Raw genomic sequence first — 119,693 nt, 5'->3', positions numbered from 1 at the left:
CCTACAAACATGCTGTAATATCTCTCATTTTAACAAAGAAACCTTCCCTTGACCCTGTAAACCCTACAAGCTTTCACAGAAGAAATTCTTTGATCCAGTTTTCTTTGCTCTACATATCCACTTTTTCTACTCCCATTCCCTCTTGAGCCCACTTCAGCTGGCTTTTATTACTATCAATATATTGAAACCCCCAGTGGAAAGTCACAAATAGCCTCCAGGTTGACACACCAAATGACCAATTATTAGATCACCCAATAGCATTTGACACAGTTGATCATCCTTTCCTTCTTGAACCACTTTCTTCACTAAACTTCCTCAACAGTAAGCTCTTTGATGTTGTTGTTAGTTGCCGTTGAGTGGGTTCTGACTCACAGTGGCCCTATGTACAAAGAATGAAACACGGTTCATTCAGTCGTGTGCCATCTTCACAATCATTATTATGCTTGAGCCCATTGCTGCAGCCACCGTGTCAATCCATCTTGTTGAGGGTCTTCCTCTTTTCGTTGACCCTCTACTTTAGCAAGCATGATGTCCTTCTCCAAGGAGTGATCCTTCCTGATAACATGTCCAAAGTACGTGAGACAAAATCTCACCATTCTTGCTTCTAAGGGGGATTCTGGCTGAACTTCTTCCAAGACAGGTTTGTTTGTTCTTCTGGCAGTTCATGGTATATTCAACATTCTTCGCCACCATTCAAAGGCATCAATTATTCCATCTTCCTTATTCATTGACGGGCTTTCACGTGCATGAGGCAATTGAAAACACCTTGGCTTCAGTCAGGCGCAACTTAGTTTTCAAGGTAACATCTTTGCTTTTGAACAAAATTAAAGAGGGCTTTTGCTGCAGATTTGCCCAATGCAATGTGTGGTTTGATTTTTTGTCTGCTGCTTCCATGAGTGTTGATTGTGGAGACAAGTAAAATGAAATCCTTGACAACTTCAATCTTTCTTTTGTGCATCCTGGTGCTGCTTATTGGTCTAGTTGTGAGAATTTTTGTTTTCTTTATGTTGAGGTATAATCCATACTGAAGGCTGTGGTCTTTGATCTTCATCAGTAAGTGCTTCAAGTCCTTCTCATATTCAGAAAGCAAGGTTGTGTTATCTTAGTTGCACAGGTTGTTAATCAGTCTTCCTCTAATCCTGACACTGCATTCTTCATACAGTTCAGTTTCTCAGATTATTTGCTCAGCATACAGGTTGATTAAGTATGTTGAAAGGATACAACCCTGACGTACAACTTTTCTGACTTTAAACCATGCAGTATCCTTTTGTTCTGTTCAAACGACTGCCTCCTGGTCTATGTACAGATCACAATTAAGTCTTTTGGAATTCCCATTCTTAGCGGTGTTATCCATGATTTGTTATAATCTACACAGTCGAATGCCTTTGCATAGTCAACAAAACATAGGTAAACATCTTTTTAGTATTCTCTGCTTTCAGCCAGGATCCATCTGACATCAGCAATGATATCCATGATTCCGTGTGCCCTTGTGAATCCAGTTTGAATTTCTGGCAGTTTCCTGTCAATGTACTGCTGCATCCGCTTTTGAATGATCTTCAGAAAAACTTTACATGCCTGTGATATTAATGATATTGTTCAATAATTTCTGCATTCTGTTGGATTACCTTTATTTGGAATAGGCATAAATATGGATTTTACAGGTGGGTTGGCCAGGTGGCTGTCTTCCAAGTTTCTTGGCATAGACGAGTGAGCCTTTCCAGTGCTGCATCCATTTGTTGAAACATCTCAGTAAATGTTCTGTCAATTCCTGGAGCTTTGTTTTTCATCAAAGCCTTCTGTGCAGCTTGGGCCTCTTCCTTCAGTACCATCAGTTCCTGGTCATATGCTACCTCCTGAAGTGGTTGAATGTCAACCAATTCTTTTTGGTGTGGTAGCTTTGTGTATTCCTTCCATCTTCTTTTTGGTGCTTCCTGCATCGTTTAATATTTTCCCTGTAGAATCCTTGAATATTGCAAATCGAGGCTTGAATTTTTTCTTCAGTTCTTTCAGCCTGAGAAATGCTGATTGTGTTCTTCCCTTTTGTTTTTCTAATTCTAGGTCTTTGTACATGTCTTTATAATACTTTGTCTTCTCAAGCCGCCCTTTGAAATCTTCTGCTCTGCTTTTTTACTTCATCATTTCTTCCTTTTGCCTTAGCTACTCGACATCCAAGAGCAGGTTTCAGAGTCTCTTCTGACATCCATTTTGGTCTTTTCTTATTTCCTGCCTTTTTAATGACCTCTTGGTTTCTTCATGTATGATGTTCTTGATGTCATTCACATCTCCTCTGGTCTTCAGTCATTACTGCTCAATGCGTCAAATCTATTCTTGAGATGGTCTCTAAATTCAGGTAGGATATACTTAATTTTTTTTTATACTTAAGGTCATTCTTTGGCTCTCTTGGGCTTGTTCTAATTTTCTTCAGCTTCAACTTCAACTTGCATATGAAAAACTGATGGTTGGCCCCTGGCCTTGTTCTGACTGATGATATTGAGCTTTTCCATTGGCTCTTTCCACAGATGTAGTCAACTTGATTCCTGTGTATTTCATCAGCCCAGGTCCACATGTATAGTCACTGCTGATGTTGTTGAAAAAAAGGTATATGCAATGAAGAAGTCGTTGGTCTTGCAAAATTCTATCATGTGATTTCTGGCATTGTTTCTATCACCAAGGTCATATTTTCCAACTACGAATCCTCCTTCTTTCTTTCCATCTTTCACATTCCAATCACTACTAATTATCAAAACACCCCGATTGCATTTTTGATCAAATTAAGACTGCAAATGTTGGTAAAAGCTTCAATTTTTTCATCTTTGGCCCTAGTGGGTGGCAGGTAAATTAGAATAATAGTCGTATTAACTGGCCTGCCTTGTAGGCTTATGTATATTATCCTCTAACTAACTGCATTATAGTTCAGGATAGATCTTGAAATGTTATTTTTGATGATGAATGCGATGCCATTCTTCCTCAAGTTGTTATCCACGGCGTAGTAGACCATATGGGTGTCTGATTCAAAATGGCCAATACCAGTCACTTTCAGCTCACTAATGCCTAGGATATTGATGTTTATGCATTCCATTTCCTTTGTGACAATTTCTAATTTTCCTAGATTCATACTTTGTACATTCCACATTCTGATTATTAATGGATGTTTTCAGCTGTTTCTTCTCATTTCGAGTAGTTCCACTTCAGCAAATGAAGGTCTTGAAAGCTTGACTCCATCCATGTCGTTAAGGTCAACTCTACTTGAGAAGGCATCTCTTCTCCAGTCCTCTTTTAATTGCCTTGCAACCTGAGATACTCATCTGCTGGCACCGTGTCAGACAATGTTCTGTTGAATTCATCTGGTTTTCACTGGTTAATTCTTTTCAAAAGTAGACCACCAGGTCCTTCTTTCCAATCTGTCTTTGTATGGAAGCTCAGTTGGAACCTGTCTGCCATGGGTGACCCTGCTGGTGTTTGAATGCTGGTGGCATATCTTCCAGCATCACAGCAACACCCAAGTCCTCACATTAAGACAAACTGACAGATGATTGAGGGTATACACTCTTTATTGAACTCCAAATTCTCTGGCCCTTCCTCTTCAGTCTTTCTATTCAGTTCCTTTGCTTAAATCTTCTTATCACCTTAACTTCTAAATGTTGGATTATCCCAGGATTTGTCCTCTGAATGCTTCCCTATTTTCATTCATTGCCCAAGTAGTCTTATATGGTTTTGTTATTATTTTAAATTTGTATTTCATGTCCCACCTTTCCTCTGAACTCCCAACTCTCTTTTTAAACTTCCAGCTGTACCCTTTCACATTATTTTCTAAAAAACAAACCAAACTTTACATGTCTAAAACTAAACTCTCCCCAAAGATACTTGTCCCTCAAGTGCTTCCCATCCCAGTAAATGGTAAGAAATTAGACTCAGTTGTTCAGGTCAAAAACCATGGTGTCATTGGCACCCTCATCTCTAACGATTCACATTCTGTTGGCTTTATTTTAAAAATATAAATATGAGTATGCATCACCATTTCCTCTATTATATCTTGCCTAAAATACTGCAATTGACCCCTAACTGCTGTCCCTCCTGCTTTTGCCATCCATAATGATCCCTTGAAAACATACATTATTTCATTCTCTTAAAAATCTTCAAAAAAATGAAATGCATATACATTGATATTCTGGGCATTAGTGAGCTGCAGTGAACTGGTATTGTCCATTTTGAATCAGACAATCATACAGTCTGCTATGCCAGGAATGATGAAGAGGAATGGCAATCGACGCCGAAAAGGCATTCGGGAAAGTCCAACATCCATTCCTGATAAAAACTCTCCTGGTAAAATAGGTATAGAAGAGAAATTCCTCAACATAATAAAGGGAATCTATACAAGCCAACAGTCAACATCATCTTAATGGAGGAGAAGCTGAAAACATTCCCCTTGAGAAGAGGAACAAAACAAGGATGCCCTTTATCACTACACCTGTTTAACATTGTGCTGGAAGTCCTAGTTAGTGCAATAAAAAAAAAAAAATTTTTTTTTAAGTCAAGAAAAAGAAATAGAGAGCATACAAATAGGTAAGGAAGAAGTAACAAACCTGTCCCTGTTTGAGGATGGTATGATACTATACTTAGAAAACTTAAAAGGCTCCACGAGAAAACTACTGGAACTAATAGAAACATTCAGGAGAGCAGCAGGATACAAGATAAATATACAAAAATCAGTTGGATTCCTACACACCAATAGAGAGAATGATGAAAAGGAAACAATACCATTTACAATGGCCCCTAAAAAAAAAAATACATATGAATAAATCTAACGAGGGGTGTCAAAGATCTATACAAAGAAAACTATAAACACTACTGCAAGAAACCAAGAGAGACCTACATAAATGGAAAAACATACCATGCTCATGGGTAGGTAGACTGAACACTGTGAAAATGTCAAATCTACACAAAGCAATATACAACACAGTGCAATGTCACTTCTGTAGAGAGGATTTCCCTTATGACCCAGGTGAATACAATAATATCTCTGTTTGCTCTATCATAATAAATTCTTCTTTATCATTTACATTTTTGTAGAGAGCATGTATTGTTTTTTCTTTCCTGCACCTTTTCCCTATTCAAATTTTCCCTTTAACATCCTCACAACCACACTTACTTTATAATACTGCTCCATTCCCAGTCCATGTAATCTCCACTCTGCCTTCACAACCCCTGCAAGACAGAGGCACCTATCCCAGACAAGTCCATCATTTTACTGAAGACCCTGGCACACAGTGAATGCCCCAAGGAGTTGCTACCAGCATAAAGCCCTGTTAAACAGATACCTTCCTTAGGGTTTTCTAATTTGGAGATGGAGGGGTAATGAACTTCAAGCCATAAGCATGTCATGACAACTTCCAGCTCTCACATGTCCCCACCATAGAGAAATGCTTGCAGGAATGAGATCAATACATAGACTGAAGCCAAGAGGAGAGATGGAAAAAGAAAGCCCTGATATTGTTCAAGTTATTGGATATAGCTGATCTGAGTTCAATTATACTGCACTCTTTCCTGTGATTCCACAATCTTTCCTTAATATAGTATAAGTTTTGTTTTATGTAACTCACTTTGACGAGTAATGATTAATACAAACCCTTAACATGATTTGATATATCTGTTTATTTTATCTGTAAGTCCCTTAAGGGAAGGCTATGTTTGTTAATCACTGTACACCTATAACTCAACACAGTGCTTGGGAACATAGCAGGTGCTCATTAAATATTTGTCAAATTAAAGAGCTAATTAATTATATAAATGTCAGACCTTCCTTAAAGAGAGAAATAGAGATTATATCTGGTGAGGAGAGAAACAAGTATAAGTATTATACAAAAAAAAAAAAGTGTTGAGACAATGATTAAACTCAAAGGATAATTCCCAATATAGAGCGAAGATAATCTCAGTGAAGTCAGATATTTTAGCAGCTGACTTGAGACAGAGAAACAAAAAGTGGCTCAACATATATTTGTAACGGAGGGGAAAGGCAGGGTATGGGAATCAGATAAACGTACATAAGGCAGTGTAAGTATATGTTCTTTTCTTCTTTTACTTCTGTGTCTGAAATCTCTTGACATGTTACATTAATGTAGTCTATAAAACTGGAATATAACCAAAAGCTAAGGTGGAAAATACTAGTGGTGACCTCATGCCCTTATCTCTTGACTTCTTTTCTATGATATGGCACATAGTAAAAGATGAGAAATAGAGACTAGATATTTCTCAGACCTTGTTTTCTCAAAAGGATTGGATGGAAAAGGCCTAGAGACATCCTTGTTCCAAGAGGAAAACCAAGTCAGGCTAACTGGTCCTTGGAGAGAATATTTCCACGTGATCTTCAGAGTCACTGTTTCGAAAATATTGCATTCCCTTGACTTCTATAAGCAAACTCCAATAAAGCCTTTAGGGCAATGCATATTTTAAACCATATGGCACAGTCTAATTGTCATCTGACATAATGGCCTCCAGAAGAGATCCAGAATGTGTCCTCCAGGATGGAATCCCTGATGCCATATATTTAGTGTTTTCAGTTTGCCTCACCTGACATCATAAGTCCTCTGAGCTACAGGGATGCTTCAATTATCATAAATGGTGTTTCTCATCCCTCATGGTTGGCTCATGTCAGGCAAAGCCTGTCCTAATTCCAGCCGATGTGATTACTGATAAGGAAACATTTATGCAATCAGGAAAAACCTTATTCTAAAAGCACCAGGGCTAGAGCCAAATTCATATTCTATTAGGTAGGCAAGAACGTGTAAAGCTAAGAAGAAAGTGTCTAGAGTGACCCAAAACTTCAGAAAATTCAAAATAGATTTTCTCTGGACTCTGGGCACATTGATGATTTAGCTGATATTCTATTTAGATTCTTAATCAGGAAACATTAATGACAATTCCTATTGCCCAAGCTCTCACTGCCATGTTGGGATGGGAAGGTGGCTTAGATATATGTTTAGAGCCAGAGGAAGCTATGCATGATTCAAAAGCACGGCTAGTAGAGTAAAAGCATTTCAGTCACTTAATGTGTTCAGATGTGTGCTGATGGAATTCAAAATCTGAGTACAGATTGCAAGGGCATTACAGAATCACAGTCATTGTTGCTCCTGTTGAAGCTCTGACACAAGGAAAATTAGTGTAAATAATGATGGCTGAGTCCTGGACAATGTCTTCTATACCATTCCACTAGTAAATGGAGATTTCCAGGGTTAGAGAAGGAAGTCTGATGAACACTTCTGAAAAGCCTCGTTTTGATGATCACTAGTCAGTTGGAGTCAGTGTGGATCATCCTACCCACTACGTATCACTTCTCCGCTTGTTCTCCCCACAAGTCTCTGAAGAGGAAGTTACAGGTAAAAGAATGTTGGGGGTTGAGGTGTCCTGGAAACCTTTATTAGAAACTCTAGTATTGTCAGCTTATCTCCCCATTCCTTAAGACAGAGGATGATACTTGGTCAGTCTATGACGAAAGCCAAGATCAAGACAGAGAAAAAAAGTTCACTCGTGGGCCACAAATCATAAGGGGAAATTATCAGGAAAGCTTCCTAAGGGAGAAAGAGAGACATGAGACAGATGATGGAAAATTTACATTATGGAGACTTACTGAGAAAGTTGGACACTAATGAGAAAAGAGAAAAGAAGGAAGTATATGAATACTTAGGTAGAAGTGTCAATATCTTGACTGGATTGGAATGATAAGGGGGAGCATGGGGAAAGTTAGCCTCTGCGTCTGGAAGAAGCCGAATTTGAATTAAAAGTGAGAGGGGACAGTCAAAAAGATGAGATCAAAGGCATTAGTAGTAGAAGAGAGAGAGGTAATAGATGTAGTCTCTTTCATACAAGTCAAATGATACTTTGAAAGTGCATTCAGTTCTGAGTTCTCTGCTTTAAAAAGTAGGTAATCTGGGATGCATGAACATCTAGCGAGGGATGTTTAGGAAGAAAACACAAAGAGGGATGGTACGTATATTTTGGGGAACAATATATTATTATTTCTTGAGTCATACTCTACCATAGAGATCAAGCTCTCCTTCTGATTAGGATTTATGTGAGATTTGAATAAAGTCTGGCTGATGAAATGTTATCAGCCCCAATTTATTGGTCTTATCAATGATTTTAAGACTGTCAGGTCTATCAAGGACATATCTCTTGTTTGCTTTCAGGTACGTAAGTATGGTGGTTTTGTTATGTGTCCACATGGTACCTGTAAATACCTTTTCAAACTATAGCTAATCTCCAAATAAAGAGAATATCAAAGTTATCCTTCCATCTAACATAATACAACTCTCCCAAATAAAATAAAAAACTTGCTAAAGTTTTCCCAAAAAGAGACTACAAAGAAACAAAAGCTGCTAAACCTTTCCCCATAAGTTGAAAAAAATCTTTTTTTTTTTCAGGTCAAATTCATTTCTCTATCTGATTCATACTTCTCTTTTTAGATCCTGTAACTTAAATGCTGAGATACAAAGTTAAGTATTTTTAATACATCTATTTTTTTTTTTTATGTTAGATAAGGCGATGACAGAGGAGAAGAAAAAATATTTGGTTAATACATATACAAAATATTCACGTCAAAATAAGGACAAAATACCTTTAGCTATTATAGTTTTTATTTTTGCAACTGGTCATATGGTCATGGCTGGTGTTTATAACTACCTTCTTTCACTTCCCATTCCATATTTCCTTTGCCCTCAGCAAGCATCTCAGCTGGTCATACTTCCTTCTTTGGTGGGGTGATCCAAGCCTGCATTCCTGAAGGGAGTGAGCCATTAGCATTACCACCTGAATTGGGTTGTAGTTTTTGATTGACTTCAATCACAGGACATGGTAGTACAAAAATGCACTTTGGAGACTCTCCTGCTTTCCAGACCTACATCTGTTTATCCCCATTGTGTAGCAGCAACTTAATTTATCCTTGAGAGTCAGGATTAATCACCCTAGCTAGTACACTAACCCATTTCATTGCCCTTCGATTCAGTGGTATGAAGATACCAAAGTGGCATGTTGGCTGTCTCAAATTAAAGTTCAATGGGATCACTGTTGTGTCACCAGGTGGAAGCATTATCCCTTTGGGATTAAGTCCTCTAAACTAGCACAGCTTAAAATTGTGGAGATGGGAAGCAAAAATTTTGCAGGCAGATATTGAGAGGATTCACTTAATTTCTATCTCTTGATTCCTGGACTCATGAATCCTGCCTATGAGACAAAGAGCAGCATAAGTTGGATACAGATTTAGAATACATATCACATCTTGAAGGACAATATCCCAGCCCTTCCTGGTGTTGCCATTTAGTTGATGGTGTAACTGTGTCTTTAAAAGGGCATCCCATCATTTTGTCAAACCAGTTATTTCAGGTGGTGGGACATATTGTAAGACCAGTGAATACCATGAGCATGGGCTCGTATCCATCCTTTATTTGAAATGAGTTCCTTGGTCCAGAGCAATGCCGTATGGAACATGACTGGGCAAATAAACCATTCTTTAAGTCCATAGGTGGTAGGCTCACAGCAGCACTGCAGTCAAGGAAGGCACCACATACAAAAAACTGACAGACGAGTCGTGGAAGGAAGGCAGACCCATATTCAAATAAGTGTGTATTACAGTAAGAACAAAATACTGCCCCTACCCTTATCAAATTGGTACAATATAATCAGTCTGCCACCAGGTAGCCAGCTGATCCTTCTGGGAGAATAGTGCCATACTGGGGACTCATCCTTGTGGCAGATTGGGCACTCAACAGTGGTTGTACTCAGATTGCCTTGGCAAATAGAAGTCTACATTGCTGAGCCCATGCATTACCTTCATCCCTGCTTTCATGGCTGCCTTATCCAGGAGTCAGTTGAGTAATGGCAGGAGTAACTGAGAAAGAGGAGGAACTGACATCCACAAAATGAGGGATAGTGTGAACGTTTTGGAGGTATCCAAAAGGCTACCACTTGGGTAGAATAAGCTATCCTGTGTATAACAGTAGTGGGTACTTTCTCTTTGTTTTTATGGAAATATATTTTATATAACCAAATGGTTTTGTTTTAAATTACAGGATATAAAAAGAGTATGAATCAGTAAGGCAAAGAATAAACATGTAACCTCTTCTGGGAAAACTTTAACATGTTTTTGGTTGTATGTAGGATTGTTGTATCATGTTAGGCAGAAAGATGACTTTATCATTGTCTTTCTTTGGAAATTAAACATAGTTTAAGGAGATGTGTTTGGGTGCCAAGTTGACTGTTGCGGTTTCATAACGTGTATCAACTTTGTTAGGATCAACTACAGTTCCAAGAATTTCCTTTCTTGCTGTATGTTTTTGGTTAAGGTGGGTCACAAAAACAAACAAACAAATGGCAAAAACCAAACCCAGTGCCCTCAAGTCAATTCTGACTCATAGCGACTCTACTAGACAGAGTAGAACTGCCCCACAGTGTTTCCAAGGAGCGGGTGGTAGATGTGAACTGCTGACCTTTTGGTTAGCAGCTAGATTCTTAATCACTGCACCACCAGGGCCCCCAAAACTTGTTGCCGTCGAGTTGATTCTGAGTCACAGTAACCCCATAGGTCAGGGTAGAACTAGCTCATAGGGTTTCTAAGGAGGGAGTGGTGGATTCGATATGCCTACCCTTTGGTTAGCAGCCGAGCACCTAACCACTAAGCCACCAGGGCTCCAGGAGAGATTATTGGGAGTTACGGAGAGCATAAGGGAAGCAACCATTTGGAGTTTCCACACATTGTTGCTGATTTGCTGACTCATCTCATTGACAAAAGCAGCAGCTGGACCTGCAACTGTGTTACTTCCCCTGTATCCATCCACCTTTAGCATCTTTGACTTTTGGGCCGGGTGTGTGGGTTTAGTTCCATAAGAAGGGCCCCAGCTACTGCAAGATACTGACATCACCAATTCCGGGGGCAACAAGAACTGATATGTGTTTCAGTTTTGCTTGTAGGTTCCAGCCTGCTCTTGATATGCTCCACTTTTATTCATCTTCCCTTCCTGACTGCTTGCCCTATGGTCATCAATTCCAGCATCAGACAAAAAGACAACAACCTTATAGAGGGTGGTAACTAGTTTCCACAACTTTGGAAGGCCAAATTCCTGTAATAAAACAGATGTAAATGCATATATATATATATATATATATCCTCTTCGTTCAACTTCTCTCACTAAATCCTGACAGAATAAACTAAGAGAAAAAAAAAAAAAAAAAGAGAAGAGACTATTGTCTTGAAATTTGGCCTTTAATAGAGTCTAGATATTCTGGAATTTCACACTAACCATGTTTGTGAAGAGAGATTTTAAGTTCTCTCTCTCATTTTTAAAGGTCATTTCAATAATTAAAGCTATTGATAATTACAAACAGAAAAAAAAACTCCACTTATTATTTCTTAGATGAAAAGATGCATAATATCAGGTATGGGGAACTCCAGTATTTCTGATATCACAGTCTATATTCATTTCCTATTTCCTTAGAGATTGAGAAAGGAGACACGTGGCAGGGGAATCATACCTCTCTGGAAGACTTCATCCTTGAAGGGCTCTTTGATGACTCACTCATTCACCTTTTTCTGTTCTCCTTGACCATGGTGGTTTTCCTCATTGCAGTGAGTGCCAACACCCTCACCATTCTCCTCATATGTGCTGATCCTCAGCTTCATACACCAATGTACTTCCTACTCAGCCAGCTGTCCCTCATGGATCTGATGCATGTCTCCATTACCATCCCCAAGATGGCTACCAACTACTTATCTGGCAAGAAGTCCATCTCCTTTGTGGGCTGTGCAATCCAGCACTTTATTTATCTGTGGGTGGTGCTGAGTGTCTTCTCCTGGCTCTCATGTCTTATGACCGCTATGTTGCCATCTGTCATCCACTGCGTTATACTGTTCTCATGAACAGAAAGTTGGGAGTGATGATGGCTGTCATGTCATGGTTGGAAGCATCCATGAACTCCCTAATTCACACGGTAATTGTGATGCACTTGCCTTTCTGTGGGCCTCGAAAAATCCATCATTTCTACTGTGAGTTTCCAGCTGTTGTGAAGTTGGTATGTAGAGACATCACTGTTTATGAGACTACAGTGTCTATCAGCACAATCCTACTTCTCCTCTTCCCTATCTTTCTGGTTTCTACATCCTACGCCTTCATCCTCCACAGTATTATGCAGATGCATTCAGCTGGGAGCAAGAGAAATGTCTTTGCTACTTGTAGTTCTCACCTCACTGTGGTTTCCCTCTCGTTTGGTGCCTGTATCTTCTCATATATGAGGCCCAGAGCCTATCACACTCCATTGCAAGACAAAGTTGGGTCTGTGTTCTATAGCATCATTACTCCCACACTGAATCCTCTGATTTATACCCTCCGGAATAAGGATGTAGCTAAGGCCCTCAGGAAAGTGCTGGGGAGAGGCATTATCACCCAATGACTGTAACGATAGTTGCCCTGAATGTAGAGTGAAATGGGATAATACCCTTATTTTGATCTGAAAAAAATCTCTAAAATTCTGTACCGCTGGACAGATTCCTCAAGGTTTCAGGTTCCTGATGTTTTTTTGACTACTACAAACAAATGAAGTATAAGCAGTTCACTTGCTTCGAATCAGCTGGTTAACACAAAATTCCACTGCACTACTTCGGTACAGGCATCCAGGCACCATAGAGTATGTTTCAGTGAGCATTTAGACAGACAAAACTTTAAAAATGCATTTAAAAGTCAACGTTCTTTTTATATTCTGGGGGAAAAAAAAGTATGAAGATACAAGGACCCTTTTTCAATATTATTTTCACAAACAAAAACGTACATAAAAATAACAGCGCAAAGTATTTATGAAATGGAATGTGCTCTTTAGTAGAGATAGTATGAGAACCAAAGGGTAGTTGCAGGCTGTTGAAAGGAAAGGTGGATGATATAAAAGTTATATTCATAGACACTTAGAGTTTCTTGAATCACAGTGTGTAAAAATTCAGAAGGGAAGAAAATAATACATGTTATAATTCTTGTCATATTGTTATATTTAACAAATATTTATTGAGTGTCCACTTTAGTTCAGGCAGTAAACTAGGTGTTTAGGATGTGTCAGGAAAGAAAAGACAATGACTTTTTTCCTTGTGAAACTTAACATTCTTTCAATATATACAGACTCGTGTATCTCTTTGGCCTAGATGACAGCTGACATATCAGATAGGTATATTAATTTTTATTATTTCACAGGCTGAAAATACCCTTCTGTTTTATGTAGGCTTCTAGCCTTGTAACTTGGAATCAGAATGGCTTAGAGTTCTGGATCTGCAAACACTTGCTAACAGTGTGAAAGATACAAGTTACTTAACCTCTGAAGGCCTCAGTAATTGCATATGTTTGATAGAAAAAAATTGAGTCATATGATATTTGTGGATGTGCTAGTTGTGGATGTAAGTCCCAGGCTAGAGAAACGGGCTCTGAATGATATAAGCAGAAGAGAATTTCTGATAGAATCAATGGAAACTCTAAAGAACCTGATGTAGAGACTGTTACCCACGTATCCACCTATTACCAAATTGTGCCACTGAACTAGTCCAAAGAAAGGGAAATAGAAAAATTTATCCAACGTGCACAAGATGATTTGGGTTAGCAATATTCAGACAGGCTAATATTGTAATCCTAAGTGTCTGACGGTGTTGGGTGTTTTTAAGTGTCTGATATGCTGGGATCTCTTATGTATAGCCATCTTCTCCACTTGTGCAACAGATCCTAAGGATCTCCCTCCTGAATTAACCCTTCTGCATGATCAGTTTTCCCTTTTTATTCAGTTAACACCAGCAGCCTGCAAACAAGCTTTAATATCTCTCGTTTTAACAAAGAAATTTTCCCTTGACCCTGTAAACCCTACAGTATTCACAGAAAAAATTCTTTGATCCAGTTTTCTTTGCTCTATATATCCACTTTTTCTACTCCCATTCTCTTGAACCCACTTCAATTGGCTTTTATTACTATCAGTATATTGAAACCCCCAGTGGAAAGTCACAAATAGCCTCCATGCTGACACACCAAATGACCAATTATTAGATCACCCAATAGCATTTGACACCATTGTTCATGCTTTCCTTCGTGAAACATTTTCTTCACTAAACTTCCTGAACAGTACACTCTTCCTTGTTGCTGTTAGTTGCCGTCCAGCGGGTTCCAACTCACAGCGACCCTATGTACAAAGAATGAAACACTGTTCATTCAGTCGTGCGCCATCTTCACAACCATTGTTATGCTTGAGCCTGTTGTTGCAGGCACTGTACCAATCCATCTTGTTGATGTTCTTCCTCTTTTCATTGACCCTCTATTTTAGCAAGCATGATGCCCTTCTTCAAGGAATGATCCTTTCTGATAACATGTCCAAAGCATGTGAAACAAAGTCTTACCATTTTTGCTTCTAAGGAGCATTCTGGTTGTACTTCCTCCAAGACAGGTTTGTTCGTTCTGTTAGTTCATGGTATATTTAATATTCTTCGCCAACACCACCATTCAAAGGCATCAATTCTTCTTCCATCTTCCTTACTCACTGCCCAGCTTTCATATGCATGAGGCAATTGAAAACACCACAGCTTGGATCAGGCGCAACTTAGTCTTCAAGGTAACATCTTTGCTTTTGAACAATTTAAAGAGGCCCTTTGGTGCAGATTTGTCCAATGCAATGCGTGGTTTGATTTCTTGTCTGCTACTTCCATGGGTGTTGATTATGGAGACAAGTAAAATGAAATCCTTGACAACTTCAATCTTTTCTCTGTTCATCGTGGTGTTCCTTATTGGTGAGAATTTTTGTTTTCTTTATGTTGAGGTGTAATCCATACTAAAGGCTGTGGTCTTTGATCTTCATCAGTAAGTGCTTCAAGTCCTCTTCATATTCAGAAAGCAAGGTTGTGTTATCTTAGTTGCACAGGTTGTTAATCAGTCTTCCTCTAATCCTGACGCTGCATTCTTCATACAGTTCAGTTTCTCAGATTATTTGCTCAGCATACAGGTTGATTAAGTATGTTGAAAGGATACAACCCTGACGTACAACTTTTCTGACTTTAAACCATGCAGTATCCTTTTGTTCTGTTCAAACGACTGCCTCCTGGTCTATGTACAGATCACAATTAAGTCTTTTGGAATTCCCATTCTTAGCGGTGTTATCCATGATTTGTTATAATCTACACAGTCGAATGCCTTTGCATAGTCAACAAAACATAGGTAAACATCTTTTTAGTATTCTCTGCTTTCAGCCAGGATCCATCTGACATCAGCAATGATATCCATGATTCCGTGTGCCCTTGTGAATCCAGTTTGAATTTCTGGCAGTTTCCTGTCAATGTACTGCTGCATCCGCTTTTGAATGATCTTCAGAAAAACTTTACATGCCTGTGATATTAATGATATTGTTCAATAATTTCTGCATTCTGTTGGATTACCTTTATTTGGAATAGGCATAAATATGGATCTCTACAGGTGGGTTGGCCAGGTGGCTGTCTTCCAAGTTTCTTGGCATAGACGAGTGCGCCTTTCCAGTGCTGCATCCATTTGTTGAAACATCTCAGTTGATATTCCGTCAATTCCTGGAGCCTTGTTTTTCACCAATGCCTTCTGTGTAGCTTGGACCTCTTCCTTCAGTACTATCAGTCCCTGGTCATATGCTACCTCCTGAAGTGGTTGAATGTTGACCAATTCTTTTTGGTGTGGTAACTTTGTGTATTCCTTCTATCTTTGTTTTGGTGCTTCTTGCATCGTTTAATATTTTCCCTGTAGAATCCTTGAATATTGTAACTAGAGGCTTGAATTTTTTCTTCAGTTCTTTCAGCCTGAGAAATGCTGATTGTGTTCTTCCCTTTTGTTTTTCTAATTCTAGGTCTTTGTACATGTCATTATAATACTTTGTCTTCTCAAGCCACACTTTGAAATCTTCTACTCTGCTCTTTTACTTCATCATTTTTCCTTTTGCTTTAGCTACTTGACATACAAGAGCAGGTTTCAGAGTCCCTTCTGACATCCATTTTGGTCTTTTCTTTATTTCCTGCCTTTTTAATGACCTCTTGCTTTCTTCATGTATGATGTCCTTGGTATCATTTCACAACTCTTCTGGTCTTCAGTCATTACTGTTCAATGTGTGAAATCTATTCTAGAGATGGTCTCTAAATTCAGGTAGGATATACTCAAGGTGGTACTTTGTCTCTCCTGGGTTTGTTCTAATTTTCTTCAGAGTCTACTTCAATTTGCATACAAATAATTGATGCTCTGTTCCACAGCCGGCCCCAGGCCTTGCTCTGACTGATGATATTGAGATTTTCCATTGGCTCTTTCCACAGATGTAGTCGACTTGACTCCTGTGTATTCCATCAGGCCAGGTCCACGTGTATAGTCACTTCTGATATTGTTGAAAAAAGGTACTTACAAAGAAGAAGTCATTGGCCTTGCAAAATTCTATCATGTGATTTCTGGCATTGTTTCTATCACCAAGGTCATATTTTCCAACTACAAATCCTCCTTCTTTCTTTCCACCTTTCACATTCCAATCACTGATAATTATCAAAGCATCCTGATTGCATTTTTGATCAAATACAGACTGCAAATGTTGGTAAAAATCTTCAGTTTCTTCATCTTTGGCCTTAGTGGTTGGCGGGCCAAAGTGGTTGACTATTAGAATAATAGTCCTATTAACTGGCCTTCCTTGTAGGCTTATGGATATTATCCTATAACTAACTGCATTATAGTTCAGGATAGATCTTGAAATGTTATTTTTGATGATGAATGCAATGCCATTCCTCCTCAAGTTGTCATCCTCTGGCATAGTAGAGCATATGATCGTCTGATTCAAAATGGCCAGTACCAGACAATTTCAGTGCACTAATGCCTAGGATATTGATGTTTATGTGTTCCATTTCATCTGTGATGATTTCTAATTTTACTAGATTCATACTTCATACATTCCACGTTCCAATTATGCACAGATGTTTGCAGCTGTTTCTTCTCATTTTGAGTAGTTCCACATCGCAAATGTAGGTCCTGAAAGCTTGACCCCATCCATGTCATTAAGATCAACTCTACTTGAGGAGGTATCCCTTCTCCAGTCCTATTTTAATTGCCTTGCAACCTGAGGCACTCATCCGCTTGTTCGGTATCAGACATGTTCCACTGAATTCATATGGTTTTCTCTGGCTAATTCTTTTCAAAAGTAGACCACCAGGTGCTTCTTCCTAGTCTGTTTTAGTCTGGAAGTTCAGTTGGAACCTGTCTGCCATGGGTGACCCTGCTGGTATTTGAATGCCAGTGGCATAGCTTCCTGCATCACAGCAACACTCAAGTCCTCACAGTAAGACAAACTGACAGATGGTTATGGGTATACACTCTTTATTTAACCCCAAATTCTCTGGCCCTTCCTTTTCCATCTTCGTTTTGAGTTCCTTTGCTTAAATCTTCTTATCATCTTAACTCCCAAATGTTGGATTATCCCAGGTTTAGTTCTCTGACAGGCTCAAAAAACAAAATGAGACTAAATGGGCACACCAGTCTAGGGTCAGGGAGGAGAAGGTAAGAGGGGACAGGAAAGCTGGTAATGGAGAACCCAAGGTGGAGAAGGGGTTAGTGTTTACATGCCCTGGGCTTGGCAACCAATGTCACAAAAAGATATGTGTATTAATTGTTTAATGAGAAACTAATTTGCTCTGTAAACCTTCATCTGAAGTGCAATAATAAAAAATAAAGAAATAAGATAAAATCAAACTTCCCCACTCCCCCCGTCAAAAAATCTGGGAAATAGACAGTTATTGTTTGTTCAAACTGTTTATGCCACATTTTTACTTGTTTCTTCTATTGGGACTTCAATTATATATATAAATATATATTAAATATATACATATATATATATTAGACAGCTTTGAAACTGTCTCACAGGTCCTTGAGGCTCCAGTATTAAGTACAAAATGCTTTCTAAATTTCCTTTGGATTTCTTCTTTGATCCATGGGTTATTTAGAAGTATAGAATTTAGTTTCCAAATATTTGAGATTCCCCCCACCCCAAGAATCTTATTATTGATTTATAGTTTAGTTCTACTGTGATATGAAAACATGCTTTTTATGGCCTGAATTCTTTTAAATTTATTTGAGAGCTGTATTATGGCCTAGATATCTATCTTGAAAAATGTTCTTTATATACTTTAAAGATGTTTATCCTGTCCTTCTTGAGTGGACCATTCTATAAATGTCAATTAGATCAAACTGGTTAAAAATGTTCTAGTATTTTCAAATATTTTTCAGTCTTTCTTCTGTCTTCATGCTTTTGAGACTCCAATTATGTGTATATTAGGCTGCTAAAGCTGTCTTAAAGCTCACAGATTCGCTCTTCATTATTTTTTAAGCTTTTTTTTTTTCCTCTCTGGTTTCATTTTGGAGAGTTTCTATTGCTATGTCTTTTTCACTTTCACTAGTCTTTTCTGTGGCAACATCCAATCTGCTACAAATCCCTCTAGTGTATTTTTAGTCTTAGATATTTTACTTTTCACCTCTAGAAACTTGATCTGTGTGTGAGTGTGTGTTTTATTTTTCTTGTCTCTACTTCACATGGCTAATCCTTCTTCTGGCATTGTGAACGTATAGAATAAAGTTATAGTACCACATTTTTACACAAATAGAGTGTGCATTCTACTTTTTTTGCCCATGTCCTGTATCCACAAAGTATTTTCACTTGTGTGCTTATGAAAATACCTCGTTGGGGGAGGGATGCATGGTTGGCACAAAAAGGTAGAATGCATGCATTATTTGCATTAAAATACCGTAAGTGTCCTTCTCTGCTAATTATGTCTAATCAGCATAATCAATAACATACTTCTATTTAATCTATGGCATATCAGCTCTGGGTTGGTTTCAATCACACCTACTTTCTGCTTATTGACTACCTTGTTATATGACATTTTGCATTTATGACAATAGTAAAAAACTATTTTGCACATTAACATGTACATCTGGCAGTAATTTAGCCAATGTGTGAAGCAAGAGCAATGCTACCTGTGGTGGTTAAAGTTAGGTGTCAACTTAGCTGGGACATGATTATCAGTGATTTGACAGTTACGTAATGATATAATTTGACAGTTATGTAATGATGTAGTTATCTTCCATTTTGTGATCTGATGTGCTCTTCCTCCATTTTTGCATAATCCTGATTTTTGCATAACAACCTGGTGTTTGGAACCTAACCGTGTTGATAAGTGAGAGGTGGGTGTAACCAGGGGCAAATTAACCAGTAAGCAAGGTACGTACATGGGCTTAGAGTAAGCAAGGTAGGCATGGGCTTAATTGTATTTACTTACTAATCTGTAGTGTGCAATTTCACACGGGTTTCAGCACATCAAAGATGTGGTGAGAAACAGGTGAACTTGTGCACTACTGGTTAGTATGTAAGCACAAGTAAGCCCGTGCATGCCTTGCTTATTGAGTAATCTGTCCCTGAGTGTAACTGATTTTCCTCCTCATTATGGTTAATGTTTTTCTCTTTCTTTGCATGCCAGGTAATCTCTTATTGGATGCCAGTCAATGTGAGTTTTATCTTATTGGGTGCTGGATATTTTCGTATTCCTATATAAACATTCTTGAGCTTTGCCCTGGTATGCAGCTAAGTTACTGGGAATGTTTGATCTTTTTGGATCTTGATTTTGGGATTTGTTAGGCAGAACCATAGCAGAGTTTAGTCAAGGGATATTTATTTCTCTTTGCTGAGGAGAGATCCTTCTGCATACTCCACCCATTGTCCCATGAACTATGAGGTTTTCCAGTTTGACTGGAGGGAGGTACCTGTGTAAACTCCAGGTACTGTTCCCTCTAATTTTCTGTGGTGGTTCTTTTTCCCAGCCTTGGTTAATTTCATCACACACTTGTACTGATCAATACTCTACTAAATACTCAAGGAAGGCCTGCAGATCTCTTGATTTCTCACTCTTGCAGCTCTTCTCTCGAGTACTATGCCCTGCAAATTATAGTTATTTTGGTCTCCTCTGACTTTTAGCTCCATCTCCTCAACCCATGGAGCTGGCTGGGTTCCGCCTGGGTTCTCTGTCCCAGCATTGCATCCTGGAAATTCTCAAGGCAAGAAACTGAGGTAATTGCAGGGCTCACCTTGTTTGTTTCCCATCTTTCAAGGATCACTGTCTTTTTATTTGATATTCAATATCTTTAACTGTTGTTTCATATATTTTCTCCAGTTTCCTAGTTGTTACGGGCAGAAGAGTAAATCCTGTCTGTTACTCCCTCTTAGTCAAAACCCTACAACTAATTTTAAGCAATTAGAAAAACATTCTTTCCTCATATTCAAGCCATCATTTCCTCTTATTCTAGTTCTATTTTTACCAGACAACATATTTTATCTAATTGAAATTCTTAGGTATGTTAACTACTTTTTTGGGAGATACATCTCTCTTATACTGATTTTTCTTTGTGACCTGGATTTGAAAATCTTTTTAAGAACAGGTTTCAATCTATTTACATTTATTAATAGCACAGGTATCTTTGTTCTGCATTCTGTCATGCTATATTCATATGTTTTTCACTCTTTGTTTTTTAATATATATATTTTTTCTTTGCTTTTTTTATACTTCTGAAATTTATTGAAACTATATTTGTGTCTTTAGTTCCCTTCATATTTACTTTTACATAATACCCTTAATCCTCTCATTTTTAAGCAGTTTTTGTATTTTCCTATCATGAGCTTCCCTTATATGCAACTCTCCACATTAAATCAATCAACAGGTTATGTTAATGACACCCTCCCAAGATATTTTTACTTTGTTCACCGCTACAACCTCAGCCTAAAGCACCATTGTCTTTTCCTTGGAATGGAGCAGTGGCCTCATAACTGGCCACAGTGCCTCTATCCTTGTCCTCTAGTATAATATAAATCCACCTTCATATATCACCTAGTATGAGTTTTTAATACACGAAAGTTGTATCTTGTTTTTCCTTTGCTTACAATCTTTCAAAGAATTCCCATCCTACTTGGAATAAAACTACAAGGTTCTTCATTTTTTCTTACTTCTGCGTATATCTCGGCTATTGTTTCTTACCTCTCTCTCCTCATTGATGATTATGTTGTTGTTGGTAGGTGCCATCGAGTCGATTCCAATCCCATGCACAACAGAACAAAACACTGCCCCGTCCTGTGCCATTCTCACAGTTGATGCTGTGTTTGTGCCCATTGTTGCAGCCACTGTGTCAATTCATCTCATTGAAGGTCTTCCTCTTTTTCGCTGACCCGCTACTTTGCCAAGTATGATGTCCTTCTCCAGTGACTGATCCCTTCTGATAACATGTCCAAATACGTGACAAGTAGTCTTGCCATCCTTGCTTCTAAGGAGCATTCTGGTTGTACTTCTTCCAAGACAGATTTGAGCTAAATGATATTGAAATATGGGAGATATAGTTATATTGAGATATTTGAGGAAATTATAGCTAAATTGTATTGACACCTTCTCAGCTCCTCAGTGCAATGTGAATTGTCTCAACTCATTGATTTTTTTTTATGCGCTTTTGCCTTTATCTGGACCTCTCTTCACCTTTTATTACCTGGATAACTCTTACCCCAATTTAGAGGTCTTACCTTTGGTGTCACTTCTTTAAAGAGGTGTTATGGATTGAGTTGTGTCCCCCCCCCCGCCAGAAATGTGTCAACTTGGCTAATCCGTGATTCCCAATATTGTGTGATTATCCACCATTTTGTCATCTGATGTGATTTTTGTAAGTGTTGTAAATCCTAACTCTATGAGGTTAGTGAGGTGGGATTAGTGAAAGTTATATTAGTGAGGCAGGACTCAATCTACAAGATTAGGTTGTGTCTTAACTCGATCTCTTTGGGGATATAAAACAAAGAAGCAAGCAAAGAGACTTGGGGACCTCATACCACCAAGAAACAAGAGCCAGGAGAATAGTGTGTCCTTTGCACCTGGGTTCTCTAAGTTGAGAAGCTCCTTGACCAGGGAAGATTGATGACAAAGACTTTCTCCCAGAGCCGAAACAGAGAGAAAGCTTTCCCCTGGAGCTGGCACCCTGAATTTAGACTTCTAGCCTCCTAGACTGTGCAAGAATACAATTCTCTTTGTTAAAGCCATCTACTTACTGTATTTCTGTTATAGCAGCACTAGATAAACAAGACAAGAGGATTTCCCTTATGACCCAGCCTAATACAGTAATATCTGTTCTACTCTAACATAATAAATTCTTCTTTATTTTTTAAATTTTTATAGAGAACATGTATTGTTTTGACTTTTCTGCATCCTTTCCCTCTTCACATTTTCCCTATAACGTCTTCACAACCACATTTGCTTTATAATACTACTCCATTCTGAATCCATGTAATTTCCACTCTGCTTTCACAATCTCTGCAAGAGATTGGCACATATCCCAAGCAAGTCCATCATTTTACTGCAGACTCTGGCACACAGTGAATGCTCCAAGGATTGGCAACCAGCCTAAAACCCTGTTAAACAGATTTCTTCCTTAGGGTTTTCTAATTTGGAGGTGGAGGGGTAATGAATTTCAAGCCATAACCATGTCATCAAAGCTTTCAGCTGTCATGTGTCTCCACCATAGAGCAATGCCATAGACTGAAGCCAAGAGGAGAGATGGAAAAAGAAAGCCCTGACATTATTCCAGTTACTAGATCTAACTGATCTGAGACCACTTCTACCCCTCTTTTCTGTGATTCCACGATCTTTTCTTAATATAGTATAAGTTTTGTTTTATGTAACTCACATTGAAGAGTATTGATTAATACAAACCCTTAACACAATTTGATATAGCTATTTATTTGCTTTAAGTCCTTTAAGAGGGAGACTATGTTTGTTTGTTAATCACTGTACACCTACAACCCAATACAGTGCTTGCAAACATAGCAGATGTGCATTAAATATTTGTAAATAAATGAATTAAGTAATTATATAAATGTCAGAACTTACTTAAAGACAGAAATATTTGGTGAGGAGAGCATCAGGTATAAGTATTATATGATAAAAAAATTATATGATAGGTTTTGAAAAAAGTGATGAGACAATGACTCAACTATAATTCCAAATATAGAACCAAGATAATCTCAGTGAAGGAAGACATTTAACAGCTTGCTTGAGACAGAGAAACAAAAAGTAGCTCAACATATATTTATAATGGAGAGGAAAGGCAGGGTATGGGAATGAGATGAAAGTAAACAAGATATATGTCCTTTTCTTCTTTTACGTCTGTATCTGAAATCTCTTGGCATGTTCATTAGTGTAGTCTATAAAATTGGAATATAACCAAAAGCTAAAGTGGGAAATCCTAGTGGTGACCTCAAGCTTTTATCCCTTGACTCCTTTTCTATGATATGGCACATAGGAAAAAGGTGGGAAACAGACACTAGACATTTCTCAGACCCTGTCTTCTCAAAATGGCTGGATGGAAAGAGCATGGAGACATCTTTATTCCAAGAGGAAAAACAATTCAGGTTAATCGGTTCTTGGAGAAAATATTCCCATGTTATCTTCAGAGTCTCTCTTTCCAAAATATTTCATTCCCTTGATCCCTATAAGCAAACTCCAAGTAAACCCTTTGGGAATGCATATTCCAAACCATATTGCACAGTCTAGTTGTCATCTGACATAATGGCCTCCAGAAGAGATCCAAGATGTGTCCTCCGGGATGGAATCCCTGATGTTGTATATTTGATATTTTCAGTTTGTCTCACCTGATGTCATAGGTCCTCTGGATTGAGGTTATGTTTCATTTCAAATAGATGGTGCTCATCTTCCCTTATGATTGTCTCATGTCAGGCAAAGTTTGTCCTGATCTCAGGCCATGTGATTACTGCTGAGGAAATATTTATGCGGTCAGGAAAAAAAGCTTATTCTAAAAGCACCAGGGCTAGAGCCAAATTCATATTCTATTAGCTAGGCAAGGATGTGTAAAGCTAAGAAGAAAGTGTCTTAAGTGATCCAAAACATCAGAAAATTCAAAACAGATTTTCTTTGGACTCTGGACACATTGATGATTCAGGTGGTATTACATTTAGCTTCTTAATCAAGTAACATTAGTGGAAATTCCCATTGCACAAGCTCTCACTGCCATCTTAGGATGGGGAGGTGGCTCAGATATGTGTTCAGAGCCAGAAGAAGCATATACATGATTCAAAAGCACAACTAGTAGAGTTAAAGAAGTTAATGTGTATCACTTAATGTGTCCCAATGTGTGCTGATGGAATTCAAAATCTGAGCACAGATTGCAAGGGCATTGCAGAATCACATTCATTTTTGCTCTTGGTAATGCTCTGACACAAGGATAATTGGAGTAAATAAGGACGGCTGGGTCCTGGACAATGTCTTCTATACTATTGCACCAATAAATGGAGATTTCCAGGGTTAGAGAAGGAATTCTGATGAGCATCTCTGAAAAGCCTTGTTTTGATGATCACTAGCCAACTGGAGTCAGCGTGGATCCATCCTGCCCTCTACATTTCACTTCTCTACTTGTCCTGCTCACAAGTCTCTGAAGAGGAAGTTACAGGTAAAATAATGTTGGGGGTTGAGGTGTCCTGGAAAACTTTATTAGAAACAATGGCATGCTGTAATATTGTCAGCTTATCTTTCCATCCCTTAAGTCAGGGGGTGATACTTGGTCAGTCTATGAGGAAAGCCAAGATTAAGACAGAAAAAAAAGTCACTTATAGGTCACAAATCAGAATGGAAAACTATCAGGAAAGTTTCCTAAGGGAGGAAGAGAGACATGAGATGATGAAAAACTTATATTATGGAGATTTACAGAGAAAGATGGACAATAATGAGGAAAGAAGGAAGCATATGGAGACTTAAATAAAAGTGTCAGTATCCTGACTGGATTGGAATGATCAGGGAGAGCATGGGGAAAGTTGGGCTGTTAGTCTACAAGAAGCTGAGTTTGAATGAAAAGTGTGAGGTGACAGTCAAAAAGATGAGATCCGAGGCATTAGTAGAAAGAGAGAGATAATAGATATGATGTCTTTCACACTGGTCAAATTATACTTTGGAAGTGCATTCAGTTCTGAGTTCTTTGCTTTAAAAAGTAGTAGGCAATCTGGAATGCATGAATGTCTAGGAAGAGATGTTTAGGAAGAGAAACACACAGAGAGGGACAGTGTGGTTGACTGTCAGGTCTACCCAGGGAATATCTCTTGTTTGCTTTCATGTACATAAGTATGGTAGTTGTGTTACGTGTCATCTTGGTACCTGTACATATCTTTTTAAACCATAGTCTCCAAATAAAGATAATAGCAAAGTTATCCTTCCATATAACATGATACAACTCTCACAAATAAAACCAAATACATGCTAACTTTTTCCCAGAAAGAGAATACTAACAAAAACTGCTAAACCTTTCCCTGGAAGATGATACAAAATCCCTTTTTTGTTCAGGTCACAGTCATTCCTCTATCTGATTCATACTTCTCCTTTTAGATCCTGTAACTTAAAAGCTGAGATATGAAGTTAATTATTGTTAATACACCTATCTTAGGTAAGGGGACGGTAGAGGAGAAGAAAATTAAAATATTTGGTTAATACCTGTACAGAATATTCACATCAAAATAAGCAAGAAATAACTTAATAGCAATTACAGTTTTTGTTTTTGCAACAGGTCGAGTGGTCGTGGCTGGTGTTTACAACTACCTACTTTCACTATCCATTCCATATTTCTTTTGCCCTTGGCAAGCATCTCAACTGGTCATGGTTCTTTCTCTGGTATGGTACCCAAACCTGCATTCCTAAAGAGTCTGAGCCACTAGCATTACTGCCTGAATTGGGTTATAGTTTTCCATTGACTTCAATCACAGGACATGGGAGTAAAAAAAGGCGCTTTAGAGAATCTCCTGCTTTCCAGACATACATCTCTTTATCCCCATTTTATAGTAGCAACTTAATTTCTCCTTGATTGTATTAATCATCCCAGCCAGTACAGTAACCCATTTCATTGCCCTTTGATTCAGTGGTATGAGGATACCAAAGTGGCGAGTTGGCTGTCTCAAATTTTAGTACAGTGGACTCACTGTTGTGTCACCAGGTGGAAGCATTATCCCTTTGGAATCAAGTCCTCTAAAGCAGCAGAGCTTAAAAGTGTGGAGATGGAAGCAAAAATTATGCTGGCAGATAATGAGAGGATTTACTGCATATACACCCCTTGATTCCTGGACTCAAGAATCCTGGTTATGGGAGAAACAGCAGCATAAGTTGGATACAGATTTAGAATGTACACCACATTCTGAAGGACAATATCTCAACTCTTCATGGTGTTGCCATCTAGTTGGTGCTGTAACTGAGTCTTCAAAAGGCCATTATATCGTTTTGTCAAGCCAGTTGTTTCAGGCAGTGGGAAAAATTTTAAGACCAATGAATTCCATGAGCGTGACCTCATAGTCATACTTCATTTGCTGTGAAATGAGTTCCTTGGTCCAAAGCAATGCTGTATGGAACATCATTATGGTGAATAGACCATTCTGTAAGTCCGTAGATGGTAGTTTTGGCAGCAGCACTGCAGCCAAAGAAGGCACCACAATACAACAAACTGACAGACGTGTAGTGGAAGGAAGGCAAATCCATATCTAAATAAGTGTACATTACTGTAAGAACAAACACTGTCCTACCATTATCAAATGGTACAACGTAATCAATCTGCCACCAGGTAAGCAGGTGATTCTCCTGGGGAATAGTGCCATATTGGGGACTCAGCCTTGTGGCATATTGGGCATTCAGCAGTGGCTGTAGCCAGATTGCTTTGGTGAATAGCAGTCCACACTGCTGAGTCCATGCCTAGTCTCCATCCCTGCTGCCACGGCTGCTTTATCCAGGAGTTGATTTGGTAATGGCAGGAGTAACTGAGAAAGGGAAAGAGCTGACACCCACAGAATGAGGTACAGTGTGGATGTTTTGGAGGTATCAAAAGGCTACTATTTGGATAGGAGAAGTTATTCTGTGTGTAATAGTAGTGGGCACTTTGTTTTGATGTAAATATATTTTATGTAACCAAATGTTTTTATATTAAATTACAAGATATAAAAAGAATATGAATCAGTAAGGCGAAGAATAAACATGTAATCTCTCCTGGGAAAGGTTAAACATGTTTTTGGTTATATGCAGGATAGTTGTATCACATTGGGCAGAAAGATGACTTTGTCATTGTCTTTCTTTGGACATTAAGCATAGCTTGAGGAGATGTGTGTGGGTGCCAAGCTGACTGTTGTGCTATTGTAATGTGTATCAACTTGGTTAGGATCAACTACCTTTCCAAGAATTTCCTTTTTTATTGTATGTTTTTGGGTAAGATGGGTCACAAAACAAACAAAAACCAAACCTGTTGCTGTCAAGTTGATTCTGACTTATAGTGGCCTTATATAGGAGAGAGTAAAACCACCCCATAGGGTTTCCAAGGAGGTGCTGGTGGATTCAAACTGCCAACCTTTTGATTAGCAGCCAAATGCTTAACCACTGTGCCACTAGGGCCCCAAAAACTGTTGTCATCGAGTTGATTCCAACTCACAGCAACCCTGTAGGACAGAGAAGAACTGCCCTATAGAGTTTCTAAGGAGCAGCTGATGGATTCGAACTACCTACCTTTTGGTTAGCAGCCAAGCACCTAATCACTGCACCACCAGGCCTCGAGGAGAGATTGTTGGGAGCTATAGAGCATAAAGGAAGCAACCATTTGTAGTTTCCACACATTAATGTTGATTTGCTGACTCATTGACAAAAGCAGCAGCTGGACCTGCAAAACTGTGTTTACTTTCCCCTGTATCTTCCTTTAGCTTCTTTGACTTTTGGGCCAGTTTTTTTTTTTTTTTTGATGTGGGTTTAGTTCCATAACAAGGGCCCTAGCTACTGCAAGATACCCACATCACCAATTCCAGAGGCAACAAGAACTGATACAGGCTTCAGTTTTGCTTGTAGGTTCCACCCTGCTATTGATACACTCCACTTTATATTCATCTTCCCTTCCTGACGGCTTGCTCTGTGGTCTTCAATTCCAGCATCAGACACAAAGGCAGCAGCCTTACAGAGAGTGCTAACCAGTTTCCACAACTTCAGAAGGCCAAATTCTTGTAATAAAACCCGTCTACACGCATATGTGTATGTATAAATAAAAAATCAAACCCATTGCCGTTGAGTCGATTCCGACTCATGGCGACTCTATACATGTATATGTGCATGTGTATAAAAAAAACCATTTCCATTGAGTCGATTCCAACTCATAGAGATCTATAGGACAGAGTAGAACTGCCCCATAGAGTTTCCAAGGAGCAGCTGGTGGATTTGAATCTCTGACCTTTTGCTTAGCCACCAAGCTCTTAGCCACTGCACCACCAGGGCTCCATATATATATGAATCTCCTAGTCATTCAACTTCTCTACTTAAACCCTGACAGATATAATAAGCTATGAGAAAAGACTATTTTCTTGACACGTGGCATTTAATAGAGTCTAGATGTTCTGGATATTCTGGAATTTCAGAGTAACCATGTTTGTGAAGAGAGGTTTTAAGTTCTCTTTCTCATTTTTAAAAATCATTTCAATAATTAAAGCTACTGAATAATTACAAATTAAAAAAATTCTGCACAAATTATTTCTTAGATAAAAAGATGCATAATGTCATGTATGGTGAACCTCAGTATTTCCGATATGACAGTCCACATACATTTCCTATTTCCTTAGGGATTGAGAAAGGAGACATGTGGCCGGGGAACCATACCTCTCTGGAAGACTTCATCCTTGAAGGGCTCTTTGATGACTCACTCATTCACCTTTTTCTTTTCTCCTTGACCATGGTGGTTTTCCTCATTGCAGTGAGTGCCAACACCCTCACCATTCTCCTCATCTGTGCTGATCCTCAGCTTCATACACCGATGTACTTCCTACTCAGCCAGCTGTCCCTCATGGATCTGATGCATGTCTCCATTACCATCCCCAAGATGGCTACCAACTACTTATCTGGCAAGAAGTCCATCTCCTTTGTGGGCTGTGCAATCCAGCACTTTATTTATCTGTGGGTGGTGCTGAGTGTCTTCTCCTGGCTCTCATGTCCTATGACCGCTATGTTGCCATCTGTCATCCACTGCATTATACTGTTCTCATGAACAGAAAGTTGGGAGTGATGATGGCTGTCATGTCATGGTTGGAAGCATCCATAAATTCCCTAATTCACACGGTAATTGTGATGCACTTGCCTTTCTGTGGGCCTCGAAAAATCCACCACTTCTACTGTGAGTTTCCAGCTGTTGTGAAGTTGGTATGTGGAGATATCAGGGTTTATGAGACTACAGTGTACATCAGCACAATCCTACTTCTTCTCTTCCCCATCTTTCTGGTTTCTACATCCTACGCCTTCATCCTTCATAGTGTTACTCAGATGCGTTCAGCTGGGAGCAAGAGAAATGCGTTTGTTACCTGTAGCTCTCACCTCACTGTGGTTTCCCTCTGGTTTGGTGCTTGTATCTTCTCATATATGAGGCCCAGAGCCCATCACACTCCATTGCAAGACAAAGTTGGGTCTGTGTTCTATAGCATCATTACTCCTACACTGAATCCTCTGATTTATGCCCTTCGAAATAAGGATGTTGCTAAGGCACTCAGGAAAGTGCTGGGGAGTGGTATTATCTCTCAGTCATTGTAACTGCAGTTACCCTGAATGTAGAGTGAAATGGGATAATACCCTTAAACTGATCTGAAAAAATCTCTAAGATTCCAGACCGCTGGACAGATCCTTCAAGGATTTAGATTCCTGATGTTTTTTGACTACTATGTGTAGACTATAAGCAGTATACTTGTTTAGAATTAAATGGTTAACACAAAATTCCGCTACTCTACATTGGCACAGGCGTCCACGCACCATAGAGTATGTTTCAGTGAGCATTTAGGGAGTTAATTAAAAGCTTAAAAATCCCTTTAAAAGGTGATATGCTTTTGGTATTCTGGAAAAAAAGTATCAAGATACAAGGGCCCTTTCTCGAAATTCTTTACACCAATAAAAACATACATAAAAATGACATCAGAGATTATTTATGAAATTGGAATGTGCTGCTTAGCAGAGAAGAGCCCTGGTGGCATAGTGGTTAAGAGCTATGGCTGCTTAGTAAAAGGTCAGCCGTTCAAATCTACCAGCTGTTCCTTGTAAACTCTATGTGGCAGTTCTACTATGTCCTATAGGGTTGCTATGAGTAGGAATTGACTCAATGGCAATGGGCTTGTTTTTGTTTTTGGTTTGCTTAGTAGAGAAACCATGGAAAGTAAAGGGTAGTTGTAGGCTGTTTTGAAAGGAAGGGTGGATGATATAAAAGTTATATTCATGGCAGAGTTTCTTGAATCTCAGTGTGTAAAAATTCAGGAGGGAAGAAAATAATATGTGTTATAATTCTTGTGATATTTGTTGTATTTAACAACTATTTATTGAGTGTCCCTACTTTGGTCCTGGTGCTAAACTAGGTGTTTTGGATGTGTCAGGAAAGACAAGACAAGGACTTTTGTCCTTGTGAAACTTAGCAGTCTTTTAATATGTACATACTTGTGTCTGCTTCTCTTTGGCCTTCATAAACCTGACATATCAGACAGGGATGTTAATTTTTATTATTTCACAGGCTGAAAATATCCTTCTGTTTTATGCGTGTTTCTAGCCTTGTGACTTGGAATCAGAATGACATGGAGTCCTGAACCAGTAACACTTGCTAACAGTGTGAAAGATAGAAGTTACTTACCCTCTGAAATCCTCAGTAATCTCATACGTTTAATGGAAAAAAATAGAGTTATATGATATTTGTGGGTGTGCTAATTGTGGATGTTAGTCTCAGGCTACAGAAATAGGATCTGAATGATATAAGCAAAAAAGAATTTCTGATAGAATCAATAGAAGCACTAAAGAACCTGATTTAGAGCCTATTACCCGTATTTCCATCTATTGACAAATTGTGTCACTGAACTAGTCCAAACAGAAGACAATAGAAAAACTTATCCAACGTGCACAAGATGATTTGGGTTAACAATATTCAGACAGGCTAATATTGTAATCCTAAGTGTCTGATATGCAGGGATCTCTTATGTATAGCCATTTTCTCTATTTGTGCAGCAGACCCAAAGGAACTTGCTCCTGAGATTATCCCTTCTCTCTCCAGCATCATCAATTTTCCCTCCTTTATTCAGTCAACTCCATCAGCCTACAAACATGCTTTAATATTGCTCATCTTAACAAAGAAACTTCCCCTTGACCCTTGTAAACCTTACAAATTTTCACAGGAAAAATTCTCTGAACCAGTTTTCTTTGCTCTCTATTTCCACTTTTTCTACTCCCATTCTCTCTTGAGCCCACTTCAGTTGGCTTTTCCTACTATCAATATATTGAAACCCCTAGTGGAAAGTCATGAATAGCCTCCACGTTAACACAACAAATGGCCAATTATTAGATCACTCAATAGCATTTGACACAGTTTATCGTGTTTTTCTTCTTGAAACACTTTCTTCACTAAACTTTCTGGGCAGTACACTCTTTATTTAACTCCAAATTCTCTGCCTCATCCTTTTCAGACTCCTTTGCTTTATCTTCTCATCATCTTAATTTCTAAATGTTGAACTACCCCAGGTTTGGTCCTCTGAACTCTTCCTATTTTCATTCATTGCCCAAGTAGTCTCATACAGTTTTGTTATTTTAAATTTATATTTCAAGTCCTACCTTTCCTCAGAACTCATAACCCTCATATTAAACTTCCAGCTCTACCTTTCCACATGATTGCCTAATAAACAAATCAAACCTTCATGTATAAAACCAAACCCTCCCCCAAACATACTTGCCCCTCACGTACTTCCCATCCCAGGAATGGTAAGAAATTAGACCCAGTTACTCGGGTCAAAAACTATGAGGTCACTGGCACCTTTTTCTCAAACATTCCACATCCTATTGGCTTTATTTTCAAAACATACTCCAAATATGAGTATGCATCACCACTTCCTCCATTATATCTTGCCGGAAATACTGCAATAGACTCCTAACTGCTGTCCCTCCTGCTTTTAGCCTCCATGGTGATCCCTTCAAAACATAGATTATTTCATTCTGTTACCGAAAACTCTTGAAAATCTCCTTATATCACACTTAGATAAAATCCAAGGTACATCTGTAAGTTTGAAAAGCCCTATATATGACCTGACCCCTGGACACATTTCCATTTCATCTCCTTCTACTCTAGCCCTTGCTCGCTGTATTCTAGTCATATAGCCCCCTTGACCAGAGACTTTCCACATATTATTCTCCCAGCCTTGGAAGGGCTAGATACTCTCTCATTTGCTTTGGATCACTTCTCAAATGTAACATGGCCAAAAAAATATTTCCCTGACTACCCTATTTAAAACAGCACTCTCTCTATTCTGTCTCCTTCTCTTGTTTAACTTTTTAATACCACTTTGTATTATATTGTTCTGTTCTGTTATACTATGTTGTGTTTATTATCTGTTCTACTAGAGTGTATTAAAGTCCATGAGGGCAAGGGCTTTGCTTTGTTTACTGTTGCCTCGCTGATGCCAAGAAAAGAGCCTGGTACAATGTAAGTGCTCAATAAGTATTTGTTTCATGTATTAATAAATGAAAGTCACCTAGCTTGTCTCACTATCCCATGTAACATTGATGATATTTAATTCAGAGAGGGGAAGAGAAAATTTGGGAAGACATTGATTTCAGATAAAAAAAAATTAATTCCGTACAAATACAGAACTTTCTTAAAGTCTGGTGGTTTAAGGAATGTCAAAGTAAAGGACAAGCTTCTGTATCTTGCTTCCTCTGTTAGTTAAACAAAATTCATGAAGCCCTAGGCTCATCTTCAGGAGAATAACACTGAAGGCACTTTAAGTGTAATAGCAAAGTCATGCTGCCTTTGACAAGTGAAGAGAAAGCTGTTTCTTCTTTTGAGAAACAGCTGTTGGCATTCTGTAAGATGCACTGCCCATATCACATCTTTGGGGTCATCTAGCCCACCTAGCCCTAGGGTTGCATGTGCCCTATAATGCTCCAACATAAGGTAGAATTTATTTTTACAGACTGGGCTGGAATGTTTCTGAAGGCTTGAATATTTACTTTGCATAAACAGCTAGCTCACAATCCCAGTTAGAGAGAGATGGTGGTTTCCCTGTTACCTCTCTCTTTACACACAACTATAGCCTCGTAAAGAATGTTATATGACTATTTGAGAATGAAACAATTCGATCCAGGTTTATTCAAGTAATGCTGACATTTGCCAAAGTAAATAATGCAGCATTATGGCTCTTCTCAATGGTAAGCCTAAAGTACAGTGGAATAGAAATTCATCTCTCTGGGAAAAATTCTGCGATGTGCCACTCATTATCTATAAAAGAGAAATGGCCTGAAGTAAATATCTGTAACAATTCATTTACCCAAAAGGTTGAAGACTTGGCATAAGTTTGAGGGATGGACAAGAGAAAAGATTCAAGAAGTACGTGGACAGACCTCTCACAAGAGCCTTGTGTTGTTAGACACCTCATATTTGGCACTTCAGATCCACTTAGTTTCAACTCTTTTTATTGCCTTTCTCACTTGTTCCATCAAGCCACCTCTGTGACGGTCAGCTTTGTATGAGCTTTGACTAAGTTCACACAACTGCAACCCTACAGCACATTTTCCCAAGTGTATGTCAAAAGCCTCTCATCCCCTTCCCTGTTGACACTGAGGCATGAAATCCTATGAGAATTCTTCACCCCATTTGTACATAATTTGAAAGTATGGGAAAGTTAATCCCACATGAAGAAAACCTTTGTCTAATTCAAGACGAGAGCTGGCAGACAAAGCCTTCCCTCTTCTGACTGTTAGAGGATGCAATCATTACACTGCCTCTAAGTAGATAGTCCTGTAAGATTGTGTTGGATCTCCCTCCTTCCCTGATCCTCTTTCCTTCATTTTGCCTTGAATTACACTTCTTAATAATGTACTAGCACCTAAGAATTTTCCTTTCTTTAGCAGACTTGTTAATACCTCTTGTGCCTTACTATTGTAGTTAAGCAAGCCATATTTCTAAACACCTGAGGCTTTCTCTGTGGACGTGAGCCTGTTCTGCCAGAGCATGGCAGGCCAGAAGTGACAGAAAATTAATGATATCCAAGAGCAGAATTTAACCAATGACTGAAGGAGGTGATGAGTAAAATACCCTGGCTTCCTTTACCTTTCAGAGGGGTTAATTTTGAGGCACATGCTTTACATTGACTTCTAAATTCTCCAGCAGGATTAAACTCCCATTGCTCACAGTGATAACAAGCTAAATGATACACATTTTTTTGACTGCCTTCCCTTTCTGTTTCACTTTCTCGCTCTACTACCTATGTGTTTTCCTGGAATAGCCTCTCAAATATGCTATTTTTACGTGAATTCTTGTCTCAAAATCAGCTTCTGGGGAGAATCCAAACTAAGAGAGTTTGCACTAGAAACAAGTCCTCAGGATGTTATTCTGGAATTGAGACACTCACCAGATAGTTGGTAACAAAGTCCTTATTACTAGTGATAAGTAGGTAGTGATAACCCCTGGCATGCTGTGGTGTCATAATTATTAAGACTCTCTTTTGTGGTGAGTAAGGATGGCATGTAAATGAAAGAGAATGCACTGGCTTATACAATGTCTTTAGCATATGACAGTTATGCAGGCAATAATGATTATAGGACTGTGAGATTATTGATTGTTGTTAATGGCTATCAGTGTGCTGAAGAAAGAAAATGACAGGCTCAGTTCAGTCAACTATCAAATCAGAGCAAGAGTGTGAAAGCTAAGAGGTGTCCATGGTTGTGTTTACAGAGATCTTCATCTTCTACAACTGGATGGTAAATCATGCTTATAATCAGCTCGAGGTCTGATTTTGAGAGTAACAGAATTACAAAAACTCTTTAGTTTATATCTCTAGGTAGTCTCCTAAACTAAAGACAGGGCCTTGGTAGGAAAGGAGGGAAATGCTGAGACCTAGGATAGAGACTTCTGGTGGGTGTGCTTAAGAACCCTGAATATTCAGATACCCTAAAACCATCTGGGCTGTCAGATTTAAACATTTCTCCTTGCTAGTATATAGTGTGCCCCCCCCTTCCCTGCAATGATGCAGAGTCCTCACCTGAGGCAGATACAACACAAGATGATGTTTTCTTCACAAAATCAGTCCCCGCTCCCCTTCTTGGTTCTAGACCAATAACTGGGGTCAAGACTCAGCAGGGTTGAGTGAGGAAGTACTGACAATGAATTGGAGAGAAAGGCATATTTACTAAAAGAGCTTTAGGGAAACTTCAGACTTTGTGAAGTAAAGAGGTTGGAAAATCCTCTCAAAAAACAACTATAAAATAAACAAAATAATTAAAAAAAAACCTACTTCAGGGCTCCAGAAATTGACCAAAATAAAACCAAAAAATTGAGAAGCATTTATTTATGAAAAACTGCTTCACTGAATAAGAACAATGGAAGACGACAGCCTTTGTGTCTGGGAATGCGCCTATCCAGTCAAATGGTCCTTCAAAAATTCATGCAAAATAAAGACAATCCCAGTAAACAAAGATTGAGAGAATTCAATGGTAGCAGAGCTGCGTTACAAGGAATATTAAAGGAAACTCTTCATGCTGAAAGAAAATAACACTTGATAGCCAGTTGAATCCACAGGAAGAAATGAAGAGCACTCAAAAGGGTAAATATGTGTGTAAGTATAAAAGACTATATACATATATATTTTCTTTTTTCTTCTCTCAACTTTTGATAATACACAAGAATATATGAAGCAATAACTGTAACACTGTATTATGTGTTTATAACACCTATAGATATATATGTTAATATTAATACAAAGAAGGGGTGAGGAAATGGAGCTAGACTGGAAAAAAGTTGCTATATTTTACTGGAATTAAGTCAGTAATGACCTGAAGCACATTGTGGTAAAGTAAGATGCATATTGTAATTCTTAGAATAATCACTAATAAAATAATTTAAAATACAATTTAAAAAATAAGAAAGATGGCGGAATAGACAGATGCTTCCATGGAGCCCCCTTTACAGCAAAGACCAGAAAAAACAAGTGAAACGAGTATATTTGTGACAAGCTGGAAGCCCTGAGCATCAAAGGCAAGCTTAGACAACAAACTGAGGGGCAGGGGAAGGAAGAGACCATTCAGAAGCGGAGAGGAGTTGCCGGACCTGAATCTCGGGGAGCCCTCAGGCACCATTCCCGGAGTGGCAGCAGCGGAGGCAGCAGCTGGCTAGTCTTAGTGTTTGGGCCGCGGTTTCCTCAGGGAGAAGCAGCCATCCACACAGCCCACTCACACCTCCGGAACCTGAGCAGAAGGACGCTCTCGGCAAAAGCTAAGTACCTGGGGATATTTTACCGCACCCCCCCACCCCCAACCCAGCTTCAGCGGCTGAATCCCTGGGCCTGAGATAGACCCTGGTGAGCACCTAGAGCCGTCCTCCTGGCCTTGGGGAAGGAAAACATTTCCAACTGGGGGGAAAAGATAATTTGCTAGCTCCATTAACTGGGGGAGCTCAGGACAGAAGCGGCTCCTGTCCGGGCATAAACCGTCCGTGGACCTTGAGCACCTTTCCCTTCTGCATGGACCTGTGTGGGCCTATTTCGGGAGAATGGGCCCTTGTTGGCAAACTCCAACCGTTTCAGTGGTGCGGTAGAGAGGTGGGTGCTTGATGTTTGACATTGCTTTGCCTATTAAACAAGGTCTTCACCTACCCACAACAGGGACCTAAGGACTGGTGGCTCCACTTGGGTCACCCAGCCACCTGTGACAGGGGTCCAAAGATAACTGGTACCTCCCAGTCCTTACAACTGAAAACTTTGGGTGCCCATTGTCCCTCTGCAGAACCCACCCGCCAGCACGCTCTAGGGATCAGAGACGTATTTTCCTCAGAGACACTTGGGGGTCGGTTCTCTGCCACCTGCCTTGTTCAGAGCATGACCCCCTGCTGCAATCAGATACCTGTATATATGCCAATCATCCCTGCCCCTCTAAGACTACAGGACAGAGCCTGTACCGCACACTTGATATCAGCAACCTGGAAACCTGAGCAGAATTCATACAAGAAAACTGAATGGACTCCTAGACTGATATACCTGATAACAGCTCTAGACAGCTGGCGACAGGACACCAGAGCTCCAAAGGTGAAAATAATCAAGCTAGCTCACTCAAGCAACCCATAGGGGTATACCAAAACAAAACAAAGCAAGCAGCTACGACACAGTAAGCAAGCATAAACTAATACAATAACTTATAGATGGCTCAGAGACAACAGTCAATATCAAGTCACATAAAGAAACAGACCATGATCACCTCAACAGGCTCTCAAAACAAAGAACCCAGGGATCTTCTAGATGAAAGTGCATTCCTGGAATTACCAGATGCAGAATACAAAAGTTTAATATACAGAACCCTTCAAGACATCAGGAAGGAAATGAGGCAATATGCAGAACAAGGCAAAGAACACACAGATAAAGCAACTGAAGAAATTAGAAAGATTATTCAGGAACATAATGAAAAGTTTAATAAGCTGGAAAAATCCATAGAGAGACAGCAATCAGAAATTCAGAAGATTAACGATAAAATTACAGAATTAGATAACTCAATAGAAAGTCAGAGGAGCAGAATTGAGCAAGTAGAAGCTAGAATTTCTGAACTCGAAGATAAATTACTTGGCACTAATATATTTGAAGAAAAATCAGATAAAAGAATTAAAAAAAATGAAGAAACCTTAAGAATCATGTGGGACTCTATCAAGAGAAATAACCTACGAGTGATTGGAGTACCAGAACAGGGAGGGATAACAGAAAATACAGAGAAAATTGTTTAAAATTTATTGGCAGAAAACTTCCCTGATATTGTGAAAGATGAGAAAATACCTATCTAAGATGCTCATCAAACTCCACATAAGGTAGATCTTAAAAGAAAGTCACCAAGACATATTATAATTAAGCTTGTCAAAACCAAAAATAAAGAGAGAATTATAAGAGCAGAGAGGGATAAATGAAAAGTCACCTACAAAGCAGAGCCAATAAGAATAAGCTCGGACTACTCGGCAGAAACCACACAGGCAAGAAGGCAATGGGCTGACATATTTAAAAAATCGAAGCAAAAAAATTGCCTGCCAAGAATCATACATCCATCAAAACTGTCTCTTAAATATGAAGGTGAAATTAAGACACTTCCAGATAAACACAAGTTTAGGAAATTCATAAAAACCAAGCCAAAACTACAAGAAATACTAAAGGGAGCTCTTTGGTTAGGAAATCAATAATATCAGGTATTGACCCAAGACTAGAACACTGGGCAGAGCAACCAGAAGTCAACCCAGACAGGGAAATACAAAAAAACAAAGCAAGATCATAAAAAAAAAAAAAAAAGCCCAAAACAGGGTAACAGCGATGTTATTATATAAAAGAACACAACATTAAAATAATAAAGAGGGACTAAGAAATGTAATCATACACCTTCCACATGGAGAGGAAGATACGGGGATACATAGAAATAAAAGTTCGTTTTAAATTTAGAAAAATAGGGGTAAATAATAAGGTAACCACAAAGGAGACGAACTATCCTACTGATTAAAATACAAGGGAAAAACAGAGACTCAGCAGAAACAAAATCCACAGCAATGAATATGAGGAAAGGACAATATATAAAGAAAATCTACTCAGCACATAAAATCAAGCGGGAAAAAGAAACTGTCAAAACACAAAAGAAGACATCAAAATGATAGCACTAAATTCATACTTATCCATAATTACCCTGAATGTAAATGGACTAAATGCACCAATAAAGAGACAGAGAGTGGCAGAATGGATTGAAAAACAAGATCCGTCTATATGCTGCCTACAAGAGACACACCTTAGACTTAGAGACAAAAACTAAAACTCAAAGGATGGAAAAAATATATCAAGCAAACAACAATCAAAAAACAGCAGGAGTGGCAATATTAATTTCTGACAAAATAGACTTTAAAGTTAAATCCATCAGAAAGGATAAGGAAGGACACTATATAATGATTAAAGGGACAATACACCAAGAAGATATAACCATATTAAATACTTATGCACCCAATGACAGGGCTGCAAGATACATAAAACAAACTATCAGCATCGAAAAGTGAGATAGACAGTTAGTTCCACAATAATAGTAGGAGACTTCAACACACCACTTTCGGAGAAGGACCGGACATCCAGAAAGAAACTCAATAAAGACACGGAAGATCCAAATGCTACAATCAACTAACTTGACCGTGGAGACATATACAGAACACTCCACCCAACAGCAACCAAATATACTTTCTTTTCTAGTGCACATGAAACATTCTCTAGAATAGACCACATTTTAGGTCATAAAGCAAGCCTTAGCAGAATCCAAAACACTGAAATATTACAAAGCATCTTCTCTGACCATAAGGCCATAAAAGTGGAAATCAATAACAGGAAAAGCAGGGAAAACAAATCAAAGACTTGGAAACTGAACAATACCCTGCTTAAAAAAGACTGGATTATAGAAGACATTAAGGATGGAATAAAGAAATTCAGAGAATCCAGTGAGAATGAAAACACTTCCTATCAGAACCTTTGGGACACAGCAAAAGCGGTGTTCAGAGGCCAATTTATATCAATAAATGCACACGTCCAAAAAGAAGAAAGGGCCAAAATCAAAGAATTATCCCTACAAATTGAACAAATAGAAAGGAGGAACAAAAGAAACCCACAGGCACCAGAAGAAAACAAGTAATAAAAATGAGAGCTGAACTAAATGAAATAGAAAACAGAAAAACAATTGAAAGAATTAACAAGACCGAAAGCTGGTTTTTTGAAAAAATCAACAAAATTGATAAACCAGTGGCCAAACTGAAAAAAGAAAAACAGGAGAGGAAGCAAATAACCTGAATAAGAAATGAGATGGGTGATATTACAACAGACCCAACTGAAATTAAAAGAATCATATCAGATTACTATGAAAAACTATACTCAAACAAATTTGAAAACCTAGAAGAAATGGATGAATTCCTAGAAACACACTACCTACCTAAACTAACACAAACAGAGGTAGAACAACTAAATAGACCCATAACAAAAGAAGAGATTGAAAAGGTAATCAAAAAACTCCCAACAAAAAAAAGCCCTGGTCCAGATGGCTTCACTGCAGAGTTCTACCAAACTTTCAGAGAAGAGTTAACACCACTACTACTAAAGGTATTTCAGAGCATAGAGAAGGACAGAATACTACCAAACTCATTCTATGAAGCCACCATATCCCTGATACTAAAACCAGATAAAGACACCACAAGAAAAGAAAATTATAGACCTATATCCCTCATGAATGTAGATGCAAAAATCCTCAACAAAATTCTAGCCAATAGAATTCAACAACATATCAAAAAAATAATTCACTATGGCCAAGTGGGATTCATACCAGGTATGCAGGGATGGTTGAACATTAGAAAAACAATTAATATAATCCACCACATAAATAAAACAAAAGACAAGAATCACATGATTTTATCAATTGATGCAGAAAAGGCATTTGACAAAGTTCAACACTCATTCATGATAAAAACTCTCAGCAAAATAGGAATAGAAGGAAAATTCCTCAACATAATAAAGGGCTTTTCTACAAAGCCAACAACCAATATCATCAGAAATGGAGAGATTCTGAAAACATTCCCACTGAGATCAGGTACCAGACAAGGATGCCCTTTATCACCACTCTTATTCAACATTGTGCTGGAAGTCCTAGCCAGAGCAATTCGGCTAGATAAAGAAATAAAGGGCATCCAGATTGGCAAGGAAGAAGTCAAAGTATCTCTATTTGCAGATGACATGATCTTATACACAGAAAACCCTAAGGAATCCTCCAGAAAACTACTGAAACTAATAGAAGAGTTCAGCAGAGTATCGGGATACAAGATAAACATGCAAAAAGCGGTTGGATTCCTCTACACCAACAAAAAGAACATTGAAGAGGAAATCACTAAATCAATGCCATTTACAGTAGCCCCCAAGAAGATAAAATACTTAGGAATAAATCTTACCAGAGATATAAAAGACTTATACAAAGAAAACTACAGTACACTTCTGCAAGAAACCAAAAGAGACTTACATAAGTGGAAGAACATACCCTGCTCCTGGATAGGAAGACTTAACATTATAAAAATGTCTATTCTACCAAAAGCGATCCATACATTTAATGCAATTCTGATCCAAATCCTGACATTCTTTAATGAGATGGAGAAACAAATCACCAATTTCATATGGAAGGGAAAGAGGCCCCAGATAAATAAGGCATTACTGAAAAAGAAGAACAAAGTGGGAGGCCTTACTTTACCTGATTTTAGAACCTATTATACTGCCACAGTAGTCAAAACAGCCTGGTACTGGTACAACAACAGATACATGGACCAATTGAACAGAATTGAGAATCCAGACATAAATCCAACCACATATGAGCAGCTGATATTTGACAAAGGCCCCAAAACAGTTAAATAGGGAAAAGACAGTCTTTTTAACAAATGGTGCTGGCATAACTGGATATCCATCTGCAAAAAAATGAAACAAGACCCATACCTCACTCCATGCACAAAAACTAACTCAAAATGGACCAAAGATCTAAATATAAAATCTAAAACAATAAAGATCATGGAAGAAAAAATAGGGACAACGTTAGGAGCCCTAATACATGGCATAAACAGCATACAAAACACTATTAAGAACGCAGAAGAAAAACTAGATAACTGGGAGCTCCTAAAAATCAAACACTTATGCTCATCCAAAGACTTCACCAAAAGAGTAAAAAGACTACCTACAGACTGGGAAAAAGTTTTTAGCTATGACATTTCTGATCAGTGCCTGATCTCTAAAATCTACATGATACTGCAAAAACTCAACTGCAAAAAGACAAATAACCCAATTACAAAATGGGCAAAAGATATGAATAGACACAGCACTAAAGAAGACATTCAGTTAGCTAACAGATATATGAGGAAATGTTCACGATCATTAGCCATTAGAGAAATGCAGATCAAAACTACAATGAGATTTCATCTCACTCCAACAAGGCTGGCATTAATCCAAAAAACACAAAATAATAAATGTTGGAGAGGCTGTGGAGAAATTGGAACACTTCTACACTGCTGGTGGGAATGTCAAATGGTACAACCACTTTGGAAATCGATTTGGTGCTTCCTTAAACAGCTAGAAGTAGAACTACCATAAGATCCAGCAATCCCACTCCTTGGAATATATCCTAGAGAAATAAGAGCCTTTACACGAACAGATATATGCACACCCATGTTTATTGCAGCACTGTTTACAACAGCAAAAACGTGGAAGCAACCAAGGTGCCCATCAATAGATGAAAGGATAAATGAATTATGGTATATTCACACAATGGAATACTACACATTGATAAAGAACAGCGAGGAATCTGTGAAACATTTCATAACATGGAGGAACCTGGAAGGCATTATGCTGAGTGAAATTAGTCAGTTGCAAAAGGACAAATATTGTATAAGGCCACTATTATAAGAACTTGAGAAACAGTTTAAACTGAGAAGAAAACATTCTTTTGTGGTTACGAGAGGAGGGAGGGAGGGAGGGTGGAAGAGGGGCATTCACTAATTAGATAGTAGATAAGAACTACTTTAGGTGAAGGGAAAGACAGCACACAATACAGGGGAGGTCAACACAGTTGGACTAAACCAAAAGCAAAGAAGTTTCCTGAATAAACTGAATGCTTCGAAGGCCAGCGTAGCAGGGGCAGGGTCTGGGGACCATGGTTTCAGGGGACATCTAAGTCAATTGGCATAATAAAATCTATTAAGAAAACATTCTGCATCCCACTTTGAAGAGTAGCGTCTGGGGTCTTAAACGCTAGCAAGCAGCCATCTACGATGCCTCAATTGGTCTCAACCCACCCAGATCAAAGGAGAATGAAGAACACCAAGGACACAGGTAATTACGAGCCCAAGAGACAGAAAGGGCCACATGAACCAGAGATTACATCATCCTGAGACCAGAAGAACTAGACGGTGCCCGGCTACAGCTGATGACTCCCCTGACAGGGAACACAACAGAGAACCCCTGAGGGAGCAGAAGAGCAGTGGGATGCAGACCCCAAATTCTCATAAAAAGACCAGACTTAATGGTCTGACTGAGACTGGAAGGACCCCAGTGATCATGGCCCCCAGACCTTCTGTTGCCCCAGGACAGGAACCATTCCCAAAGCCAACTCTTCAGACATGGTTTGGACTGGACAATGGGTTGGAGAGGGATGCTGGTGAGGAGTGAGCTTCTTGGATCAGGTGGACACTTGAGACTATGTTGGCATCTCCTGCCTGGAGGGGAGATGAGAGGGTGGAGGGGGTTAGAAGCTGGTGAAATGGACACAAAAAGAGAGAGTGGAGGGAGAGAGTAATTGGGAGTGTGTAGCAAGGTGTATATGGGTTTTTGTGTGAGAGACTGACTTGATTTGTAAACTTTCACTTGAAGCATAATAAAAATTATTTAAAAAATAAGAAGAGAAATGCAAATGATACGCTGAAATTATTTAACACAAAGGAGAAACAAAAAAGACTGAAAAAGACAAGAGACATAAACAAATAGCAAAATTGCATGTCTAAATCCAGTCATATAATTACATTAAATGTAATCAATCAAAAGGTATACTTTGTCAGACTTCATATAAAAGCAAGGTCTGACTGTATAATGTCTATAAGAAACACAATTTAAACTAGAAGGCACAAATAGATTGAAAGCAAAAGGGTGAAATAGACGTACCATGCAAATTAACCATAAGAGAGCTGGAGTGGCTTTATTAATATAAGTCAAAACAGGCTTTAAGATAAGATATATTACTAGAGACCAAGAGGGACATTTCATAATGACAAAAGGGTAAACATTTCAGGAAGTTGTAATAATTATAAATGCATATGCTTCTAACAACAAAATGCCAAGATAACAAAGCAAAAATGAACAGAATTGAAAGGAGAAATAAACAATTCAACAGTTATAAAAATCCATTGCCATCAAATTGGTTCCAACTCATAGAGACTCTATAGGACAAAGTAGAACTGCCTCATAGGGTTTCCAAGGAGCAGCTGGTGGATTTGAACTGCCGACCTTCTGGTTAACAGCCAAAGGCTTAACCACTGCACCACCGGGGCTCCATAGTAGGATAATATAATGCCTGGTCTCAGTAACTAATAGAACAAAAGGAAAGTCAGTAAGGATATAGAAAACTGGAACAATACTTTCAACCAACTTGACCTAAGTGACATTTACAGGACTTCCACACTATAGCAGAATACACGCTCTTTTCAAGCACACACAGAACATTCTCCAGGATAGACATATACTAGACCATAAAACAAGTCTGAACAAATATAAATGGATTGAAATAATTTAAAGTATGTGCTCTGACCAACCAGAATTAAATATGAAATCAACAACATGGGGGAATTTTGGGAATCTCCAACATCTGGAAATAAAACAGCACACTTTTATATAGCTCATAGGTCAAAGATGAAATTAAATGGAAAATTATAAAATATTTTGATCTGAATGAAAACAAAACAAAAATCAAAATTTATGACACTCAGCTAAAGCAGATCTTAGAGGGAGATTTATAGCTTTAAATTTCTACATTGGAAAAGAAGAAAGGTATCATATCAATACTCTAAGCTTCTACCTTAAGAAACTAGAAAAAGAAGAGTAAATTACATTCAAAGCAAGTAGAAGAAAGGAAATAATGAAGACCAGAGTACGAATCAATGAAATAAAAACAGAAAAGCAAAGGAGGAAATCAAAACCAAAAGCTCGTTCTTTAAAAAGCAAAATTAAGAATGAAATAGGTAAACATTTCATGTTCATGGATCAGAAAACTTAATATTGTTAAGACGGCGCACCAGTAAAAAACCAGTTGCTGTTTGAGTCAATTCCAACTCATGGCAGATACTGCCCAAACTGATTTATAGATTCAACTTAATCCCTACCGAAATCCCAGCGGACTTCTTTGCAGAAATGGGCAAATTGATCCTAAAATTCATATGGAATTGCAAGGGACCCCAAATAGCCAAAACAATACATATACCCCCCAAAATACATATACATACTATATATATACAAAACATATATATATACACACAATACATATGCATATATGTACTTCACTGGTTTTGCTTCTCTAGAGAACTCAGCCTAAGATAGTTACCATATGACCTAGCAATTCCACTCCTAGATTTATTTTATATAGAAATAAAAACATATGTCTGCACAACTTGTACATGAATATTCATAACAACATTATTCATAATAGACAAAAAGTAGAAACTACCTCAAGTCCATCAACTGATAAATGGGTAAATATAATGTGGTATATCCAAATAATGAAATATTATTTGACAATAAAATGAAATGACGTACTAATACATGCTACAACATGGATGAATCTTTTTTCTTCATATATGAAGTCCTTGATGTCATTCCACAACTCATCTGGCCTTCGTTCATTAGTGTTCAATGAGTCAAATCTATTCTTGAGATGGTCTCTAAATTCATGTAGGATATACTCAAGGTCATACTTCAGCTCTCCTGGACTTGTTTTAATTTCCTTCAGCTTCAATTCGAACTTGCATAGGAGCAATTGATGGTCTGTTCTGCATTTGGCCCCTGGCCTTGTTCTGACTGATGATATTGAGCTTCTCCATCAACTCTTTCCACAGATGTAGTTGATTTGATTCCTGTGTATTTCATCTGGTGAGGCCCATGTGTATAGTCACAGTTTATGTTGTTGAAAAAAGGTATTTGCGATGAAGAAGCCATTGGTCTTGCAAAATTCTATCACATGATCTCTGGACTGGTTTCTATCACCAAGGTTGTATTTTCCAACTAGGAATCCTTTTTTGTTTCCAACTTTTGCATTCCAAAAACACCAATAATTAACATTGCATCTTGATGGCATATTTGGTCAATTTCAGACTGCAGAAGTTGGTAAAAATCTTCAATGTCTTCATTTTTGGCCTTGGGGGTTAGTGTGTAAATTTGAATAATAGTCATATTATTGGTCTTCCTTGTAAGCATATGGGTATTATCCTATCACTGACAGCATTGTACTTCAGGATAAATCTTGTATTATTCTCTTCTGACGATGAATGTAACACCATTCCTCTTCAGTTTGTCATTCCTGGCATAGTAGATCATATGATTGTCTGATTCAAAATGAACAATACCAATCCATTTCAGCTCACTAATGCCTAGGATTTCAATCTTTATGTGTTCCATTTCATTTTTGATGAACTCCAATGAGAACTTGGGAAAGGAGAAGAAAGAATGGAAGGAAGGGAGATGATGATGGAAGCATGACAGAATGATGAACGAATATAGAAAATGAATGGAAAGAGTGGACAATATCTACAAAATTACATTATGACCTGGTATTGTTTACAGTAGCTGGTAGTGCATATTAACATTGTCCTTAATTCATCTCTGTCTTTTTTTAAATTATGCTTTAGGTGAAAGTTTACAGCTCAAGTTAATTTCTCATACAAAAATTTATACACATATTGTTATGTGACATTAGTTGCAATCTCTACAATGTGAGAGCCCACTCCTTCTTTCCACCCCAGGTTTCTCGTGTCCATTCAACTAGTTCCTTTCCCTTCCTGCCTTCTCATCCTTTCTCCGGGCAGGAGCCACCCATTTGGTCTCATGTATCTGATTGAACTAGGAAGCACACTCTTCACATGTATTATTTTATGTTTTATAGTCCAGTCTAATCTTTGTCTGAAGAGTGGGCTTCAGAAATGGGGTTCCTCCAGTCTCAGTCAGACCATTAAGCCTGGTTGTTACGTGAATTTGAGTTCTGCTCTGCACTTTACTCCGACTCCATCAGGGACTCTCAGTTGTGTTGCCTGTCAGGGCTGTCATTGATGGTAGTGGGCACCATCTAGTTCTTCTGGCCTCAGCCTGATGGAGTCTCTGGTTTATGGGCCCTTTTGTCTCTTGGGCTAATGTTTTCCTTGTGTCTTTGGTGTTCTTCATTCTCCTTTGCTCCAAGTGGGTCAGGACCAATTGATGCATTTTAGAAGGCCACTAGTAAGCTTTTAAGACCCCAGACATCACTCACCAAAGTGGGATTCAGAATATTTTCTAAATAAACTTTGTTATGCCAAATGACCTAGACGTTGTCCAAAACCATGGTTCCCAGGCCCCAGCCCAACATGGATGAATCTTGAAAACATTTTTGTCACGTGAAAGAAGCCAGTCACAAAATATCACATACAGTATGATTCCATTTACATGAAGTGTCTAGAATAGGCAAATTTATAGAGACAGAAAGTGATTAGGGAAACATGGCTGAGAGACGCAGGGTGCCTTTATGGGGGGTGACGAGAATATTCTCAAATTGATTTTGGGAATGGATGCAAAACTCTGTGATACAGAATTAATATACAAACATCTATTGTATTTACATACACTAAAAATGAACAATCCAAAGATGAAATTAAGAATGCAATTTCTTCCATAATAAAATAAAAATGAATAAAATATTTAGGAATTAGCAAAGTTTAACAAAAGAAGTCCAAGACTGGTACACCAAAAACTACAAACTATTGCTGAAAAAAATTACAGATCTAAATAAATGGAGGGATATTTCATGTTCATAGTTTGGAAGAGTCAATATTGTTAAAATGCCAGTTTTCTCCAAATTGATTTATAGATTCAATACAATCCTTGTCAAGATTCCAGCAGGAATTTTCTAAAAATTAACAATCTGATTGTAAAATTAATATGGCAATGCAAAGGACCTAGAACAAATTGACTTGGTCTTACATCACCAATTTCAAAACTTAATATAAATCTACAGTAATCAAGACTGTGTGGTGCTGGCATAGGATAGACAAATAGATCAATGTATAGAATAGAATAAAAACAAAAACAAAAAACCCACTGCCATTGAGTCGATTCTGACTCATAGCAACCCTATAGGACAGGGTAGAACTGTCCCGTAGTTTTCAAGAAGTGCCTGGCGGATTTGAACTGCCGACCTCTTGGTTAACAGCCGTAGCACTTAACCATTACGCCACCAGGGTTTCCTAGAATAGAAATTACAAAATAAACTCTTCAATTATGTTCAATTGATTTTCAACAAAGTTGCCAAGGTTAGACCCTCACCCCATAGCACACAAAAAAATGAACTCAAAATGAATCATGGAAGTAAATGTAAGAGCTAAAATTATAAAAATCTAGAAGAAAACAAGGGAAAATTTTCATGACCTTGGATTAGGCAAAGATGGTTTAGATAAGATACCAAAAGCACAATTGATTAAAGGAAAATTTGATAAATATGTTTCCTCAAAATTTAAAACTTTTGCTAAGCATTAATAAAATGAAAAGACAAGACACAAATTGCGAATAGTTATTGTAAATTGTATATCTGATGAAGGACTTGCTCCAGAAAATATAAAGATCACTTAAAACTCAATAATAGGACAAATAACCCTATTTTTTAAATGGGCACATACTTTGAAAAGATATTTCACTAAAGAATATGTGCAAACAGCTAATAGACACATGGAAAATTACAATATCATTAGTCATTGTTTGTTGTTGTTTTCTAGTTGGATCCGACTCATGAGGACCTTATGTATAACAGAGGGAAATGTTGAATCTTCATGACTATTGATATGCTTGAGTCCACAGTTATGGTTCTTGTGCCAATCTATTTCACTGAGAATTTCCTTCGTTTTCACCCATCCTCTTTGTTACTAAACATGACATCTTTTTCTAGTGATTGGTCTTTCCTAATAATGTACCCAAAGTTGCGTTTCTTCTAAGACTGATTTGTTCAGGGAGGTAAAAAAAAAAAAAAAAAAGGAGAGAAATAGAGGAAATTTTGTAACTTTAAATGCTAACAATAGAAAAGAAGACATGCTTTCAAGCTAAGCATTAGAATTATGAAATTTAAAAAATAGCAGCAGCATACCATTCCTATTCAATATCATACTGTAAGTCCTAGCCAGAGCAATAAGGCAAGAAAAGGAAATAGAAGGTATCCAAATTGGAAAGGACGAGGTAAAACTATCCTTGCTAGCAGATGACATGATCTTATACATACAAAATCTCAAAGAATCTACCAAAAAGCTTTTAGAACTAATAGAGGAATTTGGCAAATGCACAGGATACAAGGTCAACACACAAAAATCAGTTGGATTTCTATATACCAGCAATGAGAAATCTGAAAAGGAGGTTATGAAAACAACTTCAGTTATGATAGCATCTAAGAGAATAAAATATCTAGGAATAAATTTACCAAGGGATGTGGAAGACTTAAACAATAAAAATTATAGAACGCTGCTGAAAAAGACTAAAGAAGACCTAAATAGATGGAAAGACATTTCGTGCTCATAGATTGGAAGGTTTAACATAGTCAAGATGTCTATATTACTGAAAGTGATCTACAGAATCAGTGCAATCCCAGTCAAAATTCCAACAACATTCTTTACAGAAATGGAAATTCTCAAGAAACAAGAGAAAGACAAGAGACCCCAAATAGCCTAAGCAATTTTGAAGAAGAACATAGTAGGAGGACACACACTTCCTGAGTTCAAAACATATTACACGGCTACAGTAATCAAAACAGCCTGGTACAGTAATCAAAACAGACACATAGACCAATGCAATAGAACTGAGACTCCAGAAATAAATCCAAACATCTATGGTCAGTTAATTTTTGACAAGGGATCCAAACCCGTTCAATGAGGAAGGAACAGTCTCTTCAACAAATGATGCTGGCAAAGCTGAATTTTCACATGAAGAAAAATTAAACAAGATCCTTATTTCATGCCATCCACAAAAAAATAGTTGAAAATGGATCAAGGACCTAAATGTTAAATCTAAAACCAGAAAGTTCTTGGAAAAAACTATAGGAGCAAAACTACGGGATCTAATTTTTTCGATGATAGATTATCAAACACAACAACAAATGCACAGCAATAGAAAACTAAATAACTGGGGCCTCGTACAAGTTAAATACTTACATTCATCAAAAAAATAAAGAGAGAAACTATTCTGGAAAAAAACTTTGGAAACAATATAACCAATAAAGGTCTAATATCTAAAATATATAGAAAACTTCCACAATTTAACAACAAAAAGACAAATAGCCCAGTCAAAAACTGGGCAAAGGACATGAACAGACATTTCACCAAAGAGGATATTCAAATGGCCAACCCACAAATGGCCAACAGACACATGAAAAGATGCTTTATGTCATTAACCATCAGAGAAACACACTATGAGATACCATTAAAACCACAATGAGATACCATTACACTATAAAAGGCCAGAAAATACACCAGATGGTGATGTTTCCATGATAAGGACCATAGAACACACCACTTGCCAAAACAAGAGTGCATTGGCAAAAGAAGCACTACTGTCACTAAGAAGTCCTGTGTAGTGCTCCTCTGCAGATCAGGGCTGAAAATAGGAGAAGCTGTTAAAGAATCAGGCTCACTGATAGCAACTGGGAATGATGGAATCTTAAAACAATAGAGACCAGGTAATGGTGTGTAACTCTAAAATACAAGGTGGGCACAGTTCTTGTAATGAATAGCAATGGTGGATGGCAGTCAGGAGGCGCTAATCTGTAGACATTTACAAATTGTTGATAGAACATAGTGTCCATAGGGGCAAAATATATAGGCAACCAACAAGTGTGTTGCTTTATTCGTGCCATGAGACATATCCTGGAAAATGACAGAAGACTAATGCAAAGTCTACAAAACAATAGTGTTAATCAAAGCCACCATGCCAGCTGTGGTATCTATACTAGGTATAGCCTCAGAAACTTAGTAGGCAGTTATTGACTTGGTGAGTGCATTATTTTCCATCCCATCAAAGAAGAAGATCAGATATAGTTTTCAATATACACTCATAGTTTTACCCCAGGGCTAGGCCATCTCTCCTGTCCTCAGGCATAATATAATTCAGAGAGACCTAGACCATCTAGACTTTCTGCAGAACATCTCATAATCCACTATATTTATAAAATAATGCTAAATCAAACTAGATGAGCATAAATATATGAAAAAGTTGTTACCATGATTAGTCATCAGGGAAATGCAAATTTAAACTACAATGAGATATAGCCATTCACCACCATCTTCCCATCCCCTCCAGAATGGCTAAAATGAAACATAGAGACAATACCAAATATTGATGAGTATGTGGAACAACTGAAACAACTGGAATTTTCATACACTGCTGCTGGAAGAGTAAATCAGTACAACAATCACTTTGGAAAATTCTTTATTAGTATCTACTGAAGCTGAATATGTGCTCCTGTACATGTCAACAGGAATGCTAACACTGGCCACCAAAATACACGCATAAGAATGTTCATAATAGCACTATTTTTAACTGGGCAAACTGGAAATTACACAAATGTTCACCAATATATGTACAGACACGATAGTACCCTGTACAACAATCTGAACACACTATTGCATGCAACAACATGAATGCATCTCATCAAAAAAATTGTTGAGCAAGAGAAGTTAAACACATGTATGATCCCATATTTATAAATTTCAAAAACAGATGAAATTTATTTGTACTGTCAGAAGTTAAAATAGTGGTTACACTTGTGGGTAGTGACTGGAAGTAACATGAGGAGAGCCTAGGGGGACAGGGACAGGTGATGTTTCGTTTCTCATTCAGGGTGCTGGTTATATGAATGTGTTCACTTTGAGAAAATTTATCCTGCTGTACCCTTATGATTTGTTCTTTTCTCTGAGTGTATGTCATACTGAAATAAAAAGGATTTTTAAGGCCCATATTATTTCTTAAAATATTGCAATTGAACAGGGGAGGGTCAGATGATAATGAAAAGTGTGACACTTCCTCTGTCTTTGACAAAATAAAAGACAAATAGGTCGAACTTTATAACCTGGAGAGTTTAATGTCTAATTCAGTAGCTCACCAAGAAAACAGACGTGAGGTCTAGTTTATTAGGTCATAAAGAAAGTTTCACTTAATACCACAAAATAAAGAAGAAACCAAATCTCTTGTAATCTAATAATCACTCTCGCCAATAAGTCTTGGGTCAGAGAGGAAACAAAGACAATAATCAGAAAGTTTTAGCAAAGAAGCCAGAAAAGAAAAAGAGAGAGATGGTAGGTAGGTAAGCAAACAGATTGAGTGCACCCAAACTTTCCTTAGCCTTCGCCCTAGTAGAAGATCAACAGTTAGCAGCTATAGCCAGACTTGGGGATTTGAATACATATAAACCAAGTACAATGATAAAATGTATTTGAACTACATTTTGGAAAATTACGGAGAGAAAAGTTTATGGAGGAATCCCAAAAGAAAGTCAAATATTGGGAGAGACACTAGACAAATAACTAGGAAAGAATTAAAACACAGAGAAATGCAGAAGACATCTCACAGCAATCTGAAAAAGTAGTATCATTCTTAAGTGTATTCCCATCTTTCCCATGAGCAAAAACAAAACGTTCCATCATCATTACATTAATAATTAGACACAGGACTAGCACAGCTTGATTAAAAGAAGGAAAAAAAAAAAAACCAGGAAGCCCAAGTCCGCATTGTTCCTGAAACCATTAGTGGAACAGAACTTAATTAGAGAGAAAAGAACTCACAGTCTGTTTATTCCTTGCTCCTGTCCATGCATCCAGGCGCAGAAGGCTTGGACTATTCCTAGTACAATATATGAAATCATAGGTATCTTACACATTGAACCTATAATTACATGAGTTCTATTTCTGCTAGTGGGAGAGAGATACCTACAGCTTCTCTGTGGGCATATTAGCAATGATCATCTTCAGGTTGGATACAGATGTATGACTCTGTAGGAGAACATTTTTTGCATAGCCTCTCAGCACTGTTCTCTTGCCAAGAACTGTATTCCTGAGGAACACCACTTGTCCTACATTGCTAGTAACAGCCATGGCAAGAAGGAGCGGGTCAAGAATAATAGTGTTTTATTGAGATCCCCCATCTCACTTATAACCTGACCATGCAGGAAGAGAAGAGCTGTGGAGACAGTTCTAATGTGAAGTTTTAATGTGAGGTGTGTGGGAGGAGTGGAGAGGAGAAGGGAAGTAGAATTGAAGAAAATATCACTCTCTCCAACTCTGAACAGAAATAAGCCAATGGGAAGAGACAGAATAAATGAGAGGGCCAAAGGAACAGTGTATGCAAGCAATACAGGAGCAAACTAATTCAGAGTGCATTGATTTAACCACCTGAAACATCCGTAGACATCTTTCATCATAATCATTGAAAGTAAAATAAATAGATTTTTTTAAGAAGAAAAGAAAAGGTGCTTACTGGGGAAAATACACATCTTTACTAGGACAGTACTGAAATTCTTTCCAAAAAATTCTGAATCTTGATGAAATGAATAAAGTGAGAAAAAATCACCAATAATCATGTTCCCATCTGTGCATACACTGGACTTCATTTCTGAAAAGCAAGAAGGACTACCTAAACCGCACACCTAGAGTGGAAAGTGCAGGTCCAGAAAAAAGGAAAATCAAAGAGATCGTCACAGAAACGTCTCCACAAATTACAGCCAAAACTCTAAGTCTGTGGTAAGAGGAGGAACAGGCAGAACTGGGAGGAACTTAGCAGCCTCGGCGCTTTGCTGACAAATAATATTAGATGCCTAACTTTCCCTCTCCTGAGGAAACATGTGGAATGTATGTCTTGGGCCCATACCTAAGGCCAGGAAAACATGAATGCACAAAGAAAGTATACATACAAGACATTTAGAGTTCTCAGAGGGCACCCTCAGTGCCCTTGCTGTGGTTAGACAGGCATCATCCACTCCCCCCGAGTCAGTTAAGGCTTGGAGACCATCTCTATGCTACAGCAGCACATCTGAGGCTCTGGGCTTAAGTGAAAAACACCAGAAGAAAAAATATGTTTGTGTATCACCCACTTTACCCCTAGGCCTTACAATCTCATCAGAGTCCCTAGTGAGCACCCCCAAGGACCATCCTAGGCTGAAGCAAAGGATCCTCCCAATTGTATCAATAAGCCAAGTCCACGCAATGATTGGCAGATGTGGCTTCATAGGATTTGAGTATAGCATGACAAACCCCCCAAAAATCTGTTGCCATCGAGTTGATTCCAACTCATAGCGACCCAATAGAACAGAGTAGAACTGCCTCATAGGGTTTCAAAGAAGCGGCTAGTGTATTCAAACTGGCAATCTTTTGGTTAGCAGCTGAGCTCTTCACCACTGTGCCACCAGGGCTCCATAACATGACAGTCATAAAATTTTAGTGTTTGGTGATCATGAACAATAGTCTCTCCAAAGACCATATAGAAGGATCCCTGTTAGGGTGATGCAGTCCTCACATGCTCAGGACCAACCACAGTCATGGATTGTACCCTATACGTTTCCCCCAAAAGGCCCCTAACCTTCTATGTCCTTTAGAATCGCCCACAGGACCATGTAAACTTGCTTGAAAAAATGGCATTCAGGCTCATTCCAGCAAATAGCCATTCATGTTCTTCTTGTAATTTAAGAGGTAAAGGTCAAAGCAGAGAGGAAAATAAAATTGTGTTTCTGTTTTGTACTAAATGATTCTTGCACTGAAAGTCCCATGTCTTGGGAAATCCTCAGACCCAGACAAATGAGGAAGGTTGGTCTCCCTAGTACTTACTCAACTTCAAGGCTTTGACATTATTTTACTTCTTTATGCTTTTTATGGAAACATAGCCTGCACTCTGAGGCAAAAGAGGCCTTGGAATTTTAAGATGATAATGATTATGATAATGACCAAAGCTGTGTGATAGCAATGAGTGGAGACCATGGCTAGATGGTAAGGATGATGGTTATTTGGTGAGGATGGAAGGCTGAAGGGAGATGAGGAGGAAGAAGAAGAGGAAAATAGATGTATAGAGAATGAAGAGGAAGAAGAATGGAAGAAAAGGAAGAGGAAGATGAGGAAAAGGAAAAGGAGGTAGAGTGAAAATGATGAGCTGTCTTTTATTGAGCCCTTTCCATGTAATAAAACTGAATTTGCATACTTGTATCATTTAAATTCTACTACTAACTCCACAAATACATGTTATTTTTCTCCTTGTTATAGAATAATAAACTAAGCTTCAATGAGGTTAAATAACTTGTCCATTACAAAATATTTGATCCAATATTAAAACTCCATTAAACTTGGCAGTTGTTGTGTCCCATTGAGTGGACTTGTAGTGACCCTATAAGGACAAAATAGAACTGCCCAACAGGGTTTCCTAGGCTGTAATCTTTATTGGAGCAGATTGCCGGATCTTTTCTCTCATGGAGCAGCTGATTGGTTCGAGCCGCCAGCCTTTCAGTTAGCAACCAAGCTGTTTAACCATTGTGCCACCAGTGCTCCTTCCAGTTTGGTAGAACCCCATTAATCCAGAAGCAGCTTGGTTCCTGTAGAAGAAAGAACATGTTTAACTTGGCAGTAACCCATTAAACCCGTTGCTGTTGAGTTGATTTCAACTCATAGCGACCCTATAGGACACAGTAGAACTGCCCCATAGGGTTTCCAAGGAGCAGCTGGTGGATTTGAACTGCCAACCTTTTGGTTAATAGCCATAGCTCTTAACCACTTTACCACCAGGGCTCCTAACTTGGCAGTAGAACCCCATTAAACATATTCTTTCTTCTGCAGGAACCAAGCTTTTTCTGGATTTAAAGCTGAGTCCTGGATATTCTGGCCTGAATATTACTGTTTAGTGTCATGGTCCTCATTTTCTTGGTAGCAATAATTGGGTTCTGTAGGAAATTCCTCTCATTTAGCATCCTAAGGCAGAAGATATTAGCTTGAAGCCCCCCATCTCTTCACTACCGCCCAAAATATCCTGTGAGAAGGTAACACCTACATACCTCCTAAGTCCTGGTGTGCAAAACAAAGGGCTTACATGGCTACAGATTGACTAAGACTAAATAGCACATGCCACTCCTAGATGCCCAGGTTACCAGGCCCTCTTCTCTTGCTAAGGACCTTCTAAAAAGGCAAAGCCACATGCAAATAAAATGAGGAGTTATTAGGGATGAGGCTACATATGGTCTTGTGAATGCCATCTTGGAAGAGAAAGGGGTTGGGTGGCGTTGGAAATTGTTCATGGACAGCATGATTATGGAGATCAGATGATGAAGACGTGACTGGTAAATAAACACTTAAGTAATCTCGTGTGCTCAAAGTTATCACACCCATGGCACCAGCCTGCCTTTTCTTTCACTGATGTGGTCATTACCAACAAAAATAAATCAACTGTTTTTGAAACAAAATTGTTTCCCTTGTCTTGCTTGTCATTATGCCTACATAGTGAAGTAGAGGGAGCACAGATGGGGAGTCATTAGTTTCTTTAATGAAACTGTAGAGATAAAAAACAAGTCTTAGTTTGTGGGGGTTGCTTTTTTCTTTAATGTCCTTTTCCGTCACAATAGAATTTGACTCCCTATGTTAATCACCTCAAATTTGGGGTAAATTTTAACTGAAATATCAAAGTCTGGAAAGCATAAATCTAAAATATAGGACCAGAAAGTGGCTAAAGGTAATTGAGATGCATGACACTGGAATTGAGATGAAAGAAAAACAGTGATGCTAATTCATTAAAACGGCCATGAACATGAACTCTGAAGTTGAGATACGAAAGAATAAACAAAATGAATTCCCCAGACCAAAGATAAAAAGTAAGAAATTGTGAAAATTTCCCCTGAAGACAAAAATAACAAATTAAATCACTGAAGGCAATAACTTTCCAATGGAAACCCTAAGGAGATGATATGTCTGGAGCCCAGGAGAATTGGGCATAGCAGGCACATTTCTTTCTAACAATGCCCGTTGGAGATTGCGCCCTAGAGCCCAGGAGTAGCCCTGCAGATAATTCAAGTGTGAGCCCCAAACATTTCTCCTTGGCCAGAGAACTGGGCCACCTCACTGACACTACCTTCCCCCTAAAGATTTATTTCTAATCTGGTTTTCATGGGGCACATGGTTGTGTCTCTGGCTCTAGCCCGCTTGTGAGCTTGCTGCCCCTCCTTAAGTGAGGAGGAGCAACTCAGGAGGAGTCAGGTTCCCTGATTGGTGATAACAGAAATCAGATCAACTGGACAGGTCAGTGATGATGTAGGGGCAGGAGGAGGCACTGCTTCCTAAACCCCCAAAATGTATTAGCCCGGAGATACGTTCTCTTCCTCACTTCTCAGACAAAGACAAGCAGAACCTGAGACCTGTAAGGAACCTTAAAAACATTCCAGTGATCTAACCCCATCATTTTACAGACTTGCCAAAATCACACAGGATTAGATTCTTGAACAACTTCTCTTAACTCCTGTCCTCATTCTATACTGTGGAGCCTTATCTAGAAATTCCAAAAATTCTAACTCCTATCCAGCAATTCTCCTCTTCAAAGACTTATTCTGGGTAGAGGCATCTGAAATGTGTGTGCTGGTGTTGTGAAAGACTGAGAAGCACAGTAGGTAATTGCCTACAATGGTGTAATTTTCACATGTTGGTGAATGTAAGCAACGTACCAGGGGAAAAAAGAAAACTAAACCTCAGACTTTTCCTGTTAAACCTTAGTGGTGTAGTAGCTAAGAGCTACAGTTGCTAACCAAAAGGTCAGCAGTTTGAACCTACCAGATGCTCCTTGGAAACCCTATGGGGCAGTTCTACTCTGTTCTACAGGGTCACTATGAGTCAGAATCGATTCGACGGCAATGGGTTTGGGGTTTTGTTTTGCTTTGTTTTGTTTTCTCCAAATTAACATTTTCTTGAAGTTTATACAAACATTCTGCAATAGATGTCATCTCTATGTACATGCTATGTTGTGTTCTGGCTTTAAAATCTGTCTCAGAGAAAATATCCAGAAATTGACATATTCTTTCATCTTTAATATCTGTATAGTATTCCATTGCATAGATACATCATGGTTTGCAATACTACTCTCCTACTGATTTAGACATTTGGCTGTTGCAAATTTTTTAAATTTAGGAATAATGTTGCAACAAACATTTGAACAAGTTGCCTTCTTTTTCCATCTGATTTGTTTCCTTCTGTATGGTTCCAAATGTAAAAATCCTACATTTATATATATCTATGTAATCTCTATAAGCCTCTATAGGTTATATAATAGTATCTAACTATAAATTTGGGGGTAGAATTAAAAAGCTAATATTTAAAGATTTTAAATACAATGCCTGGTAATATAGTGTATATTTACTAATTTATTATTAATGATAACATATTGATCTACTTACTTAGAAAGCAGGGTCATCAGAATATATTTAAATCTTTCAACTAGAATCTATTTGTGCCTTACAAACACTCTTTTATTTTATCCATCGTAGTTTTCTTTGAACAAATATTTCATTTTCCAAGTTAAATTAAAATCCAAACATTTAATTTCATCAGCAGTGGGAATGAAATTACCTTTTTCATGGCTTTTTTTGTTGTTAGTTATTGTTGGTGTATCAAAAAGCCATTCAACAACTTTTGTGTGATATTATACCCTGGAACTTTGCTCAGCTAGTTTTATTCTTAGCAATCACTCTATTTCTTTTAATAGTTTAGTTATAAAATAGATCTTTCACAAAAAGTTTTGTTTTCATTTCTTTTTTCTTGTCAGATAGCCATCACTAGTATTTCTAATTGAAGATTAAATAAGGAATGATAACAAAGAACAACCATCTTGTTTTTTTTCTCCCCCGGGAAAAACGAAAGTCTTTTCCAATAACTGTAATACTGATTTGTCTCCATATAGTCATCTCTATTGAGGGGCGTTTGTCATATTTTTTAATACACCCCTATGAGTTGGAATCGACTCGATGGCACTGGGTTTCTAATGTTCTCAGAGTTTTAATCTATAAGGCGATGAGAAATTCATCTAGCCACCTTATCAAGATCCAATTACATTATTTTAATATTTTGCTTGGGTAAATTAGGTTAATGGATTTACTTGAGTTTAAGAGTTAATCCTTTTAAAATGTTGTTCTTAGTTTGCAGATATTTTATTTAGGGCATTTGCATCTACGTCTATAAATGAAATCAGTCTAAAATATTGTTTTCATTGTCTTTGTGAAATTTAGGATTCAAATCATCCTTGTCTCAAAAAAATGGATTAAGTAAGAATAATAGTAATAATAATAATCAATACTTATTGGGTGTTTACTGTGTGCAATGCATAGTTCTAAGCATGTTATTTGTTTTGTTTTGTTTCTTTAAAATCTAATCCTCACAACAACCCCTTTAAGTAAATATTATTATTATACCATTTTACAGATTATTAATATACCATCTTTTTCTATAGTTTAAAATCATTTATTACTGAATAAAATATTTTCTCTTAGAAAGTTAGAAAATTGTCTTTAATGGAGTAATATACCTTTTTAGAAGCTGTTAACTTTATATTTCTTCCTATTAATATTATATTCATGTTTTCTAATTCTTTTTGCATTTTTGGAGGGGATATTTTATGTATTTGTAAGTAGCCATCCATTTTTATTTGATGATAAAATATATTAGCATACAATTTAAAATAATACTCACATGCTAATCATTTTTAGTAGCTATTAGATGTATTTTCCAAATCCTGGCTTAATTTTTATTTTCTTTCTCAATGATTAGCTCAATTTTCTATCAACTTTTTTTTCCAAGAACAGACTGTCAAGTTTCTATTTAACCTAATTATTTTTCCTGTTTTGTTTATGTATTTAGTTTTATTACTGATATTTTGCCAACACCTTTTATTGTTATTTGTTTCCCTTTCTAAATCCTTTAAGCACAGATAATCATGGCTCAATGGTTGGAGAAAATGAAACATGAGTTTTCCAAAGTCAAAAACATAAATTTTTCTCTGTTCCTTGGGTTTTCACAGGATAGGTCCAGTGTTCAAGGTGACACAAACCCCAGAGGTGTAGAGATCACCAGAGAGAGAGGTTCGGAACCTCTGTTGAAGCAAGAAAACAAGGCCAGTCCACGTACTGGCTGCCTAAGGATCAGGAAGAGAAATTAGACGTAAACGAATAGGGGTGCGGAGTCCAGGTATGTGTGGGTTAGTGCAGTGTTTCCTATGGTGCGGAGCCTGTACCTCTGTTGGAGAGATGACATGAAGTGGTTTACAGACAGAAGATAAATACATCAAATCGCCTGGTGAGAAAGTTACTCCCTTCTAAGTTCTCTTTCGAGCCTTCTGATTACCTCTCAGAGAAATACCCAGACTGGTGCTCATATTCCCTAATTCCTCTCTAATACTTTTTAACCAGAAAAAATAGGTGTCAGACTCAAAATATTTTGTAAGGAACGGCTTCTAGCCAAAATTCAGTAAGAAAAATACTGCTTTCTTATTTATCATGGTACTATAAATTTGCTTTTTAAATAAGTGAATTTCAACTAACAAAATAAGTTAGTAAAAGTACTAAGTAAATATGATGAAGTTTGGGAGATATTAGGTTGATAATGGGCTAAGGAGGACTAGCTCTAAAGTCTTGCTCAATTTCACAGACAGTCAGAAAAGGGAACATTAGGAGGTTATTCATTTGTTCAACAACAACACCGTTCTATAGTTCAGGTACAGTTCTATTGGGAATATAATTATACATAAAAACAAAGTTCCTGTTGTCATGAGTTTATATTCTAGAGAGACAGAACCATAAATAAGTGCTAAGAATAAAAATGGCACAGGACCAGACAGTGTTTCTGTCTGTTGTACATGGGGCCACTATGAGTTGAAACTGACTCTACGGCACCTAACAACAACAAGAAGAATAAAAATAAAGATAATAAGATAAGGGAAAGACAGAAACACAGGTGCTACTTTAGATAGGTGGTTTGGGGGAATGCTGAACAGAGAAGACATCTGAGCAGAAATTTGAATGAAGCGAAGGACTGAGGGAAGAGAATTTGAGGCAAAGTGGATAACAGGTTTAAAAGTACCTCAGGGTGGGAATATGCTTGATGTGTCAAGGAACAGTGAGGAGGCCATTGTGGCTGGCCTACTGAAAGTGAGGGGGAAGTAGAAGATGAGATTATGGAGAAAGCAGAGCTCTGGATCATGCATGGCTTTTAGGATTTGGCAAGGACTTTGGGTTTTATTGTGAGTGATATGGGAAACCACTGGAGAATTTTGAACACAGAAGTAACATGATCTGACTTACACTTCTTAATGCTAATTTGTCTGCTATGTGGAAAAAGATTGCTGAGGATTTAGGGGTAAAGATGTAAAACAGGAAGCCCAGTTGTTTTAAGAGACTACTGCATAGCCTGGATGGAATAATAGTTGTTTGTGCCCTGGAGGTAGCGATGAATATAGAGAGAAGTGATCTGATTGTGGATATATTTCACAGGTAGAGCTGACAGGGCTTGCTAATATAGTGGATATGGATAATAAGAGAAAGAGGAGTTGGATGATGCCAAGGTTTTGGCTTGAGAAATTGGAAGCATGAGACAGGGATAACTGAGGAAGCAGTAGGTTTGAGAAGGGAAAGATCAATAATGCAGTTTTGGGCAAGTTAAATTTGAGGTGTCTATAATATTTTTTATTAGCCATCCTGTAGCCCTGGTGGCACAGTTGTTAAGAACTTTGCTGCTAACCAAAAGGTCAGCTCCTTGGAAAAACTTTGCTGCTAACCAAAAGGTCAGAGTAGAACTTGAGAAAGCTTTACTCTGTCCTATAGGGTCTCTATGAGTCGGAATGGACTCCAAGGCAATGAGTTTGGGGGATTAGGCACCTGATGAGCCCTGGTGGCACAGTGGTTAAAGTGCTTGGCTGCTAACTGAAAGGCCAGCAGTTTGAACCCACCAGCCGCTCCATGGGAAAAAGATGTGGCAATCTGCTTCCGTAAAGAATTACAGCCTTGAATCAATTGATCTCAACCCATCTGGAGCAAAGGATAATGAAGAACACCAAAGACATACGGTAAAGATGAGCCCCAGGGACAGAAAGGGCCACATAAAGCAGAGACTGCATCAGCCTGAGACCGGAAGAACTAGATGGTGCCCAGCTACCACCAATGACTGCCTTGACAGGGAACATAACAGAGAATCCCTGATGGAGCAGGAGAACAATGGGATGCAGATCTCAAATTCTCGTAAAAAGATGAGACTTAATGGTCTTACTGAGGCTAGAGGGACCCTGGAGGTCAGGGTCCCCAGGGCCTTTATTAGCCCAAGACTGGAACCATTCCCAAAGCCAACTCTTTAGACAGGGATTGGACTGGACTATAAGACAATGATACTGGTGAGGAGTGAGCTTCTTGGCTCAAGTAGATACATGAGACTATGTGAGCAATTCCTGTCCGGAGATGAGTTGAGAAAGTAGAGGGGGCACAGGAGCTGGTTGAATGGACACAGGGAATACAGGGTGGAGAGGAGGAATGTGCTGTATCATTAGGGGGAGAGCAGCTATGAGTACATAGCAAGGTGTGTATAACTTTTTGTGTGAGAGACTGACTTGATTTGTAAACTTTCACCTAAGCACAATAAATGAAAAAAAAAAAAAAAAAAGAAAGTCAAAACAGTGAAATTGAAAGAACACTGCTGTGAAATCAGACTAACCTGGAATCAAATCCTGGTGTTTTTGGAAGAAATTATTTAACCTCTCTCAGTTTACATATCTGTAAAATAAGAGAAATTGTGCCTAACTCATATAGGTTGTTGTGGGCGTTAAATTAAACAACATACAGTACGTGTTCCTAGTCTAAGAGATGTTTCTTTCCTATGTGAAGATTTTACATTCGACTAGAAGTTCTTGGGAATGAGAACGATGTCGGTTATTGTTTTCTTGCTCTCACATTACCCAGTAAAGAGCTCTTTTAATTAGGATTAATCAGATGAAGATCTCAACCATGATAAATATGTTTCTTTTCATTTGTACTTTTCAGTAAATATATTTCTATCTTCTTAGGCTCCTGCACAAAGATTCATACCTTTGGATCACAAGAATACTTGAATCTTTTAAAAATTTGATGAGTGAAAATTAACTTAAACAGAGCCATTTATCTTCTATACTAAATAATTGCTCTCAGCACAATCCAGGAACTGTTCTGGGAGTTGCTGCATAGCTGAAACCTCTATCCCTACTGTACCCTGCCCACCTGTGCTGGTAAGTTATTTCACTCCCAGCGGACCTTACCTCAACCAAATAAAGCCATGGCCAAAGTCAACCTCCCAAGACTGTTCTCCCCTTTCCACCCTTGCCCAGTTCCCAGGCAGGCCCAGAACCTCACTCCCATAGCTTTCCTGGACCGATGGCCCATCCCCAATCAGCATGCTAACCCCAGTTCCTTCCCTCTCTACTTCCTCTTTATAAATTCACATTCTCATAGGACCCAAACCCTAACTAATTAGGTCTTGTGAAGCAGTAAAAAAATAAATTACAGTGTATCTAATGAAAGTTCAGCTGAACTCTCACTGAACTATTATGAGTTCCAATTTAGTGGGGTCTCTATGTTGCCCTGCTGCTGTCTCTGTTACTTTGGGTAGTGTGGCACCAGTTATTTCTCATTGTTATCTCCAGGGGGCAACTCTTACCCTTCCCAGGTCACTCTCCAGAAACAAGTCCCTTCCTGGGTAAACCAAGACAGAAGAGCTGGCTGAGCTGTCCCAGTCAGCAGGCTCTTCTGTCCAGGCTTGCCCTGACCTACTCCATCCCACAGCATCATCGCCAGGACCAAAGTGTCCCAGAGTCATCAACGAGTGGCAGCTAGAGCACTCTGAGCACTGGGCTCTCTGTGGGCAGGAAAACAAGAGAAGACAAGCTATCTGGAGGGGAAGAAGGTGTGTGGAGTACAAACAGTACCCAATGGTCCTACAGTATATGCTGTTGTGATCCCAGAATTCTGTATAGAAATGGCCTGCAGCTGGCAGTATTATTGGAAGTGAAAGGAAGCTACATTTCTATAGCTCTTAATATTGAGACAATAACAGTAGCTGATATCAAAAACCTGGAGTATAATAGAAATTCAGGGGTCTAAAACATTCTAAGTAACTCCCTCTTGTTGGTACCAATGAGCACACGACCATTATATCACAAGGTCTTTCCTTTGAGGGATAGAAGATGGGGCTTTGTGGGTTCAGAATTATTTAGGTGTTGAAATAGATAAAACCCTGATTTGGGGCTCTATTGTGGCCATAGGACTTACTGGATGAGGCTTTTCCTTTTACAGGCTGAGAGCCTTCTTTGGGATTTGTACAAAATGAACACAGAGATGTGACCAGATGTGAGTTCAGGGATTTTATGAGCAAAAGAGGGAGACAGGTAAACCCCCACCCTCTCTATAGACTCTGACTGGTCTGGATCTCCCAGTAGGACAAATCAAACATGGAAAGAGGAAACCACACAAGTGTCTCTGAGTTTATCCTCTTAGGGCTGTCCAGCCAGCTGGAGAGGCAGGAGCTGATCTTTGGGCTCTTCTTTGTCATGTACCTGGTTGCAGCAGCAGGGAACTTGCTCATTATTCTGGCCGTTGGCTCAGACTCTCATCTCCACACGCCCATGTACTTCTTCCTCAGCAATCTCTCTCTGGTGGACTTCTGCTTCATCTCTGCCACAGTCCCCAAGATGCTTATGAACATCCAGATGCAGACTCAGTCCATTTCCTATGGTGGCTGCCTAGCCCAGATTTACTTTTGCATTTTACTTGCCAACATGGACAACTTCCTCCTGACAGCAATGGCTTATGACCGCTATGTGGCCATCTGCCACCCTCTGCACTACTCCATCATGATGAGCCTCCAAATCTGTGCCCTTATGCTGGGAAGCTCCTGGCTCATCGCCAACTTCCATTCCCTACTGCACACCCTCCTCATGGCTCGGCTAGAGTTCTGTGCCAGCAATGTCATGCCTTACTTCTTTTGTGACCTCATTCCTCTGCTCCAGTTGTCCTGTTCCAACACCCAACTCAACCAGCTCATGATTCTGCTGGTGGGGGGCTTGATCATCCTCATTCCCTTCCTTGGAATTCTTGTCTCCTACATCCGCATTGTGTCTGCTGTACTCAAGATCCCATCTGCTCAGGGTAAACAAAAGGCCTTTTCTACCTGTGGCTCCCACCTCACTGTAGTCATTCTCTTCTATGGTACCATTACAGGGGTCTACCTGAGTCCCTCATCCTCTCACTCAGCTGAGAAGGATTCACTGGCTTCAGTGATGTACATGGTCGTGACACCCATGCTGAATCCTTTTATGTACTGCTTGAGGAACAAGGACATAAAGGGAGTTCTAAGGAAACTGCTCAGCCTGAAGGCTTTATTTTGCAGGCTGTGACACAGCAGAGCTCCCCCTAAGGGTCACTGTGCTTGGAGGGGAATGAACCTCTGGGACAGACTCTGCATACAGAGGGTAGGAAGAATACAGACCACATTCTTCTAGATTGTCAACATGGTCAGAAAATTCCCTCATTTTTAAAGTAAAGGGAATTTGCAAGTCTGAAACTTCTGAAATTTTCAGTCTGCACAGAATACTACAATGTGGAATGAACTGTCCCCTAAAGACATAAAAACCACATAAATGGATGCAAATCAGCTTTGTCTACAGCTTTTTTTGGAAAGGGTTGAAAAGAATATACATTCCATGTAGAAAAGGTAAATTCATAGGAGCCTGTGACCTGTGCTTATAGCCTGTGCCAAAGAGATGCCCTCTAAGAGCCTCCACACACCCTCAAGTTTCCTCAAATTCTTAACCCATCCCAATATGCATACCAATTCCCAAGTTGGCACACATTACTACTACCCAGATATTATCTCTGCTACACCCCACTTCCCCAACAACCATTCCCATATTCTGAGTTGGATTTATCTCTGGGATAGGCTTGATAGTCTTCCTTAAAGTTGTCCCACTCTTGACTTTAGAACCTGCTGGATAAATTTGAATAGCTATAGGTACTTGTATCACTATAGGAAATACCTATAGTGAATTTATCACCACTGACTCAGCTGAGCACCTAAGAAGGCCCCACATTTTCCCACTTTTGAGTCTCCCCTTCCTTTAGAAAAGAAGGTTCTTCCATTCACATGACAAAGAGAGAAGGAAGGCCAAACTTGGATTTGGTTCTCTGGGGATAAAGAATATGAAGGAAATGAACCATCATAAACCTTCTGAATGTGCTTCTCTATGAGTTGAATTGGAGAAGGAGACAAAGTATACAGGCCTCATAAAAAAGAGTTTATGGCTGGAGAAGTTATATTTGGTTCCCTCTCCAATAGGGTAATATCCTAGGCTGCCAGGGACATTTGCAAGTGGTATGGTAGAAGAAAGAGCATTACACAGAAAGTCATAACAACTGGCTTCTAGCCCAAAAAGCCAAACCCGTTGCCATCGAGTCAATTCCAACTCACAGCGACCCTATAGGAACAGGGTAGAATGCCCCATAGGGTTTCCAAGGAGCACCTGGTGGATTTGAACTGCCAACCTTTTGATTAGCAGCTGAACTCTTAACCACTACACCACCAGCATTTCCACTTCTAGCCCCCAAAACCAAAAACCAAACCCAGTGCCATCGAGTCGATTCCAACTCATAGCGACCCTATCGGACAGAGTAGAACTGCCCCATAGAGTTTCCAGAGAGCACCTGGCGGATTCGAACTGCTCACCCTTTGATTAGCAGCCATAGCACTTAACCACTACACCACCAGGGTTTCCACTTCTAGCCCAGGCACCTCCAATTACTAATCATTTGACTCTAGTCGTTCTGAAACTCACTATTTTGCCAAACGCACCATGCTTCTCTGCCCCTTTCATGCTGTTCCAGCAGGCCTATCTTGCCCATTTCTATCAAAATCGTATTTGTCCATCAAGGCTCAGCTCAAATACCATGCCCTTCATGAAGTTACCCTCAGGTCTCCCCAGCCAGAAAAGAAAAAGCTATTCCCTTCCCTCTGGAACTCCATATAACTTGAATTTTATTAGTCTTTTTCATACTCTCCTTTACATTATTCCAATACCCACCCCCAAAATTCTACCCCAAACAGGAATGTTGGGTCCTTTAAGTTTTATAAAAGATCTTTTCTTCTTAATTTCACAATTCCCAGAAGAATTTATCACAGTTCCTGGTATAAAATACTCAACAAAAATATACTACTATAGATAATGATCAGTTCTTTTTCGTACAGTGACTCTGTGTATTCCTTCTACCTTTTGATTCTTCTGGCATCATTTGATATTTCCCCCATAGGATCCTTCAGTATTGCAACTTGAGGCTTGAATGTTTTCTTCAGTTCTTTCAACTTGAGAAATACCAAGTGTGTTCTTTTCTTTTGGTTTTCTAACTTCAGGTCTTTGCAAATTTCATTGTAATGCTTTACTTTGTCTTATCAAGCTGCCCTTTGAAATCTTCTGTTCAGTTCTTTTACTTCATTGTTTCTTCCCGTGAGTATTAGCTACTCTATGTTCAAGAGCAAGTATCACAGTATCTTCTGACATCCATTCTGGTCTTTTCTTTCTTTCCTGTCTTTTTAATGACTTTTTGCTTTGTTTGTGTATGATGTCCTTGATGTCATCCCATAACTAGTCTGGTCTTCGATAATTAGTGTTCAATGTGTCGAAACTATTCTTGACATGGTCTCTAAATTCAGGTGGGATATACTCAAGGTTGTATTTTCATTGACTTGCTCTAATTTTCTTTAGCGTCAACTTGAACTTGCATATGAGCGATTGATGGTATGTTCCACAGTGAGCCCTGGCCTTGTTCTGACTGATGATATTGAACTTCCCCATCATCTATTTCCCCAGATGTAGTTGATTTGATTCCGTGTATTCCATCTGGTGAGGTCCACATGTATAGTCACCGTATATGTTGTTGAAAAAGGTATTGGCAATGAAGAAGTGTTGGTCTTGCAAGATTCTATCATGCAATCTCCAGGGGCGTTTCTATCACCAAGGCCATATTTTCTAACTACTGATCCTTCTTTATTTCCAACTTTTGCATTCCAATCACCAGTGATTATTAATGCATCTTGACTGTATGTTTGATCAATTTCAGACTGCAGAAGTTGGCAAAAGTCTTCAATTTTCTCATCTCTGGCCTTGGTGGTTGGTGCATAAATTTGAATAATAGTCGTATTAATTGACGCAGTGGTTAAGAACTAGGCTGCCAACCAGAAGGTTGGCAGTTCTAATTCACCAGCTGCTCCTTGGAAACCCTATTGGGCAGTTCTAACCTGTCCTGTGGAGTTGACGGCAATAAGTTTTCCTTCTGGGCATATGGATATTATCCTATCACTGACAGCACTGTACTTCAGGATAGATTTTGAAATGATCTTTTTGATGATGAATGGGATGCCATTCCTCTTTAACTTGTCATTTGTAGACCATGTGATTGTCCAATTCAAAATGTCCCATACCAGTCCATTTCAGTTCACTAATGCCTAGGATATCGATCTTCATACATTCCCTTTCGCTTTTGATGATTTCCAATTTTCCTAGATTCATACTTTGTACATTCTATGTTCCAATTATTAAGGGATGTTTGCAGCTGTTTCTTTTTATTTTGAGTCATGTCTCATCAGCAAATGTAAGCCCGAAAGCCTTCCTCCATCCACATCATTAAAGTCGACTCTAATTTGAGGAGGCAGCTCTTCCCCAGTCATATTTTAAGTGACTTCTAACCTAAGGGGATCATCTTTCTGCACTATATGAGGCAATGTTCCACTGCTATTCATAAGGTTTTCATTGGCCAATTTTTTTCAGAAGTAGACTGCCAGATCCTTCTTCCTAGTCTGTCTTAGTCTGGAAGCTCTGCTAAAACCTGTCCACAGAGGTGACCCTGCTGGTATTTGAAATTCTGGTGGCATAGCTTCCAGCATCACACCAACGTAGAAGCCACCACAGTATCACAAACTGACAGACAAGTGGTGGACATTCAACCATTTCAGGAGGTAGCATATGATCAAGAAACTGATGGTACTGAAGGAAGAAGCCCAAGCTGCATTGAAGGCATTGGTGAAAAACAAGGCTCCAGGAATTGACAGAATACCAACTGAAATTTTTCAACAAACAGATGCAGCACTGGAGGTGCACACTCATCTATGCCCAGAAATTTGGAAGACAGCTCCCTGGCCAACCAACTGGAAGAGATCCATATTTGTACCCATTCCAAAAAAAGGTAATCCAACAGAATGCAGAGATTATCAAGCAATATCATTAATATCACACACAAGAAAAATTCTGCTGAAGATCATTCAAAAACTGTTGCAGCAGCACATCGACAGGGAACTGCCAGAAATTCAAGCCTGATTCAGAAGAGGTCGTGGAATGAGAGCTATCATTGCTGATGTCAGATGGATCCTGGCTGAAAGCAGAGAATAACAGAAAGATGTTTACCTGTGTTTTATTGACTATGCAGACATTTGACTGTGTGGATCATAACAAATTATGGGTAACATTGCAAAGAATGGGAATTCCAGAACACTAATTGTGCTCATGAGGAACCTGCACCTAGAGCAAGGTGCAGTCATTTTAACAGAACAAAGGGATACTGAGTGGTTTAATATCAGAAAAGGTGTGTGTTAGGGCTGTCTACTTTTACCATACTTATTCAATCTGTATGCTGAGCAAATAATCCCAGAAGCTGGAATATATGAAGAAGAACACAGCATCAGGATTGGAGGAAGACTCATTTACAACCTGTGATGTGCAGATTACACAACCTTGCTTGCTGAAATCGAAGAAGACTTGAAGCACTTACTTATGAAGATCAAATACTACAGCCTTCAGTATGGATTACACCTCAACATAAAGAAAACAAAAATCCTCACAACTGAACCAATAAGCAACATCATAATAAATGGAGAAAATATTGAGGTCATCAAGGATTTTATTTTATTTGGATCCACAATCAACACCCATTGAAGTAGCAGTCAAGAAATCAAACGATATATATTACATTGGGCAAATCTGCTGCAAAAGACCTTTTCGAAGTGTTCAAAAGCAAAGATGTCACTTTGAGGACTAAGCCAGGCCTGACCTGACCCAAGCCATGGTATTTTCAACCACTTCATATGCATGCAAAAGCTGGACAATAAGTAAAGAAGACTGAAGAAGAATTGATGCCTTTGAATGACGGCTTTGGCAAAGAATATTGAATATACCATGGATTGGCAGAAAAATTAAAAAATCCGTCTTGAAAGAAGTACAGCCAGAATGCTCCTTAGAAACAAGGATGGTGAGACTTCGTCTCATGTACTTGGACATGTTATCAGAAGGGACCAGTCCCTGGAAAAGGACATCATGCTTGGTAAAGTAGAGAGTCAGTGAAAAAGAGGAAGATCCTAAACGAGATGGATTGACACAGGGGCTGCAGCAATGGGTTCGAGCATAACAAGGACCAGACAGTGTTTCGTTCTGTTGTACATAGTGTAGCCATGAGTCGGAACCAGCTTGACGGTACCTAACAACAACAACATAGATGATCATGGTAATGATGATGGTGGTGGTGGTGGCAACGAGTGCTGGAGAAAGAACACTTACGGTCTTTATCCCCATGGTTTTGACTTAACCTATTACTTTTATATCCTCCCAACTCTGTTCAAGGGAAAAGAATTACTTAACCAGATGGGCATAGCCCAAGGAATTCATTGGTCCATATTTTATGAAAGGCAGTGTTACTGTGCCTTAGAATGTCAGTACCCATGGATGAAGCTCCCTTCCCTCTGGGGGCCCCTAATTAGTCCTCTTCTACCCCATATGGCTGGTTCAAGCCACCAATTCTGGTCCAGTCACGTCTCTCTCTCCCAGTATGCCTAAAAATTCAGGTCTTCCATTTTCCAGAGCACATTCTACCCATGAGCCGACAGATGGAGGTTTTGGGGTGTGGCCCAGACACACATAAACTGGTAATTTGAGCCCCAGCCTGCTAGTGTTCCTTGAGCATATCATGCATTTCCTTAGGAGCCCTCAGGGGTTGGAATGATTGGCATGGCAGGATTCACGCTTTCCTGGGTCTCTGATCATAAAGCCACAAAAATAGCAACAAAATAAATACAAAAGAACTTCAACTGACCTTGCTCACTGGTGGGTTGTGAGGAAGCTTTCTCGCTTAGAGTCCTGTCTTCCAGAAAAGGGCTGGGAATAAAGTAATTCTACTCTTATAGCAAATACCTTTTCAAGGTGGCTCTAGTCCTGGCCTGGAGGATTTTGATGAAGGGCACAGGGAGGCGCAATGTTCTCATTCTCAACCACCACACAGCTCAACTATAAAATGTTCAGAAGGTTAGTCCCTCTTAAAGACTCAGAAGTTTAAACCCAATCTTGTGAATACACCAGAATTTTCATTTCTAGTTTTAAAATAAGTTGTTTAAAAATAAAGGAAAGAAATGTTTCCATTATCCACATTAAAAAAAATAGCATAATTAAGGACAACTTGTAGGGAAGTAGAAGTAACCTCAAGAATGAGGATAATAAATATCTCCTGTAATAAATATCTCAAATACTTCTTCTGTTGACCTTAGATCCTTCTTTCATACCACAGAGCTACAGGTATATTCAATTAGCAAATACAATTCGAGTTTAAGTGCCTACTGTGTATCCCACACTGTTCTTGGCACTGGGACTATATCAGCAAACAAAAGAAAGTTTTTACTGTCATACGGCTGACATTCCAGAGTGTGGGAAAGGAGAACAGAAAAAAAGGGCAAATAAATTTATAATATGTAAAATAATGAAAGTGTTATAAAGAAAAATAAATCTGGGTAATGGAATAGAGACTAACAGGAAGTGCTACTGTGATTGAGTCATGTTTCAGTATGCATTGCTGCATATCATATCATCCCAAACTTAGTAGCTTAGAACAACAGCAATCATTTGTTTTGTCTTTCACAGTTTTGGTGGTGACTGGGCTCAGCTAGGCAATTCTCCCTCAGGGTCTCTCATGTGGCTGTAGTCAAATGGGGACTGGAGGTGGGGTCATCTCAAAGAATTCCTTACTCACCTGTCTGATGGTTGATGCTGGCTGTTAGCTGGAACCACAGCTAGGGCTGTTGCTGGAATATCTATGTGTGGCCAGTCAATATGCCTTGGGCTTCCTCACAGCATGGCTGCTGAGTTTCAAGGACAAATATCCCATGTATGACCTAGCCTCAGAAGTAACACAGAATCACTGCCTTTTTTTTTTTCTTAATAGATTTTCTTATGCCAATTGACTTAGACATCCCCTGAAACCATGTTCCCCAAACCCCTGCCCCTACTATGCTGGCCTTCGAAGCATTCAGTTTATTCAGGAAACTTCTTTGCTTTTGGTTTAGTCCAGTTGTGCTGACCTCGCCTGTATTGTGTGTTGTCTTTCCCATCACCTAAAGAATCGTTGCCTTTGAATTTTGTTAGAAGTGAGTCACTAAGGCCATCCAATATTCAAGAGGAGGGTAATTAAACTCCATCTCTTGATGGGAAAGGTGTCAAAGAATTTACAGGCATGTTTTAAAATCCACATTAGGGAAGGTCTGTCCAAATGAAGAGAGGGAGAAAGTTGTGTAAATGTCTGGAGGAAGAGTGTTCTAGTCAAAGAGAACAAGAGAGAAACTCTGAAGTGGGAGTATGCTTGGCATGTTCAAGGACAAACTGTTAGCTAAGTAAGAACTTTGGTTTTTATTCTGAGAAGGGAAGCCTTCAGCAAGTTCTGAAAAATGAGACAAACTATCTAATTTATATTTTTAAGAGATTATGTGGTTCTTATATAATGAAGAGACTATAGAGAAGACAAATGGAAGCAGGAAATTAATCAGGAGGCTACTAAAATAGTACAGGAGTGAAGATGGTGAAGTTGGCTGGAAATGTTGAAAGTGGTGAGAAGTTGCTAGATTCTGTATACATTTTGAAAATGGAGCCAATAGGACTTGCTGATAGTTTGGGTGTGGGATATAAGACAGAGGTAGGTTTTCTTGGGCTAAGCAACTGGAGGAATGGAGTGTCCATTCACTAAGATGAGCAAGAAATAGATTTAAATGATGAGAACAAAGAGTTTGGTTTTGTATGTGATAAGTTTGAGGTGCTTATTTCATATTCCAGTGGAATATCTTCAAGTAGGTAGTTGTATACATGAGTTAGAATTCAAGAGAGGGGTTCACAACCCCCTGAAATATGGCTTCCGCCCCCCGAAACTGCTCTCACCAGTGTCACTAATGACTACACATGTTGATAAAGCCAATGAATATTTTTCAACCTTTATCTTGTTTAACTTCCCTGCAGCATTTGACCCTTGGCCACTATATTTTTCAGAAAACATCTTCCTCCCCTATCTTCTGTCACACCACATTCTGCAGATTTTTTTGTCCCTTACTCACTGGTCTTTCTCAGTCTCCTTGGCAGGCTCTTTCTCTTACCAGTCCTTAAATGGTAGTAAGGCTCTGTCACAGATCATCTCCTCTTTTTACCCTGGACATCCTCCTTAGGCAATCTTATTTATTTATAAGACTCCAAAGACCACTGGGATAACAGAAATTGTAACCTTTAAATTTTTTATTCACCTCGGCTGAAAGTAAACAAGGCACAAGTGTAATTTTTAAGAGTTTTTGGGCAAAAAACATCCTAAGATATAAGTGTGATTTTTAAGGTTGTGTGTCAACTTGGCTTGGTTCTGATTCTCAGTGGCTCAGCAGTTATGATGTAGTTTGGCAGTCATATGGTGATGTGATCACTTCCTTGACAAAATTTGATATAATGTGATCACCTCCATGGTGGGATCTACTATGAGTAGCCAATCAGTTGAAAGGGAGTTTCCTTGAGGACGATCTGCATCAACATAAGTGGCCTTTCTGGCAAGGCTTCTGCTCACACTGGATTCTACAGCTGACTCCTGTTCATCTGACCTCCAGTTCTTGGGACTTGAGCTAGCAGCTTACCTGTCATCTCACCTGCCAATCAATCCTCGAAGCCTGTGAGCTAGAGCCCTGCTGTCTGACTCACTGATCTTGGGTTCACCAGCCCGTGCAGCTACGTGAATCAGAAGCCTCCTGGTTGATCCACGTTCCAGCCTCTACAACCATGTGAGCCATTTCCTTAATATAAATCTCTCTATATATGTTTATACACTTTACTCTTTTTGCTTCTCTAGAGAATCCAGCCTAAGACATTAACATACCCTGAGCTTTAAAAATATGGCCCAGGTAAAATAAGGACACTTATATTCTGTGACATTAGAAGTACAGTAAGTAAAAGAACTGTTAAGACACCAGAAAGTTTGGGGAAATGGTGAGTTCTGTCTCTGTTGTGCTTCCTAAGAAGCAAAGAACTGCCTTATTGGCACAGGTGTTTCCTGGGCTTTTAAATACAATGTTCCTTGTTAATCTCCTTGGAAGGCAATCTTCAACTGTGCTGCATACGGATCGTGTTGACCTTTTAATCTACAGATCATGTTTTTTTGTAGGCAAAGTTTAGTGTTTCACCTTGCAAGGAAAATAAAACATTAATTCTAGCAGATTCAAAGCTAAATACAATACAAACTCTACCTCTCCAATAGTTCTGGTCCTGCAATGAATTCAATGGAAAAATCCCAATAAAGAGGTGATAAAGCAGACTGCTGGAGCCCTTATGGCAAAAACAATGGTTCATCATCATACTACTTCCTGTTCCTGGACACGGAGGACACCCTCACTTCACACCCTCTCTTGCAATTGTCATGGGAGCATGTGACTGTGTCCGCCAATGGAATGTGAATGCAGTAATCTTAAAAACCACATGTTACAGAGAATGTAGCTATCAGATGGAAGCAGCCTAGACCCTGAGTGACCAGATGAGAGGTGCAGAAGAGCCAAACTAAGACATGAGTAAAAACCAAACCTTTATTGTGTTAAGCCACTGAGATTTCAGGGTCTCTTACCTCAAGAATAGCCTACTCTAAACCAGAACAAAACCAAACCCAGTGCCGTCGAGTCGATTCTGACTCATAGCGACCCTACTCTAGCATAAATAAATCAGAACTAACACTAGCATACCAAAACTAAGGGGTAAGATGCCTATTAAAATCTCTACCAAAGGGACTTCGGCGGGGGGCGGGGGGCACTTCATGCCTTTGCTATTTATCTCCAGATTAGGGTTATACTAATTCATTTTTTTGCTGCTACACTAACTAAACTGTTGTTGTTGTTAGGTGCCGTTGGGTCAGTTCCAACTCATAGTGAACCTATGTACAACAGAAGGAAACACTGCCCGGTCATGTGCCATCCCCACAATTGTTGTTACGCTTGAGCCCATTGTTGCAGCCACTGTGTCAATTCATCTTGTTGAGGGTCTTCCTTTCTTTCACTGACTCTCTACCAAGCATGATGTCCTTCTCCAGGGAATGATTCCTCCTGATAACATATCAAAAGTATGTGAGACATTGTCTAGCCACTCTTGCTTCTAAGGAGCATTCTGGTTGTGCTTCTTCCAAAACAGATTTGTTCGTTCTTTTGGCAGTCTATGCTATATTCAATATTCTTCACAATACCACAATTCAAAGGTGTCAATTCTTCAGGCTTCCTTATTCATCACCCAGCATTCACATGCATATGAAGTGATTGAAAACACCATGGCTTGGATCAGGTGTACTGTCATGGACTGAATTGTGTCCCCCCAAAATATCGATCAACTTGGCTAGGTCATGATTCCCAGTATTGTATGATTGTCTACCATTTTGTCATCTGATGTGATTTCCCTGTGTTGTAAATCCTATCACTATGATGTTTATAAGACGGATTACCGGCAGTTATATTGGTGAGATCTACAAGATTAGATAGTGTCTTAAGCCAATCTCTTTTGAGATATAAAAGACAGAGGCAAGCAGAGAGACATGGGGACCTCATACCACCAAGAAAGCAGTGCTGGGAGCAGAGCATGTCCTTTGGACCTGGGGTTCCTGCGTGGAGAAGCTCCTAGCCCAGGGAAAGATTGATGGGACGCTTTCTCCAGAGCCGACAGAGAAAGGCTTCCCTTGGAGCTGACACCCTGAATTTGGACTTCTAGCTTACTAGATTGAGAAAATAAATTTCTCTTTGTTAAAGCCACCCACTTGTGATATTTTTGTTATCGCAGCACTTGATGACTAAAACACACGCCTGAGACTTCAAGGTGATCTATTTGCTTTTTAACACTTTAAAGAGGTCTTTTGCAGTAGATTTGCCCAATGCAATGCATCATTTGATTTCTTGACTGCTGCTTTCATGGGCATTCATTGTGGGTCCAAGTAAAATGAAATCCTTGACAACATCAATCTTTTCTCCATTTATCATGATGTTGCTTATTGGTCCAGTGGTGAGGATTTTTGTTTTCTTTATGTTGAGGTGTAATCTATACTGAAGGCTATAGTCTTTGATCTTCATTAGTAAGTGCTTCAAGTCCTCTTCGATTTCAGCAAGCAAGGTTGTGTCATCTGCATATCGCAGGTTGTTAATGAGTCTTGCTCCAATCCTGATGCCGTGTTCTTCTTCATATATTCAAGCTTCTCAGATTATTTGGTCAGCATACGGATTGAATAAGCATGGTAAAAGGATACAGCCCTGACACACACCTTTTCTGAGTTTAAATCACGCAGCATCCCCTTGTTCTGTTAAGATGACTGTGTCTTGGTCTACGTACAGGTTCCTCATGAGCACAATTAAATGTTCTGGAATTCCCATTCTTTGCAATATTATCCATAATTCGTTATTATCCGAACAGTCAAATACCTTTGCATAGTCAATAAAAGTAAATTAGGAGAGGAAAATGAAATGCAAGAATATAGTATATATTAAGAATCCAGTGTTAAGATATGGTTTCAGTGTTTTGTGTATGAATCGAGGTTATTCTGACTATGATACGGTCTAAACAAGTTGCAGTAGAGGAACTGATCTCCCCTTATAAATAAAAGTGGGTTAGGTGGGACAATGACATTTTAGGTATTGAACCTGAGAAAAGACACAGGGGAATGACAAGGTAAGGACAATTATTTTTGCCACCTCTACATGGGTTTTCTGGGTTTTTTTTTACATAATAAAAGACATATATCCCTTGTAATGGCTTCTCCCAGCACAAACAAGGTGATCCCTGAATCCACAAATGGTCCCATACTCTTCTGCTCCCAGTTTTCCCCTCTTCCTTTCTTTCAATGAATCATGATATTTCTTTAGTTGGGCACAAAAGAATTACACCTTAAGATTTTTTACTAAGATGCCAAGGTAAAATTTAAAAAACAAACAAAAAACCTCACTCAAAAGGAAGCAAAAGAGTTTTTTCCAGGCTATCTAGAATCCAATCCAGCCTTCTGCTGAACCCAGCTGCTGAACTGGGACTGATTCTCAGTCAGTCGCAGAAGCCATGCTCTTTTCTCAATTTTCCTATATTGTTTCAGTGGTCTCCCCATAATGTGGCTGTACCATAGTTGTTTTCAACCAGCTGTGCTTGGATATTTAGGCAGTTTCCAATGTTTTGCAGTGACAGATAATGCTGCAATGAATAACTTTGTGCATGTGTATTTCCATATTGTTAGAGGTGTATCTTCAGAGTAAATGCATACATAATTTTTTTTTTAATAAAGCTAAATTCCCTACCATATGAGGTTGTGCCAGTTCGCATTCCCATCAGGAAGGCTAAGAATTCCTGTTTCTCCACAACCTCACCAAAAACCAAAAAGAAAATCAAACCCATTGCCATCGAGCCAATTCCCACTCAAAGCAGGAGTGGGAGATAGGGCAGAGTAGAACTGCCCCATAGGGTTTCCAAGGAGTGCTGGTGGATTCAAACGACAGACCTTTTGGTTAGCAGCCAAACCACTGTGCCACCAGGCCCCACCACCTCACCAACAGAATGTATTTTCATATTTTTGCTAATCTGATGGGTGAGAAATATCTCAGTGTAGTTTAATTTTGCATTTATTATGAGTGAAGTTGACCATCTTTTCATGTTTAAGGGCCATTTTTATATCATTTTGTGAATTCGAGTTTTGCCAAATTTTCTATTTTGGGTCTTTTTTGATCTTTTTTTGAAGTTCTTTGTATATTATGGATATCAGTCCTTCGTGTTATATGTTGCAAATATTTTCTCCCCGTCTGTCATTTGTCTTTGCTTGTGTTTTTTGGCAGGCAGTTTTTATTTTTTTTAACTTTATGAATTCATCCATCTTTTATTGCATCTAGATTTTGAATCATAGTTTAAAATCTTTTCCCTACACCCAGGTTATAGAGGAATTTATCCATGCTGTTTTCTAGTACTTGTATAGTTTCATTTTCTACACTTAGATTCCCTATCCATTTGGAGCTTATTCTTGCATGTGGTGTGAGGAATGGATCTTTTACTTTCTTCCAAGTGGCTATCCAGTTATCCCAATACCATATTAAAAAAAAAAAAAAAATCTCTGCTGTAGTGATTTGAGATGCAATCTTCATTAGATGCTAGATTTCTATATGTAGTTGGGTCTATTTCTGAACTTTTTATTCTATTCCATTGGTCTATTTAACATGATAGTATCAGTTTTAACTAATTGATTTTTTTCATCTCTTATTTCCCATTCCTTCCACAGGCACCTTAGTCCAGGCAGCAGAGACACTTATAAATGAAGACTGGAAAAATCTCATGAGAAGGCTGGCTCTCAAAGACAACCTACTTATTCATTCAATTTTCCCTGTTCATATAACATGCTGGGCCCTTTTACTAAAGTTAATAAAATTTCCAAATGATATAGATTGAGTTTTCCTCAAATTTTCACAAATAGTATGATACTCAAATAGCTCCTGGAGGTGGGAGTACAGGATACAAAGACTTCTACCATCTCTCTTCTCCCAATCTCTAAAAGCTAATTTACCACCTTCTCAATAGACTGCAAATAGGAGGGGAAAACACATGAAGCAAGCTCTTGGGTTTGCTGCCCATTCTTAATCTCTGGCCACTCAGATGGTAGAGCTGTGGCTTGTACATGTGGAGTGATGGCAGCCCTCACACTGGAGCCTATTTGCTGCTCCAGGAGAACCGAATTGTTTTTATGTGCCTCTGCGCCCTCAAGGCGCAATGCTTGCATTACCCATTCTCTTAGCAGTTTAAATTCCCAGCAGCAACACAGGAAAAATATCACCTGCTCTTTCCACTTCAAATTTTTATTGAAGATTACTGGGGATGAGTCACACAAGATGATCTCCAGAAGTATATGCTTCATTGAGATAATGAAAAAAGAGGCAAGACAAAAATAAACTGTAGGAAACCCAAGTGAATTTTTGGCTTGGAGAATTTCTGATAATTCTGTATAATTGGAATTGGTAGCTCAACAGCTAGAGATACCTACCAACTACCCAGGGTCAGCAGAAAGTAATTTGCTGTAGTTTTTTTTTTTTTTTTTTTCCCTAAGGCACCTTCACAAGAGCCTTCTAGAAGAAAGCTAGTAGAAAGCCAGACCTCTCATTCATTTAAATATGTGTCTACTGTGTGCCCTGAAGGCCTTACTAAGGAGAAAAATAAAGGCTGTAACTGGCTGTACTGAGCTTAAGTGGTCCCCCACTTAAGCACATGCATTTACTAGGCAAGAAGAATCTAGCCCTCCAGCAAAAGTTCATTGTGCTGTAGAGGCTTTGTGGCAGGCACCTGAAGAGGGACTTGTGCAGTGGTTCCAAAAGCAATGGGGTTGCCTACATAGGAGCCACCTAAGATGTTTGTTATAGATGTCCAGCCTCCTATCCTCAGATTCTAATTGTTCCTGGCCCTGTTTGAAAATCCTACATTTAACATAAGTGTTCTCTAGTAAAACCTCTTTTTCAGAAAGTTATTGTTGTTTAGGTGCCATCCAGTCAGTTCCAACTTAGTGATCCTGTGTACAACAGAACAAAACACTGCCCAGTCCTGTGCCATGCCCACAATTGTTATGCTTGTGCCCATTGTTGCAGTCACTGTGTCAATCCATCTCGTTGAGGGTCTTTCTCTTTTTTGTTGACTCCTCTACCAAGCAAGATGTGCTTCTCCAAGGACTGATCTCTCCTGACAACATGCCCAAAAGTATTTAAGACGTAGCCTCACCATCCTTGTTTCAGAAAGTTAGGCTGAGGCTTTAACCTTAACACAAAAAAGCTCCAGTCCTTGAAATTCCAGTGCTTTCAAAAGCTAAACCATCGACCTAACTCACTTCAGATATTACACTCATTGCAAAAGAACAGTGGTCAGTGGTTCTCAGCCAGGGTTGATTTTGTTCCCCAGGGGACATGTGACAGTGTCTGGAAACATCTTTGGTTGTCACACAGGGGGTAGTTACTGTTACCTAGTGGGTAGAAGCCGGGGATGCTGTCAAACATCCTACAGTGCACAGCCAGGACAGGACCCAATAGTAAAATTATCTGGACAAAATGTCAATAGTGCCAAAGTTGAGAAACCCTAGCAGAGTTAAAAGAACAAGGAGACAGTAGAGAAACAAGTTCCTGTCAGTTGTCTCAGAAGTGGATAAAGTCAACCTTGTGTTCCAGAGTGACACGGAATATGAATCTGGTTATACCTCTACACCTAACTCTGAGATTTTAGATAACACAGAGGGTAGAGAAACGTAGGAATGTAAACAGCAAAATGTAGAATCTGAGAAACTCTACAGGACAAATAATCCAGTTTTTCAATGAGTAAATTTCAAAGAAAAAAAAAAAAAGGATGGAAACTATAGATTATGAGACTTAGAAGACAAAGCATCAAATTACAATGCATGAATCTTATTTGGATTCTAAATTTTAAAAACTTTTTTTTTAACATTAGTTGGATATCCTGGAAATTAACTTTTTAAGGTAAGATATAGTATTGTGGCTATGTTTATTTATTTATTTTTTAAAGAGTCCTTACCTTTTCGAGGTATACATCGAAATATTTATTAATGAATAAATAATACCTGGGATTTTCTTCAAAATACTTCGGTGAAAGAGGCAAAGGTTTGGTGGGGGTCGAGACGAAACAAGACCGGCCAGAGTTTTAGTAGCTAATAACGAATACATGAGGATTCATTTACACACGTCTGACATTTTCTACTAAAAAAAAATTTTTGAAAAATACAGAAAACAATCAAATATTTGTTGACATTTTAATAGCGATCAAAAATAGGCCACTACAATTCCATAGAAAAAATTCTCTGTTAAGGCTTGGGAAATTGCCAGTAAGTTTTGATCTCAAAGGAGATAAAGGAAGAGGCCAAGTGGGAAAGAGAGCAAGGCCTTAATTTACTCTCACTGGGGCTTCTGTCAAGAAATTCCAATTGGCTGAAAACTCAGAGGTTTGTTTGGCTAAATATATGACCAAAGAGAGTCTACTATTAAACTTGGGAAGATAGACAGACCACTGATGAGCAACTCCCAGCCCATGATGACCCTATGAATGCTGCCTAGCTTTGGAGTATAGACCTCCTCAGAGGCCAAACTCAGGCCAAGAAAGCCCCCAAGTCCTACAGACCAGGAGCCAGAGGCTTAGGAAAAGCAGCCCACTGGGTCTGGCCGGCAAGTGGCTGTAAGCCTTGTTTGGCCCGTATGGGAAGTAGGGGAAAAAAGAGCTGATATTGTATATGGGCCTTAGCACTGGTGAGGAGTGGCAGTACCCTTGGGTGGATGTCTCAGATATACTCAGCCTAGTGGGGGCAGCTGATGAACCAGGGGGGTCATTAGCTAAATCAAAATTAAATGCCATGGCTACTGCCAAGAAATGGGTGATAAAAACCAAACATTTCAAAATGGATTGAGTAATACAACTGTGTTAAAGTCATGACTGTTTATCTTATTTACAATGGAAAATGGAAAAATATCTCAGTAAAAGAATACAATATTAAGAGGCACCATGAGACAAACCACATCTTGCAATTGTAGTACACTGTCAAGAAAAGATAAAATATCACTCAGCAGCCGGTGTTCAAAGGCTCAGCACAAGAAGAACACTGCAATGCAGCCCATGAGTCACGCAGTTTCCGAAATTTTAAACAGGAAAGGAAACCCTTTAGGGATCGTAAAATAACATAAGGAGGCTCAAACACAGTTACGAGTACTTCACCTTCTCATTTTTTAGGAAACATATTTTTCAAACGCCTACATACATTTGTATTTTTCCTGAATTGGCACTTAGGCAAAACAGGCTGCTACCGCCTCACCCTCTCCAGCGTCTCAGAGCATAAGTCTCTAGGTGCGCCAAACAGAGACTATTCAGTAACAAGAGGTACGTGGCAAACGTGTTTCAGGGAAGAAGCCAACAGAACCAAGAACACAGGCTCAAATCCCAGTGGATTTACGGGATTGTCCACGGGTTTCATCTTAAGGGGTTCTGAAGATCAAGTACATTCACTAAAATGTAAAAGCGCCACAAGGTCAGGGATTTTTTTCCCTCTACTTTGTTCACTGATGTATCATGAACACCCTGAAGAGTGCCTGGCCCATAGTAGGGCCTCGACATATATTTGTGTAATAAATCAAGGATACCAAGAAAAGCATTTTATACACCATAAAGCGTCATCAAATATAGGGTATTAATATCAATTCATCTTTCAGACTCACTCAATTAGATCTTTTTAAAGAACTGAATGTTTCAAAAAATACTCATGTTTATCCAGTGGTCAATAGCAAAATATTAATTTCCTAATAGCTGATGTGTTGATAGTTATTATAGTACAAGAAATATTGGAATAGGGTAATTTTACAGATGAGGGTAGAATGTTACAGTCAGAGACAAAGAGGGCAAAAAACAAAGTTAAGTGTGATTGTTCGAGAAAAGATCCCAACTGTTAAGGGAAAGATCCACACACAAGCAGAGGACTTGCAGTCAGGGCAGAACGAGTGAGTCTGAGAAGTCTATTCCCTCACACAGCACTCACTACGGCGTAATTTAGAATACTTTGTGTTGTTAACAGTCTCATGTTTATTTCCACTGCTCATCACAAGCTCCAAGAGAACACATCTCATCTGTCTCATTCACCACGGTATTCCCAGTGCCAGGAACATATCAGGTGTCCAATAAATACCCATTAAATGACAAAAAGAGTCGGGGGAGGGAGGGAGAGAGTTTGAGCTAGTGATCTTACAGGCAGGATACCACCCTCAGAAAAATCGAGACTCAAGCTGCTGACATGTGTTAGAATGTTACCTTTACCATCAGACTTCTCCAGGTGACTGAGAAGCACATCCCATTGAAGGAGAAAAACTTCAGCCTGAGCTGAAACTCAGGAAACGGTCTCCTCAAAATAGGGTACGAAAAGCTGTTAGCACCACCTGAGTAAGAGGGATGAGAAGCTGCGCTCTCCAGCTCAACACAAACCAGGCCTTGCCCCTTTCCCGTGTTTGAGAATGGGTGGGAAGAAAATGGGTCAAAGCACCTTTCTGCATCCCATCACTCCCTCCAAATGCCCTTCAGTGAGGAAAGGTGAATGACATCCCTCCAATGAGGTTTCCTTCCACTTGGTGGTTCTGGAAGGTCCTGCCTTCTCCAGTGCCTTCCCACAGAGAGAGGAAAAAGGATACGGACACTTCAGCAGGGGGCCTTCGCTGCCCCCGGGGCTTCCTGGCGGTGCTGCGTTTTCTGGTGTCGGTTGAGGATGGATCTCTGGTTGAAGCTTCTCCCGCAGGCAGAACAGTGGTAGGGCTTCTCTCCTGTGTGGATCCTCTGGTGTCTGACCAGCCGCTCCCCTTTACTGAAACGTTTCCCACACACCTGGCACCCATACGGCTTCTCCCCTGTGTGGGCTCGCCGGTGCACTGCCAGGTTGGCATTCCTACTGAAGCTCTTGCCACACTCACAGGTATAGGGCTTTTCCCCAGTGTGAGTTCTCCGATGCACCTGAAGATGCTGTCTGCGACTAAAGCTTTTCCAGCAGTCGGTGCACTTGTAGGGTTTCTCTCCGGTGTGACTTCTCTGGTGGACCTCAAGATGGTGCCTCTGGCTGAAGGTTTTCCAACACTCGCTACAGACATAAGGTCTCTTTCCTAAGTGGGTTCTCTGGTGCTTCATAAGGTACTCTCTCAGAGTAAAGCCCTTCCCACACTCAACACAGCCATATGACTTCTCCTCTTCATGGGTTCGCTGGTGTCTGACAAGATTTGAGCTCCGACTGAAGCCTTTCCCACACTCGGGGCACTGAAAAGGCTTCCAGAAGGAGCTGTGAGTCTTGAGGTCATCAGGCTGGGGTATGACACCATGCTGGGGAGCAGGGAGTCCTGAAGTGTGTCCCACAGAGCTACTGGGCTCCTGGTCACAGGTCCTTCCAAGTTCAGGGCTCTGGAGAACAGCTTCCCCAAACCTCTCTGACGTCAATCCAGCAAGTGGCCCTTTAAGGTCTTCCTGCTGGGTTTTGGCCTCCTTTTCCTTGTTCCCAATGCCTACAGGAAAAAAGGGCACGCTAATTTTAATTGAGTCTGTAATAGCTACGAAAGTAAATCTATGTTACAACTTTGCTTCTAGGACAGCCCCATTAAACAGTTCCTTCTCTTTTCTCCTTTGATCAGCCTTAATAATTTTCACTATCATATTGACCTTAAACTTAGACTTTCCTCTACTTCCTTCCATCTCCACGACTTTTTAACAGAATAGTTTACCAAGTTTTAATGCCTTCCCATTTAACTTTCTACTAATTCAGACTTTTATTGTCTTCAAAATAGAACTTAGTTATTTCCTCCAAGAAACACCCTCTGGTTATTCTCCTACTCTGGGGGTCTCTTCAGCACTCATGGACTCAACGAGCACTTATTTACAGGCATCCTTATTGTAAGTGCTAAGTTACACTCACCTAGATGTTTTGCCTTCTCCAGCTAATTATAATCTATTTCAGCAGCGGTGAACTACTTGCCATACCTCATATTCTCCAAACACTTTCTTATCTCTGTCCCTGTTCTCACTGCTCCCTCTGCCTAACTCACTGATTAATCTGGGTGTGCTGGGAGCTTAGCACAGGGTCTGGCTCAGGGCAGATGCTTATTAACTGCTGGATAGATGAATAAACCCAGTTGTGTCACGGAAGTTCTTGCACCATATGGCCTCTACGTTAGCATATTTATTAGGTCTAAAATGACCATGAATGCCATGAAAATGGCCCAACTCAACCCTTTGGTCCTCACTATGATCTAAAGTAACAGAATAATTGTTTTTAGGACACAGGGAAGAAAGGAAGAAGAAAGAGGAAGAAACATACTGGTAAGCAAAGAGGCCAGGAGGAAAAAAAAGAGAGAAAGAAATGACAGGTAGTACTTAAAACTGGAAAAAGTCCTTTCAGGCAAGGCTGTTAAAACATAAAAAGAAAACTGGCATTATATGCCTCCTGATTTGATAAAACATGAAGTACATGAAGCTATCACCCATGATGTATTCTTCTGTTTTGTAAACTTTTCATAAAAGTAAAAATGTACAAAACAATTTATGGAACTCAAAGTTTCATAATGAACACAGTTACGTAAACAGCATCCAGTTCAAGAAACAGAATATTACCAGCACCTAGAAGTCCCTCTCCCGTCTCCTCCTGGTCACTACACCCTAGCCCAAAGGCTAACAAACTCTCCTGACTTTTATCACGGTCAAGTACTATTGCCTGTTCTTGAGTTTCATGTAGATGATTCACGTTGTTTCTGGCTGCTTCTGCTCAACATTACATCCGTGAGATTCATCCATATTGTGGTGTATAGCTGTAGTCTGTCCTTTTTCATTGATATATAAGGATACACCACAATCTATTTATTAATCTGTCTCATGTTCATTTGGGTAGTATCCAGTTTTAGGGTGTTAGGAATAGTAAATTTTAAACTGAACAAAATTCATGAACCTTAACTGTACCCTGGGGACTGAGTAGAACTGCCTCATAGGGTTTCGTAGGGTGTAATCTTTATGGGTGCAGATCGCCAGGTCTCTTCTCCTAGGGAGCAACTGGTAGGTTCAAACTGCTGACCTTTCGGTTAGCAGTCGAGCGCTTAACCATTATGCCACCAGGGCTCCTTCAAATATGTGCTAGATATTGTGTATTACGGGATTTATGTTTATTTTCTTTGGTAGAATTATGATGCTGTTGTTCTGTTGAGAATCTCATTGTTAGGAGATGCATAACTGAAATATTTAGGGGTGAAAGATCAAGATGTCTCCATCTCTCAAATTGTTTAGAAAATATACATGTTAATGGATAAATATGGCAAAAATGTTAACTGTTGAATCCAGATAAAAGTATAAGTGTGTTCACTGTACTAGTCTTTTAAATTTTCTGTATGTTTGAAAATTTTTATAATAAATGTTCAATATACAAAGTTGGGGGGAAAACAAAATGAAATACTATCTAGTTACAACCCAAGAGAAAGATGCATTAGTGGGAAGACAATAGGCATAGGAGACAGAGGTCTCATTTTGAATGCTCAATTAGCAACTAATATTTGTGTGATCACAGAAAACTCATTTAACCTCTGTCACAGATTGAACTGTGTCTCCCCAAAATATCTGTGAACTTGGTTAGGCCATGATTTCCAGTATTGTTTGACTGTCCACCATGTGATTTTCCTATGTGTTATAAATCCTACCTCTATGATGTTAATGAGGCAGGATTAGAGGCAGTTATGTTAAGAAGGCAGGACTCAATCTACAAGATTAGGTTGTGTCTTAAGTCAATCTCTTTTGAGATATAAAAGAGGAAGAAAGCAGAGAGACAGGGAAACCTCATACCACCAAGAAACAAGAGCCAGAAGAAGAGCGCATCCTTTGGACCCAGGGTCCCTGTGTTAAGAAGCTCCCAGACCAGAGGAAGATTGATGACAAGGGCCTTTTTCCAGAGCCAACAGAGAGAGAAAGCCTTCCCCTGGAACTGATGCTCTGAATTTGGATTTCTAGCCCACTAGACTGTGAGAGAATAAACTTCTGTTTGTTAAAGCCATCCACTTGTGGTATTCCTGTTATAGCCGCACTAGATGACCAAGACAACCTCTCTGGGCCTTAGTTTTTCATATTCAAGATGGATTATACAGTGATCAAGGTTGCTGTATACACAAAGCAGCCATGCACTGGCAGGTGGTATTATCTTAGCCCCCCGGCTAAGTACCTGATCTCCAACTACTTTCAACGGCTCTCCACTTGGATCTCCTTTATTTTCCTCTCCCTTAGGAAAACATTCCCTTCCCTTTCTGTGAGTAGCTCCACTGATTTTCCAGTCTCCTAGCCAGAATCTTAGACTCCTGTTTGTTTCTTCTCTTTCCTCTCCTCTGACCAATCTCTGACCAAATTTCTAGAAAAACATTTCAGTAAGCCCCCTTCTTCGCTGCCATCGCCCCGGTTCCTACTCTTGCCCGCATGCCTACATGACTCTGGCACACTTCCAGTCAGTCTTTCAAACCTCCAGGCCAACTGTACCTGCTATCAATCCAGTGTACCTGAACTCATGCCTTCATGTTACTCTGTGCTGAAAAGAGACAGCCCACAGTTCATGCCTGGCCTCACTCTACTTATCCCAACCTCCTCCTTATTGCTTCTGAATATTTATCTTTCACATCAGTGCCCTCACTGTCCCATAAACACACCAGCTGATTCCTACACTCATGATTTTGCACACATTACTCTTTGTCTCCATTTTTCCAAATCATCTTCCAAATTCTTGCCCAAGTTCTATGCCTACATCAATCTGAGCCTTTTCCAACTAGTCTAGTTTGTCCTACCCATCATTCTTACTGCAGCTGCAATCAAGACCACAAGTTTAGTAGTTATTTTCTAATGAGAATGAAACAGGAACTGGAAGGGATCTGAGAAACCATCTAGTCCAACACTTCCCCCAGACTCCAGTTCTCTTTACTAATGAGGAACTCAGCCTCAATCCTCACAGCTATTGATGGATGAGCTGGGATGAGGTGGGAATGAATCTCAGAATACTTGAAGGTTGGGACAGCTAAAGAATACACCTGGGAAACTAACCTTCATGCCACTCAGTCTCGGCATAAACATTTAGGAATGTGTTTAAATTATCTTGAAACAATGACCTGGTGGGAGAGCGTACATGGAGCCACAGTCTCTAGAACAGTCAGAAATGGCCAGGAGGGTGTAAAAACCCCTCTGAGAATGGGAGGACAGAATCCTCATGCCACAGAGTAGCATTCCTGGCAGAGGTACATCCCTGAGGGAGACTGAGGAACGGGCACACAGGTACCCTTGTCCATGGCATGCTCTAAGAGCTCTTGCTCTGTAGAGCAATCTCAGAGGATTTTCACGTCCTTTGCCACTAATGACATTTTACATCTCTATGTAAGATATGTTGTCAGGAGGGATCAGTCCCTGGAGAAGGACATCATGCTTGGTAAAATACAGGGTCAGCGGAAAAGAGGAAGACCCTCAAGAGATGGACTGACACAGTGGCTGCAACAATGAGCTCAAGCATAACGACGACTGTTAACATGGCACAGGACTGGGCAGTATTTTCTTCTGTTGTACAGAGGGTTGCTATGAGTCAGAACTGACTCAACGGCACCTAACAACAACAACATGTAAGATACGCTGGCATCTTTCAGTCACTCACATCACTGTCATAGTGTGACAACCTTGCACCCTGAACCCAGGTCTCCTGCCCCCCAGTCTCCCTGCTCCTTACACTATTTCAGAATAATCATTATTATATGCACTTGGACCCTTCACCTTAACTGTAAGATCCTTAGAAGCAAGCACCTTTGTCCTTCCTCTTCATGGTGATTACTCAAGTGTTGGCCACATACTAAACGCCAAATAAATACTTTCGGATGAATGAATGCTGACTAACTTGTAAAGGAATCATTATTAATAACATTAATACTAAATAAAAACATCTAACACTGTCATATTTTCCAAATGTTTAGCTGTTTTATCTCATTCAATCTTCGTAACTCCACGAGCAGTGTCCTATGATGTACTCATTTTACAACTGAGGAAACAAAGACTTACAAAGGTAAAACAAGTTGCCCAAGGTCACAGTAAGCGGCGGAGCCAGGACACTCTCAAGTCCTGAAGGAAGTACAGTCCCTCATCCCTCAATACATTTCAAGTTGAAAAAAGGTGAGGTAGAGATCAGTACAGAATTACAAGGAAAAAGGAGAAAATCAGAGGGGAACAAAAGAAAGGGTCGTTCCCAGTCACATTTTAGTTCCTCTTCCCAACGTTCTCACCATTCAAGTCACTCTTCGCTGTGGCAGTCACCAATGCCCTACAGTGCCCTTCACTGGCTTTCGCTTCTGTGCCCTCACCCTGCATTTCTCTTGGCTCACTCTTCCCTCCTACTCTTTTCTCTTGCTCCCGCTGCTACTATGAGCTCCTATCATGCGCATGACAGCACCATCCTCTCAGGCTCCAACCCTGATCAAACCTGGCAACCACCTGAGGCAGGCAGAGCCTAGGCTCTGTTTCCTCAGTGACAATGGCCACACCAACCTCTCCCATTCTGATATCCTAGTGCCCCCTCCACACACACACTGCCTATTCTGATGGCTTCATGTACATTAGTCCTGCCCTCTTCCCTGTGCTGACTGAAAGCTACTAACATGGTACCTGCCTGTAGCGGGCACTCAGTAAGTATCTGCTGAATGAATGACATCAGATGATATAACTTTTACAGCTTTTCTCTTGCTCTCCAACTCTCTGTAACCTTCAATCATGGGCACAGAGGAGGTGTTCAGGGAATCCTAATGACTGACCTGTCTCGTTATATAGCCAGAATAACTGCCTCATGTTTTCTTGCTCCTTTGTCCAGTTCCTCTCTTGACATAGAGATGCATTTAGCCATTTCCTTACACCCCTTCGCCTGTGATTCCTCCTCTGTACCCATTTACTCCACTGGCCGTGAAGTCTCCTTCTTTTGTCAGAACCAGGTTTTGAAGTCATTGAGCTAGGGCAAGAACTCTGACCTGTACCTCTTAAAACTCGTTTCTCATCTGTGGGGTGGAAACAGTCTTACCTGAAGATGAGACCCCACAGTCCTCCGGTTCTACATATTCACCAAAGCAGTCTATCTGGGCCGGGGTCACATGCCTCCAGTCCTCTTCAGGGAAGGCCAGAGCCATATCTTTAAAAGGCCCCAACCCCTGAAACAACAGGAAATTGTTATGGATAAAGAAATAATTCCTAAACAGGTCCAGTCTAACAGCAGGAGAGAACACACATGACAGCACTCTAGAGAAGAGAAGAAGGTCTTCTCCGTGGTCTTGAAAGCAGAACTGTCTACCTCTCAGCATTTAATGTAAAAAGTCATCCACTTGTTTAAGTCATGGTATTTTTGAGTTTCTGCTACAGCAGCTTAGCTTGTACCCCACCTACATAGCAACCAATTTCCACTTTCGATCACCCCAACTCAACCCTCAAGTTTGACAGAGCCAGAAAGGTGCTATGTATCCCCTCACCTATATCTGACTTCCACTCTGGGTAAGTACGTAATCATTTCGGAAAGCCCTGTCTTAAGAACAATGCCATGTTAATTTTAATGCATTCTCATTCATAACACAATGGAGAGCTATTATGGGAGAAAGGAGTATCTGACCACATTAAAAAATGCTTGATGTAATTCTCCATCTCCTCCAACCATGTACTTGGAAAACAGGAACAGAAAATGATACTGGTATCAAATCTTGCCCCCATATTGCTTTAGCTCACTTATTTTTTTCTGCTAAAGTACACCTTTTCTCCGCCAAGGAACTCTTCAACACTCATTTCCTTCAGAAAGGATACTGAATGGCCGTCAATGGGCACAACTCTCAGGTTATCCCAGAGATAATCTCCATCTCCTTGGTAACATGGTCAGTACCTCACAGGAGAGATTTAAACTGTGGCAAGAATGCCCCACCCATGCTTTGGTTGCCTCCATTTGCGGCAGGTTAACAAGTGCTGGCAAGGACAAAACTCCTGGTAGGGCCAGAGTACAGGCCAGAGAGACTACTCAGCTCAAGGGCCCTGGGAGCCCCCAACCCTGTCAGCTATACCCTTGCTGACACGGGGAGGGAATGGGAGGGAAACAGAGGGGGAACAGTAGCAGAAGCCATCTACAAAGCGCATCCACAAAGGGTTACTTATCTCCTAGCCAATCACCACAGCCTACGGGATTTGTATCAACACTATGTTCCTCGTTACAATTATAAGAGTAACACCAATGAGTTAAATTGTGATTTAGGGTCCAGACCACAATTTAATTGCTCAATGCAAATTAACAACTGGGGATGATAAAGTGGAGAAAACGAAGATGTCCTGCCCATCAGAATGAGAAAGGCAGAATAACTCCACTACGCAGATGGAATTTTGTTGTACACAGAAACTTGGGAAAGGTGAACCTCATTCAAAGCACCATGATAACCTCTGGAAGGGCAGAGTCGCAGCTTACCTGGGATCCAGTTGTGAGGAACCCAGCTGCCATCTCTTGGTCTCTGGTGTTCACTGAGGGGAGGCCAGGGCCAGCCTGAAGAAGAGGTAGAGCTGAGCAGAGGAAAAATGTATGAGAAAGATAAGTGCTGTTTTACACTTAGTTCATTCACTGGTATCCCCTGCATGACACACAGAACCTTAGGAACCATAAGGAGACTCCAGACAGCAATCACTTTGGTTGCACACTTTCCCATAGACAGGGGTTTCGGTATACCTCACCTTATTCTCAGGTGGGAAGATGGTCCCAACACAATAACACCTGACCCTTCTAGGCTATTCATGCTCCTCAGTCTTATTCTGGGAGTGACCTCTTTGAAATTCCGTAACAAAGTTACATTATTACTCTTAGGGATATGGTTTATCTGCCCACTTAAAAAAATACCCATATATGTATCAGCTGCGTACTTCCTGTTGGTTTCTAGAAGGGCTGTGAGGGAAAGGAGAAGATATGAAATAAGAGAACATAATCTCAGATATCCCCTCCAGGAATCAGGGTCAAGATACAGAATACAATTTCACTTTATCTGTTTCCTACTGATGTTGGGAAAGTGACCAGGAAAACCCAGAATCACGCCTTGCAAATAACTTATCAACTGCTGGGTTTCTAAAGTGGAGAGGGGAGGGGGCAAAGCACAGTCTTCCGTGTCCCCACTTCCTTACTGCGTGCAACTTACCCTGCTCCTGGAAGGTCTGCGTCCCATCTCCAGGGTCCTGATTGAGTTGCTCCTCAGTGCTTTGACCTAGGCCTGCAACTCCTTCCCCATGGGGCAATCCCCACTCAGGCTTGACCTCCACTGGCCCCAGGTGGACACCTGGTTCCCAAGGGCCTCTGCAGAGTGCTGTCTCATCCTGTTCTCCCTGTACGTGGCATGGAACCTAAGAACAGTTGCCAACACCTATTAGAATGAGGCCTGGGTTAAGTCTGTGATGAAGGGAGTTGAATTAAAACCTAAAGAGAGGGCCAAGGAAAGAACCCATTCCAGCTGCAGCAGAAAGAAAGGAAAAGTTGGCTCAGCTATTCCCCAGGACATCAGCGGGGAGGTATTCAAGAAAAGGAAGCTAAACTCTCTTTATCAGGGTATGAGCAGCTTTTATCTGCCCGTGCCATTTTATAAGGGTCCCTTCTGCCTTCTTTGATACTGATCAAATTTCACCAAGAATAACCTCACAGACAGCCCAAATATCGCCCTTTTGAGAACTTTATCACAATGCACACACTGCTAGGGGGGAAAAAGTCCCAGTTACAGAAGCTGAAGGTAAAAGACACAAAGCCAGATTGTCTGCCGTGAACCAGCTAGGGAAGAAATGTTGCTCTAAAAATAGCAGGAAAATCAGGAGGACTCTCCCACAGAGACACACACACATAAACAAGGACTTTCTGGTCCACTTTTAAGCTCCTTAGTTGGGAATTAAAAAAAAAAAAAAACTCCCTTAGGATTATATAGGAAGTCAGGGTACTGCAGAAGAAAAAGTAAGGATAAACTAAAAACAACTGTTACTTGCAAGCAAGGCAGTAACATTTAGTCCTCTCTCTTCTTTCCCAGTACAGGCTCAGCCAGACTCCAGGAAACATCTGTGCTGCAAAGTAACTTGGCATAATCAGAACAGTGCCATCAAATTGCTTTGTGAGTCAAATAAGCCATAGAAGCTGACTTCCCAGACATGGAAACACCATGAATATTCACAGTAAGAATATTCACCATGTGGAACTCCCTACGCTCCCATATGTATGTCTGCCCAAAGAGAAATGAGTCTATGAGGGGTCTTGAAAGCAATCACAACTGCATTCCTTAGGCCTGAGGCTCACGATGGAAATATGCATGAATCCCTGCCTGGAGACCAAAAAACAGGCTAAATACCCTTCCACACCCCCTCCACCTTCCCTGGGAAAGGCTTTTCTCACTGAAAACTCTATCGCCCTCCAAAAAAGTTCTTCAGAGAGCCTGGGAGCAGAGGAGAGAGATACTGTTTTACCCACTCCCACGGTTTCCTCAAACCTTTCAATTCTTTAAAACTCCCCTTCCCACATCAACAAGACAAAAACCTGATACCCCCTTCTCACCCACCGCCTTGGCCTCCAGTGTCCTCTCTGTCATGTCTTCCATCATGGCCACCAAGGCCTTGCTGCTCTCAGGGCAGTGTTCCCGAATCCAGGCATAGAACTCCCGGGGCAGGATAGTCAAGAACTGTTCCAGCACCAGCAGCTCCAGGATCTGCTCCTTCGTGTGCAGCTCGGGCCTCAGCCACTGGTGACAGAGCTCCTGGAGCTCCCTGAGTGCTTCCTGGGGTCCAGCAGCCTCCTGGTAGCGGAACTGCCGAAACCTCAGACGGAAAGTCTCAGGACTCGAGTCCTCCCTGCCCTTGCCCCATGGCAACTCTTTCTCCAGCTTCACCACAGGAACACTCATTTGCAGCTGAGGCTCTTCTGCCATCCCTGGGCGCTCTTTAAGCATCTTTACACACCTTCTCAGAAGATGAGGGTCTGTTGGGAAAACCAGACAATGACAACAGCACAAATGACCCTTTTGAGGACATGAGACACATGAAAGGTCAGTCCAACCCAGTTGCCTCTACATCAATGAATATTCTGTTGGAGAACATAGCAATTACCTTCTACGAGTCAACTGTTACAAAACGAACATTTATCTGAAAAGTCACAGTAATTCATTCAGCAGGTATTTGCTAAGCATTTATTTGGTGAAAGATCATAAATAAATGTATAGAATTTAGCTTATACTCACAAATAATTTAGGGTCTCACTGACAAATAACAATTAGAGAATAATACAAGATGTTTTATAATTAGGCTGGAGCCCTGGTGGCACTGTAGTTAAGAGCTCAGCTGCTAACCAAAAAAAGTTTGGCAGTTCCCATCTACCAACTGCTTCCTGGAAACCCAATAGGGCAGTTCTACTCTGTCCTATAGGGTCTCTGTGAGTTGGAATTGACTAAATGGCAACAGGTTTGTTTTTTTTTAATAAGTAGGTTAGTCACCAAAATTAAAGAAATTGTTCCAAAATTAAAGAAAATATACATATATATATGCCAGACACTCAGAAACCAGAAATACAATACAAGGCAAAGCAGACATTGTGGTTGCCCTCTTGAAGCTTATGTTTTAGTGTAGCAGACAGAAAAAACAAATGCAAGCAAATAAATAAAATTATAGATTGTGTCTTAGTCATCTAGGGCAGCTATAACAGAAATACCACAAATGGATGGCTTTAACAAAGAGAAGTTTATTTCTGCACAGTAAAGCAGGCTACAAGTTCAAATTCAGGGCATCAGCTCCAGGGGAAGGCTTTTTCTCTCTGTCTGCCTTCTCATCAATCACCTCCACACTAGAAGTTACTCCATGCAGGGACCTCAGGTCCAAAGGACAAGCTCTGCTCCTAGCACCGCTTTCATGGTGGTATGAGGTCCCGTCTCTCTGCTCACTACTCTCTTATATCTCAAGAGATTGCCTCAAAACACAATCCCATCTAGTAGATTGAGTCCTGCCTCACTAGCACAACTGCTGCCCATCCTCCTTCATTAACATCATAGAAGCAGGATTTACAACCTACAGGAAAATCACACAATACCGGGAATCATGGCCCAGCCAAATTGATACAGACATATATTGGAGGACACAATTCAATCTACGACAGATGAGTTCTAGAAGGGAAACAAATAGGGTGCTCTGATAATGGGTATGACAGACTTGAAGAAGGCTTTTCTGAAGAAATGCTATTTAGGCTGAGACCTGAAGGATGAGAATGAGCTACCCATTCAAGGAACATTCCAGGCAAAAGTTTTAAGGCTAGAAATTACCTGGCACATCTGGGAACAAGTCAAAGTCCATTGTGGCTCCAAAGAGCATGTAAGAGGCAGAGCTACAGAAGAAATGGGAGAAGCAGGCAGAAACCAGATTACCCAGGACCTGGCTAGAGTAAGAATTATGGACTTTAGTCTTATTACACTGGGAAGCTACAAGTTTTACAAAGGTCATTCTGTGTGTGAATAGGTAACAGATTAGAGGGAGCAAGAAGTGAAGCAACACTTACAGTGGTCCAAGAAGAAAATGATAGAGGCTTATGTTAGAGTGGTGGCAAAGAAACAAAGTGAAGGCATATTTTAGGGGTAGAAAAGAGACAAGCTGGTGGCCTGGATGTGATGGCGTGCTCAACCTAAAGAAAACCGTGGAGCAACATACATAATAACATAATTGCCCAGTGCCGTCGAAGTCGATTACAACTCATAGCCACCCTGTAGGTCAGAGTGGAACTGCCCCACAGAGTTTCCAAGGAGTGCCTGGTGGATTCAAACTGCTGACCCTTTGGTTAGCAGCCATAGCACTTAACCACTACGCCACCAGCGTGTCCCAAAAACATAATTACAACATTATCATAATTGATCAAAAGATTTAGAACTTCATAGACCTTTCTAATTAGAAAGCATGTGAACACGTACTCTCATTAATACAATTCTATACGGTGAGTACTACTCCCCTTACTTTTCAGATAAAGAAATTGAAGTGTAAGAGGTCCTTTAATTGGCCACGGTCTGCCTCCCAAAATATAAAGTATAGAGAAGAAGCATGGTTAGTCCAGTGAAAGAAGAGAGGCTTGTAGCAGGCCAGAGGACCAATACAATTTAACTTCAGTGGGGGAGGAGGGTGTAGGCTGGGAAAGGGATCTGGAATCGGAAATGGAAGGAACTCGTTTGTTAGAAAAGAGGACGATCACCCTGATTGAAGGTGAGAATCAACAATTTACAGCAGGCACAGCCAAAGCTTGTTTAATATTCTACTGCGTGTGCATTTATTTACCCTTCTTAACCCTATTTTACATTTTCAATCTGATCATCTTCTGTGCTACATCAGTCTGAGATTTATTTCACGGCGTTGTCTCCATACTTAATTACACTACTGCATTTACCGCACTACAGTGAAAATGTTTAACAGCGTGTTCCATCTACCAGGTTCGCTGAAGGCATCTAAGGTCCTCATTCATCTTTTTCTCTCTGGTACGTGACAAACAGAAGGTGCTCCATAGTTGTTGTTTAAATGAGTGTCCTATACCTGGCTCTAAAATAACGACTTACGCTTTTCAAAGACTTCCGGTGGGGTTCAAGATTTCCTTGGGTTCCTGTTAAGCCAACATTGACCGGGCGGAATAAACATCGCTCCTACCTGAACCTACTGCGGCGCAGCCCCTTGATGTCCGACACGTAGGGCCTCTGTGCCGTGGGCGGCAGCTCCGCGGAGACGAGCCGCCTGCAGCTGGGGTTGGGCACAGGGAGATGTGCTCTTTCCCAGACCCGCCGCCGCCCACCACAGCCGGTCCCTGACGCCCTCTCCACCTCCGCTCCGTCACCCGCCGCAGCCGCAACGCAGCTCCCACCTACGGTCCCACAACCATATCAGGATCGCCAGTACCTTCCGCGGACCGGAAGTGAGCCGAGGACGCTGTCAGACAGGTTTGAGATGAAAAGCCCCTTCCGGTTCCTCTCTAGGAATATCGGAGGTCGGTGCGTCTCTATGGTCGCTCATCCCAGTTAGCGGTCAGCACTCCCAGTGCAGAAACAGCGGGCTTGGAGCCGCATCTTTGCTGCGCGCGACCGAATGCAGCTACTTCCCCTGTGGCTAACTGCTCTCCTCGAAGCTATAGGCCGCTAGGTTAATTTCTGCTTATGTGCCTTTGCACCTGCATTCCGTCTGTAGGAAGGACTCGGACACTGTAACCTACCTCAAGGCGTCCAGTCGTGCCCCAGGTGCATTATACGAGGCGTAGAAACAAAGGATGATTGGAAGGCAAGCACTGAGCTTTATGGGTTCACATGGGAGGGGCCTGGACCCCAGGTAGAGTGTGCGGTATTGAGGAGGGGGAGTTCAAAGAAGGCTTCCGGGAGGACCTGGCGTTTGAGCTCAGTTTGGAAGGGTGGATTAAAAAAAAAAAAAGAACTAGGAAACAGTATCTCCAGTAGAAGGAGGACTACGAGCCCAGGGAGTACGATGGAATTGATGGCATGATCACACAATCAGAGCCACTGAGTAGCCAGCTAAATTGGAGTTCTCGGATGCTAGCCTGAAGGCAATGAATGGGAAGCCACTGAAAGTCTAAAGGCGGGAAGCTGTTGCTGAGAACCCTTCGAGAAAGACTGGGGAAAAGAAGGGAGGGAAGTGAGGAAATGAGAAGACTGACATTCCAGGTTAAGTGAGGTTAAATAATGCAACCCAGGAAAGAAATAATGAGAGAGCTGGAGCAGTCAGTGAGACTAGAGATGGTAAGGAATATGAAACCTGTTTGGGGGTGAAATTGGCAAGGTTTGAGGATGAATTGCACCTGGAGGATGAAAGAAAGGATGAAGTAAAAGTGTCCAAGGAACACATGGGAGCTATTTCATAACCTTTAAATGAGAAACTTCTAATTATGACTAAAATCCAGAAACCATAAAAGAAAGATGGGTAAATTTTACTGTATACATTTTTTTTTTTTAACTTCTACGTGGGAAAAAATGTAAGCAAAATCGAAAGATCACAGTCTGGGAAAAAATATTTGTAATTCACATCACAAACGGTTAATTTCCCTACTAGATAGTGTCTAGAAATTGTGAAGAAAAAGGCCAACAACCCAGTAGAAAAAATAAGTTCAGAGGAAAAGAAATACAAATGACTATTAGACATGAAAATATGCTCAATTCACTCAGAATGAGAAATGTAAAATAAAATAGTATTGGGATATCATTTCTTACCTATCCAATTTCCAAAAACTATTCCAAAAGTTTGACATAGACTCTCGGTAAGACCGTAGGGGAAACAAGAACTCTTGTATATTGCTGGTACCGAAAAAACCAAAACCAAACCCACTGCAGTCCAGTCGATTCCAACTCGTAGCAACCCTATAGAACAGAATAGAACTACCCGTTAGAGTTTCCAAGGAGCGCCTGGCAGATTCAAACTGCCGACCTCTTGGTTAGCAGCCATAGCACTCAACCACTATGCCACCAGGTTTTCCATATTGCTGGTAGGATTGCAAAGTTGTTGTAACCTTTATAGATATTTGATAATATTTATCAAAATTACAAAAGCATTTACTCTTTGACCCAGCAAATACATTTATGGGACTTTATTGTACAGATATGTATATACAGCGTTGTTCACTGCAGCATCATTTGTGTTGCCAAACCCCCAACACACCTCTTAATCAGGTTCCACCACCCATACTTTGAAGGTGCTCTTTCAAAGGTATGAATTTCCATACCAGTTGTCAAAATCAAAGACATTTTTTGGTCCTTATCGTGCTTGTCTTTCCATTGCATTGGCACTGTTCACATTCTTTCCAAACTTTTCTTCTTTGGCTTTCATGAAATCTCTTTGCTCACATCGTATTACTCTTACTATTCCTTACTGGTCAGGAAAAGTCAAGAAAGGAAATTTGGTTATTTGTAAACTGTGTTTCCTTTGGAATCCAAAAAAAAAAAAAAAAATTACCCAGAGAAGCACAAATCAAACTAAAGACAAGATGTGTTGGCCCCTACCTCTGTCCAGTCTGGGAAGTCTGGGTGAAGGAATGTCTGTCAGATATTTGCTGTGCTTTCTGGTGCTCAAATTATTTTATATTATAAATTACATTATCAACCAATTTTGCAAAGACTGTCAGTTACCCTCCTTGTTCACCAATATCACTCCTATACGAGAAGGATGAGACTGAATCAGGGCCTAGAGAAACTGTCTGATTGATTGTAATGGTTAATGTTATATGCCACCTTGACTAGGCTGTGATTCTCAGTGGCTTGGTAAACCAAAAAACCAAACCTATTGCCGTCGAGTCGATTCCAACTCATAGCGACCCTATAGGACAGAGTAGAACTGCCCCATAGAGTTTCCAAGGAGCGCCTGGCAGATTTGAACTGCCGGCCTCTTGGTTAGTAGCCATAGCACTTAACCACTACACCACCAGGGTTTCCAGTGGCTTGGTAGACACTGTGTAATTATTTTCCATTTTGTGATCTTATGGGAGCCGACAATCAGTTGGAAGGGGAGTTTCCTTGGGGGTGTGACCTGCATCCAGTATATAAATGGATGTTCTGGCAAAGCTTGCTCTCTCTTTCTTTCTCAACCCTGCATCTTCTTGAATGACCCCTGGTTCTTGGGACATGAAACAGAAGCCTATTGCCTGACCTGTAGATTTTGGATTCGCCAACTCCCACAACACTAGGAGCCAAGAGGGACATCAAGCCTATCACCTGGTCTGTAGATTTTGGGTTTGTCATCCCCTGCAACCATGAGAGCCAGCAGAGGTCTTCAGCCTATCATCTGACCCACAGATTTGGGACTTGCCAACCCCCACAATTGCGTAAGCCATATTCTTACAGTGAATTTCTCTATATGTATCTAATATATGCGTCACTGGTTTTGCTCCTCTGGAGAACCCAGACTAAGACATTGGCCCAGAGAATTTGTCCTGGAAAACTGAATTATACCTAGCTATCACAAAGTCTGGAGTTCATGGGTGGCACAAAATGTTAAGTGTTCTACTACTAGCCAAAAGGTCGGTGCTTTGAACCCACCCAGAAATGTCTCAGAAGACAGACCTGGAGATCTGCTTCTGAAAGGTCGCAGCCTTGAAAATCCTATGCAGCAGTTCTACTCTGCACAGAAGGGGTTACCATGAGTCAGAGTCAACTCGACAGCAACTACCAACAACAACATATCAAAACCCATTCTTCAGTTCTCTATGAGTAGAGAGGAAGGAGAAAATACAGGGATGAGGGGATTCTGGGAGAGGTACAAGGAGACTGAATCAGATCACAGGTACATAGAGACTTTTCCTCATTCTTTTTTTAAAGCTGGTATGGATGTAATATAGTTTATTTAACATGTTCCCTATTGATGGACATTTGAGTTGCTTCTAATCATTTATAGTAATTGATATACTGTAGCAATTAATAACTCCATACCTATGAAATTTTTTAAATATTTGTGCAGGTGGATAAATTCTAAATTGAAAATATTGTATTAAAGCATTAATGCATCTGTAGTTTTGGTACATATTACTAGATTCCCCTCAGTAGGGGTTATGCCATTTTGCCCTTCCATCCACAACATATGAGAGTGCCTTTTTCCGCAGAGCTTATCCAGCAGAAGGGGTTGCATCAAACTTTTGACTTTTTCAAATGTCATAGAGAGAAATGGCATCTCAGTATAGTTTCCTCCATTGTTCAACTATTTGCATTTCTTCTAACTTATTTAACATATTTGTGATACTTGAAGTTCATGTCTTCTAACCACAATATTAGATCATCTTTGCATCTGCTTCTATTGGTTGTTTTTTCTCTTGTTAGTCACATTTTCCTCTCTTTTTGCACGTCTAGTAATTTTGCATCGTATGCCAATATTTGTTTATAAAAGAAGTAAAGAGGTTTCAGGCTCCAATGATGTTATCTTTTACAAGAGTAAGCTCCCCTTTGCCTTTGTTAGGTAAATATGGTGAGAGGATGATCACTTAATCAAATTTGGATTGATCTGGGTTGAGGCTAGGTTGCCGTTCTTGCTAAGACTCAGTCACCTCTGGTTCTTCCTGTTTTTCTGGCATGTCCCTCTGGGATCTTTGACTGAGAGCTGCCGGATCTCTATTTCCTCAGTTCTAAAAGAGTATGGGAGATTATATCTGCTTTTCAGATGTTTTGAGCTTTGCTCTTTAGCCTTCACCCCATGCAGCTTCCAAATTTGGAAAATGTCTTGAGGAGTAGACCAGCCATGTGTTTAAGGAAGGCATCATTCTTCCAGTGGGACTTAAAAATATCAGACTATAGGGGATTTATGTATGCCTTCTAAAAGCTTCCAGGACAGGCCAGAATTCATCAACAGCCATGCATTTAAAGGGCACTTGGAATTTCCAAAGTGTTGCACTAGCCCTCATACAACCACAAAAAGTTTCACTGGTTTTTCTTTTGCCCAGAAGAATCTGGTGGGCCAAACTTGGATCTTCAGATTGTATTGAAATTGGCAAAAGTACCCAGGGGAAAAAACAGCCAGTGACAGACTGCTTACCCTGGGAGGGGTCTCTTCCTCTCCAGAATGATAATTCATTTAGCCCTCTCTGCTTGCACGTATTTCCAGCATTTTAAAGGTATAATCTTTCCTTTTTTTAGTTGCTGCAGGAGGAGCAGTGCTGTAATATGATCTGGTGCATCCTATTCAGAACCAGAACTAGCTCAATATAGTTTGAATTTGCATTTCTCATAGTATAAGTTAAATTTAGGATCTTTTCATATTTTAGGGGCCAGTTCTACTTATTTTTCAGTAAAAAAATCTATTCCTGCATTTTTTTCATGTTTCTGTTGGGTGATTTGTCTTTTTCTTCTCAATTTCTTGAAGCACTTTATATTTTAGGAAGACTAGTCCTTTGTGATGTGGGTGAAAAAAATGGGTAGCATATATTATTTCTAGCTTCTTTGGCCTTTTGGTTTTGCTTATGTTGTTTTTTTGTTTGGTTTGCCAAGTACATTGAAATTCTTTTTTATGGAGTCACCTTTATTGATTTTTTTTCTTTCTGAATTTTTAGTGATAGTTAAAACCTTTTTCACACTTATCACAGTAAGTGAGACACACTGTGGTGGCTTATTCATAGATAGCAGTTTTGGCAGAAGCATTGTGGGCAGAGAAGGCAAATCCATATCCAGAGTAAGTGTCTATTTCAGTAAGAACAAAGCACTTCCCCTGTTGACCATTCTGAATAAATTTTCCCAAGTAAATGTTTCCTTTTCAATAGGTAAATAAGGATTTTTTTTCAGAAAATTTTTCTTGATTTATAGTTTTAAGTATATGTTTTATTCTCATATTTCAGTTTTCCTCCTTAGGAACTCCAGTTTTACACATGTTGGATCACCTTTGTCTTTTATAGCATTCACTTTCTCTCTAATCCTTGCATTTTTTTATTTACTTTTTACTTTTTTTATTCTTAACCTTTATATCCCTTACTTTTCTTTTTATGATATCTATTCTCTCTGGTGTTTCTTGTAATTTAGTCTTCATTTCTGTTTTTTTTTCCCCTCTAATTCTTTCCTGAGTTCTGTCAATTTCCATTTAATATCTTCACGTTATCTTGCCCCTGTCTTTTGTTATCAGGCGATTTCTTCTCTGAATTTCTGTAAGTCTTCTTTATGGGATTTTTTGTTTCTTCATAGCTGTAAATGCTTCATTAAGTTTTTAAATTCATCTTGGAATCTCAGATTAAAATTTTCCTCTATTTTGTAAAAACACTTTTCTGGTGAGTTTTCTTCCTATCTAGAAACATTTTGCTGCTGTTTCTGCTTTTTCTTATAGTGCTTTTGTATTGATGTTACTTTTTTATCCTTTTATCTGAATGACTTTGATTTTCCTGGAGCAGATATTTGCAGGAGAAAGAAGGGGTAGAGTTTGGGATGCATCCTCAGTTTCCCAGTGCAAGGGCTCCTTTTTCTGTCTTAGGCTGGGTTCTCTAGAGAAGCAAAACAAGTAAAGCATATAAATATATACAGAGAGATTTATATCAAGGAAATGGCTCATGTGGTTGTAGAGGCTGGAAGATCCCAAGTCCATGGGTCAAGATAGAGGCTTCTCCTGATTCACCTAGTCAAAGAGGCTGGCAAATCCAATATCAGCAGGTCGGAGAGCAGGGCTCTTGCACACAGGCTTCCAAGTTCAATTATTCCCAAGATCAGCAGGCATGACTGCAGGTAAGCTGCTAGCTTAAGTCCCAAGAGCCAGAGGTCAGATGAGCAGGAGCCAGCTGCAGGATGCAGAGTGAGCAAAAGCTCCCGAGCCTTGTCAGAATGTCCACTTATATTGATGCAGGCCACACACCCAAGGAAACTCCCTTTCAACTGATTGGCTACTCACAGCAGATCACACCATAGAAGTGATCACCTTATATCACATCTCATCATGGAAATGATCACATCATATTACTGCCAAACCACTGAGAATCATGGCCCAGCCAAGCTGACACACAAACTTAACTATCATATATCACTACATAGATTAATAGTTTCTTTGGTATATAGTTCCCTGTATAACAAGGATTCTGCTGATTCTCATATCCTAACTTGGTTTAGAAGGGCTTATACTTTTTTTTTTATACTACTACTCACTTACTTCATTCCATTTATAAGTCATTGCTATCAAAGGATATTTCCATCTGCCTTCCAAGGTGATTGCCTCTCTTTTACAAGTGTTGCTTTCTTATGTTGCCCCTTTTATGGGCTCCAATACACTTTCCATGCCTTCCCTGACTCCCCAACACTCGTGCCCAACCATGTTTGTTCTCGATCTTGTTCATACCCATTCTTTCTCCAGATGAGTCCTTCTCAAACTTCTGAGGTTTAATATTTACTAATGATTTTTTAAAAATCCACCACCACTAAAACCCCTCTATATTCTCTGATACATCTCACTATTTCCACCATACCAACCTCCCAGTTGTGGCTTCCCATACTGGTTTTGCTGGTTTGGGGTCCTTTTGGCCACAATTACATATTTGGAATTTGCAGATTTTCTTTGATTCTAGTTTCACTGATGATTATAGTCCCTGTATGTTTTTTTAGGAAGAAAAGTGAACGGAAAGCCTTTGAACTAGGCTGTCACCATATCCCTATAAGAAACTTCCAGGATATCTTATAGAGAGAAATGTAATAGGAAACTAAAAAAAAAAAAACAAAAAAAAAACTAACTAAAAAACCTAGTGACTGTTAGTTTTTCAGGTGTATATGTCTTAGCTCCCCAGCATGAGTGTGAGCATCTGTAGAGCCGCAGGATCTGATTCTGATACCTTTGTGTACCTCAGTGGTGCACTATAGAAGGTCAACCTTTAGTGAACGTTATTTAATAGTGACAACAGAGCCCACTTGACTCCAGCCACGTCCATTGCATCCCCCGTACTTGTATTTGAAGATGCACTTCTTAAGTTCTAAGAGCTCTTTCCACATATGTGTTCTTTAGAGAGGGAAGGAGGAGCTATTGTTACTTGGTGTCTTTGGTAGAAGGTGGACATGTGGCCAGTAGACAGCTTGGATCACAGTTCTAGCCTCCACGCTGCCCCACAACATTTATACTTCTCAGTTACACCCATCCTAGCTCCGAGGCTGAGTGCTCCACAGACTATAAGTACCATCAGGACTGTGAAGGGGAGCATTTTAGAGGTACACTCTAAGAGGCCCCTTTCCCTGATGTAAAAAAGAAATGCCATATGCTGATTGGCTAACTTGCCTATGCTTTCCTCAGAGGCATAGACTCACCGGGCTCAGCCTTCCAGACCTAGGACCTCAATTTTGGGAGTTTTTCACCTTTAACCACTACCAGTACTTCCCTGCAATACATACTTACCGAAAGATTTCTGCACTGAATCACAATTTTGTCTGGAGATACTACTTTTTTTTTTTTTAATTTCACTAATTCAAAAACCTTCTGTGGTGGTTATATCCTGTTCAGTTTTTGTTTTAAAAAGGCCCACTTCACCTGATCATCTCAGAATATTCCTCCCTCTCCTCAGGCTGGCTTTTTGAGGTATGGATGTAACAGAGAAGCCCTTCTTTTATTGAAAACAACTGCAAAAAAATTCACCGAGAAAGCTCAGAAGAGTTCAAAGAAATTTTAACACATTTCAAATATGAGCAAGACAGAAGCACTGTAAGTATGAGGGAGTGGAGGGTTGACTTGGCACTGTAGAAGCTCATTAAAGGTAGCAGAGACTAGAGAAGAATGAGGAGCTAGATGAACATACACATGTGTGCTCACAGAACTTGGAGAAGGGTAAACAGGCAGTATATCTTGGGCTAGATAACTGTTTCTTCCTTCAGCAGTGTCTCCTTTTGTACTGAGCTCAGTTCTCCTCCAAAACTTTCCAGTTTCTCCATGTGTGGGATTCCTTGGGTCTCCTCAGTATTCTGGGAAATGGGCAACAAATGGCAGCTAAGGCAGGTTGCTTCTTCAAAGAGGCAAATTATACCTAGGTAACAGCAAACGTTTGGGTCAGTTCAGAGAAAGTGAGTGTTGAATTCCATGCCCTAGAAGTCGGAAAGACCTTCCACTAAAGCAACTCCTTTGGTTCTGTACCTACCCTTCCTAGTACTTCCCTCCAATCTAAAATATCACAGAGCTAGAAGAGGAAACAACATGCTTCAAAGAACAAGGAATACAAGAAGATGAATAAAAGCACAGAAGCACTGCCAGTGCTGAAAGACACTTTAGCAATTTTTGACAATAAGTGAGAAAAAACAAGGCTCAGAGAGAGAGTCAAACATAAAACTCAGGCCTCTTAATGCTAACTGAAGATCCTTAGTCAAGCAAGAGGAAGGAAAAAAAGAATCCATATTCATAAGAACAAGTAAGAATATCCTGAGTGAATAATAAATGCTGTATTAAGGTTAAGACTAAGATAAAGGACAGTTTCTATTTTCAGCATTATGGCAGACTCAATATTATCCCACTCAAAACAGGGAAATGCTAAATAGAATACTTCCCTAAAAACTTATTTTAAATGTATCGCTGAGCTGGCATGAAAATAATATATTCTTAGATGCCAAAACCAAAATGAAAACAGGAATGTAGAAAGCTGAGGAAGCACATAACTAGCTTTTACTCTGGATATATACTCCCAAACCTTGTGACTCTGAGTTTCCATTCTACTCGTCATTTGGGAAAAGGGTACAGGAGAAAAAAGCCCACAGCCTGTTAAGATGGGGAATCAAAAAAGAGTTTGCAGCATAAATTTGGAATCTCACAGTTGCCTGGATTGGCTGAGAATTCATAAACAAGCTATTTGTCACGTAGGTCTGCAGACAAATTCACAATATCTATGTATTTTTTTTGTAATGGTTGTACACCAGGCATGAGGAAGGAGAAAATGCAGATTCTTTTGGAGAAAAACAAGAATTTCCATAAATAAAGTTCCAAGGAAAATGATGTCACAGTCAAGAAACACAAAACATACCAGGAAATAAGACATCTCAAGAGCAAGAGCCTTGAGAAACAGCAGACAACAGGAGCAAATAATTCAGTTTTCAAATTTGTAAGACACAGAATGTAAAATAAGTATGTTTAACATTATAATAAAAATATGTTTATAGAATAGATTGAAAATATAAGGAACAAAAGCTTGTAAAAAAAGTATAATAACATTTGGATAAGAGAATACAACTTCTAGATAAAAAATAAATAAAAATTTAATGTTTTAGCTTAAATAGCAGATCGGATACAGCTAAAAAGTGAATGAACGAAATAGAAGATACATCTAAATAACTTATTCAGAATGCAGCCCAGAAAGACAAAGAGATGGAATAATATGAAAAAAAAAATAAAAGACATGCAGAATCGAATAACAAGGTCTAACAGATACCTTTTTGATGTTCTACAGAAAAAAAGTTTAAAAAATGGAGATACTATAAAACTTTCCTAGAAATGCTCAAAGATACCAATCCTCAAATTCAATTCACATAATAAGTCACTAATACAAATATCCATAATCTGCAAAATGCTAAAGAAAGCCAGAGGGGAAAAGAAAGATTGCTTAAAAAGAGTAGCATTTGCACTGACACCCAGCTTCTCAACAGCAACAATGGAAGTGGCAAAACAATGAAATAGTATCTTGAATACTGAGAGAAAAACTGTCAGCCTAAAAATGTATGTTTGGCAAAACTAACTTTAATAAACAAAAATGAAAGAAAGTCAATTTCAGACAAACAAAATATGAATGTATCTCCAATGGACCCTCACTAATAAACACTGTAAAGGATATATTTGGATGTGTTTAAGGCAGAAAGATAACGATCTTAGATAGAGGGTCTGAGAAGGTATAGGGAGCAAACCAATTGGTAAATATGTGGGTAAACTTAAAATGAAAATGATGATGACGCCAAATGTTTGGGGTTTAAAAAAAAAAAAAGAAGAAACTAAAATATTGGACGGTAAATTGGGAGGAGGATCCTTATATTGTTTGAGAAGAGAATATATTGATTAGCTTTCAACTTTGTAGAGTAAGCATATTAAAAAGTCGAAAGTAAACTACTATTAGAATAAAAATAGTATAACTTTTGAACTAAAAGAGGAGGGAAGGAAAATGAATGAGAATTACATAAAACTAAATCCAAAGAAAGCCGAGAGAAGAAGAGAGAGCAGAAAAAAAAAAAAAAAAAAACGAAAGCACAAATTAAGGTGGTGAAATGAATTTAAATACATCAGTGTTCACAATAAATGTAAATTAAATACTCCTGTTAAAGTCTAAGATTGTAAGACTGGGGGGAAGGGATGAAGTTATAAGCTATTATAAGGAATATATGCAAAACATGAAGACAAAGTTTTCAGGTAAAATACAAAAAATTATATTAGGCAAATACTAACCTAAAAAAAAAGTAGAGCCCTAGTGGCATAGAGGTTAAGAGCTCGGCTGCTAACCAAAAGGTCAGCAGTTTGAATCCACCAGCCACTCCTTGGAAACCCTATGGGGCAGTTCTACTCTATCCAATAGAGTCACTGTGAGTCAGAGTCACCTCGATGGCAACAGGTTTGGTTTTTTGGTTTTTATAGTAATATCAAATACAATGGACTTTAAGACAGAAAGCATTATTAGAAATAAAAGCGGTTACTACATAATAATAAAAAGTTTAATTCACTAATAAAATATAATTCTAAATCAAGAGGATACAGAAGATTTAAACAATGTAATAGTAAACCTGATAAATGTTTATAAGTAAGAAGCGTATTCAGAATAAAACATTTATGAAAATAGACCTCAAGCTAGGCTATAAATCGAGTCCCAATAAATTTGAAAATATTAGGATTATACAGATCATGCTCTCTCACAAAACTCGAATTTAGAATCACTAACACGAAGATACCACAAAAATCCTATGTTTGGGAGTTTAAAAGCATACTTTAAAGTAATTCATGGATTAAAGAAGAAATCATAAAGGAAACTAGAAAATGTTTGGAACAAACAATAACAAAATATACCTCAAAACAGGAGATGCAGATAAAGTAATTCCTAGAGGAAATTAAAGTTTTAAATGAATATTTAGAAAAGAAACAATGAGCTTAGATCCTGATTTAAGAAGTTAGAGAAGAAATAGAATAAATTTAAAGAAAGTAAAAGGAAGGAAATATTAAAAAATAGAGCAGAAATTAATGAAATCTGAAACAATCATAAAATAGGAGGGTTTAACAAAGCTAAAAGATACAAAAGCCGAACAGTAAAAAAGGAAGGCAGAAGAAGATGCATTCAAATTGTGGTCTTGGAAAGAATACTGAATATACTGTGGACTGCCAAAAGAATGGACAAATCAGTCTTAGAAAAAATACAACTAGAATGCTCCACAGAAGTGAGGATAGCAAGACTTTGGCATGCTCACTTTGGACACACATCAGGAAAGACCAATCACTAGAAAAGGACATCATGTTTGGTAAAGCAGAGGGTCAGCGAAAATGAAGGAAACTCTCAATGAGATGGGTTGACACAATAGCCACAATGGACTCAAACACACCAATGATCATTAAGATGGCACAGAACCAGGCAAAGTCTCATTCTGTTATATATAAGATTACCTTTAGTTAGAGCTGACTTGATAGCAACTAACAACCACAACAAAGTTAAAAGCTGGTTGTTTCAAAAGACTTAAAAAAAAAAAAAAAGACAAACTTTTGACAAAATAAAAAAGAGAAGGCACAAATATAAAATATTAAGTATGAAAGTTACACAACTATACAGATGCAGCACAAGCTAAATAGAAGACATTTTGAGTAACTTTATGTCAATAACAGTTAAAATTTAGGTAAGAAGTATAAATTCATAGGAAAATATACCTTACCAAAGCTGACTTGAGAAGAAATAAAATACTCGAGTAGTCCTATAAGCGTAAAGTCAATGATTAATGAGCTAAAAATAGTCCTACAGAGAAACAATATGCTCCTTTCACAAGTGAGTTAATATAAGGAACAAAATAATTCTAAACATAAATTCAGAGATTACAAAAAGAGAGAAAAAACACGCAACTCATTTTAAGCTTGAACAAGGACAATACGAGAAAGGAAATATAAAGACCAGTCTCACTCATAAACATGGATTAAAAAATCCTAGAGAAAATATTAGGAAGAAAGTAAAATAACATTTAAAAAAAAGGTAATATATAAAGGACAAGTTGCAGTTTTTTCAGAAATGTAAATGTGGTTTTTATTTAGAAACTCAATATTATCTGCCAATTACCAATTTAAAGGAGAAAAACCATCTCAACACATGCAAAAAGAAAAAGCATTCAATAAAACTTAACATCCATTCATGATTAAAAAGAAGACAAAAATATTTGCAAACTGGGAATAGAAGATAACTTCCTTAATCTGATAAAGATTATCTATCAAAAACATATGCAAATATCATAATTTATGCTGAAACATCAAAAATATTCCCTTTACTATCACCAGTTAAATTAACTTTGTACAAGAGATACAAGTATCTAGAAGAAAAAAAAGGATAAAACAATAAAACTTTTTTTGGAAAAAATCATTAAAAACCTAAAGAAGTGGGCAGGAAATACCATGTTCGTGGATAGGAAGATTCAATTTTTTTTTTTTTTTAAATCAGTTCGCCCTAAATTGTAATTCCAGTGTAATCCCAAACAAATCCTAAGAGAAATTTTGTGAAATGGCACAAATGTGGTTTTTATTTAGAAATTCAATATTATCTGCCAATCACCAATTTTAAAATTTATACGTAAATTTTATATGCTTCTAAAATTTATATGTAAGAACAAAAAGATCAAGAATAGTTAAGACAAAAAAAAAAGAATAGTTAAGACATTTTTGAAGAACAAGCAGGAGGATTTTTCCTACTAGATATCAAGATGTATACTATCTAGATATTATAAAGCTACAGTGACTATGGAAGTGAGGTTTTGGCACTAGGACAGAGAGAGACCAGTGGAATATGGAATTTTGACTGATGACAGAAATGGCACTGCAGATCAGTGCAGAGAGAATAGAATAATCAATAAATGGTACTATGACAACTGGATATTCATTTGAAAAACAAAAATGAACGTGGATCTCTACCTTACACCATAAATCAATTCAAGATAGATTAAAGATTTAAATATGAAAGACAAAACTATAAAACCTTAGAATATAAGAAAATATCTTTAAGACCTCAAGAAGAAAAGATTTCTTCAATACAACACAAAAGATAAAAGCCATTCAAAGGAAAATATCCATAAATTTAACCACAGTAAAATTAAGAATTTCTGTTCATCAAAAGATCCATACAGTGAGGAAAAAGCCAGGCTATAAGCTTGGAAAAGATATTTGCAACAACTATACTGATAAAGGATTAGTACCTAAACAATATATAAAGAATTCCTCCAAATCAATTTTTCAAAGAAAAAAATGGGCAAAATATTAAATAGGAATTTGTTAGTAGAGAAACACAAATGGCCAATAAACATATAAAGAGATGTTCAGCCTGATTACTAATGAGAAAAACACAAATTAATAACACAAGATATCATCTCAAACTGATTAAATTGGCAAAGGTTAAAAAGCATGAAACTCAAGTATTAGTGAAGGAGAGGGGACGACAGGAGTTCTTTTGCCATGCCAGTAGAAGTTTAAATTGTTACAGTCTCTTGGGAAACCTATTTGGCACCATCTAGAAAATGAATATTATTCAAACTTAAGCATCAACCACTAATGCCAAGGATGAGGAAATTGAAGATTTTTACCAACTTCTACAGTCTAAAACTCATCAAACATGCAATCAAGATGCATTAGAATGTGAAAGTTGGAAATAAGAAGGATCAGTAGTTGGAAAATATGGCCTCAATGGCAGAAATGACGCGAGAGATCATAGGATAGAATTTTGCAAGACCAACAACTTATTCATTGAAAATACCTATTTTCAACAACATAAATGGTGACTCTACATGTGGACTTCACCAGACAGAAACAGGAATCAAATCGACTACATCTGTGGAAAGAAACAATGGAAAAGCTCAGTATCACCAGTCAGAACAAAGCCAGGGGCCGACTGAGGAACAGACCATTAATTGCTCATATGCAAGTTCAAGTTGAAGCTGAAGAAAATAAAACAAGTCCACAAGAGCCAAAGTACAACCTTGAGTGTAACCCAGTAAAACCCAGTGCCATCGAGTCAATTCTGACTCATAGTGACCCTATAGTATCCCACCTGAACTTAGAGACTATCTCAAGAATGAATTTGACACATTGAACACTAATGACCAAAGACCAGACAAGTTGTGGGATGACATGAATGACATCATACCTGAAGAAAGCAAAAGGTCATGAAAAAGACAGGAAAGAAAGAAAAGACTGAAATGGATGTCAAAAGAGACTCTGAAAATTGCTCTTGAACGTTGAGTAGCTAAAGCTCATGGAAGAAATGATGAAGTAAAAGAGCTGAACAGAATATTTCAAAGGGTGGCTTGAGACAATAAAGTTAAGTATTATAATGACATGTGCAAAGACCTGAAGTTAGAAAACCAAAAGAGAAGAACAGGCTCAGCATTTCTCAAGCTGAAAGAACTGAAGAAAAAATTCAAGCCTTGAGTTACAATTTTGAAGGGTTCTACAGGCAAAATATTGAATGATGCAAGAAGCATCTAAAGAAGGTGAAAGGAATACACAGTCACTGTACCAAAAAGAATTGGTTGATGTTCAACCACTTCAGGAGGTAGCATATGATCAAGAACCAATGGTACTGAAAGAAGTCCAAGCTGCACTGAAGGTATTGGTGAAAAACAAGGCTCCAGGAATTGACCGAATACCAGTTGAGATGTTTCAACAAACGGATGCAGCGTGGAAGTGCTCACTCATCTATACCAAGAAATTTGGAAGACAGCCACCTGGCCAACAACTGGAAGAGATCCATATTTGTACCCATTCCAAAGAAAGGTGACCCAAAAGAATGCAGAAATTATCAAACAATATCATTAATATCACATGCAAGTAAAATTTTGCTGAAGAGAATTAAAAAACAGTTGTAGCAGTACATTAACAGAGAACTGCCAGAAATTCAAGCCTAATTCGGAAGAGGACAAGGAACAAGGGATATCATTGCTGATGTCAGACGGATCTTGGCTGAAAGCAGAGAATATCAGAAAGATGTTTACCTACATTTTATTGACTATGCGAGGGCATTTGACTGTATGAATCATAACAAATCATTGAAAAAATTGCCAAAAAAATGGGAATTCCAGAACACTTAATTGTGCTTATGAGGAACCTGTACACAGACCAAGAGGCAGTAGTTCGAACAGAACAAGGGACTACTGTGTAGTTTAAAATCAGGAAAGGTGTGTGTCAGGGTTTCATCCTTTCACTATTACTTATTCAATCTGTATGCTGAGCAAATAATCCGAGAAGCTGGACTATATTAAGAAGAACACGGCATCAGGATTGGAGGAAGACTCATTAACAACCTGTGATATTCCGATGACACAACCTTGCTTGCTGAAAGTGAAGAGGACTTGAAGCACTTACTGTTGAAGATCAAAGAACTACAGCCTTCCGTATGGATTACACCTCAACACAAAGAAAACAAACAAACAAAAAATCCTCACAACTGGAACAATAGGCAACATTATGATAAACAGAGAAAATATTGAAGCTGTCAAGGATTTCATTTTACTTGGATTCCAATCACGCCCATGGAAGCAGCAGTCAAAAACTCAAACAACGTATTGCATTGGGCAAATCTGCTGCTAAAGACCTCTTTAAAGTGTTCAAAAGCAAAGATGTCACTTTGAGGACTAAGGTGCCACAGACCCAAGCCATGATATTTTCAGTTGCCTTGTATGCATATGAAAACTAGACAATGAATAACGAAGACTGAAAAAGAATTGATGCCTTTGAATTATTGTGTTGGTAGAGTATTGAATATACCATGGGCTGCCAGAAGAATGAACGTGTCTGTCTTGAAAGTACCCCAGAGTGCTCTTTGAAAGCGAGGGTGCCGAGACTTTGTCTCAGGTACTTTGAACATGTTATCAGGAGGGACCAGTCTCTGGAAAAGGCCATCATGCTTGGTAAGGTAGAAGGTCAGCGAAAAAGATGAAGACTCTGCACAATATGGATTGACACAGTGGCTCAAACATAGCAACCATTGTAAGGATGGTACAAGACAGGGCAGTGTTTCAGTCTGTTGTACATAGGGTCACTATGAGTCAGAACTAACTCAACGGCACCTAATAACAACAACACAATGGAAAACTTTAAAATGTGTCTACTCTAGATCCGATAAGCCCAGTTTTAGGCATATATCTTAGACAGCCTCCTGCACATGTGCAGTAGGAGACATGCACAAGAAAGTTCATAGCAGAGTTGTTTGCAATAGGAAAAAATTACTGCAAACCACTCAATGTACACTGAGAGGAAAATTGTGGAATATTTGTACAATGAAATATTTCAGGCAGTAAAAATGAATGAGCCTCTGTTCCTCTTATTAACATGGAGAAATCTCAGAGATATAATGTTGATTAAATATACCAACTCCCAGAAAAATACAATATGATTCCATTTTGCATAAAGTTCAAAAGCATTCAAAACCAAATAGTATTTTCTTTAAGGATACATATATGTTCATTAAAATATGCTTAGCATAAATTTCAGAATAATGGACCATCTCTGGAGGGTAGAGAAAAGGATGAGATCAGGAAGGACCACATGGGAGGGGGTAGCTTCAAGATAATGGGTAATGTTCTACCACATTTCATTGATTTTGAGAGGCCATATTTTTTACATTTTAACATCTCTGAAAAGAGCATGTGTCTTGTAAGCTAGGGCATCTTAGAATTATACCTGTGGCATCAATATTTCTTTCTTAGTGTTCCAACTAACAAAATAAAATGGAATCAGTGAGATATAGCTAGTTTTTAAGTTATATAGTGAGAACATAGATGTTCAGTTTATTTTTAATTAATGTCTTACAGATATGCTATATTATTTTTATTATATTTATCGTATAATAAAAAGGCTAAATAGAATATGATTATGGTTCACATTAATATTGGGTGTTGAGGAATAGGAGTAGGGATACTTTAGGTGGGATTAAGAATTTAGATTTTGATCATATTTAAAGATAAAGGGGATAGGATCAGGAATAAGATCATAAATTTTGAGAAAGATAGGGATAGGAATAGATACCCATTAGGAACCAGGATGGTGTAAGGGAGAGTATGGAAATTTGGAAAAGGGCTTGGTCCTAAAGTCAAGAAGAATAAGAATAAAAAGGACAAAGGTGGCAGGTAGGGTTGGGGGTCAAGAGCAGCGCTATCCAATAGAACTTTCTACAATGATGGAAATTTCTTTATCTGCACTGTTCAATATGGTAGCCACTAGATACATGTAGTTACTGGACACTTGAAATGTGGCTATGTGACTGAGCAACAGAATTTTTAATTTTATTCCATTTTAATTAATTTAAATTTAAATAGCCACACGTGGCCAGTGGCTACAGTTTTGCACAGTGCGGCTCTAGAGAGTTCCCAGAGAAGGCCTCACGAGAGTGGCTCCTGAATCCAGATAGAGGGCAGGGATGGGGCACCAGCCCCAGGACACTCACCAGCCACTACGAACAGAAAGATGCCAAGGCCCAGGACATAGTAAGGCCACTGCACAGAGAACCGTGGGGGGCTGGGCTTCATCCGCAGCTCTCGGATTTCCAGGGCATGCAGCAACAAGGCCAGGAAAGCACAGGCCCCTGCAGGATCACAGAGAGATGTCTTTACTCTCCTTTCATGATTCCTGCCTATGCTTCAGCCTTCCTCCAACTTGTTCAGACAGAGCCACATAGCCTAAAGCCTGTGTGGCTCCTGCTTGGAGAGCCCTTTATCCTGCCCGCATCTCTTGCCTTCTCTGAGCCAATACTTCCTACTCCACATGTCTGTCCTTCCCTCCTTCTCAACTCATCTCAAAACACATGTGCCCCACATAATCAGAAGTCCCTGCCCTGTACCCTCTGTGTCCATGCCCTTGGCTGACTTCAGGCTGGGCCTTCTGGGTGTGACATTTTGGATGAAACTCATCCTGATTTTCCCACTGTGTATGTTCTATCTCCTCCACTCCAGTGGGAGCCTCCCAGAGTAGGGCTTTTGTAATCATTTTAAAGTCGAAAGGTTCCAAAAGGCAGAGATGATGGTCTCATCTATCCATTCATTCAAAAATTTTTTTTATATTATTGCTCTATACCAGATTCTATGACAGTCACTGGGATAGAGAGATTTGGGTAGAAAGACTCCCAGACAACTGGCCACAGCCAATGTGGTAAGGGCAGTGTTAGCTGCAAGTATAGAGTGAGTGCTGAAGAGCCCCACAGAAGAGGGGCCATAAATTCTGAGGGGGCAGGTGTGGGGATGGGTTACGGATTTGGGAAAGAAGGCATCAGAGAAGTGGGGCCTAAAAAATCATGCCTCTCTTGACATCCTTGATGCTTTGCATAGACAGACACCAACCACCCCCTTCTTTTGGACCCCTCCCCAAGGCCTGCCTGGTTGTTCACACCTGTGAGGAAGCTGATGGAGGCTGACACAAAATTGTGCTTCCGGATCTTTGGAAAGAGCTGAGATGCAAAGGACACCATGATGAAGGTTGTGAGGAAAGACAAGACGACTGCAGAAAGCAGGAAGAGCCGGCCAAGCAGGATGTAAACTGCAGGGGAGGGAGAGCCAGGGCTGTAGCTGGGCACTTGACCACAAAGGACAGAGCCCCACAGAGCCTGTACAGGATGACTCCTGGAGCCTCCACCACTCTCAGGTCCCAAAGCATGGCCTTTGAGCTATGGTTCTGGCCCTGCCACTTTGCCCCCAAGAATATTCTAGCCTCACCATTTGGTCCCCAACAACATGGAACTATATGAAAAAAAAACTGACACTGAAATCATAAATTAATTCTTAGTATTATGTGAATTTGGTTGTATCAAACCATCTATGTGGGGAAAGTAGTGGCTTTAATAAACAACATATAATGAAACCCTGGTGATAAATTTTATTGCACATGGACAAGTGAAGAATCACATTTGTATTCTGAGATAATAAAAAACTTACCCATGAGAAATCAGAACTCCTGAGGTCAAAATGTTCTGAACTCTCCAGGGAGCCCCAAACTCCTACTTAATTTGCCTAGTTAATAGGAATAATGAAACAGATCAAAAATAGCAGAGCCAGAGTCTGCTAAACAGATTTATTCTCCTACTGATGGCATGGCTCAGGCCCATATTAAACTTAGTTTGTCTGTGCTCCTGAGCATGCAAACAGACAGCTGGGAATGGGACACAGAGACAAAGGTATTTGTGGGGTCATGCATTGTCGAAGATCCAGGTATCCTAGAATCTACCTTTTTATTAAACCGGTGTCTCTCAACTGGGGCAATTTTACCCTGCACAGGGGACATTTGGCAATGTCTAAAGATATTTTTGGCTGTCACAACTTGGGGAGGGAGGACTGCTACTTGCATCTGGTAGGTACAGCTCAGGGATGTTACTAAGCAATCTGCAAGGCATAGGACAGCACCCACACCAAATAATTATTCAGCCTGAAATGCCAGTAGTGCTGAGGTTGAGAAACCCTGATAAGGAGATCACAATCTGGCTCATCTTCCCCAAGGTGGCCTCTCCTATTTTCTAGGAGATATTCCCTAAGTTTCCCTGGGTTGCCTCTTTTCCAAGACAAACTTCCTCATGACCTTCAAAAGTTCTTGTAATACATGGGTTCAAGTACCTTCATAGTCCTCTGAACTCACGTATTTGGGTACACTCCTAGGCCTCAGCACAGTATCTGCAGAGCTGCTGCATACAGCTGGACAGGTGTGTGGCCATTAAAGATGCCTTCTTTTGAATGAGCAATGTGGCAGGTAAGTACTGGCTGGACTTGGCTTTAGAAGACCTTGGCTTTTGTCCCGGCTTAACTGCTTACTAGCTGTGTAACCTTGGGGATGTTGTTAAAACTTTAAGGACTTTAGTTTCCCCATTTGGAAAAGGGAGGATATAACACCTGCCTAAGGGGAAAAAATGAGATGCTGAAATCCTGCAGCCTGCACTCTGCTAAACAGTCTGTTCTCCCTGACTAGGAGCTGTGTCCACCCAAAAGCTGTGTCTACCCATGCCATTCATATAGCAGTCCCTCTCGGGGAAGAGCAGGATCCGCCTACCTCATTCCAGGCAGGTAGACCACTCCTATCCTAGAAATAAACTTTGTTGCTCACACTTGTGCTCCTGACTCCAGTGGTCAATCTGACCTTATTAACTCCTTGCTAGCCTACTACTTTCTTTGAATCCTGAGGCATTAGAGACTCAGAGGCTTATTAAATTCTGTCCTCTCTGCTCCCAGCCTGTCCCGTAGCCCCCCAAACCCCACATCGGACCTGTCTCCCTCTCCCCCATCCCCATCTCCATCCCTCCTTACTGGATAAGGGTCGAGGCTTCCAGCATTTGATATGGAAGCAGTTCTCAAACAGACCGCTGAAATACTCTTCATGGGCCTCCTCGTTTATAAGCCGCACCCAGAAGGGAAAGATGGAGACCAGCAGTATGAGCAGGTAGCCCAGGGAGGTCAGGGCAGGGGCTACAGCCCAGATGAATCCTTTCATGCTCCTGCCACCTAAAGTCAGCATTACCTGTGTAAGGGAAGATAGCAAGAGGTGGCTTTAGAAGACCTTGACTTTTATCCCAACTTTACCACTTACTAGCTGTGTAGCCTTGGGGAAGATGCTAAAACTCTCAGGACTTCAGTTTCCCCATTTGGAAATAGGAGGATATAAAACCTGCCCAATAAGGTCATTGTGAGGACTAAATGAAATAATGCATCTACAGGTGTCAAGCACAGTGCTCCGTGCTCAGGTACTCAATGAATTTTTGGGGTGGATGCTGGGTTGAATAGTGACCCTCCCCCCACAAATTTATGTACACATGGAACCTCAAAATGTGAACTTATTTGGAACTAGGGTCTTTCCAGATGTAATTAGTTAAGACGAGGTCATACTGGCTTAGGGTAGGCCCTAAATTCAATATGACTGGTATCTATAAGAAGGGGAAGATTTGAACACAGAGACACAGACACACAGGGAAGGCAGGCATGTAAAGATAGAGGCAGAGATTGGAATTATGGCGTCATAATCCAAGGAATGCCTGGGCTGTCAGAAGCTGGAAGAGGCAAGGAAGGCTCCTCCCCTATAGGCTTCAGAGGGAACATGGCCCTACGGACACCTTGATTTTGGACTTCTAGCCCGCAGAACTGTGAGAAAATAAATTTGTTGTTTTAAGCCACCCAGTTTGTGATACTTTGTTATGGCAGCTGTAGGCAACTAATACAGGAGGCTTCTCCTAAAATTCAAACATTCCTGTGGGGGAAGGGGTAGTAGCCATTCACAACTTAAGGGCAAATTTATTTGACTAATCTGCTTTCCTCTCTCTTTGCTGAGCCTGGCCTCTTGAGGAGCAAGAGTGTTCCTGAGGCGGTGAGGGAAGAACAGGGGAAGGAGAGGAGGTGGTTGGAAGGCTAACATGCTGCAGGGAGGGCAGGCCAGGTCATGAGGCACCCAGATGGCAGCATGACAACCCTGGCACCTGGCAGTACAGAAGCGGGCGGGAGGTGGGCATCAGGAAGTGAAAGAGACATGAAAAAGGAGGTGAGGGGCACCTAAGACAAAAGCCCTTCCTTCCAAGTCACACCCAAAGCCAGGCCTAGAGCCTCTTGCCTAAGCAGGACCAAGGTTTTCAAGCTATGATGGTGAGCACAGAAGACAAGGCCGTCAGAGTGAGAGGTGCTTCTCTCTCTTTGCCCCACTCCCACACTAACACTAGATTCAGTGCCCAAGTGTCCTGGCCTCTCCATGGATCAGGATTGATGCAGACCCTTCCTGTAGCTGGGGGAGAAGGAGCCTTTGAGGCTTTGGGAACTGCTGATCACTACAGAGGGCAGAGGTGTGGGTCCCCCCAACCCCTTCCACCTGAGTATGCTATTTATAAATAGGTAAATAATTGTTTCTCTTTGAATGCTTTTAAGAGCCAACTTGGAAATACTCTATTGTACTTTATCCTATCTTTCTGTCATTCACTAGTTTCTCTTCTTCCCACCTGAAAAATTTTATCATTCCCTCTTCCTATATTTCCCCTTTGGATCTTTCACCCATTCTCCAGGCCATACTGATGAGTCACTTTGACTTCAGGGCCTCAGGCTCCTTAGTTCTCAAATGCTGAAGTCATTTGGACCATTTAGTGCTAAAGTGTCTGGCCTAAAGCTCTCCAGGTAGGAGGCACGGATATACCCTATTCTTGTCCTCCATGTGGGATAGAACACATCGGGCATTTTCATCTGGTGGTCTGCGCTCCCCCCCTTTCCCCCATCCTCCCTACCTCAACTTGTCTAGAATTGACCTTAGCT

At 39.6% G+C, this 119,693-nt stretch overlaps 3 protein-coding genes and 2 pseudogenes across 4 annotated transcripts; 3 read left to right on the top strand and 2 right to left on the bottom strand.

Moving 5' to 3' along the window:
* The first annotated feature begins 11,021 nt into the window (after positions 1-11,021).
* Positions 11,022-12,435, top strand: LOC126087522 (olfactory receptor 2AE1-like; annotated as a pseudogene).
* An 11,382-nt stretch (positions 12,436-23,817) lies between these two features.
* Positions 23,818-96,718, bottom strand: ZSCAN25 (zinc finger and SCAN domain containing 25). Of its 2 annotated transcripts, XM_049904475.1 has the most exons (7): positions 96,472-96,718; positions 93,366-93,781; positions 91,974-92,175; positions 91,259-91,350; positions 89,846-89,972; positions 83,439-84,293; positions 23,818-23,834 (listed from the first exon to the last, which is right to left on the bottom strand). In XM_049904475.1, exons 2-6 carry the CDS (start codon positions 93,750-93,752, stop codon positions 83,446-83,448), a joined length of 1,656 nt encoding a protein of 551 aa, XP_049760432.1. In that variant the 5' UTR covers positions 93,753-93,781; positions 96,472-96,718; the 3' UTR covers positions 23,818-23,834; positions 83,439-83,445. The 2 variants fall into 2 exon arrangements, with proteins under 2 accessions (XP_049760432.1, XP_049760430.1); XM_049904473.1 differs by lacking the exon at positions 23,818-23,834 and having other exon boundaries at positions 80,715-84,293.
* On the top strand, positions 28,713-29,653 carry LOC126087521 (olfactory receptor 2AE1-like; annotated as a pseudogene).
* LOC126087520 (putative olfactory receptor 1F12P) lies at positions 64,372-65,316 on the top strand. Its single transcript, XM_049905050.1, has one exon. The coding sequence runs from the start codon at positions 64,372-64,374 to the stop codon at positions 65,314-65,316; it is 945 nt and encodes a 314-aa protein (XP_049761007.1).
* Positions 96,719-105,095: 8,377 nt separating the features above from the next.
* TMEM225B (transmembrane protein 225B) lies at positions 105,096-117,924 on the bottom strand. The gene is made up of 4 exons (XM_049904532.1): positions 117,717-117,924; positions 115,819-115,965; positions 114,881-115,018; positions 105,096-105,268 (listed from the first exon to the last, which is right to left on the bottom strand). The coding sequence occupies exons 1-4, from the start codon at positions 117,922-117,924 to the stop codon at positions 105,096-105,098; spliced, it is 666 nt and encodes a 221-aa protein (XP_049760489.1).
* Positions 117,925-119,693: the final 1,769 nt, after the last annotated feature.

This window comes from Elephas maximus, chromosome 12 (assembly GCF_024166365.1).
Source record: "Elephas maximus indicus isolate mEleMax1 chromosome 12, mEleMax1 primary haplotype, whole genome shotgun sequence".
In the NCBI taxonomy this organism is placed as follows: domain Eukaryota; kingdom Metazoa; phylum Chordata; class Mammalia; order Proboscidea; family Elephantidae; genus Elephas; species Elephas maximus.
The sequence above is the reverse complement of the archived record's forward strand: the minus strand, read 5'-3'. Positions and strand labels throughout refer to the sequence as shown.

Excerpts from the sequence above, each read along its gene's own strand:
- LOC126087520 (XM_049905050.1), top strand. The coding sequence starts at position 64,372 with ATGGAAAGAGGAAACCACACAAGTGTCTCTGAGTTTATCCTCTTAGGG.
- ZSCAN25 (XM_049904475.1), bottom strand. The coding sequence starts at position 93,752 with ATGCTTAAAGAGCGCCCAGGGATGGCAGAAGAGCCTCAGCTGCAAATG. Across the intron at positions 91,351-91,973 it reads GCAGACCTTCCAGGAGCAGG|CTCTACCTCTTCTTCAGGCT; the intron begins GTAAGTTGCACG and ends TCCTCTGCTCAG. Across the intron at positions 89,973-91,258 it reads TCCTCACAACTGGATCCCAG|GGGTTGGGGCCTTTTAAAGA; the intron begins GTAAGCTGCGAC and ends CTGTTGTTTCAG.
- TMEM225B (XM_049904532.1), bottom strand. The coding sequence starts at position 117,924 with ATGCTGACTTTAGGTGGCAGGAGCATGAAAGGATTCATCTGGGCTGTA. Across the intron at positions 115,966-117,716 it reads GAAGCCTCGACCCTTATCCA|TTTACATCCTGCTTGGCCGG; the intron begins GTAAGGAGGGAT and ends CCTCCCCTGCAG. Across the intron at positions 115,019-115,818 it reads CTCCATCAGCTTCCTCACAG|GGGCCTGTGCTTTCCTGGCC; the intron begins GTGTGAACAACC and ends GTGATCCTGCAG.